Source organism: Coregonus lavaretus, assembly GCF_964263955.1.
Source record: "Coregonus lavaretus genome assembly, chromosome: 20".
NCBI classification, from domain to species: domain Eukaryota; kingdom Metazoa; phylum Chordata; class Actinopteri; order Salmoniformes; family Salmonidae; genus Coregonus; species Coregonus lavaretus.
Window position 1 is genome coordinate 21,934,860 of NC_140007.1, and position 144,179 is coordinate 22,079,038.

Sequence of the window (144,179 nt, forward strand, 5' to 3'; positions counted from 1 at the left end):
ACACCTGTCTATATAAGGTTCCACAGTTGACAGTGCATGTCAGAGCAAAAATCAAGCCTTGAAGTCGAAGGAATTGTCCATAGAGCTCCGAGACAGGATTGTGTCGAGGCACAGATCTGGGGAAGGGTACCAAAAAATGTCCGCAGCATTGAAGGTCCCCAATAACACAGTGGCCTCCATCATTCTTAATTGGAAGAAGTTTGGAACCACCAAGACTTCCTAGAGCTGGCCACCCGGCCAAACTGAGCAATCCGGGGAGAAGGGCCTTCGTCAGGGAGGTGACCAAGAACCCGATGGTCACTCTGACAGAGCTCCAGAGTTCCTCTGTGGAGATTGGAGAAACCTCCAGAAGGACAACCATCTCTGCAGCACTCCACCAATATGGTAGAGTGGCCAGATGGAAGCCACTCCTCAGTAAAAGGCACATGACAGCCCGCTTGGAGTTTGCCAAAAGGCACCTAAAGGACTCTCAGACCATGAGAAACAAGATTCTCTGGTCTGATGAAACATAGATTGAACTCTTTGCCCTGAATGCCAAGCGTCACGTCTGGAGGAAACCTGGCACCATCCTGATGGTGAAGCATGGTGGTGGAAGCCGCATGCTGTGGGGATGTTTTTCAGTGGCAGAGACGACTAGTCAGGATCAAGGGAAAGATGAACGGAGCAAAGTACAGAGAGATCCTTGATGAAGACCTGCTCCAGAGCGCTCAGGACCTCAGACTGGGGAGAAGGTTCACCTTCGAACCGGACAATGTACCTAAGCACAGAGCCAAGACAACGCAGGAGTGGCTTCGGGACAAGTCTCTGAAGTTCCTTGAGTGGCCCAGCCAGAGCCCGGACTTGAACCCGATCTAACATCTCTGGGGAGACCTGAAAATAGCTGTGCTGTGACGCTCCCCATCCAACCTGACAGAGCTTGAGAGGATCTGCAGAGAAGAATGGGAGAAACTCCCCAAATACAGGTGTGCCAAGCTTGTAGCGTCATACCCAAGTACACTTGAAGTTGTAATCGCTGCCAAAGGTGCTTGAACAAAGTACTGAGTAAAGGTTCTGAATACTTATGTAAATTTGATATTTCATTGTATTTTATTTTTTTTAATTGCAAAGAAATCTGAAAAACTGTTTTTGCTTTGTCATTATGGGGTATTGTGTGTAGATTGATGAGGGGAGAAAAAACAATTTAATCAATTTTAGAATAAGGCTGTAACATAACAAAATGTGGAAAAAGTCAAGGGGTCTGAATACTTTCCGAATGCACTGTATATGAGGAACACCTCATGTAAATTCCTATTTAGATGGCTGATACAGTGTAAAGAATGCAAGGGCCCCAAATTACAGATGTAGGATCTTAATTTGATCATCCTGTTGTTTCATGAAATTTCCTGCACAACAGGAAATGCAAACTTGTAGTGTATTTAAGGTTTAAAAAGGCTTCTAAAGTTTGTAATTTCCACTTTAAAGTGTCAGACTTGTATCAAATCTATCAACTTAACAAAAAATGTATCAACCCCTACAAAAATGTCCATTAACTACAATCCGCACAATAATTCACATTTCCTATTGCTGCAGGATTATTTTCCTGGTGTGAGAAACTGGTCAAATTAAGATCCTGCTTTTGCAAAAGACAAACCAGTTATTGTGTACATAATTACTTACATGAAGATTTTGAATAGTAAAGAAAGACACATTATTGAGTGGAGTTCAGTTAGCTTCAAATTCCATGTTGGTCATGATTACACATAATAAAAACAGCTATTATGATACACTTTAAACAATATATTCACTAGTTTTGACTCAGATGTTAAAAGCATGATAAAAACATTTAAACTAACAACATGCCAGAGCATTGGGGACCAGCAAGAACGTGATAGGTTTTACAGCCTGTCCACAACCTAGCTCTATGCAGATTGTGTTTTGGACATCTTGGGTCTGGAGAGCACTATTACAAACTGACCTTCGTAGAATATCTCTAAGTTGCCTGAGCATCTGTCTCTGTCACGCCCTGACTCAGGGGACTCTTATATGTTGAGTCAGGGTGTGTATAATCTATGTTGTGTATTTTCTAGGTGTGTTATCTAGTATGTGTATTTCTATGTTGGCCGGTGTGGTTCCCAATCAGAGGCAGCTGTCGCTCGTTGTCTCTGATTGGGGATCATACTTAGGCAGCCTATTGGCACTAGGTAGTTGTGGGATCTTGTTCCGTGTTGGAGGCTTGTATTGTTTGTTAGCCGTAGGGCTTCACGTTTAGTTTGTTTATTGTTTTGTCGTGTGTTTATCAGTTGAATAAACATGTACGCATATCACGCTGCGCCTTGGTCTGACCCGTCCTTGAACGAACGTGACAGTCTCTGTGATCCACCAGCCTGGCCTTGACACTTCCTGCATTGGAAAAATCTAATAACATTCATGCTTCAGCAACATAATGTGCAAATACATTTTTTTAAAGTATGGATTTAGTGGGGGAAAAAGGGACTGATACATGATATTACCTGAGCAAACAACAAAGGCTGACTTGTCCTGACTTGAACTGTCTCAGGTTAGTTGTCTGCCGGGTACGGTGCATACTGCTGATGATCACCCCAGGTGATTTTTTCAGTTTTGCATGTTATTTTGGCATTAATACGTGTCACATATCAGATTGCAAACAATGTAAAAAATATATATAATTGAGTTAATAAAGCCTCCATACAAACATGGTCTCTTTATTGCCTTCTTGAGTAAGGCAGCTCCAAAATGTAGGTGTTTCAGCCTAGCTCAGTGCTTTCTGTGGTGGTCGGGCAGCCAGCAGAAAATACAGAGCGGAGGCGTTGGTAATGTTCTCTAGTTGCGCCGTGATTGGCTCAGTGTTCTGTCACTCACGGGGACACTACGTCACCGCAAAATCTACGGGTAGAGCTCGAAATTTCAAGCCCCTTGGGTGCTGCCATAGACTTACAGTACATTAGAAGTGCCCATCAAGAAGGCTCAAGGTCATTGGCCACAGATAGAATGACGTCAAGTCATGTTATATCTAGCTAAACTTTGATTGATGTCAACATCATACTTTCATAATCTTAGCTAGCAAGCTAGACAAGCAGTCATTATCATGCATCAAGTCGGCAATCTACTGGCAAATCCTTTTCAGTCCTTGTCATACGAAGATAAATTATAGATCAAACATATCGGTGCTCATTGGTCATTGGACATAAACAAGTTGGAAATCGCTAATTCAACAATGAGTGCTAAGGCGCCACTGCAGCCCCAGGTTCGATCCCAAGCTATGTCACAGCCGGCTGCGACCGGGAGACCCATGGGACGGCACACAATTGGCCCAGCGTTGTCCGGGTTAGGGGAGGGTTTGGCCGGCCGGGATGTCCTTGTCTCATTGTGTTCTAGCAACTCCTTGTGGCGGGCTGATCGGTCGACTTTGATCATCAGCATTACCCGTCATCTCTAGTGTCATCTTGCAGGCTTACTGTTTTACTACCTGTCAGGGCAAAGCCTAGGTAAGAAGGATCATCATGATGATGTACTATTATCATTATTATACAATTATTTCCATCGCCTGTGTCGTTGTATAAAGCTATTATCCTTTGAAAAATATAAGAATGTTCTGGACATCAGAACAGCGATCACTAACCTCGATTTGGATGAAGATTTCAACTTCAACGAGTCGGCGGCGCAGGACATACTGCTCACCCCAGACCAGGCCCTAATTCCCATAACCCAGAAAAGAAAGAGACAGCGCAAGAAAGGCCGACGTGCGGGCACCCTGATGAAACTACATCGGCGAATAAATAAATCGCCACTACCCTCCGTTCTATTGGCGAACGTACAATCACTGGAGGAAAAACTGGATGAGCTTCGTTCGAGACTATCCTATCAATGGGACCTGAAGAACTGTAATATCCTATGTTTTTCTGAACAAGGACATTGATAATATTCACTGAGTGTCAAAATATTAGGAACAAGCCCTTTCCCAACAATGCAGAGTTAAAAAGTAAGAACATTTGCACAAATAAAAAAGGAAATAATAACACAATAAAATAACAATAACGAGGCTATATACAAGGAGTACCGGTACTGAGTCAATGTGCTGGAGATACGAGGTAGTTGAGGTGATTGAGGTAATACACTGAGTGTACAAAACATTAGGAATACCTACTCTTTCCCTGACATAGACCGACCAAGTGAATCCAGGTGAAAGCTATGATCCCTTATTGATGTCACTTGTTAAATCCACTTCAATCAGTGTAGATAAAGGGGAGGAGACAGGATAAAGAAGGATATTTTAGCATTGAGACAAATGAGTCATGTATTGTGAATGTGTGAATTGTCTAAATGACTATCGCCCCATAGCACTCACATCTGTTGCCATGAACTACTTTGAAAGGCTGGTCATGGATCACATCAACACCATCATCCCAGACACCCTGGACCCACTCCATTTCGCATACCGCCCCAACAGATCCACAGATGATGCAATCTCTATTGCACTCCACACTGCCCTCTCCCACCTGGACAAGAGGAACACCTACAGTGCCTTTCAAAAGTATTCATCCCCCTTGGTGTTTTTCCTATTTTGTTGCATTACAACCTGTAATTTAAATTGATTTTTATTTGGATTTCATGTAATGGACATACACAAAATAGTCCAAATTGGTGAAGTGAAATGAAAAAAATTACTTGTTTCAAAAAATTCTAAAAAATAAATAACGGAAAAGTGGTGCGTGCATATGTATTCACCCCCTTTGCTATGAAGCCCCTAAATAAGATCTGGTGCAACCAATTACCTTCAGAAGTCACATAATTAGTTAAATAAAGTCCACCTGTGTGCAATCTAAGTGTCACATGATCTGTCACATGATCTCAGTATATATACACCTGTTCTGAAAGACCCCAGAGTCTGCAACACCACTAAGCAAGGAGCACCACCAAGCAAGCAGCACCAGAAGACCAAGGAGCTCTCCAAACAGGTCAGGGACAAAGTTGTGGAGAAGTACAGATCAGGGTTGGGTTATAAAAAATATCAACAACAAACCTGCCAAGGGAGGGCCGCCCACCAAAACTCACGGACCAGGCAAGGAGGGCATTAATCAGAGAGGCAACAAAGTGACCAAAGATAACCCTGAAGGAGCTGCAAAGCTCCACAGTGGAGATTGGAGTATCTGTCCATAGGACCACTTTAAGCCGTACACTCCACAGAGCCAGAAAAAAGCCATTGCTTTAAGAAAAAAATAAGCAAACACATTTGGTGTTCGCCAAAAGGCATGTGTGAGACTCCCCAAACATATGGAAGAAGGTACTCTGGTCAGATGAGACTAAAATTCAGCTTTTTGGCCATCAAGGAAAACACTATGTCTGGCGCAAACCCAACACCTCTCATCACCCCGAGAACACCATCCCCACAGTGAAGCATGGTGGTGGCAGCAGCATGCTGTGGGGATGTTTTTCATCGGCAGGGACTGGGAAACTGGTCAGAATTGAAGGAATGATGGATGGCGCTAAATACAGGTAAATTCTTGAGGGAAACCTGATTCAGTCTTCCAGAGATTTGAGACTGGGACAGAGGTTCACCTTCCAGCAGGACAATGACCCTAAGCATACTGCTAAAGCAACACTTGAGTGGTTTAAGGGGAAACATTTAAATGTCTTGGAATGGCCTAGCCAAAGCCCAGACCTCAATCCAATTGAGAATCTGTGGTTTGACTTAAAGATAGCTGTACACCAGCGGAACCCATCCAACTTGAAGAAGCTGGAGTAGTTTTGCCTTGAAGAATGGGCAAAAATCCCAGTGGCTAGATGTACCAAGCTTATAGAGACATACCCCAAGAGACTTGCAGCTGTAATTGCTGCAAAAGGTGGCTCTACAAAGTATTGACTTTGGGGGGGGGGGGGGGGGGGGGGGGGTGAATAGTTATGCACGTTCAAGTTTTCTGTTTTTTAAATCTTAATTCTTGTTTGTTTTACAATTTTTTTTATTTTGCATCTTCAAAGTGGTAGGCATGTTGTGTAAATCAAATGATACAAACCCCCCCAAAAAATCCATTTTAATTCCAGGTTGTGAGTTAACAACAGAGGAAAAATGCCAAGGGGGGTGAATACTTTCGCAAGCCACTGTACATTTATGATACTGTTGTTTGTCGATATATCATATACGGCCCTCCTGTAGCTCAGTTGGTAGAGCATGGTGCTTGCAACGTCAAGGTTGTGGGTTTGATTCCCACGGGGGGCCAGTATGAAAAATGTATGCACTCACTAACTGTAAATTGCTCTGGATAAGAGCATCTGCGAAATGACTTAAATGTACTAAGCATTTAACAATTGAATCTCACATTGAACTTGATGCTGTAAAATTCCTGGATATTGCTGTTGGACTCTTTTTTTTTATGGCGATCTCAGAAGTGTACTGTACCTTGTAACATTTAGTATCTCCTTATGTTATGGTGTGAAAACAGTTGTCACCGGCACACATATCCAAAATAATTATGCAATTGCAAAATTGAATGCTTCTAACAGAAAGAGTAACTTTAACATGACTAATAATGCCCTTTTGATGTCTAGCTGTTTAGTTAGGTAGGGACATTATTGCGCAACATCAGCTCATTCAGGAAAGGATTTTCTTAATGGCAGTCAAGTGATAAAGAGCTGGTGTGATAATGCACAAGACTGAACAACAGTCAAAGTGTGGGAATTAATGTTGATCTCGAGGCTTGACATTTTGGGGTCTATATTGTAATGGCGGTCAAGCTAATTAGCCTATGTCATGGACAACATTAAGTCAAGATTCCTGAGGTAAGATAACGGTCCGTGTACGTTTTGATCGTTTGTTAAAACAAATCAATCGTTTATTTGTTTTTGAATAGTAATCAAAAATTTGAAAATTGCCATGTTTTGTTTTTCCATACAAAACCAAAAAACAACTTGATATTTCAATGTTCACATGTGGGTGGGGTTACATTTGGAATGCCTATCATTGGTCAAGTGCACAGCCAACACTTCCTGTCCTTTCAAAGTAGGAGTTCAATCTTCTAACTCTATTCTATGTATTTATGAATCTATTATCTATTAATTAATTGATTAATAACTGCCCATACGTGCCACAGTGCCAAGATGAGGTAAGATTTCTGCATACGATTTTATTAATAAACTGCTGTTACTGTAAATGGTTAGCTGACTGATATATCCTGACTGATATATCCTAGCTACCTAGCTAACCATTAGTAATCTTATTCAATGATGCCATACAGCCAAAACAACAGTATCTGTTGCTAGACTAGAGATATGCCCCTAGCTATAGTTAGTGGGTGGTTGCACATCTAACTAGCTGGAATGAAGCAAGGGTGTGAATAGTGTACATACAAATATATCCTTTCACTGTTTAAAGTAGTCTCCAGCTACCCAAAACTGTCTGATCAGCCTGATAGGGTACCATGGGTGTGTCCAGCTTACACCTATGCAAATATATGTGTGTATAGCAATGGAATTTAACATCCAACCAATGCCTCAAGGTTCGTGCTGTAGGTCCACCACACACCCAAAGGTTTGTAGGGTCCTGTCCAGAAACAACCCCTAGCCCCTGCCCCTATACACTTGTGTAGATCTGAGAGGATTGGACAGGTGTAAGCAATACCGCCAAAATTCCACCAAGCCTATCAGAGGGTTAGGTGGAGCTCTCACCATGTCACCACCCATCAATCCCCCTCAGATCTCCACAAGTATCTAGACTCTGGGAAGTAATAATAATAATAATAATGTATTACGTTTGCAAAGCGCTTTTCAAACTCAAACCGCATAAAATAAAAGTTCAAATAGAAGAACAAAAAATCCCCAAAAGTCTGAACAGCCCTGAGACTGTCAGGAAGGGAGTTCCAAAGGTGTGGTGTGTGGGAGGAAAAGGCATGGTCCTCCATTGTTCGGAGCCGGGTCCTGGGTGCATGAAGAAGTTTGGCATGGCTTGACCGTAGGGTGCGTGGAGGTTCATAGGGGGAAGAGTAGATCTGACAGGTAGGCAAGTCCAATGCCATTTAGGGCTTTGTAGACCAGGAGGAGAATTTGTAAGTCAATTATTTGAGGGACAGGTAGCCAATGGAGGTCAGCAAGGATGGGGGGGATGTGGGCAGACTTTTTTGTTTGTGTCAGAATCCTTGCAGCACTGAATGAGCTGTAATTTATTAATTGAGTTTGCAGGCAGACCCCCAAGTACTGCATTCCCATAATCTATTCTGGAGAAAACAAATGTATGGATAAGCTTTCCTGCATCAGAATTGGTGAGAGAGGGTCTTAGGCGGGAGATTTTCTTCAGATGAAAGAATGACAATTTACAGACGTAACTAATGTGGGCATTGAAGAGTCGAATTTCACACCCAGGTTGGTGATGGCTGAGGATAGGAGGATGATGTGGCCATCTATGGCAGGGCGGATGATGCAGGAGTTGGTGATCTGCTGGAGCGTGCCTATCAGCATTGTCTCTGTCTTGCTGCTGTCAAGTTGGAGGAAGTTGTTCTGCATCCAAGACTTAACCTCTTCCAGACAGTTGGACAAGGTTGACAGAGTAGATGTCGAGGGGCTAGGGGTTGTTTCTGGACAGGCCATGGGTACTATGGTTGCTGAGTCAGTTAGTCAGTCTGGCACTGTCTAAAAATGTTAATAGCTGTCAAATACTTGCCTCCTCTGTTATGGGGAGAATCTCAATTGCATTAATTTGATTCGTCACATCCTGTCTCCTCGTCTCCTCAAAACCCATTGGATGAGAAGGTCAGAGGTCCCTCCCCTCTCACCTTCTTATCCAATGGGTTTTGAGAAGGAGGCGAGGAGAGAGGATGTGAGGAATCAAGGAGATGTAATTGAGATTCTCCCCTTGTTTCCTCAATTCCTCACCTCCCTCTCAAAGCACATTGGGGGAAAGTAGTGAAAATTCTTCCCCTTGGGCTCCAATGCACTTTCAATGAGAGGCAAGGAGTGGAGGAAACAAGAATTTGACGGCTAGTTTTCAGACACAGACTTACTCACTCACTCACTCACACACACAAACATTGCTTGAAGAGTTGACTGATTATAATGATTTCATTATTGGTTATTATTATTGTCAATGATTTTACTGACGGAACCCATTAAATTATTAATAAACTATTAAAACATACAGATATGCTGTTGTTTATCTTTTTCTTTCTACAGGAATGTTTAGCATTGCTATAAATGATAGAGAAGTTGACTAAATACACAAATAGATCTGGCTACGAGGCATGACAAAGAAACATGCAGTGTCCATGTTTCATGTAGCATTTTGAATTACATGTACAGTGCCTTCAGAAAGTATTCACACCCCTCAACTTTTTTCACACTTTCTTGTGGTATAGCTTGAATTTAAATTGATTAAATTGAGATAATTTTTTCACAGGCCTACACACAGTACCCCATAATCTCAAAGTGGAATTATGTTTTTCGAAATAATCTCAAAGTGGAATTATGTTTTTTCTAAATGTGTACAAATTAATACAAAATGAAAAGCTGAAATGTCTTGAGTCAATAAGTTTTCATCCCCTTTGTTATGGCGGGCCTAAATAAGTTCAGGAGTAAAAATGTGCTTAACAAGTTGCATAATAAATTGCATGGACTCTGTGTGCAATAATAGTGTTTAACATGATTTTTTTTTACTACCTCATCTCTGTACCCCACACATCTGTAACGTCCATCTGTCGAGCAGTGAAATTCAAACACAGATCCAACCACAAAGACCAGGGAGGTTTTCCAATGCCTCGCAAAGAAGGGCACCTATTGGTAGACAAAAAAGCAGACATTGAATATCCCTTTGAGCATGGTGAAGTTATTAATTACACTTCGGATGGTGTATCAATACACCCAGTCACTACAAAGATAAAGGCGTCCTTCCTAACTCAGTTTCCGGAGAGGAAAGAAACTGCTCAGGGACTTCACCACGAGGCCAATGGTGACTTTAACACAGTTACAGAGTTTAATGGCTGTGATAGGTGAAAACTGATAATGGATCAACAACATTGTAGTTACTCCACAATACTAACCTAATTGACAGAGTGAAAAGAAGGAAGCTTGTACAGAATAAAAATATTCCAAAACATGCATCCTGTTTGCAACAAGGAACTAAAGTAATACTGCAAAAAATGTGGCAAAGCAATTCACTTTTTGTCCTGAATACAAAGTGTCATGTTCGGGGCAAATCCAATACAACACATTACTGAGTACCACTCTCCATATTTTCAAGCATAGTGGTGGCTGCATCATGTTATCGGTATACTTGTGACTGGGGAGTTTTTCAGGATAAAAAAGAAACGGAATGGAGCTAAGCACAGGCAAAATCCTAGACAAAAACCTGTTTCAGTCTGCTTTCCACCAGACACTGGGAGATGAATTCACATTACAGCAGGACAATAACCTAAAACACAAGACCAAATGAGCAAGAAGTTGTTCTAATGCAGGCAGCTAGATGTCAGTGTTGGCAGTATGTGGCTGAGATAGGAGATCTGCCAGCTCAGTGGAAAAGTTGAGGGAGCTATCTGTGGCTTTGTGGTCTGTCCATTTACTGAGAAAGATGCAGCATGTTGTCTTATCTCCCACCATCTCAGAAGAGAGAAGGGTAGGGCCACTTCTATCAGGTTCATCTTTTGCATAGGCATTTTCAGTAGTACACACTATCTGGATTTCTTGGTATCCGACAGAAAGGCGCTACAGAGGGTAGTGCGTACGGCCCAGTACATCACTGGGCTGAACTCCCTGCCATCCAGGACTTCTATACCAGGAGGTGTCAGAGGAAGGCCCTAAACATTTTCAAAGACTCCAGCCACCCAAGTCATAGACTGTTCCCTCTGCTACCACATGGCAAGCGGTACCGGAGTTCCAAGTCTGGCAGCTATTACCATACCCCATTCAAAAGCGCTTAAATCTTTTGTCTTGCCCATTCACCCTCTGAATGGCACACATACACAATCTATGTCTCAATTGTCTCAAGGCTTAAAAATATTTCTTTAACCTGTCTCCTCCCCTTCATCTACACTGATTGAAGTGGATTTAACAAGTGAAATCAATAAGGGATCATAGCTTTCACCTGGATTCACCTTGTCAGTCTATGTCATGGAAAGAGCAGGTGTTCCTAATGTTTTGTACACTCAGTGTATTACCTCAATCACCTCAACTACCTCGTACCCCCACCACATTGACTCGGTACCGGTACTCCTTGTATATAGCCTCGTGATTGTTATTTTCTTGTGTTACTATATCCTTTTTTTTTGTGTGCAAATGTTCTTATTTTTTAACTCCGCATTTTTGGGAAAGGGCTTGTAAGTTAGCATTTCATGTTAAAGTCTACACCTGTTATATTCGGCGCGTGTGACAAATAAAACTGTATTTGATTTGAAAGGGCACAGGTGTCAATTCAATGTCTATTCCACGTTGGTTCAACGTCATTTCATTGAAATTATGTGGAAACAACGTTGATTCAACCAGTGCGTGCCTAGTGGGAGGACACGTCATCAGATTATGAGTAGGCCTATCAGTCATCCAAGTGTACTTTTAAAGAACAAATGTACTCTGCAACTTTCCCCTGTTGCAATCATCAGCAATATGACTGATGATTTCAAAGAATGCATCATGAATATGTTAATTAATTATTCCCTTTTGATGTAACTTAGTAGCCAACATGTGTTAGAGAAATGTTTGGACGTCTACTTGGCTGATTATCATAGTACTCTTGTGCAATGAACAGCCTGCTCACATTTGATGAGAAAACACAGACCACAGAGCGATATCTTTGCTAACAGAAAGCATATCTTCCATCTTAGTGAGCCGACGTACTGACAGTTCTTTTTCACATAGGTATTGGATGTTCTTAAATTGAACTTGTAATTTAGATGAACTCTTATAATAAATATATGATACGTCTCTATCTCGCCATCTCATTTTTGTTTGTTATTGATTTATTTCATTTTTAAGGTTTAGGTGTAATATGAAATATGAGGATATATAAAATTGGCTATACTGACACCACAGTAAATATGGTGACACTGATAGTCTAGATGTTAAGAGCATTGGGCCAGTAACTGAAAGGTTTCTGGTTCGAATCCCTGAGCCGATTTGGTGAAAAATCTGTTAATGTGCCCACTTAATCCTGATTGCTTCTGTAATTTGCTCTGCGTCTGCTAAAATGTTTATGTAATGAGGGCTAATCTTAGGAATAAGAACTTGAGGCTTATACTCTAGCTATTGTGAAGGCTAATACTGTGGAGCAAGTGCAATATGAGTGAAGCCGTAAAACCCATTCAGTCATTCTCTAGCTAGCTGCCCTTGGATGTCAATACCACAAATCAGATTAGTGATGTAATTTTACATAGGTTAGTGCCACTACAAAGGTCAGAGCCAATGTCAGGAGGATTAAGACAGACAGACATATAAAACATACAGAGACAGAACGCTGTTCCGGTCCATACACGCAGAGATGGACAGGGTTACTCAACACAGGTCATATTATGGTCAGATCATACAGTGGGCTTAAACTAAGCATACTGTACTTGAGATTTTCACTGTAAGGTATTTATTCTGCACTATCTATGAAAACAGACTGTTGATAATTGAAATGAATCAATTAGTAATAAACTGTTGGGGTAATGTCATCATTTGTCTACCGTAATTTGAGTGTAAAGGTGAAAGGGAGATATTTTACATCACATGTTGTAGCCTCCCCTACTGGGGACTTCTCAAATGAAATCTTACCATAGAGGGGATTATGGGTAAAATAGAAACATACCACCATTATTCAGGGAAAGAGGCACTGGAACAACGTGTGTATCCCCTCTCTTTTTGGGAGACTGAAAATTAAAGGCAACACAATTTTCTGATTTCTTCTTGCTTTATTTGTGGAATAGAATATACACCTCTGTGCTTTTGATCTCTTTCTCTCATCGTCCTCTAGGGAATCAGTGCATCTCTATTGCTGACATGAGTACTGGCTGGTGCCACCTCTCCTGAGCCTACACATCTGGTCACTTATCATTGGGTCAGGGTAACAGTTTATTTGAAGTGGTATGTATAAGGTTCTTATAATTACAACATCATCTTCCACTCAAACATTTGTTGTATTCATACAGCATACATATATAAAGCATATGAAACAACTTTACTCATCTGTTATCACTTCCATGAGAAAATGACATTGTGTAAATAATGTGATTCATATAGCTATATATGTTTGGAAATTAATGTTGGCAAATATATGTGAGGTTGCCATAGTGCTCATTACTCTATTCCTATCTGCATTATATTAATAAATACTAAAGTAACTTTAGAACAGCTGTAGTGCACAGTTACAGATAAATATTAATTGCAATATTATGCAAATAATAATAATTAGAGAAAAAAAAGTAGGATTGCCAAAGTTTGCGGTAAAATAATTACAACAGTTATTGCAAACACCAGATCTCATAAACAGAACTGGAGCCATGACAATAGTAAAGTCCAGTAAAGTACAGTAGCAGCACCGATATGTTAGCATGTTTAACAGAAAGGTTGTTTGTGAATTACACAGCCATCAATGGGCTGCATACACTTACAGTGAGGGAAAAAGGTATTTGATCCCCTGCTGATTTTGTACGTTTGCCCACTGACAAAGAAATTATCAGTCTATAATTTTAATGACAAAATTCAGAAAAACGCATGTCAAAAATGTTATAAATTGATTTGCATTTTAATGAGGGAAATAAGTATTTGACCCCCTGTCAATTAGAAAGATTTCTGGCTCCCAGGTGTCTTTTATACAGGTAACGAGCTGAGATTAGGAGCACACTCTTAAAGGGAGTGCTCCTAATCTCAGCTTGTTACCTGTATAAAAGACACCTGTCCACAGAAGCAATCAATCAATCAGATTCCAAACTCTCCACCATGGCCAAGACCAAAGAGCTCTCCAAGGATGTCAGGGACAAGATTGTAGACCTACACAAGGCTGGAATGGGCTACAAGACCATCGCCAAGCAGCTTGGTGAGAAGGTGAAAACAGTTGGTGCGATTATTCGCAAATGGAAGAAACACAAAATAACTGTCAATCTCCCTCGGCCTGGGGCTCAATGCAAGATCTCACCTCGTGGAGTTGCAATGATCATGAGAATGGTGAGGAATCAGCCCAGAACTACACGGGATGATCTTGTCAATGATCTCAAGGCAGCTGGGACCATAGTCACCAAGAAAACAATTGGTTACACACTACGCCGTGAAGGACTGAAATCCTGCAGCGCCCGCAAGGTCCCCCTGCTCAAGAAAGCACATATACAGGCCCGTCTGAAGTTTGCCAATGAACATCTGAATGATTCAGAGGAGAACTGGGTGAAAGTGTTGTGGTCAGATGAGACCAAAATCGAGCTCTTTGGCATCAACTCAACTCACCGTGTTTGGAGGAGGAGGAATACTGCCTATGACCCCAAGAACACCATCCCCACCGTCAAACATGGAGGTGGAAACATTATGCTTTTGGGGTGTTTTTCTGCTAAGGGGACAGGACAACTTCACCGCATCAAAGGGACGATGGACGGGGCAATGTACCGTCAAATCTTGGGTGAGAACCTCCTCCCTCAGCCAGGGCATTGAAAATGGGTCGTGGATGGGTATTCCAGCATGACAATGACCCAAAACACACGGCCAAGACAACAAAGGAGTGGCTCAAGAAGAAGCAAATTAAGGTCCTGGAGTGGCCTAGCCAGTCTCCAGACCTTAATCCCATAGAAAATCTGTGGAGGGAGCTGAAGGTTCGAGTTGCCAAACGTCAGCCTTGAAACCTTAATGACTTGGAGAAGATCTGCAAAGAGGAGTGGGACAAAATCCCTCCTGAGATGTGTTCAAACCTGGTGGCCAACTACAAGAAACGTCTGACCTCTGTGATTGCCAACAAGGGTTTTGCCACCAAGTACTAAGTCATGTTTTGCAGAGGGGTCAAATACTTATTTCCCTCATTAAAATGCAAATCAATTTATAACATTTTTGACATGCGTTTTTCTGGATTTTGTGGTTGTTATTCTGTCTCTCACTGTTAAAATAAACCTACCATTACAATTATAGGCTGATTATGTCTTTGTCAGTGGGCAAACGTACAAAATCAGCAGGGGATCAAATACTTTTTTCCCTCACTGTAAACCTGTAACACAATATTACAGAAGGGTCTGAACTGAATGACAATGTGATGATAAGAGAAGTCAATGAAAGGTAACTGTGAACTTTTCTTACTGGTAGCCTCTTCTCCATAATTTCTTTGTCATTGACAATGGATGCTGTTGAATCCCTCCTCTACATTTTATTTTCCAAGGAAAAAAAACACGTACAATACCTACAACGGTATCCATGCATATTTGTGATCGATAAACACAAGTCCACCCAACCTACCACACACACAGATCACACAATCATACTCACCCACTTTGCATTCTGGCGAGGAACATGCCTCAATGTTTTTATTTAATACTTTTTTTTTTTTAACCTAATGTACACTTCTGGTGCAGCACTTGACATCATTATTACTTTACAATGTTGTCAGAAAAAATTAATAAAACTAACTGTTCTGAGGGAAAGAATAAGGTACCATGCAAAAAACTGATGAGCTAGTCATATCTGATATCACTAATATCAGTAGTTCTATTCTCCACCATCTACTGTACATGAACATGCACTGCTGTATTAAGCTAGTCAGTACACTGACATTTTTTGGTAAGGTTTGAAGATGCATGTGATTTAGAGACGTATGATACAAACTATGTTACATGTGTACTACCATCTAACGATCACTCCTTTATTTTCATTGAATTTGTGTGAAGAAATCTATTGCAGAATACAGTATTCATATTTCTGTCTGTAAAGATGTATTTATATATCAATATCATTTTATAATTATTCATCATCTTTATAATCTCTCCCTGCAATTTTGTACACACATTATGTATATTAGTTTTTCCTGCTTGTTCTAACATTGCATATCTTGAAAAGTAAAAGGCCTTCGATGCCACGGTGGGTATATTATTGTTGAAAAACACTCTTACCAACCACACCATCCATATGTGTCCGTTCTGAGTCCAAGCGGCATGTAGATTCCTGTTTCACACGCTGTCATCTGTTCCTGCGCAGCTCAGAGTCTCTGTGAGTCTCTGTGATCCTAGACCAAAAGGTCAACCTCACAGTAGCTTTTCCAGCATATCACATGGATGATTCAAATCAAATTAATGAATAAATTAGCTTTTTTCACGCTAGCCCTACCTCGACTATTCAGTAGACATTAAGTTGGTATTGGAGTGAAGCATTTGCAAAGAGTGTGTAAGGTATCATCCTTGAAAGTCCTTCTTTCCCATGTTCTTCTCCGATGATCTTCCCCTTCCTCTTCTTTTGTGCAATGGGTCAAGTTCCTGTGCTTCAGGGGGTTATAAAGAAGAGATCTTGACAGTTTCCTGGGTGTTATAGGTACTGGAGCGAGAGTTGCGTAGGATGCCAGGGATGGCGGGCGAGTTAGGTAGGCTCTCATCAGGAGTGTTGGCTGGGGGAGTGGGGATACTGATGATGGCTGCTGTGTAGTCATCACAGTTCAGCTTCAGGTCTTCAGTCCTGGCATTTAGACTGGAGCGACTTTTCAGACACACACACAAATCAAGTTAGACAATGCACGCCAATATTCCCCTTAATAGTCAACTTGTTTATTTTGAGAGGACTTTTATGTGTAATCATTGTAAGTAGATCAGTGTATTCTAGACAGGTAATTTGTTCTTCCACTCTCTGTAAAGTGATACATCCATCTACAACAACTATGTATAAAAATGCAAGCGCAATCTCACCATTATCGACTGTTTCTCTAAACAATAAACTATCATTAGTCATGCTACAGTGACAAATGCAAAAACATTTTTTGCATGGTTTTAGGCTACCAGTACATTTCTCATTAAACCCATGGAGGTTGTTTTGACAAACATCAACAGCATCAAAATAGTTAGAGCCAGCAGAGCTTGAACAACTTTGCCTCAGCTCGTAATTCAGGATCAGCAGAATGTTATTTTCAATGAATCGGCCGGAGCAAAATATACTAAAACATCAACAGCCTCTACAGGTGAATCAGTGGTGGGGCAAAGATAGAAAGGGAGAGGTGGGCTCCTTGGATCAGGTGGATAGTGTGTGCGATACAGTACCTCTGTGGGTACTGGGTACCAGCAGGAGTCTTGGTGATGTGCAGCGTGTCCAGCTCCTGCACACTGCCCCGGCTGACAGAGACAGTGGAGTTGGCAAGGCGGATGGCCCTCCTCTTGGCCCGGCGGGAGCAGCAGGTGGTGGTGGCCCCCTGCTGGCTGGACAGCGAAGTGCTGCGGCTGGTGCGGAAGCCCACTGAGTCGGTCATACACACCTCGCTGTATGTGACTTCATCTGTGAACTCGTGATTCTGTAGACACATACAAGAAAGGAAGACAGTGAGTTTAAAACTCTGGTGCAAAGCTGTTCAGGAGGAGTGTAAATGTTTCCTGTAGGCTGGATTGTGTTACATTTGGATAATGTATTGCCTACTGCTGCCTTCTTGGCCAGATCTCCCTTGCAAAAGAGACTCTGTGTCTCAATGGGATTTTAAAGAAAAAAAATGCCTCTGAACAGCCTCACAGCTTTGAACTAGCTGTAGGTTGCTGCATGCTATAGCTCGAGGATGATGTTCTCCTGATGGTGTTTAATGTCTGTTTTTAAGTGGTAAAGCCCAAAGACAAATTTCTACATTGCGTGAACAATACAGTTTTTCTAATTGTAATATGATAGCTGCTCATAACTGCTGAAAGTGTGAAACATCATAAGTGTAACACTGCTGAATGTGCATAAAGTACATCAAAGTGAGTGATAACCTTGAATAAAAAGTTATATCAGACAAAATGATCCATGAGATACTTTAAACATTTCCAAGGCAAAAAAGGAGCACTCACGGTGGTTTTCTCCAAGCAGTGCAATAGGTGATGATGTTGGTGCTCAAAGGCGGACCTGTTCTTCACACAAAGAGGTGTGCTGTCACTATCACCATCCTGAGGCACACAGCAAGAGAGCAAATCACTTAGCCCAACATAGCCCCACATGAAAAGACATTGTCAGTGAAAATACAATGACGTTAATAGTTGAATTAGTAGTTGGTAACTTATTGCTGTGGTAAGCAAATTTAACATTGTAAACACAAGTGAGAGGTGATTTAGCCCCACAAACAATGTAGAATGAGTTATTCTTTAGACAATAATACCATCCATAGTACTGCTGAGTAGACCGTATGCCTCCACAGGGCTAAGGGAATACACCTGAATGACTGCCCTTGACTGTCCGATTGTACAGTAAGTGACCGTTCATGGCCTCTCTCTCCAGTGACGTTCACCCGGACACACAGAACCCCAGAGGACCAGTGCCACCTCTGATGCTTCCTAAAAAGCTGTTTTTTTGTGGTTCGTTCAGAGATAAACATCTGGCTGTGAAGCTGAGATTTCTAGGTCAAGGTGGTTGATCGCTATCATTACTACTACAGACAGCGAACAGCCTGTCAAAGGAATTTACATTTAGATGATCTTATCTGTTGGACTGAGAGAGAGGAGTGTGCCAGCCTGGGAGGGAGAGAGGGAGGGAGGGAGGGAGGGAGGGAGGGAGGGAGGGAGGGAGGGAGGGAGGGAGGGAGGGAGGGAGGGAGGGAGAGAGAGAGAGAGAGAGGGAGCAGGGAAACAGCTATGTTAGTCACAAAGCCAGTCTGGAGACCTGCTGCAGCGTCAGCAGGACTAAGGGACATCTGTTTGATTCACTACAGAAATATTCGATAAGATCGTCCCTAATTAGAAATAAAAACAATTAGCTTTGGCCCTTTGGAAGTCGTGCTCTACTGGGTCACTGGATTACAGAGGAGATGGATTAAGTGAGTATTGTGTTCTTTAGTTCTTGGTTTTGCTGTTCTGCACCAGTCTATATGTTGCCAGTGTACAACAGCACAAAACACTGCACTGCATTGACACTGCATGAGGGGTTGAACATTTCATGTTAGCTATTGGAAATCTGAGAGAATGTTTTGCATTACATTACATTACGTTGAGTAGAAAACAGATTGCTAGCTATCCCTCATACAGTAGATTAAAATTAATGTTAATTTTACATTTACATTTTAGTCATTTAGCAGACACTCTTATCCAGAGCGACTTTACAGTTTCCCTGCTCCCTCCCTCCCTCCCTCCCTCCCTCCCTCCCTCCCTCCCTCCCTCCCTCCCTCCCTCTCTCCCTCTCTCCCTCCCTCCCTCTCTCCCTCTCTCCCTCTCTCCCTCTTTCCCTCTTTCCCTCTTTCCCTCTCTCCTCCCTCCTCCCCTCCCTCCCTCCCTCCCTCCCTCCCTCTCTCCCTCTCTCCCTCTCTCCCTCCCTCCCTCCCTCCCTCCCTACCTCCCTCCCTCCCTCCCTCCCTCCCTCCCTCCCTCTCTCCCTCCCAGGCTGGCACACTCCTCTCTCTCAGTCCAACAGATAAGATCATCTAAATGTAAATTCCTTTGACAGGCTGTTCGCTGTCTGTAGTAGTAATGATAGCGATCAACCACCTTGACCTAGAAATCTCAGCTTCACAGCCAGATGTTTATCTGGCATGTTAATGACAGTCATTTGGAATAGTATTATGCAGTCCTGCCCTTATGACTATAGTAATTTATGACACAATTGGCTATATTTGTCCTAATTTATAAAAAGAGGAACATACTGTAAATAGAAATACTGTGGGAGATAACATTGCAAATCATGACTCATGGATTATGTTCGGTTATGGCTGGAATCCATGCATTATTTTATGCTAATGTTTTTTTTAAAGATCCATGTTACGGAAAACAGTGAGGTGTCATATTGGGGAGATGGTTCTATATGTGTTTGTGGGGGGAACTCTGGTATAGAGACTATACTGCAGGCAAGACAAAGAGGACCAGGAAAATATACAACCCCATGATAGACCTGGGAGAAAAAAACAACCCCTCTAGGTTTATAAATAGCTCTGCAGTCCTGTTAGTAATGGGTTTATAGATCCGTGCTGAAAAACATACCCTCTCACTCTGGGATTGTAAATATTGGATTATAGTAGCTTTCAGCTGCTGAGAAGAAATAAAAGATTACTCTGGAATCAACCTGGTGCATTAGTAAAGATGAGAATTCAATCCCTCCCCATCTGTGCCTCCTCCTCCTCTCCCACCTCTACTCATCAAATCAGCAGAATGGGCATCTTCTTATATCCCTCTCTCCTCCTTTGGTGAAGAAAGATTAGTATACTGAAATATGTCTGGGAGGGAGCACTTCTTTACCTCCCTCCCCTGGCTACGGCTATTAAGGAATGTTACAGGAGATGCTTCCAGTTGCATTGTTGTCTTCAATCATATTTGGCATCATAGAGTGTATGATATAACACACAGTTACTAACTACACTATTCTGCCATGCACATAGTACTGTATGTCAACCTGGTCACAGAGCATTTAGTATTATTCCGTACGTAAATCCGAGACACTCCATTTAGTATGATATGTTACGTTTCATATGGTATGTATTAATTTGTGGAAATCCATCACCCATTCCGTATGATATGTTACGAATTACAATTCATATTATATGTTATCAATTGGCAAAATGTACTATACAGTATGTTACGAATTTGCGAAATGTATGATATGTTACGAATTTTAACTAGGTGGCTAACGTTAACAAGCTGGCTAACGTTAGCTAGGCTGGGGTTAGGGTGAGGGGTTACAGGTTACGGGTTAAGGTTAGGGTTAAGTTTAGGAGTTAGGTTAAAGGGTTAAGGTTATGGTTAGGGGAAGAGTTAGCTAAAAGGGTTAAGGTTAGGGTTAGGGGAAGGGTTAGCTAACATGCTAAGTAGTTGCAAAGTACCTAAAAAGTAGTAAGTAGTTGAAAAGTTGCTAATTATCTAAAATGCAAAAGTTTCAGTCCAAGTCAAGCACTGATGATTACATGGGGTAAAACCTCTGTAGGAGGGGTCCTCCTGGAGGGGTTATGTTTGTTACGTGCAATGATGATAACATTAGAATAGTTACCTAATGCCTATATGCCCTATAGGGCAGGGCATTTCAAAACAGAATACGCTGAGTGTACAAAACATTAGGAACACCTTCCTAATATTGAGTTGCACCCCCTTTTGGCTTCAGAACAGCCTCAATTCACCGGGCCATGGACTCTACAAGGTGTCGAAACCGTTCCACAGGGATGCTGGCCCATCTTGACTCCAATGCTTCCCAAAGTTGTGTCAAGTTGGCTGGATGTCCTTTGGGTGATGGACCATTCTTGATACACACCTGAAACTGTTGAGTGTGGAAAAACCCAGCAGCGTTGCAGTTCTTGACACACTCAAACCGGTGTGCCTGGCACCTACTACCATACCCCATTCAAAGGCACTTAAATCTTTTGTCTTGCCCATTCACCCTCTGATTGACACACATACACAATCCATGTCTCAATTGTCTCAAGGCTTGAAAATCCTTCCCTTCATCTACACTGATTGAAGTGGATTTAACAGGTTACATCAATAAGGGATCATAGCTTTCACCTGGATTCACCTGGTCAGTCTATGTCATGGAAATAGCAGGTGTTCCTAATGTTTTGTACACTCAGTGTACTATATTACATGATTTTACACTATATGACATGATATTTCCAAACGAGGGCAATAACTAGGGAAATCCAAGAGATACAAAGGTATAGGCAGGGGCGGCCTGTTCAATAGGGCGATATGGGCGACGCACTGCCAAACGGGAAAAGGAAGGGATTTTTTTTCTAATCAATTATATCACGGCAACAGTAGTTATCAGTGTTGTAATCTATACGTCTGATCTGCCACAGTGCCACACTGCCACTAAATGTCGAATCAGGCTAAAGTCGTGCTTCAAATGGCTCCCCCCCCCCCTTTTGGGGCGATTTCAGTCAGGTTGAAAATCGCCCAGAAGTCTCTCATAGCCTCTAATGTAAAATCTATTTTTTTCAAATTTCAGAGCCTTCAATACAATCTCTATGGGTGTCTGAGGGCTTGCACTTACGCGCTTTCGTCATACGTAACGTAACCATGAACGTAACTGAGAAAAGAGCGGATTGTGTCTTTGAAAGAAGTTCCTTTTTGTCGGCGAACAAATGAAGATAAATTGGCAACGAAACAATTAGGACCTCCCAGACCAAATTTAATAATTCAACAGGTTTCTACTAAAGGCGGAAAGTCCTACACCCGAGGATTTTCCAAAAATTGGTACGAACGGAAAAATAACATTGCCACTCAACTTGATGAGGGATACAGGCTAGCTGTCCGCCGCCACAACGATGAGGTTAGTGTTGATAATCACAAGTTTACTGGAGAACTGAGACCAAGTAGAGACTTTGGACAGGGTGGATATGATATAATAAAGGCAGTTTATTCAGAGGTAAAGATATCTGGAATCGTGTGCACGGACCCGTTCGTCAAACTCTTAGGGAGCTATAAATTAAGCCCCATTACTTACCATATCAGATAAGAGAAATTGCTGCAGCTACATATATTTTACATCCTGGCCCTACATAGTTCACTATTTGCATCACTTACCAAAATATTACATGTGGTCATATATGCTTGGAAAGTGGAGATGCCATAGAACGTCAAAAAAGTAAACATTGCTGGAGACACATTGCCGTTTTGGAGAAGACATCGCGTTTGCTAGCGAAGAGATTTGTTGTGGCAAATGAACTTGGGCTGGGAATTTCCAGGAACCTCACGATAAGATATATGCATCAGCATTGCGAGTCTCATGATTCTATACGTATTGCGATTCGATACTGTGATTTTATTGCGCACCATATGTCTGTTGCAGAGGGATCAGAAAGCCATGAGAACGAGTTTTGATCAGTCATGGAAATAAAAGTGCTGAAAACAAATTGGCTCCCAATGTGAAAAGATTGAGAACAAGCTATGAAGGAACAATAATGGTGTTTTGGTGCAGGTACAGCCAACTAGCGCTAAAATATTGCGATATTGTCAATACAGTATATCGTAAAGTATCACTATGTAACTCAATTTCTTTCACCCCAATCCCTCAAATTAACGGTAAATAACTGAATTGTTTGCCCCACATTTAGCTAAGATGATTAGCTAGCCAGCTAAAATGTTTTATTTAGTTAGCAGTCGCATCTACAATAGTTTACTGTCAATAACATGTCTCCAAAAATGACGTGGTGTCTCCAATTGTGTTGACATTTTACAATTGCGATGCGCATCCATTATTATTATTATTATTATGAGTATCCACTTTCTGTAGCTCAGCTGGTAGAGCATGGCGCTTGTAACGCCAAGGTAGCAGTGGCGGCTCCTGAAAAAATTCTCAGGGGGGGCAATTTTTCTGATGATTTAGGTGACCTACACACATTTTAAAAAAGATATGTCCAGCAACAACATGAAGACAGGGGCAGCATATAAGTCAATACCAGAAGCATTTATTGACTGATCTCAAAAGTGTTGGCTTACCAGGGTTGGTGGAGCCCTCAGTTTCATCTTTGCCTCGCAAAGCTAACTCAAACACTCCGCAAAACTTCACACACTGGATTAGCCGGCTGAGGATGTGGCGGTTCTTGCTAATGTCGTAGTAAATATATTTGTTATAGTGAATATGGAATATGATATGTTGAGTAAAATGTTGTGCTAAGATCTATTTAGGTCAGGAGCTGGTTATAAGTTCTGTTCCTATCCAATAACAATGGACAAAAGGGTCCTATCTTGTCAGCCTTGTCAGCAGGTGGCCAAGGACAACACCCACGCCATAGGCCTCTCAGTTCTTCCAACTCACGAGTTCTTGCTCTGAGGACACACACACACACACACACAAACACACACACACACACATCATCACTGTTAAACACACACACACACACACACACACACACACACACACACACATCATCACTGTTAAACACACACACACACACACACACACAAAAATCCCCTCTCTTAGGCTGAACATTTGAAGACAGAGAACCCGACTCAGAGCCAATGCAACAGTGACAGTAGCCTGGAGGGGACCTCGCCCAACTCATCAGGACCAATCAGAAGATCAGAACTACTAGATTCAACCTACTTCATTTATTGCATAAAATGTCTGCACACAATGTTTCGGGGCTCTCTTCAGATAATAATAATAATAATAATATGCCATTTAGCAGACGCTTTTATCCAAAGCGACTTACAGTCATGCGTGCATACATTTTTGTGTATGGGTGGTCCCGGGGATCGAACCCACTACCTTGGCGTTACAAGCGCCATGCTCTACCAGCTGAGCTACAGAAAGTGGATACTCATAATAATAATAATAATAATGGATGCGCATCGCAATTGTAAAATGTCAACACAATTGGAGACACCACGTCATTTTTGGAGACATGTTATTGACAGTAAACTATTGTAGATGCGACTGCTAACTAAATAAAACATTTTAGCTGGCTAGCTAATCATCTTAGCTAAATGTGGGGCAAACAATTCAGTTATTTACCGTTAATTTGAGGGATTGGGGTGAAAGAAATTGAGTTACATAGTGATACTTTACGATATACTGTATTGACAATATCGCAATATTTTAGCGCTAGTTGGCTGTACCTGCACCAAAACACCATTATTGTTCCTTCATAGCTTGTTCTCAATCTTTTCACATTGGGAGCCAATTTGTTTTCAGCACTTTTATTTCCATGACTGATCAAAACTCGTTCTCATGTCTTTCTGATCCCTCTGCAACAGACATATGGTGCGCAATAAAATCACAGTATCGAATCGCAATTCGTATAGAATCATGAGACTCGCAATGCTGATGCATATATCTTATCGTGAGGTTCCTGGCAATTCCCAGCCCAAGTTCATTTGCCACAACAAATCTCTTCGCTAGCAAACGCAATGTCTTCTCCAAAACGGCAATGTGTCTCCAGCAATGTTTACTTTTTTGACGTTCTATGGCATCTCCACTTTCCAAGCATATATGATCACATGTAATATTTTGGTAAGTGATGCAAATAGTGAACTATGTAGGGCCAGGATGTAAAATATATGTAGCTGCAGCAATTTCTCTTATCTGATATGGTAAGTAATGGGGCTTAATTTATAGCTCCCTAAGAGTTTGACGAACGGGTCCGTGCACGCGATTCCAGATATCTTTACCTCTGAATAAACTGCCTTTATTATACCATATCCACCCTGTCCAAAGTCTCTACTTGGTCTCAGTTCTCCAGTAAACTTGTGATTATCAACACTAACCTCATCGTTGTGGCGGCGGACAGCTAGCCTGTATCCCTCATCAAGTTGAGTGGCAATGTTATTTTTCCGTTCGTACCAATTTTTGGAAAATCCTCGGGTGTAGGACTTTCCGCCTTTAGTAGAAACCTGTTGAATTATTAAATTTGGTCTGGGAGGTCCTAATTGTTTCGTTGCCAATTTATCTTCATTTGTTCGCCGACAAAAAGGAACTTCTTTCAAAGACACAATCCGCTCTTTTCTCAGTTACGTTCATGGTTACGTTACGTTACGTATGACGAAAGCGCGTAAGTGCAAGCCCTCAGACACCCATAGAGATTGTATTGAAGGCTCTGAAATTTGAAAAAAATAGATTTTACATTAGAGGCTATGAGAGACTTCTGGGCGATTTTCAACCTGACTGAAATCGCCCCAAAAGGGGGGGGGGGGAGCCATTTGAAGCACGACTTTAGCCTGATTCGACATTTAGTGGCAGTGTGGCACTGTGGCAGATCAGACGTATAGATTACAACACTGATAACTACTGTTGCCGTGATATAATTGATTAGAAAAAAAATCCCTTCCTTTTCCCGTTTGGCAGTGCGTCGCCCATATCGCCCTATTGAACAGGCCGCCCCTGCAAGGTAGTGGGTTCGATCCCCGGGACCACCCATACACAAAAATGTATGCACGCATGACTGTAAGTCGCTTTGGATAAAAGCGTCTGCTAAATGGCATATTATTATTATTATTATTATTATCTGAAGAGAGCCCCGAAACATTGTGTGCAGACATTTTATGCAATAAATGAAGTAGGTTGAATCTAGTAGTTCTGATCTTCTGATTGGTCCTGATGAGTTGGGCGAGGTCCCCTCCAGGCTACTGTCACTGTTGCATTGGCTCTGAGTCGGGTTCTCTGTCTTCAAATGTTCAGCCTAAGAGAGGGGATTTTTGTGTGTGTGTGTGTGTGTGTGTGTGTTTAACAGTGATGATGTGTGTGTGTGTGTGTGTGTGTGTGTGTGTGTGTGTGTGTGTGTGTGTGTGTGTTTAACAGTGATGATGTGTGTGTGTGTGTGTTTGTGTGTGTGTGTGTGTGTGTGTGTGTCCTCAGAGCAAGAACTCGTGAGTTGGAAGAACTGAGAGGCCTATGGCGTGGGTGTTGTCCTTGGCCACCTGCTGACAAGGCTGACAAGATAGGACCCTTTTGTCCATTGTTATTGGATAGGAACATAACTTATAACCAGCTCCTGACCTAAATAGATCTTAGCACAACATTTTACTCAACATATCATATTCCATATTCACTATAACAAATATATTTACTACGACATTAGCAAGAACCGCCACATCCTCAGCCGGCTAATCCAGTGTGTGAAGTTTTGCGGAGTGTTTGAGTTAGCTTTGCGAGGCAAAGATGAAACTGAGGGCTCCACCAACCCTGGTAAGCCAACACTTTTGAGATCAGTCAATAAATGCTTCTGGTATTGACTTATATGCTGCCCCTGTCTTCATGTTGTTGCTGGACATATCTTTTTTAAAATGTGTGTAGGTCACCTAAATCATCAGAAAAATTGCCCCCCCTGAGAATTTTTTCAGGAGCCGCCACTGGGTATAGGTAATTGCCAAAATAAAGGAAACACCAACATAAAGTGTCTTAATAGGGCGTTGGGCCACCACAAGCAAGAACAGTTTCAATGCACCTTGGCATAGATTCTACAAGTGTCTGAAAATCTATTGAAGGGATGCGACACCATTCTTCCACGAAAAATTCCATAATTTGGTGGTGGTGGAAAACGGTGTCTCAGGAGCCACTCCAGAATCTCCCAGAAGTGTTCACTTGGGTTGAGATCTGGTGACTGAAACGGCCATGGCATATGGTTTACATCATTTTCATGCTCATCAAACCATTCAGTGACCACTCGTGCCCTGCTGATGGGGGCATGTCATTTTATGGGTGCATAGCTATGATTGCCAAAATAATGGCCTGCCCAGCATTTTTATACATGACCTCTTAGCATGATGGGATGTTCATTGCTTAATTACCTCAGGAACCACACCTGTGTGGAAGCACCTGATTTCAATATACTATGTGTCACTCGTTTACTCAAGTGTTTCCATTATTTTGGCAGTTACCTGTAGATCCTCCATGTTAGAATGTTTTATTTAGGTGAGGTCATTTTTTTACTGCTTTAAAGATGAACAGCTCAGGGTGGATGGTGAATCCGGAGACTAGTGAATTGGTACTCATCCTCTAGTAACTCTCTTTATCTTTTGTGGTCCCTGTTGCTAACGCCATTACCTATATGTGTCCATAAACCACCTGTCCACAACCTCTGCTTTCTGTTCTCTGACTCCCTGACCTCTCAATACACTCTTAGAAAAAAAGGGGTCCAAATGGGTTCTGCAGCTGTCCCCATAGGAAAACCCTTTTTGGTTCCAGATAGAACCCTTTTTGGCTCCAGATAGAACTCTCTTGGGATCCATGTAGAACCCTCTGTGGAAAGGGTTCTACATGGAACCCAAAAGGGTTCTACATGTAACCAAAAGGGGTTCTTCAAAGGGTTCTCCTATGGGACAACCGAAGAACCCTTTTTGGTTTTAGATAGCACATTTTTTTCTAAGAGTGTAGGAAGAGTGTAAGATAATCGGTTAAAACAGTTTATTTGCATACTGTGAATGAGACTCATTCTGAGGAAAAATAATACATATTTGGTTTAGCAGGTCATCCTTCATTATTGTAGGACTATTGGTGCTGACTTTGTTGGATAGATTTAATCAAGGGGAAGTTTGGGATTAAATATTAATGACTGTCAACGTGACATTTGGTTATTTTAAATGTCATTGAAACTGAAGCTGACTGATTCCTACGATGTGCTTGATGTTCCCGGACAGCAGCTTTATACATCTTTTTTTTGTTGTTGTTTCAAAATGGCAATCACAATGACATGAGATTATTATGCAGATTTGGTAGGTGAAAATACATCAGAAAGTGCTGGTGTAGGGGAGGTGTTCCAGAACGGAGAGAGAGAGAGAGAGAGAGAGAGAGAGAGAGAGAGAGAGAGAGAGAGAGAGAGAGAGAGAGAGAGAGAGAGAGAGAGAGAGAGAGAGAGAGAGAGAGAGAGAGAGAGAGAGAGAGAGAGAGAGAGAGAGAGAGAGAGAGAGAGAGAGAGAGAGAGAGAGAGAGAGAGAGAGAGAGAGAGAGAGAGAGAGAGAGAGAGAGAGAGAGAGAGAGAGAGAGAGAGGAGAGAGAGAGAGAGAACAGCAATCTGTCTGATTCTGAAGTAAATACAGTCATTACTGGCCAAGAACAAGCTACAGTTGAAGGCAACAAAACTGTCTCCAGAAAAGAGAAAAGCTTTAGTGCCATTTTGTTTTATCACAAAGCTGAACACCAAATGCTTTATCTTATCTGTCCATCTCAGTACTTTGGAGCCTCTGCTAAAAGCATTAACGTAGGTACAGTGGGGGAAAAAAGTATTTAGTCAGCAACTAATTGTGCAAGTTCTCCCACTTAAAAAGATGAGAGAGGCCTGTCATTTTCATCATAGGTACACGTCAACTATGAGAGACAAAATGAAAAAAAAATATGCAGAAAATCACATTGTAGGATTTTTTATGAATTTATTTGCAAATTATGGTGGAAAGTAAGTATTTGGTCAATAACAAAAGTTTCTCAATACTTTGTTATATACCCTTTGTTGGCAATGACACAGGTCAAACGTTTTCTGTAAGTCTTCACAAGGTTTTCACACACTGTTGCTGGTATTTTGGCCCATTCTTCCATGCAGATCTCCTCTAGAGCAGTGATGTTTTGGGGCTGTCGCTGGGCAACACGGACTTTCAACTCCCTCCAAAGATTTTCTATGGGGTTGAGATCTGGAGACTGGCTAGGCCACTCCAGGACCTTGAAATGCTTCTTACGAAGCCACTCCTTTGTTGCCCGGGCGGTGTGTTTGGGATCATTGTCATGCTGAAAGACCCAGCCACGTTTCATCTTTAATGCCCTTGCTGATGGAAGGAGGTTTTCACTCAGAATCTCACGATACATGGCCCCATTCATTCTTTCCTTTACACGGATCAGTCGTCCTGGTCCCTTTGCAGAAAAACAGCCCCAAAGCATGATGCTTCACAGTAGGTATGGTGTTCTTTGGATGCAACTCAGCATTCTTTGTCCCCCAAACACGACGAGTTGAGTTTTTACCAAAAAGTTCTATTTTGGTTTCATCTGACCATATGACATTCTCCCAATCCTCTTCTGGATCATCCAAATGCACTCTAGCAAACTTCAGACGGGCCTGGACATGTACTGGCTTAAGCAGGGGGACACGTCTGGCACTGCAGGATTTGAGTCCCTGGCGGCGTAGTGTGTTACTGATGGTAGGCTTTGTTACTTTGGTCCCAGCTCTCTGCAGGTCATTCACTAGGTCCCCCCGTGTGGTTCTGGGATTTTTGCTCACCGTTCTTGTGATCATTTTGACCCCACGGGGTGAGATCTTGCGTGGAGCCCCAGATCGAGGGAGATTATCAGTGGTCTTGTATGTCTTCCATTTCCTAATAATTGCTCCCACAGTTGATTTCTTCAAACCAAGCTGCTTACCTATTGCAGATTCAGTCTTCCCAGCCTGGTGCAGGTCTACAATTTTGTTTCTGGTGTCCTTTGACAGCTCTTTGGTCTTGGCCATAGTGGAGTTTGGAGTGTGACTGTTTGAGGTTGTGGACAGGTGTCTTTTATACTGATAACAAGTTCAAACAGGTGCAAAGTTACAGGTCTGTGAGAGCCAGAATTCTTGCTTGTTTGTAGGTGACCAAATACTTATTTTCCACCATAATTTGCAAATAAATTCATAAAAAATCCTACAATGTGATTTTCTGGAAATATTTTTCTCAATTTGTCTGTCATAGTTGACGTGTACCTATGATGAAAATTACAGGCCTCTCTCATCTTTTTAAGTGGGAGAACTTGCACAATTGGTGGCTGACTAAATACTTTTTTCCCCCACTGTATTTACCCTTTTGCCATTGACTCAACCCTACTATGCTCAGACCCTGATGAGTGTGTGCTACTATATATATTTTGAAACATACCTTAGGTGAAATACTGTATGCTGTACATGTGAAATCCAAACATACACAAGTTAAATAACTGTGATTCGGTATATGACCATAAGGAAACATTTGCTCATGTGTATTGCTTACCTGCAATCCCCCATCCTCTTTGTGCTGCAAGAATGCATTGGTGGCCCCTTTTTTAGCCATTCGAATCCTTGCCTGGCGCACTTTCTGGAGAATGGAAAATAATTGGATAGAAATGCCTGTGTCAGCATTTGCTCCACATACAACCCAGTGAGCAATATCTGGGGAATAAATACAAAACGCCCATTTCACAAGACAGTGTGATTCCTTGTAGCTTTACAACAGGCATTTGCCTGACAAGCACACCTAGTAAGAATGGAAGCCTATCATACATAGGATACATTACAGCAAAGGGACTGTCGACCTTCACAACAAACTGACATGCAGATGATGAGAATAACATCATGCCTCTCTCTCTTACCTGTTGTGCCCTCATCTTATCTGCCCTTTGGTTCTGGTGGTAGATCCTCGCGAAGTTGGAGACTATAACAGGCACAGGTAGAGCAATCACCAGCACACCACTGAGGGAGCAGATGGAGCCAAATATCTTGCCCGCTATGGAGTCTGGAACCATGTCTCCATATCTGCAAACAGCAAAAACAAGCCAGTGGGGGATTAATGTGAGGAACGCTTCTCTCAGGTCATTACTGTGACAGTGTATACAGGCAGAGATGCAAACCAATGGTTGTGAGTGTAAACGTGTCAATCATACTGTCTTGGACTTCAAACAGTTTACTTTAGAATGGCTCTGAAATGAAAAAAGAAATGTGCCTGAAATAGATGACAGTTACAACACTCTATCACCTGTGAAAAAACTCATAGGGTGACAAGAGAATGAAATCAACACAATATAATCTTACTACACTAGTAAGACTTCAATAAATCCATTGTGACAAGTCTTCATTGTGCTTGAGTGAACATTTGATTACATCATACATTACTTGTCAAAACTCAGAAACTCATCTTTGCAATTGAACACCTCATTTAAGAAAGGCTGATTGCCATGACTAAGAGTGATCACACCAGAGCAATTAAGAAAATAATTTCTGTCTCTCTCCTTCACTCTCACTGAACACACACGCACATATACATGTACACACACACACGCACACACACACGCACACACACACACACACACACATTTTTCCACTTTCTCTAAGCACATGCTATCATGCAAACAAAGGCACACAAGTTGCTGGTGGTTGCCTCATACAGTACACCGTCTCGCCTCTGACTGGCCTAGCTCAGTCCATAAATCACTGCTGCTGAGCTGAATGACTGTTAAAAAGCGATAAAAGGGGAGTAATGTCAGAAGCCAGGCAGGTGTGGTGGAGCCAACATTTCCCACTTTCATCATGGCCATTGCTGTGCAGTGGAGGAATATGCCACCTGCCTTCTGATCAGCAAGCTTTCCCATAACAATAAGGCCTACATAGAGAAGCTGTGCCCCAACATGGCAGGGGGCTACTGTCAGATATTAACACTACAAACCCGTTAGCATCATTCATTCATGGAATGTGCGTCTTTTAAATAATGTAAAGACCAAAAGGTTTGTTTTGGTTTGCCCATCTAGCTGTCACTGCCACTGGATAGATTTCTTGAAGGGGCTATTTAAATAAATGATAAATGAACAGAAAACTTCCCTGCTGTAAGGCACATATGGCAGCTGTGGCACTGTCAGCACTTTGGACCACCAACAATAAGACTGTATAGTGGTACTACTGTATGTACTGTATTCACAACAGGTTGCCTATTTGACGACATTCTGCAGGTACAAAAACAAGCATGAAGATACTGTGATCTGCATGCATTAATAGTCAGTCACTGTTAGAGTAGCATATTGAACCGAGAAACATTGATACAAAAGTCTTATAGGATGCATATAACCATAAGGTAAATGTTCTGTCTTAAAAACAGATTTGATTTACTGCTTCAATTTGCAGCTACTGATGGACTCCTCAAGCCATACAGTTGAAATCAGTCCTGGATAATTGCAGGGGGAAACTGAGAAAGATTACTGTACAGTTGATGGGAAAGCTAATAGAGTTTCTCTGGACTGGGGACAGTTGTAAACCACTCAAGCCCTTCAGTGATGTCCACATGCTGTGTAGTTGAGTTGATTTGCCTCGGACAAAATCTGTAGAAAATCATATTAATCATTCCCGGATACTAGATCATAATATTGCCCATCTGTGACTTATGACTATCCCTCTGTTAAACTTCCAACAGGACCGAAACACAGAGGGGTGCCCTGACAACAACATTCAGAACAGCAGCATAACATGTGCTCTGTGCTCCTTGGGACAATCTACATCAACCCCAGCCTCTAATCTAGCTCCGCATTGGAAAACATCCAAATGATCGAAAGGCAGGATCTCTGCAGATGGCCTTGAGTTCAAAGATAAGCAAGAGAACAAGTTATATAGATCTGTAGAAATATGGTCATTAACATAATCATCTCCCTGTGTGCTACGCATGTTAATGCTCATTGATTATACATTTTAACAAGGGAATATTTACTGTAGATTGAACACAGGCATTAATAGAATACAACTGAAATATTTGAGATAAAAACAGAATACTACTGTGCACAGGTCAGTTCAGTGTCAGTGTCTCAATGTTTTCTTATGCAGCAATATCCACGTGTTTCTCATCAGCATTATGAAGAGCTTCCTAGCTCTTTAATTTGCCCATAATAGAATAATGTCTTAGACGGATGCCCCTGTGGGAGAGAGAGAGAGAGAGGCAGCCTGGCCTAGATGTGGGTGCAGAAAGGGGTCAAGGAGGGTTGTCTCTAGTTCACAGGGATATTGAGTAGAGAGAGAATAGTGAACTGAGAACTCGCAGAAAGCTGTTAACTCTTCTTTTTTTTACTTTTTTTTTACAGCCTTACTGGGAAATGCTTCACATAATTCATTTTGAACATGTTTTAAGCTCAGCTATTATTTATATGGCTACCTTATATGCTTGGCAGCCATGTGAATGCAGTAAAATGCTCTTCATATGAATCACCATCAGCACTACAGGCACTGTACCACTTTATTCCTGCCTCTTTACAATTCTGTCTCTACAATCAAGGCATGATATTGGCTGCTCACATTTTCGAAAGAGAGGTTTTGCACATGATCCTTGTATCTAGCCCAAAGGCTATGTTTTCATGTCTAATAACAGTGCCATATGTTGCCCTTCAAGCCTGAGAAAAATCACCAACTGTGACTAAAAGGTCTGATTCAAACGAGCAACATCATTCCAAACCAGCATTTTCATACTGTAGGATAATCCTCTCTGAAATCCTAAACAAAAATGTTAGGGGAAAAGCCAATGAAAAACTTTAACACTGACCACAAACAAGCCCATTGGCGAATGGAGCATTTTTGCCAGTCACCCAAGTTGAACCTACCATCTAAGATTGAAACTCATTGGGAGTCTTACCTACTCATAGCTAGCAGAATGGAACGGGCTAATGTGATGCTCCATTAGCCGTTACAGGTTAGGTAGTGTTTGGAGTAGCACAGAGAATTTTCGACCAACTTTAACTTGGCGATACTTCCTCAAGTCCGGACTTGGAAGACAACCAATGTCTTCTTAATGTCTATGTCTAGTTGCAGGGGGTTTGTTGAAATGCTCAGTTATTAAATCAAATAAATCTTTCACTACACCAAGTAATCCAACAACATGTACGCCACCATCTTTTTCAAATAAAAAATATTCTCTCATTAATTGAGACAGGTGAGTGTCATCATGACATGCAGCACTTTGGGGTGGACACCCACCTGTCACAATCAATGAGAGAATATTTGAAATAGACACGATGGCAGCGAACACATTGTTGGATTACTTCATGGAGCAAAACATTTATTTTATTCAATAACGGAGCATGTTCTAAATTCAAACAAACCCCCTGCAACTAGACGGATGATTAAAAGACATTGGTTGTCTTCCGAGTTGGGAATTGAGAAAGTATTGACAAGAAGATTATCTGTACTACACCAAACAGTACCTATCTAATAACGCCTATTAGCCAGCTGGAACAGAGTAATGGTCTGACTAGGCCATATTTTTAATTGCTAACCTACTCAATACTGACTGTCACATAAGGGTGTAACTGATATTGACTTGTTGTGAGTAGAGTGGTGATTGTGTCTGGCAGCTCTGATTGGTTAAACACTCATTTGCTGTACTTGATAAACAGCTGCTAATGCAAAGTGATAGCCCCACAAGCACCACTTGACATACATCCTATTCAAACCTAATGGGGACAATGAGCTCATCAGTGATTGCATCAGGTAATTACTAATTTGGTAATGAACAGGAAAATGTCAAGTGCCTGGGAATTAATCAGAGGAAGGATTTCCCCTTGGTTAGCTGACAATGTTAATGATTACAGGAGCACACCTGGATACCACCAAGAGAATGCTCTCTGCCTAGTTACGGTATGACTAGGGCTGTTGCGGTGACCGTATTACCGCCACACCGGAAGGCAGTCAAATTCCATGTGACAGTTTAGTCACGATAATTAGGCTTTTCCAAGCTCTGATGCTGCTGCTGGTCATTAGTAGCCTACCAAACGTGCTAACTGCCTGGTACCCCGCACTCTATTGTCCCTCTAATCACTCTGACATCAATGCAAATGTAATCGAAAATCTAATCAAACACTTCATGTTGCGCAACATTTCTATAGGCTATGCAATTGCGTGAGAAAACAGTGATGGCCTCTACTAAAAAGAGGAGGATCCCATCAGCTTTCTATAGGCTAGGCCTACTATAGTTATTTCTCAACTTTCCTAATATTAAGCACATTGCTTATATTTACAACAGGAGTATAGCCTACCTGGCTGGCATGAAAATGAACCACAGGAAAAGCGTCCTCCATTCGCTATTTAAGTGCATAGATTACATGTATTTTTTCCGCTGCCCCTGTTTCGATACAGGTGCATGATAATGGTCCATTCTAAATCAAAACAAATTTCACAGATATATTATTTAGTATATGTAAAATACAAGATTAAATCAAGAACAGTCTGATGGGTGACAATATTAGCCTATCACTTGTGAATTATATATTATAACTTGTGAATGATGTCCAGCATAAAAAACAATGCCTTTTTTTGTGACTTTTTCTAATCATAGTCGCACACCTCATGTAGCCTAGCCCATAGGCCTATATGTTTTGATGAGGTTTGTATCACTAAAGTGGCCAAATAACTTCTTAAAATTAAGCACATTAATCCGCTTTACAAGGGGTGTAGAGCCTAACTGGCATACATGTGAGCGTGTCAGGTTCAAGTTTGGGGAAGATAATTTTCACCATAAAAATGTACCTTTATAATAAAAGCATTACATGCATAATTGCATTTGCGGTCACTTTTGATAATGGTGTTTTCCCGCTAATTGAACATTCGCGCTTATAGCCTACTGCTATGTGCGCATTGCTGCGCTTATAATGTGAAGAAATAGCCTAATCGTTTTTCAACATTTTAAGGTAAAAGTTCTGATCTGTTGCGTCAGCCACATTGCGTAAAAAAGGTTTTTGATGCTAGTGGTTGTATTAATTTGGGATATATCGCATCCCACAACTGTCCCAAACTATGTTTGGAATATTTATTTTTCCCACAGAATAGAATAGGTAGACTTTTGTACTATGGGGGATAGTAGATTGACATAGGCTAGTGCTTTTGCTGTTCGTTAGGCCTACTCATCTTGTTGAATGATGAAAAGTAAATGTGGACAGTTCTTCCAATATCTTCAATATGCACCTCGAATTAGATAAGGACGCGTGCAGTTGCGACCCCGATGTGTCTGTCTTCACTTGTAGCCTGTGAAAGACCCGATCACGTGATGGAGAGCCATGTGAGTGAGAGATGCTTCTGAGCGGGCAGCTCTCACGGAGAAGGGCACAACGGCCACTGGCCGCAAAAGGCATGGATTTTTTTAGGGTGCATTAAGGCCACACAAAGGGGATGCCACCGTGAAATTCGAGGCATTATCAAGTGCTTGTCAAGCGACTTTTTTCAAATCATCATTAGAGTCGCATCATGCAGCCTTACAATGTATTAAAAATCAAAACATATAGCCCTTCGTTTGTAGAACAACTACAGTTACATTAACAACTCTAAATTAAGCATATAGGAGTACCTATTTATTTGTTAACCGCTCAACACAGAATAGCCGCATGTGCACACTCCCTCAAATCGTTTGGAGAAAATATTATTTATATTTTATTCAGCTTTGTTCAATTGTATTCTTCATACTATAAAAATAATGCCACGGAATTCTAAGCAAATCTTGTCTGCTAAATGAACTAGTGTAGCCATTTGGCATAGCCAGATCAGGACCTACCATTAGGACAACTCAGAGTATGCGATTCTGTTCTTCTGAAATTGACAACATTTTCTTCATATCATGTTTCTTTAGACCTGTCTAAAATAAATAATGGATTTATTGTGAAGGTGTAGGTTATATTACAAGGATTTATTATACTTTTTTTAAATGTAGATGTTCCAAAGGTCTGCATCAGGAGCTTGTAGGCCATGTGTGGAAGCCAGGAGATGCTAAATGTGTTTATGTTAATTAACGGTCAATTACAGTGAGACCGACAGTTATTTGCTCGACAATCACCAGCTGACGAAATTTCGTGACCGCCACAGCCCTAGGTATGACCAATGATTTATTGACAGAAAGTGTCAGCGACCAATAGACCTGCGGTATTCAAAGACATGATTGCTGTGATGGTGTCAGTAGGTGCTGTAGGTGGGTGTGGTGTGGAATCAGGCGCAGGACGCAGAAGTTAAGTCCAACAAATACTTTTAGTAGAGCACACAAAAATACAATCCAAACAGCCCGGAGGCGAGAAAATGCGCACACAGGCGTAAACAAGCGGGCGCACTAAACATGTGCAAAAATCCTCTCCTAAAATACAAAGGAGGCAAGCTACAAATAGCGCACCGAAAAGGGTAGCGCACCAACACGACAATGGAAACAATCACTCACAACACCTGACAAACACAACGAGAACTTATAGGACACTAATGACACTAAACGACAACAGGTGTACAATTCCAGACAAGACCAAATGAACATAGAAACATACAACGGTGGCAGCTAGTATTCCGGAGACGACGAACGCCGAAGCCTGCCCGAGCAAGGAAGAGAGGCAGCCTCGGCCGAAACCGTGACAGTACCCCCCCCTTGACGCGCGGCTCCAGACGTGCGCCGACTCCGGCCTCGGGGACGACCAGGAGGACGCGGAGCAGGGCGCGTCGGGTGACTACGATGGAATTCCGTCAGGAGAGACGGGTCCAAAATGTCTCCCCTCGGCACCCAGCACCGTTCCTCCGGGCCGTACCCCTCCCACTCCACCAGATATTGGAGACCCCCCATCCGACGTCTCGAATCCAAGATGGACCGCACTGAGTACGCCGGTGCCCCCTCGATGTCCAATGGGGGCGGAGGAGTCTCCCTGATCTCATTTTCTTGGAGTGGGCCAGCTACCACCGGCCTGAGAAGAGACACATGGAACGAGGGGTTAATACTTTTATACTCAACAGGTAGTTGTAATCTGTAACACACCTCGTTCAATCTTCTCAGGACTTTAAATGGCCCCACAAACCGCCGACCCAGTTTCCGACAGGGCAGGCGGAGGGGCAGGTTTCTGGTAGAGAGCCAGACTCGATCACCAGGTGCGTACACCGGTCCCTCACTGCGGTGGAGATCGGCGCTCGTCTTTTGACGACGGAGGGCCCGCTGCAGGTGGACGTGTGCAGCGTTCCACGTCTCCTCCGAGCGCCGCACCCACTCATCCACCGCAGGAGCCTCGATCTGGCTCTGCTGCCAAGGTGCCAGAACCGGCTGGTAACCTAACACACATTGGAAAGGGGTTAGGTTAGTGGAGGAATGGCGTAGGGAATTCTGGGCCATTTCTGCCCAGGGAACGTACCGTGCCCACTCCTCCGGCCGGTCCTGGCAGTAAGATCTAAGAAACCTACCCACATCCTGGTTCACACGTTCCACCTGCCCATTACTCTCCGGATGGTAACCCGAGGTGAGGCTCACCGAGACCCCCAACCGCTCCATAAAGGCTCTCCAGACTCTGGAGGTAAATTGGGGACCTCGATCAGACACAATATCCTCGGGTACCCCGTAGTGCCGGAAAACATGGGTGAATAGCGCTTCGGCGGTCTGTAGGGCCGTAGGAAGGCCCGGCATAGGGAGCAAACGACAGGCCTTAGAGAACCGGTCCACAACGACCAGTATAGTAGTATTCCCCTGTGAGGGAGGAAGGTCAGTGATGAAATCCACCGAGAGGTGAGACCATGGTCGTTGTGGAACGGGCAGGGGTAGTAACTTACCCCTAGGCAGATGTCTAGGCGCCTTACACTGGGCGCACACCGAGCAGGAGGAGACATAAACCCTCACATCCCTCGCCAACGTGGGCCACCAGTACTTAGCACTAAGGCAGTGCACTGTCCGGCCGATACCAGGATGTCCAGAGGAGGGTGACGTGTGAGCCCAATAGATCAATCGATCCCGAACCTCGAGCGGAACGTACTTCCGACCCTCCGGGCATTGAGGTGGACTAGGGTCGGCGCGCAGCGCCTGCTCGAGTTCAGCATCGACCTCCCACACTACCGGTGCCACCAGACAAGACTCCGGCAGTATGGGAGTGGGCTCCACGGACCTCTCCTCCGTGTCATACCGCCGAGACAGCGCGTCTGCCTTACCGTTCTGTGACCCAGGGATGTATGTGATCTTAAATATGAACCGGGTCAAAAACATATTCCACCGCGCCTGGCGAGGGTTTAGTCTCCTAGCTGCCCGGATGTACTCCAGGTTACGGTGGTCCGTCAAAATGAGGAAAGGGTGTTGAGCCCCCTCAAGCCAGTGCCTCCACACCTTTAGGGCCTGTACCACGGCTAACAGCTCCCTGTCCCCTACGTCATAATTTCGCTCCGCCGGACTGAGCTTCTTGGAATAAAAAGCACAGGGGCGGAGTTTAGGTGGCGTGCCGGACCGTTGCGAAAGCACGGCTCCTATACCGGCCTCTGACGCGTCCACCTCTACCTGAAATGGTAAAGAGGGATCCGGATGCGCCAGCACCGGAGCCGAGGTAAACAGGTCCTTCAGCCTCCCAAATGCCCTGTCCGCCTTGGCTGACCACTGCAGACGCACCGGACCCCCCTTCAAAAGAGACGTTATGGGAGCTGCCACCTGTCCAAAACCCCGGATAAACCTCCGGTAGTAATTCGCAAACCCCAAAAACTGCTGCACCTCCTTCACAGTGGTTGGCGTTTGCCAATTACGCACGGCTGACACCCGGTCTACCTCCATCTTCACCCCTGACGCAGATAACTGATAACCCAAAAAGGAGACCGACTCCTGGAAAAACAGACACTTCTCTGCCTTGACATACAGGTCGTGCTCCAACAGCCTCCGCAACACTCGGTGCACCAGTGCCACATGCTCGACTCGGGTAGACGAGTACACGAGAATGTCATCTATGTACACGACCACCCCCTGCCCCTGCATGTCCCTGAAGATCTCATCTACGAATGATTGGAAAACTGAAGGAGCGTTCATCAACCCGTATGGCATGACAAGATACTCGTAATGGCCCGAGGTGGTACTAAAGGCTGTCTTCCATTCATCGCCCCCCCCTAATGCGCACCAAGTTGTACGCGCTCCTGAGATCTAATTTAGTGAAGAAACGCGCCCCGTGCAATGACTCCGTCAGGGTCGCAATCAGCGGGAGTGGATAACTGTACTTCACCGTGATCTGATTGAGACCACGGTAATCTATGCACGGGCGTAACCCACCATCCTTTTTCTTCACAAAAAAGAAACTCGAGGACGCAGGGGAAGTGGAGGGCCGTATGTATCCTTGTCTCAGAGATTTGTCTATGTAAGTCTCCATAGCTCTCTTCTCCTCCTGAGACAGAGGATACACATGGCTCCGTGGGAGCGCAGCTCCTGCCTGGAGGTCTATCGCACAATCTCCCTGCCTATGGGGAGGCAACTGCGTCGCCCTCGACTTACTGAACACAATAGCCAAATCCCCATACTCAGGGGGAACGTGCAATGCGGGCACCTGGTTTGGACTCTCCACCGAGGTAGCCCCTACGGAAACGCCTAAACATCGACCCACACACTGGGCAGACCACTCCATCAGAGCCCTCTCCTGCCACGAAATGAACGGGTTATGGGTACTCAACCAGGGCATGCCCAGCACCACCGGATACGCAGGCGAGTCGATCAGAAATAGCTGGATCATCTCCTGATGACCCCCCTGCGCACACATCCTAAGTGGCGCCGTGACCTCCCTGATCAAGCCCGATCCCAACGGATGGCTATCTAGGGCATGAACGGGGAAGGGGACGTCAACAGGGAGAAGGGGAATCCCTAAGGCTAAACAAAATTTCTTATCAACAAAATTCCCAGCCGCGCCTGAATCTACCAGCGCCTTATGCTGGGAATGAGGTGCTACCTGTGGAAAACACACAGGTATACAGAAGTGCGCAACAGAGAGCTCTGGGTGAGTGGGGCGCCTACTCACCTGGAAGGACTCCCCAGTGCGGGGCCTGTCGTCTTCTCCCCTAGGAGGCCATCCCCAGCACCTAGCCGCGGTGTGTCCTCCCCGACCACAGTTGGTGCAGGAGATGGACCCCCTCGTACTCCGACCCCTCCTCTCTCTAGCGCCAGCGCCCCCGAGCTCCATGGGGCTCGGCTCGGAGACGCTGGAGGGTGAAATGGACGGACCTCCCTCGGGACGTCCGCGGGTAGCCAGCAGGGTGTCCAGCCTGATGGACATGTCGACTAACTGGTCGAAAGAGAGGCTGGTGTCCCGACAGGCCAGCTCCCGACGGACGTCCTCACGTAGACTACAGCGGTAGTGATCGATGAGGGCCCGCTCATGCCACCCTGCATCCGCCGCTAGAGTACGGAATTCCAACGCGAACTCCTGGGCACTCCTCTTCCCCTGCCGGAGGCAGAACAGACGCTGCCCCGCCGCTTTCCCCTCTGGTGGATGGTCAAACACCGCCCTGAAACGGCGGGAGAACTCAGCGTAAGTGATGGTGGTCGCGTCTATCCTCCTCCACTCGGCGTTGGCCCATTCTAACGCCTTGCCGGAAAGGCAGGAGATAAGGGCGGACACGCTCTCGTGTCCCGAGGGCGCTGGGTGCACGGTGGCCAGGTAAAGCTCCACCTGGAGAAGGAAGCCCTGACACCCGGCAGCGGTCCCATCGTAGGCCCTCGGGAGCGAGAGTCGAACTCCTCTGGGTTCCGGAGCGGGAATGGGCTGATTTGCTGATGGTGATGGTAGGGACGGTGGCGTTGTGGGTGTTCCTCGGGTCTCCCAGCGTTGGAGCGTGTTGATCACATCCTGCAGGGCGGTCCCGATCCGCAGGATCTGGTCGTTCTGCTCCCGAACCCGATCCTCCAACGTCTCCTGTGCTGCTGCGGCTCCTGCTGATTCCATTCAGAAGGGTGAGTGATTCTGTCAGTAGTTGCTGTAGGTGGGTGTGGTGTGGAATCAGGCGCAGGACGCATAAGTTAAGTCCAACAAAGACTTTTAGTAGAGCACACAAAAATACAATCCAAACAGCCCGGAGGCGAGAAAATGCGCACACAGGCGTAAACAAACGGGCGCACTAAACATGTGCGAAAATCCTCTCCTAAAATACAAAGGAGGCAAGCTACAAATAGCGCACCGAAAAGGGTAGCGCACCAACACGACAATGGAAACAATCACTCACAACACCTGACAAACACAACGAGAACTTATAGGACACTAATGACACTAAACGACAACAGGTGTACAATTCCAGACAAGACCAAACGAACATAGAAACATACAACGGTGGCAGCTAGTATTCCGGAGACGACGAACGCCGAAGCCTGCCCGAGCAAGGAAGAGAGGCAGCCTCGGCCGAAACCGTGACAGATGGGACAACCACATCCCCTCACTTTGATTACAATTGTACAAATTCTGTTTGGGTAACAGAAGAAAAAAAAACAGTTTAATCAAAAAACAAAACACTTTGAAGTGTGGGTCATTGTGGACATGGTGATGCCCACATGCTGTGTAGTTGAGGTGATTTGCCTCAGACAAAATCTGTAAAAATCATATTAATCATTCCCGGATACTAGATCATAATATTGCCCATCTGTGACTTATGACTATCCCTCTGTTAAACTTCCAACAGGACCAAAACACAGAGGGGTGCCCTGACAACAACATTCAGAACAGCAGCATAACATAAATGTACTGTATGAGTGATTCCATATTGACATGCCATAAAACAGCAACTTTATCACAGCATGAACATGGGCGCTAAAACAGGTAAGGACATTCATTCAGTGTTAGCAGTGAGCAGCACTCTGTGTTGCTGCAGCCTTTAAGGTTGCTGTTTAGATAGGTTGGTTTGTGAAGCTGGGGAGAGAGCAGAGCATGTGTCCCATATAGATAACCAGTCTATTTACTGCTCCCTGTCTACAGGCACTGTGCAATTTGCTGGACATCATGAAAAGCTGACCTGTCACCTTAATACTAACCAAAGCCGGGGAAAAATAACACTAACGAAGTGTTACATATTTTGTTTTAGTTTTGAAATAATTTTACATTTACATTTATGGGGCAAGGGCATTAAAGTGTGTTTAGATGTGAATTTTGTATTTGTGTTTTCACTGTCTCAAGAAAAATAAAGACAATTTATGGCACATGACATCCCCATAGTGGTCTGGTGGTTGATAAATGAACAGATTATGCAAAGCAGCAATGGATAATCATTATGCATGGTCTATTTAAGATCTTGATTCACTCAAATAAGTTAGAAAGCCTTTTCCACTTTAGATAAGCATCTGTAGTCCTATCTTACTTAGGACACAGTGGTTAATTGAAATTCATCAGCCACAATGGGTACCCTAACCATTCATTTCTACCAGCATGTCACCTGTGCAACTAGATGCAAAAAAACTCTAGATCACCTTTACTCCACACACAGAAACACATACAAAGCGCTCCCTCACCCTCCATTTGGCAAATCTGACCATAACGCTATCCTCCTGATTCCTGCTTACAAGAAAAAACTCAAACAGGAAGTACCAGTGACGCGCCCAATACAGATGTGGTCCGATGAAGCGGATGCTAAGCTACAGGACTGTTTTCCTAGCACAGACAGGAATAAATATGTTCCAGGATTCATCCGATGGAGTTTACCATATCAGTCACCGGCTTCATTAATAAGTGCATCGATGTCGTCGTCCCCACAGTGACGGAACGTACATATCCTAACCAGAAGTCATGGATTACAGGCAACATCTGCACTGGGCTAAAGGCTAGAGCTGCCGCTTTCAAGGAACGGGACAGTAATCCGGACGCTTATAAGAAATCCCGCTACGACCTCCGACGAGCCATCAAACAAGCAAAGCGTCATAACATGACTAAGATCGAATCCTACTACGCCAGCTCTGACACTCACAGATTACAAAGGGAAACCCAGTGTCCAGTGACGCGAGCCTACCAGACGAGCTAAAGCAGACAAGCTAAATGCCTTTAATGCTCGCTTTGAGGCAAGCAACACTGAACCATGCATGAGAGCACCAGCTGTTCTGGATGACTGTATGATCATGCTCTCCGTAGCCGATGTGAATAAGACCTTTAAACAGGTTAACATTCACAAGGCCACTGGGCCAGATGGATTACCAGGACGCGTACTCAGAGCATACGCTGACCAGCTGGCAAGTGTCTTCACTGACATTTTCAACCTCTTCCTAACTCAGTCTGTAATACCTACAGTTGTAGTCGGAAGTTTACATAAACCTTAGCCAAATACATTTAAACTCAGTTTTTCACAATTCCTAACATTTAATCCTAGTAAACATTCCCTGTCTTAGGTCAGTTAGGATCACCATTTTATTTTAAGAATGTGAAATGTTAGAATAATAGTAGAGAGAATGATTTATTTAAGCTTTTATTTCTTTCATCACATTCCCAGTGGGTCAGAAGTTTACAGACACTCAATTAGTATTTGGTAGCATTGCCTTTAATTGTTTAACTTGGGTCAAACGTTTCGGGTAGCATTCCACAAGCTTCCCACAATAACTTGTGTGAATTTTGGCTCATTCCTCCTGACAGAGCTGGTGTAACTGAGTCAGGTTTGTAGGCCTCCTTGCTCGCACACGCTTTTTCAGTTCTATAAGATTGAGGTCAGGGCTTTGTGATGGCCACTCCAATACCTTGACTTTGTTGTCCTTAAGCCATTTTGCCACAACTTTGGAAGTATGCTTGGGGTCATTGTCCATTTGGAAGACCCATTTGCGACCAACCTTTAACTTCCTGACTGATATCTTGAGATGTTGCTTTAATATATCCACATAATTTTCCTTCCTCATGATGCCATCTATTTTGTGAAGTGCACCAGTCCCTCCTGCAGCAAAGCACCCCCACAGCATGATGCTGCCACCCCCGTGCTTCACGGTTGGGATGGTGTTCTTCGGCTTGCAAGATGTCCCCTTTTTCCTCCAAACATAACGATGGTCATTATGGCCAAACAGTTCTATTTTTGTTTCATCAGACCAGAGGACATTTCTCCAACAAGTACAATCTTTGTCCCCATGTGCAGTTGCAAACCATAGTCTGGCTTTTTTATGGCGGTTTTGGAGCAGTGGCTTCTTTCTTGCTGAGCGGCCTTTCAGGTTATGTCGATATAGGACTCGTTTTACTGTGGATTTAGATACTTTTGTACATGTTTCCTCCAGCATCTTCACAATGTCCTTTGCTGTTGTTCTGGGATTAATTTTCGCACCAAAGTACGTTCAACTCTAAGAGACAGAACGCGTGTCCTTCCTAAGAAGTATGACGGCTGCGTGGTCCCATGGTGTTTATACTTGCGTACCATTGTTTGTACAGATGAACGTGGTACCTTCAGGAGTTTGGAAATTGCTCCCAAGGATGAACCAGACTTATTTTCTGAGGTCTTTGCTGATTTCTTTTCATTTTCCCATGATGTCAAGCAAAGAGGCACTGAGTTTGAAGGTAGGCCTTGAAATACATCCACAGGTACACCTCCAATTGACTCAAATTATGTCAATTAGCCTATCAGAAGCTTCTAAAGCCATGACATCATTTTCTGGAATTTTCCAAGCTGTTTAAAGGCACAGTCAACTTAGTGTTTGTAAACTTCTGACCCACTGGAATTGTGATACAGTGAATTATAAGTGAAATAATCTGTCTGTAAACAATTGTTGGAAAATTACTTTTGTCATGCACAAAGTAGATGTCCTCACCGACTTGCCAAAATATAGTTTGTTAACAAGACATTTGTGTAGTGGTTGAAAAACGAGTTTTAATGACTCCAACCTCAGTGTATGTAAACTTCCGACTTCAACTGTACATGTTTCAAGCAGGCCACCATAGGCCCTGTGCCCAAGAACGCCGAGGTAACCTGTCTAAATGACTATCGGCCCCTTAGCACACGCATCTGTAGCCATGAAATGATTTGAAAGGCTGGTCATGGCTCACATCAACACCATCATCCCAGACACCCTGGACCCACTCCAATTCGCATATCGCCCCAACAGATCCACAGATGATGCAATCTCTATTGCATTACACAATGCCCTCTCCCACCTGGACAAGAGGAACACCTATGTGAGAATGCTGTTCATTGACTACAGCTCGGTGTTCAACACCATAGTGCCCTCCAAGCTCATCATTAAGCTAAGGACCCTGGGACTGAACACCTCCCTCTGCAACTGGATCCTGGACTTTCTGACGGGTCATCCCCAGGGGGTGAGGGTAGGCAACAACACATCCGCCATGCTGACCCTCAACACGGGGGCCCCTCAGGGCTGCGTGCTTGGTCCCCTCCTGTACTCCTTGTTCATCCATGACTGTATGGCTGCACACAACTCCAACATCATCATTAACTTTGCTGACGACACGACATGGTAGGCCTGATCACCGATGACGATGACAGCCTATAGTGAGAAGGTCAGAGACCTGGCAGTGTGGTGCCAGGACAACAACCTCTCCCTCAACGTCAGCAAGACAAAGGAGCTGATTGTGGACTACAGGAAACGGAGGGCCAAGCACGCCCCCATTCACATCGACGGGCTGTAGTGGAGTGGGCCGAGAGCTTCAAGTTCCTTGGTGCCCACATCACTAAGGATCTATCATGGTCCACACACACCGACACAGTTGTGAAGAGGGCATGACAATGCCTCTTTCCCATCAGCAGGCTGAAAAAATTTCATATGGGCCCTCAGAACCTCAAAATGTTCTACAGCTGCACCATTGAGAGCATATTGACTGGTTGCATCACTGCTTGGTTATGGCAACTGCTCGGCATCTGACCACAAGGCGCTACAGAGAGTAGTGCGTACGGCCCCTACATCATTGGGGCCAAACTACCTGCCATCCAGGACCTCAATACCAGTACTCCAGCCACCAGTCATAGGCTGTTCTCTGTGCTACCGCACGGCGGCGATACTGATGCACCGATACCGAAGTCCGGAACCAACAGCTTCTACCCCCAAGCCAAAAGACTGCTAAATAGTTAGTTAAATAGTTAACCAAATAGCTACCCAGACTATCTGCATTTAACCTTTTTGCACGAAACTTTTTTTGACTCATCACATACGGTGCTGCTACTGTTGCCTAGTCACTTCATTCCTAGTTGTATGTACATATCTTCCTCAATTACCTCGTACCCCTGCACAGCGACTAGGTACTGGTACCCTGTCTATATAGCCAAGTTATCGTTACTCATTGTGTATTTATTATTGCTTTTATTATTATGTGTCATTACCTTTCTATTATTTCTCTATTGTCTTTCTCTCTGCATTGTTGGGAAGGGCCCGTAAGTAAGAATTTCACTATTAGTTTACCGGTTGTTTACGAAGCATAAGTAAAATTGTATTTTATTTTATTTGTTTGATTGTTTTACACTACAGAGGGAAGGAATCCAAGCATTGAACTTCACCAGTTAAGTTAGTCAACAAAACAGGCAGGGAGAAATGTCCTATTCTTTTGCAGGTTTAGCTAAATGCTTCACTTGAGCGAATAGACTGTTTACACTCAATAAGCCACCTTATTACACTCAATAAGCCACACGGGGGCCCCTCAGGGGTGCGTGCTCAGTCCCCTCCTTTACTTCCTGTTCACCCATGACTGCATGGCCAAGCACAACTCCAACACCATCATTAAGTTCAGGCATGATCACCGAAAACGATGAGACAGCCTGGCAGTGTGGTGCCAGGATAAAAACCTCTCCCTCAAGACAAAAGGAGATGATCGTGGACTTCAGGAAAAGGAGGGCTGAGCACGCCTCCATTCTCATCGACGTGGCTGTAGTGGAGCAGGTTGAGATCTTCAAGTTCCTTGGTGTCCACATCACCAACAAACTATCATGGTCCAAACACACCAAGACAGTCGTGAAGAGGGCACGACAACGCCTATTCCCCCTCAGGAGACTGAAAAGTTTTGGCATGGGTCCTCAGATCCTCAAAAGGTTTTACAGCTGCACCATCGAGAGCATCCTGACTGGTTGCATCACCACCTGGTATGGCAACTGCACAGCCTCAAACGGCAAGGCACTACAGAGGGTAGTGCGTACGGCAAGTACATCACTGGGGCCTAGCTTCCTGCCATCCAGGACCTCTATACCAGGCGGTGTCAGAGGAAGGCCCTAAAAATTGCCAAAGACTCCAGCCACCCTAGTCATAGACTGTTCTCTCTGCTACCGCAAGGCAAGTGGTACCGGAGCGCCAAGTCTAGGTCCAAAAGTCTTCTTAACAGCTTCTACCCCCAAGCCATAAGACTACAGAACAGCTAATCAAATGGCTACCCAGACTATTTGCATTGACCCCCAACCCCCACATTTTCTACGCTGCTGCTACTCTCTGTATATTATCTGTGCATAGTCACTTTACCTCTACCTACAGTGGGGAGAACAAGTATTTGATACACTGCCGATTTTGCAGGTTTTCCTACTTACAAAGCATGTAGAGGTCTGTAATTTTTATCATAGGTACACTTCAACTGTGAGAGACGGAATCTCAAACAAAAATCTAGAAAATCACATTGTATGATTTTTAAGGAATTAATTTGCATTTTATTGCATGACATAAGTATTTGATCACCTACCAACCAGTAAGAATTCCGGCTCTCACAGACCTGTTAGTTTTTCTTTAAGAAGCCCTCCTGTTCTCCACTCATTACCTGTATTAACTGCACCTATTTGAACTCGTTACCTGTATAAAAGACACCTGTCCACACACTCAATCAAACAGACTCCAACCTCTCCACAATGGCCAATACCAGAGAGCTGTGTAAGGACATCAGGGATAAAATTGTAGACCTGCACAAGGCTGGGATGGGCTACAGGACAATAGGCAAGCAGCTTGGTGAGAAGGCAACAACTGTTGGCGCAATTATTAGAAAATGGAAGAAGTTCAAGATGACGGTCAATCACCCTCGGTCTGGGGCTCCATGCAAGATCTCACTTCGTGGGGCATCAATGATCATGAGGAAGGTTAGGGATCAGCCCAGAACTACACGGCAGGACCTGGTCAATGACCTGAAGAGAGCTGGGACCACAGTCTCTAAGAAAACCATTAGTAACACACCACGCCGTCATGGATTAAAATCCTGCAGCGCACGCAAGGTCCCTCTGCTCAAGCCAGCGCATGTCCAGGCCCGTCTGAAGTTTGCCAATGACCATCTGGATGATCCAGAGGAGGAATGGGAGAAGGTCATGTGGTCTGATGAGACAAAAATAGAGCTTTTTGGTCTAAACTCCACTCGCTGTGTTTGGAGGAAGAAGAAGGATGAGTACAACCCCAAGAACACCATCCCAACCGTGAAGCATGGAGGTGTAAACATCATTCTTTGGGGATGCTTTTCTGCAAAGGGGACAGGACGACTGCACCATATTGAGGGGAGGATGGATGGGGCCATGTATCGCGAGATCTTGGCCAACAACGTCCTTCCCTCAGTAAGAGCATTGAAGATGGGTCGTGGCTGGGTCTTCCAGCATGACAACGACCTGAAACACGCAGCCAGGGCAACTAAGGAGTGGCCCCATAAGAAGCATCTCAAGGTCCTGGAGTGGCCTAGCCAGTCTCCAGACCTGAAACGAATATAAAATATTTGGAGGTAGCTGAAAGTCCGTATTGCCCAGCGACAGCCCCGAAACCTGAAGGATCTGGAGAAGGTCTGTATGGAGGAGTGGGCCAAAATCCCTGCTGCAGTGTGTGCAAACCTGGTCAAGACCTACAGGAAACGTATGATCTCTGTAATTGCAAACAAAGGTTTCTGTACCAAATATTAAGTTATGCTTTTCTGATGTATCAAATACTTATGTCATGCAATAAAATGCAAATTAATTACTTAAAAATCATACAATGTGATTTTCTGGATTTTTTTTTTAGATTCCGTCTCTCACAGTTGAAGTGTACCTATGATACAAATGACAGACCTCTACATGCTTTGTAAGTAGGAAAACCTGCAAAATCGGCAGTGTATCAAATACTTGTTCTCCCCACTGTACGTGTACATATTACCTCAATTACCTCGACTAACCTGTGCACCTGCACATTGACTCTGTACCGGTACCCCCTGTATTTAGCCTTGTTACTGTTATTTTATTGTTGCTCTTTAATTATTTGTTATTTTTCTATTTTCTTCTTTTTAATTGTTATGTATTTATTTTTTACTTCAGTTTATTTTGTAAATACTTTCTTAACACTTATTTTTCTTAAAACTGCATTGTTTTGTCTCAAAATATTATATCAATATCAGTTTTAGAAATAACGTATGCTTGCCCTTTTATACAGTATGCTTGTCCAGGTGTAAAACAGTCTTAAACCTTTGCAATTCTAGAGGGGAATTTACCCATCCATTGAATCATATCACCTGCACTGGGGCTTAATATCCCCTCCATCGTGCTTTTGAGTAAGTTCCTACACCTCATTATGGTTACAATTATTTTAGTGTGCAAAGCTCTAATGATAAATAATGGATGACACAATGCAGGCAGTTGTACCATATTTGTATGGCTTTTAGCCTTGCCCTACAAGGTACATCTGTTTTAAAAAGGAAAATGCATCCCAAGCCGTCTGCGCCTATTGGCTTCAAGCCCAGGGCGAGGGACTGAGAAACTGCAGCATCGCTGTCAGACTAGACCAGACCAACAAGCTATTTTGGATGAAGGACAATTGACATACAGTGCCTTGGGAAAGTATTCAGACCCTTTGACTTTTTCCACATTTTGTTACGTTACAGCCTTATTCTAAAATTGATTACATTGTTTTTGTTCCTCATCAATCTACACACAATACCCCATAATGACAAAGCAAAAACAGGTTTTTAGAAATGTTTGCTCATTTATAAAAAATCAGCCTCACTTCCGGGTACCGGCCTCAATCTAACGGGCAGGTGGAGAGGATGAACCAGGAGTTGGGGAGATTCCTGAGGAGTCACTGCCAGGATCGGCAGGGGGAGTGGGCCCGATTCCTTCCTTGGGCTGAATACACCCAGAATTCACTTCATCACTCCTCTACCGGGCTGTCTCCCTTCCAATGCGTCCTGGTGTACCAGCCAGCCCTGGCTCCGTGGACCCCGTGCCAGACCGACGCTCCTGCGGTGGGATGAGTGGTTCTGGCGTGCAGAGGAGGTTTGGAACGCTGCCCACGTCAGGCTCCAATGCGCTGTCCGCCGCCAGAAGAAGCAGGCGGACCGCCACCGCAATGAAGCTCCCGTGTTCCATCCTGGTGATCGCATCTGGCTCTCCACCAGGAACCTCCCGCTCCGCCTGCCCTGCCGGAAACTGAGCCCTTGGTTTGTGGGGCAATTCAAAGTCCTCCGGAGGGTCAATGAGGTAACATACCAATTACAGCTCCTCACTAACTACCGGATCTCACCCTCTTTTCATGTTTCCCTCCTCAGGCCGGTGGTTCCTGGTCCCCTGGCTAATGCCGTCCCCCACAACACCCCTCCGCCTCCCCTGGACATTGAGGGGGGTCCCGCCTATGCTGTCAGATCACTCCTGGACTCCCAACGTCTTGGGGGACGGCTCCAGTACCTGGTGGACTGGGAGGGGTACGGTCCAGAGAAGCGGTGCTGGGTTCCGGTGGACGGCATTCTAGATCCTAATATCATCCGAGAATTCACCTTCGCCGTCCGGACCGGCCCGCTACTCGCCCTCGGGGCCGTCCTCCTGGCCGGCGTCACTCCCGCTCCCCCTCTCCGGCGCGCGACGTTGCCAGTCTACTAATCACCGGTCCTTGCACCCATCATTATGCACACCTAGCAACCAACATTACGCACTCCTGCGCCTCATCATTAGACACACCTGGACTTCATCACTTCCCTGATTACTCCCCCTTTATCTAGCACTCCATTGTATTCACCCCTCAGGCAGTATTGGTTATGTTTTCCATGTTAGACGCTTCCCTTGTTTTGTATCGTTCCATGTTCTTCGTAATTAAACTCACTAACTGCACTTGCTTCCTGACTCCCTGCGTCCACGTTGCACAGGTAGAACCCTTTTTGGTTTGAGGTAGAAGTCTTTTGGGTTCCATGTAGAACGCTCTGTGTAATGGGTTCTACATGGAACTCATAAAGGTTCTACCTGGAACCACAAAGGGTTCTTCAAAAGGTTTTCCTATGGGAACAGCCGAAGAAACCTTTTAGGTTCTAGATAGCACCTTTTTTTCTAAAAGTGTATGGTTGTAACAGACAACTTTTTAATGGAACTTTATTAAAAAGCTGAAATTTGAGGTTTTGTTCTTTACCCTTTAATATTTCATCTAAGAATTTCTACCATCTAACCCAGAGCCTTTAGTCTGTAAAGCAGGCTAACTCTATTCCAAATTATTGGGGGTTTGAAGTAAATATTGAGGAACTGGTAACAGATACTCAATTGAAATCTAATGACAAAGAAAAAGCCTAAAGAATAATTTTGACGGACGGATATTGCGGATAACTATACATCCCTTTATTCAAAGACATTTTTGTCTCCTCCTTCAATATTATTGCTGTGTGGCAGGTTTGCCTTGAGAATTCTGCTTAAGCATCATGTTGGACCATTACCAGATATAGAGCGTGGCCTGTTCTGTAGCATTAACCGTCCTTCTCTGCTTAGCCACAGTCTACCTCTCGAGCAGACTGTGTACCTGCCTGCCACCCTACTATCCTCTCCAGCAGACTGTGTACCTGCCTGCCACCCTACTATCCTCTCCAGCAGACTGTGTACCTGCCTGCCACCCTACTATCCTCTCCAGCAGACTGTGTACATGCCTGCCACCCTACTATCCTCTCCAGCAGACTGTGTACCTGCCTGCCACCCTACTATCCTCTCCAGCAGACTGTGTACCTGCCTGCCACCCTACTATCCTCTCCAGAATCTAATGACAAAGAAAAAGCCTCCAGAATAATTTTGACGGACGGATATTGCGGATAACTATACATCCCTTTATTCAAAGACATTTTTGTCTCCTCCTGCAATATTATTGCTGTGTGGCAGGTTTGCCTTGAGAATTCTGCTTAAGCATCATGTTGGACCATTACCAGATATAGAGCGCGGCCTGTTCTGTAGCATTAACCGTCCTTCTCTGCTTGGCCACAGTCTAGCCACAGTCTACCTTTCGAGCAGACTGTGTACCTGCCTGCCACCCTACTATCCTCTCCAGCAGACTGTGTACCTGCCTGCCACCCTACAATCCTCTCCAGCAGACTGTGTACCTGCCTGCCACCCTACTATCCTCTCCAGCAGACTGTGTACATGCCTGCCACCCTACTATCCTCTCCAGCAGACTGTGTACATGCCTGCCACCCTACTATCCTCTCCAGCAGACTGTGTACCAGCCTGCCACCCTACTATCCTCTCCAGCAGACTGTGTACCTGCCTGCCACCCTACTATCCTCTCCAGCAGACTGTGTACATGCCTGCCACCCTACTATCCTCTCCAGCAGACTGTGTACCTGCCTGCCACCCTACTATCCTCTCCAGCAGACTGTGTACCTGCCTGCCACCCTACTATCCTCTCCAGCAGACTGTGTACTTGCCTGCCACCCTACTATCCTCTCCAGACCTCCTGTTCTCACTCTGCTCTGTTTGTCCTCTGCTTGTTGATAGAAGATAGCTAAACAACAGGATGCGAATGAACATTGAAGTCATTATCTGAGTGTGGTATCGAGCCAGAAAGACATACCATAGTCTAGAGAGGGGAGCAGCAAGGGGCAGGGTAGAGAGAGAGAGTGAGAGTGAGAGAGAGAGAGAGTGAGAGAGAGTGAGAGAGAGTGAGAGATAGAGGAGGAAGAGAGTACTGAAGGTGAAAATGAAAGAGGAGAGAGATGGACACCAGGCAAAATTGGAAGGTACAGTGATAATAAGGGTTACAGACAAAGGTTGGCAATAATAGGAAAAGAGCTGTGAGTGCTGGCTTGTCAGGGTGCCAAAAGTGGATGAGTGGATAAGGTGGGGCAAGGACAAATATGAGGGAAAAGAAGAGGAAGGACATGAGAGGTCAAGGAAACAAGTAGAGTATGGGGGAACAGGCTTATGATCAAGAGGGTACTCCAGTGAATTAGCTGATAGGAGCAGGGCCTTGAGATAGAACATAAAACCTGCACACAACCCCAGAGTGCCTGGCTGGCTGGCTGTGACCATAGCAAAGGGCTCAGGTGGAATGTTGTGGCTCTGTAAGCAGGAAGTGCATTTTACATGCCCCCTCTGCTATTTAGAGGAGTCAGTGTGCCATGGGATCTGAATGTCCTGGATGTACACAGTGTAGACAATGTGTACATTAATTACTCATAGCGGTTTGAGCGAATACTCTGATGGGGATTAGAGATAGTCATTAGGCAAAAATAATAATAACAATAACTTGTATCTTAAAGCATTCTCTATAAAATGGAAAACAAGGCAAATCCCAAATGAATGTTCAAGATTGGCACCATTTAATTACTTCTAATTATATGTTAATCTTCCATTTCATTTTGCGTTTGGGGTGAACTGGCCCTTTAAGAGAACCTTATGTAGAGATAGTCTGTTAATCATAGCAGACCCATTGAAGTTAAATTAAACCTGATGGACTTGATACTAAAAAGAGGTCAGTAGGCTATATTGTAAAAACAATGAACATGGCCCTTTAAGAGATAACCGTATGAAGAGATATTCAGTTAATCATAGCAGACCCATTGAAGTTCAATAAAACCTGATGGACTAGATACTAAACAGAGGTCAGTAGGCTATACTGTAAAAACAATGAGCATCACAATCAGAATCACAGAAAGAGAAATACTGTCTGCGAGTGGCCCATCAAGGAAGATGTCAAAGAGAGAATACAGAGAGGTTCCTTGGCTGGTTGTGTAGAGCCAGATTGAGCAGATATGCGTCCATTTGTGATGACTAAGGCAGAGAGAAGCATTAGATCGTTATCAACCGTTTCTAATCTAAACTGATTTAAGAAGGTGAGGAGGAAGGGCAATTAAACTCAATGTTTACTGCAAATAGAGTGACTACACTTGGACTGCTACTAGTCTTTTCCATTAGATGCAATGTAATGGTCAACATTTGTGGTTGTTTGTTTCAGGCAAAATCGTTTTGCTAATGCTAATTTCCTGGTTTTCTACAATCTATTTCAAAATAGAGAAATTATATTGTTCTATCCACATTTTTTAAGTATCCTTGATTTTTGAATGTTGCTCATTTTTCTCTTGCTAATTTTTGCTCACTTTTCTCTAGCTTTATGGCCATAAATATGGTATTTGGTTAATATTTGTTTGTACTGTATATGCAATTAGCAAGAACTTACGTACGCAAAAGAAATTTTTCTTAAGATGAGCGATCACGATTGGCCCATTCAATTTACTTAGGCTTAGTTACTGGTGCATTGAAATCCAATTATCATAACCCCAACAAACAATAAACTGTGCAATTTATCTCCTTAAAAAACACTGTGGAAATTCTCTCCTCTGGGTGGCCAATCTGTTCTGCCCTGTGCCCTACAGTAGCTCAATCTTAAAGGGTAATGATACTAATGTTAGATTCTATACATGTTTAAATATACATTAGGCCTCTGGTTATGTATGAACTGTCTGACCTGAGTGCAGGACCTGGCTGGTTAATGGTATTGTGAGGTAAATATTACCCCAGAGAAGCGGTTTCTCTGCAGCATCTGGTTTCTCTCAGAGTATAATACAAATTATATACTACTAGAAGCTACAGTGAAATATGTATCTCCCTACAGCTTGGAGCATGTGGAGAAATAAAGAACACAATAAAAAGCATAGGTCCACTCTATCTCCCCTCCCCCGCATTACTCCACCATGCAATCTAATACAGCGCCCATAACTTAAATACAATCCAGTGTACGTTCGACAAGGTGCGTGGACAATACAAAAGGCAACAGTGACAGATCCTAACTGAACCCATCACTGGACAGGAATGCACGTGTCACGTTCGTTGAATGACGGGTCAGACCAAGGCGCAGCGTGATATACGTACATGTTTATTAAACCAAATAAACACCCAACAAAACAATAAACTAAACGAAACGTGAAGTCCAAGGTAGCACACACGACATACCTTACACGGAACAAGATCCCACAACCCACTAGTGCCAATAGGCTGCCTAAGTATGATCCCCAATCAGAGACAACGAGCTACAGCTGCCTCTGATTGGGAACCACACCGGCCAACATAGATCTACACATAATAGATCAAAACATAGAAAACACCAAAGAATATACACACCCTGACTCAACAAATAAGAGTCCCCTGAGTCAGGGCGTGACAGTACCCCCCCCCCCCCCCAAAGGTGCGGACTCCGACCGCACCAACCTGACAGGGAAGGGTCCGGGTGGGCATTCCGCCTCGGAGGCGGATCCGGCTCCGGGCGTGACGACCACAATCTCTCCTCCCCCCCATTACGCCCCTGGTCCGGTCTGGACCTCAGCGCGCTGCTTCCCCTCTCCTTCCTCCTACGATACACCAGACCCTGTCTGGACCCTGGTGTGAGAGACCCCGAACCTGGAGAGGGGCTGACGTCAGGCTCCGGACTGGAGCCGCTGACCGGAGCTGGACTTGGGACCGGTGGAGCGGACTGCTCTGGCTCCGGAGTGGAGCCGCTGACCGGAGCTGAATCAGCACCGGTGGAGCGGACTGTTCTGGTTCCGGAGTGGAACAGCTGACCGGAACTGGTTCAGGCACCGGTGGAGCGGACTGCTCTGGTTCCGGAGTGGAACAGCTGACCGGAACTGGATCAGGCACCGGTGGAGCGGACTGCTCTGGCTCCGGAGTGGAGCAGCTGACCGGAACTGGATCAGGCACCGGTGGAGCGGACTGCTCTGACTCCGGAGTGGAGCAGCTGACCGGTGCCAGACCAGGCACCGGTGGAATGGGCACGGGCCGTGCCGGATTGAACAAACGCACCACTGGTCTAGTGCGAGGAGCAGGCACGGGCCGGACCGGACTAGGAACACGCACCACTGGCTTGGTGCGAGGAGCAGGAACAGGCCGGGACGGACTGGCAATGCGCACCACTGGCTTGGTGCGAGGAGCAGGAACAGGCCGGGCCGGACTGGTGACGCGCACCACTGGCTTGGTGCGAGGAGCAGGAACAGGCCGGGCCGGGCTGGCGACGCGCACCACTGGCTTGGTGCGAGGAGCAGGAACAGGCTGGGCTGGCGACGCGCACCACTGGCTTGGTGCGAGGAACAGGAACAGGCCGGGCCGGACTGCCGACGCGCACCACTGGCTTGGTGCGAGGAGCAGGAACAGGCCGAGCCGGACTGGCGACGCACACCACTGGCTTGGTGCGAGGAGCAGGAACAGGCCGAGCCGGGCTGGCGACGCGCACCACTGGCTTGGTGCGAGGAGCAGGAACGGGCCGGGCCGGACTGGCGACGCGCACCACTGGCTTGGTGCGCGGAGCAGGAACAGGCCGGACCGGACTGTGAAGGCGGACTGGAGGTCTGGAGAGGAGAGCTGGCACAACCCGTCCTGGCTGGCTTCCCACTTTCGCACTACACGTGCGGGGCGCTGGCACAGGACGCACTGGGCTGTGCACGTGCACTGGCGATACAGTTCGTAGAACTGGCGCAGGATATGCGGGACCGAGGAGGCATACTGGAGACCAGGAGCGTTGAGCCGGCACACCCCGTCCTGGCTGGATGCCCATCTTCGCACGGCACAGGACTGTGCCGGCGCACTGGCGACACAGTACGTAGCTCCACATAACACGGAGCTTGCCCAGTCATACGCCTCTTCGCATGAGTACGGGGAGTTGGCTCTGCTCTAACCCTAGGCTCCGCCAACCACCCCGTGTGCCCCCCCCCCAAAAAATTTTTTTCTTGGGCCTGCTTCTCGGGCTTCCTCCTCGGGCTTCCTCCTCGACCGGCCTCCTCCGTGTTGCCGTTGCTCCTCTCCTGCCTGGGCATCTACCTTAGCCCATGGTCCTTTCCCCCCGAATATCTCCTCCCATGACCACAAATTGGCCACCTGTGACATGGCCATCCGCTCCGCCTGGACACGCTGCTTGGTCCTCGTTTGGTGGGATCTTCTGTCACGTTCGTTGAATGACGGGTCAGACCAAGGCGCAGCGTGATATACATACATGTTTATTATACCAAATAAACACCCAACAAAACAATAAACTAAACGTGAAGTCCAAGGTAGCACACACAACATACCTTACACGGAACAAGATCCAACAACCCACTAGTGCCAATAGGCTGCCTAAGTATGATCCCCAATCAGAGACAACGAGCTACAGCTGCCTCTGATTGGGAACCACACCGGCCAACATAGATCTACACATAATAGATCAAAACATAGAAAACACCAAAGAATATACACACCCTGACTCAACATATAAGAGTCCCCTGAGTCAGGGTGTGACAGCACGTCTGCTATACACTTCGAATGGGGGCTTATTTTCTACTCTAAATATAGCCACATCCATGCAGAGAGGGTTAATGCAATGAACACAAGGATCACCATCAATGGGGGACTTTGCAAATAATGTCTGTGCCATTTGTAAATCTACTAGAGAAAAATACCTCTGAAAGATACACTACCGTTCAAAAGTTTGGGGTCACTTAGAAATGTCCTTGTTTTCGAAAGAAATGCAATTTTTTTGTCCATTAAAATAACATCAACTTTATCAGAAATACAGTGTAGACAATGTTAATGTTGTAAATGGCTATTGTAGCTTGAAACGGCTGATTTTTAATGGAATATCTACATAGGCGTACAGAGGCCCATTATCAGCAACCATCAGTCCTGTGTTCTAATGGCATGTTGTGTTTGCTAATCCAAGTTTATCATTTTAAAAGGCTAATTGATCATTAGAAAACCCTTTTGCAATTATGTTAGCCCAGCTGAAAACTGTTGTGCTGATTAAAGAAGCAATACAACTGGTCTTCTTGAGACTAGTTGAGTATCTGGAGCATCAGCAATTGTGGGTTCGATTACAGGCTCAAAATGGCCAGAAACAAATAACTTTCTTTTGAAACTCGTCAGTTTATTCAGTTACTTAATTCCAAAGGACCAGCTGCCGTGTCTTTGTGAGATGCAGTGTGGGTGAACGGATGATCTCTGCATGTGTATTTCCCACCGTAAAGCATGGAGGAGGAGGTTTATGGTATGGGGGTGCTTTGCTGGTGATACTGTCTGTGATTTATTTAGAATTCAAGGCACACTTAACCAGCATGGCTACCACAGCATTCTGCAGTGATACACCATCCCATCTGGTTTGGGCTTAGTGGGACTATCATTTGTTTTTCAACATGACAATGACCCAACACACCTCCAGGCTGTGTAAGGGCTATTTTACCAAGAAGGAGAGTGATGGAGTGCTGCATCAGATGACCTGGCCTCCACAATCCCCCGACCTCAACCAAATTGAGATGGTTTGGGATGAGTCGGACCGCAGAGTGAAGGAAAAGCAGCCAACAAGCGCTCAGCATATGTGGGAACTCCTTCAAGACTGTTGGAAAAGCATTTCAGGTAAAGCTGGTTGAGAGAATGCCAAGAGTGTGCAAAGCTGTCATCAAGGCAAAGGGTGGTTATTTGAAGAATCTCAAATATAACATATATTTGGATTTGTTAAAAATAAATTTGGTTACTACATGATTCCATATGTGTTATTTTATAGTTTTGATGTCTTCACTATTATTCTACATTGTAGAAAATAGTAAAAATAAAGAAAAACCCTTGAATAAGTAGGTGTTCGAAAACTTTTGACAGGTAGTGTATGTCCTTTTCAGTACTTTTCAGTACCACATATAGTAGATAACATGTACAATGCAAGCATAGCTTCTCTCCTTCCAACAGTTTATGAAAACAGTGTAATATTCTGCAATTACTTATTGATAAGAAGCATATAAAAGTTGCAGGAGGAAGGATTGGTATTTTGTGTTCCTCTGCTAGTCCCTGATATTTAATTGTTGACACCACCTGCCTTCCCCTTCCTTCAACGACCCTGTAGTATGCAGCTAAAATAGAGCAGCATCTTCATACACACCCTGGTGAGACATGAGTAGTGAGACATGAGTGCACTGTGCATTGAAGCTGCTTGTAGATCGTTACTCAACATGTTCACTCCATTCTGCTTCACCGACTTAAAGAGATTTGTTTTTATTACAGTATAAACGTCAACTTTGTTCACATGTTTAATAGCTTTGACGTGCTCATCTAGGTGGTCTAAAACTGTCGTTTAAAATGAAGGAGTAATAAAATGGTAGTGGTGTGAAGCAGTATAACCGTATAGAGGTATGAAACCTATAGATTATGGGTAGTACAGGTATGTGCATTGATTTATCAGAATCAATCAGTAAAATAAACTGTAAGGGGCACTGGGGCTGCTTTGATGCATGTCCTGGGAAACATTATCTCTCTCAAAAGCAGCAGAGCTGCCAAAGGAATACCATGTTTCTAACATAAATTAGTGTTTACCTGAATGAGACTAGATAAAGTGCCCGGGTATTGAGAAGTCAGTATTTCTAGTCATGTTGTACTACTATTTCCCCCCTAACCTCTCAGTATGCTCCACCAGTCTCAGTGAAACCAATGCCCTGCCTAGCCTCAGTGCTGAGCCCAGCCCTGACAGGCTTGGTGTAATGCCAGCAAGCGGAGGTGCATCCCAGCCATTTCCTGTGATTATTGTCAGAAGTGACAGTTGACATACACTGAGTGTACAAAACATTAGGAACACCTTCCTAATATTGAGTTGCACCCCCTATTGACCTCAGAATAGCTTCAATTCGTCGGGCATGGACTCTACAAGATGTTGAAAGCGTTGCACAGGCATGCTGGCCCATCTTGACTCCAATGCTTTCCACAGTTGTGTCAAGTTGGCTGGATGTCCTTTGGGTGGTGGACCATTCTTGATACACACAGGAAACTGTTGAGCGTGAAAACCCCAGCAGCGTTGTAGTTCTTGACACAAACCGGTGTGCCTGGCAGCTACTACCATACCCCGTTCAAAAGCACTTCAATCTTTTGTCTTGCCCATTCACCCTCGGAATGGCACACATACACAATCCATGTCTCAATTGTCTCAAGGCTTATAAATCCTTCATTAACCTGTCGCCTCCCCTTCATCTACACTGATTGAAGTGGATTTAACAGGTGACATCAATAATTGATCATAGCTTTCACCTGGATTCACCTGGTCAGTCTATGTCATGGAAAGAGCAGTGTTTTCAACACTCAGTGTTACTAACTGTGCATAAAAGGTGGTAAATGTAGAGGCTGTGCTGAGGCTATGCTGAGAATAAATGTGAGGCATCGACACTCACAACAGAGTCCTCTGAACACTGCAAATGACATAATTTAAGGAGAAACATCAAATGTAATTGCCATTTGCACAATCTACAGATTTTGCCTCCACCGTACATGAACACACTAATTGTTCATGTTCAATGAGTCATTTTCCAAACAAACCAGCCACATTTAGTCCTACAGTAGGTGAAGTATGGGCTGAGTGTGTTTGTTGCCCAGAAATAAAGATCACCTGTTGATAGTGGCAGCAAATATTGTACAGTTAGTTACATGATTGGATGTACAAGACCACAAGAGGCATCTTAAACTACTGTACCTAAGGATTAAAGCAAGGTGAGATACTGTACAGAGATATAAAAAACTGTTATTCAAATACAGTTGCACTGGTTATTAGTTCATTAGCATACAAAATAGTTGAAATTGCAGATTTTTCTTTAAAATGACAAAGCATAAAGCATACATAAAAGCTTCATAAGCACTATATAAATGCTTCACACATCTATAAGCGTATGTCATACTCAATAAATGGTATAAACATACATAGTATGTCATGTCACATTTGGCAATTCACCCAACAGTGGGAATGGTTATGTCACCCTTTATACTGTACACCATTTATAGAGTATGACATAGGCTTAAAGATTATTTGTGAAGCATTTATGTAGAGCTTATGAAGCCTTTATGTATGCTTTATAAAGCCTTTATAAGTTGTACTTCTTTTAAAGTGGGACCGAAAAGGGTCTTAAAAAAGCACACTTTTTAAATGTGTTCCTGTCTGTTTATTTTCAGAGTGATATTGGGAGCTGCAGGCTCCTGGACATGGGGTCAATACATCATGAGAACAATGAGCTCCTCAGGTGATACCGTAACATACCATTTACTTTTACATTTGAGTCATTTAGCGGACGCTCTTATCCACAGCGACTTACAGTTAGTGCATTCATCTTAAGATAGCTAGGTGGGACAACCACATATCAAAGGCATAGAAAGTACACTTTTCCTCACTAACGTAGCTATCAGTAGAGTCAGAGCTAGAAGGGGGAGTGGGGTGGGGTGGGGGGGGTCAAGTGCAAGTGCTGGTTAAGTTGGTGCTGGTGAGGAGGAGGATTGTTTGATACTGTTTGAAAAGGTAGGGTTTCAGATGTTTTCGGAAGATGGGCAGGGACTCAGGGGGAAGCTGGTTTCACCATTGGTGTGCCAGGTCAGAGAAGAGCTTGGACTGGCCTGAGCGGGGGTGGGAGGGCCAAGAGACCTGAGGTGGCAGAACAGAGTGCTCGGGTTGGGGTGTAGGGTTTGAGCATAGCCTGAAGGTAGGGAGGGGCAGTTCCTCTTGCTGTTCTGTAGGTAAGCACCATGGTCTTGAATTGGATGCGAGCTTCGACTGGAAGCCAGTGGAGTGTGTGGAGGAGCTGGGTGGCGTGAGAGAACTTGGGAAGGTTGAACACCAGGCGGGCTGCAGCGTTGTGGATAAGTTGCAGGGGTTTGATGGCACAAGTGACGAGCCCAGTCAACAGTGAGTTGCAGTAGTCAAGACGGGAGAGGACAAGTGCCTAGAGTAGGACCTGTGCCGCTTCCTGTGTGAGGTAGGGTCATACTCTACGGATGTTGTAGAGAATGAACCTGCAGGAGCAGGTCACTGCTTTGATGTTTGCAGAGAACGACAGGGTGTTGTCCAGGGTCACACCAAGGTTCTTTGCACTCTGGAAGGGCGATATTGTGGAGTTGTCAACCGTGATGGAGAGGTCTTTGAGCGGGCAGGCCTTCCCCGGGAGGAAGAGCAGTTCCGTCTTGTCGAGCTTGAGATGGTGGGCCGACATCCAAGTTGAGATATCTGCCAGGCATGCAGACATGCGTGTCACCACCTGGGTGTCAGAAGGGGGGAAGGAGAAAAGTAGTTGAGTGTCATCCGCATAGCAATGATCGGAGAGACCATGTGAGGATATGATGGTGCCGAGTGACTTGGTGTATAGAAAGAACAGGAGAGGGCCTAGAACCGAGCCCTGGGGGACAACAGTAGTGAGAGTACGTGGTACAGACACAGATCCTCTCCACATCACCTGGTAGTAGCGGCCTGCCAGGTAGGATGCAATCCAAGAGTGTGCATAGCCTGAGACGCCCAGCCCTGAGAGGATGGAGAGGAGGATCTGATGGTTCACGGTGTCGAAAGCAGCGGATAGATCTAGGAGGATGAGAACAGAGGAGAGAGAGTCAGCTTTAGCAGTGTGGAGAGCCTCCGTGACACAGAAAAGAGCAGTCTCGGTTGAGTGACCCGTCTTGAAGCCTGACTGGTTAGGGTCAAGAAGATCGTTCTGAGAGAGATAACGAGAAAGTTGATCAGAGAGAGCACACTCAAGTGTTTTGGAAAGAAAAGAAAGAAGGGATACAGGTCTATAGTTTTTGACATCAGATGAGTCGAGTGTTGGTTTCTTGAGGAGGGGAGCAACTAGGGCCATTTTGAAGTCAGAGGGGACGCAGCCAGTGGCCAGGGATGAGTTGATGAGGGAAGTGAGGAATGGGAGAAGGTCTCCAGAGATGGTCTGGAGAAGGAAGGAGGGGATGGGGTGGAGCGGGCAGGTTGTCGGGCGGCCAGTCCTCACTAGTCGCAGGATGTCATCTGGAGAGAGAGGGAGAAAGAGGTCAAGACATAGGGTAGTTCTGTGTGAGTGAGACCAGTGGACTCAATAGGCTGAGTGAATGAGTAGCGGATGTCGTCACTTTTTTTTCAAAGTCATCCGCAGAGAGGGAGGAGGGAGGGGGGGGGGGGGGGGGGGGGGATGATTAAGGAGGGAGGAGAAGGTGGAAAATACCCAGATACCAGTGCTGTAGGTTACCTCACCTGTGAGAGTCAGATGGAGAAACACAGGAAGTAATCAGCGCTTACGTCACAATGTTGTCCTTTTCTTCACTAAACTGTTGTATGCAAGTCAATGTGTCAAAGAGTGTGCCTACTGTAACTGTTGAGAGATATGTCATAATATTCTCTGTTTCCTGTTTGGTTTGCGTGTAGACAATTTTAAACAGTGTCTCAGACAGTGTCTGTTTTGTTAAATCAACATTGCCCAATAGCTGTAACGTGGGTTGGCAGTATCAGGCATTGTTAAGGACTGCCAATGTCTTAATCTTATTTAGGCACAGCAGTGGACAATAGAGAGGATGATATGGTGGATTGATCTTGGAAGAAATGTAAAAACATAATCCAATGTGCATATTTCAACTGCCAATTGAGATACAATTTGACATGTGCACATCACCAACAAACTATCATGGTCCAAACACACCAAGACAGTCAAACACATTTTCCCTCTCAGGAGACTGAAAAGATTTGGCATGGGTCCTCAGATCCCCAAAAAGTGATACAGCTGCACCATCGAGAGCATCCTGACCGGTTGCATCACCGCCTGGTATGGCAACTGCTCGGCATCCGACCGTAAGGCACTACAGAGGGTAGTGCGTAAGGCCCAGTACTTCACTGGGGACTAGCTTCCTGCCATCCAGGACCGATATACTAGGCGATGTCAGAGGAAGGCCCAACAATTGTAAATTCATCACATTCCCAGTGGGTCAGAAGTTTACATAGGCTCAATTAGTATATGGTAGCATTGCCTTTAAATTGTTTAACTTGGGTCAAATGTTTCGGGTAGCCTTCCACAAGCTTCCCACAATAAGTTGGGTGAATTTTGGCCCATTCCTCCTGACAGAGCTGGTGTAACTGAGTCAGGTTTGAAGGCCTCCTTGCTCGCACACTTTTTCAGTTCTGCTCACACTTTTTCTATAGGATTGAGGTCAGGGCTTTGTGATGGCCACTCCAATACCTTGACTTTGTTGTCCTTAAGCCATTTTGCCACAACTTTGGAAGAATGCTTGGGGTCATTGTTCATTTGGAAGACCCATTTGCGACCAAGCTTTAACTTCCTGACTGATATCTTGAGATGTTGCTTCAATATATCCACATAATTTTCCTTCCTCATGATGCCATCTATATTGTGAAGTGCACCAGTCCCTCCTGCAGCAAAGCACCCCCACAGCATGATTCTGCCAACCCCGTGCTTCACGGTTGGGATGGTGTTCTTCAGCTTGCAAGCGTCTCCATTTTCCTCCAGACATAACGATGGTCATTATGGCCAAACAGCTCTATTTTTGTTTCATCAGATGAGAGGACATTTCTCCAAAAAGTACAATCTTTGTCCCCATGTGCAGTTGCAAACCGTAGTCTGGCTTTTTAATGGTGGTTTTGGAGCAGTGGCTTCTTCCTTGCTAAGCGGCCTTTCAGGTTATGTCGATATAGGACTTGTTTTACTGTGGATATAGATACTTTTGTACCTGTTTCCTCCAGCATCTTCACAAGGTCCTTTGCTGTTGTTCTGGGATTGATTTGCACTTCTCGCACCAAAGTACGTTCATCTCTAGGAGACAGAACGCGTCTCCTTCCTGAGCGGTATGACGGCTGCGTGGTCCCATGGTGTTTATACTTGCGTACTATTGTTTGTACAGATTAACTTGGTACCTTCAGGCGTTTGGAAATTGCTCCCAATGATGAACCAGACTTGTGGAGGTCTACAACTGATTTCTTTTGATTTTCCCATGATGTCAAGCAAAGAGGCACTGAGTTTGAAGGTAGGCCTTGAAATACATCCACAGGTACACCTCCAATTGACTCAAATGATGTCAATTAGCCTGTCAAAAGCTTCTAAAGCCATGACATCATTTTCTGGAATTTACCAAGCTGTTTAAAGGCACGGTCAACTTAGTGTATGTAAACGTCTGACCCACTGGAATTGTGATACAGTGAATTATAAGTGAAATAATCTGTCTGTAAACAATTGTTGGAAAAATTATGTGTGTCATGCACAAAGTAGATGTCCTAACCGACTTGCCAAAACTATAGTTTGTTAACAAGAAATTTGTGGAGTGGTTGAAAAATGAGTTTTAAAGACTCCAACCTAAGTGTTTGTAAACTTCCGACTTCAACTATACCTTGACTAACCTGTATCCCCACACATTGACTCGGTACTGGTACCCCCTGTATATAGCCTCGTTATTGTTATTTTATCGTGTTATTTTTGTATTTTTTTAACTTTAGTTTATTTAGTAAATATTTTCTTAACTCTATTTCTTGAACTGCATTGTTGGTTAAGGGCTTGTAAGTAAGCATTTCACGGTAAGGTCTACACCTGTTGTATTTGGCGCATGTGACAAATAACATTTGATTTGATTTGATTTGTACTGGCTGCTACACATACTCTTCAATTTCCAGGTCATGGGCATAAGTGTCGTGTCTGTGTATGGTACTGTTGTAAATAGATGTGTGCAAGCTTACATGTACTTGTTCACTGTGTAAGTGGATATGTGTGTCTGTGACTGAATGGGAGTGCATGCTGTGCGATGCAGAGCTGATCGATTTTCTTCCAGCATATTTGAGTGGAAGGCGGCTTCTTGTTAATGTGTTTACTAACTCTGTGGAAAAGGCGGGGGCAGGACAGGGAGGGGAACTTGCTAAGGCTATCAGGAGCATATTTGGGGCGGTACAAAATATGTTTAAAAGGTGTTAACTCTTCACTGTCATCATGAGGCATCTAAACGTCACATAAACCAAAGACCATACCTTGTGGCATGACCAAAATGGGGGAAGTAGTTAAGAGAAATTAAAGTGGGCTGTAGAAAAGTATTAAAGCTTTAAATTCTATAAATTCTATCAAAACGTTGAATTCAAAATGGTACAAGTGACATTATTTCCTTTGATAGATGTTTCTCAGAAGGGATGCATTATACAGTATGCTGTTTCAATGTAATTACTATGTGATAACTAAGTAAATACCTAGTAACAAAAAGGAAACACATAGTAACTATTTAGTCCCAAACGTACTTACTAGGAACCAAGTTGATAGGGGACAGAATGCGATCGGACCATCAAATAATTGGCGTATACATTACTCTTACAGAATTTCCACGTTGGCGAGGATATTGGACATTTTATCAAAGCCTATTGGATGATAACTTATTTTTAACTAGGACATAGGAATTTATAACTGACTTTTTCCGATTTACAGTGCATTTGGAAAGTATTCAGACCCCTTCCCTTTTTCCACATTTTGTTACTTTACAGCCTTATTCTAATATGGATTAAATTGTCCCCCCCCCCCCCTTCATCAATCTACACACAATACCCCATAATGACAAAGCAAAAACAGGTTTTTAGAAGTTTTTACATAAGTATTCAGACCCTTTGCTATGAGACTAAAAATTGAGCTCAGGTGCATCCTGTTTCCATTGATCATCCTTGAGATGTTTCTACAACTTCATTGGAGTCCACCTGTGGTAAATTACATTGATTGGACATGATTTGGAAAGGCACACACCTGTCTATATAAGGTCCCACATTTTACAGTGCATGTCAGAGCAAAAACCAAGCCATGAGGGAGAAGGAATTGTCCGTAGAGCTCCGAGACAGGATTGTGTCGAGGCACAGATCTGGGGAAGGGTAGCAAACAATGTCTGCAGCACTGAAGGTCCCCAAGAACACAGTGGCCTCCATCATTCTTAAATGGAGGAAGTTTGTAACCACCAAGACTCTTCCTAGAGCTGGCCGCCCGGCCAAACGGAGCAATCGAGGGAGAAAGGCCTTGGTCAGGGAGGTGACCAAGAACCAGATGGTCACTCTGACAGAGCTCCAGAGTTCCTCTGTGGAGATGGAAGAACCTTCCAGAAGGACAACCATCTCTGCAGCACTCCACCAATCAGGCCTTTATTGTAGAGTGTCCAGACGGAAGCCATTCCTCAGTAAAAGGTACATGACAGCCCGTTTGGAGTTTGCCAAAAGACACCTAAAGGACTCTCAGACCATGATAAACAAGATTCTCTGGTCTGATGAAACCAAGATTGAACTCCTTGGCCTGAATGCCAAGCGTCACATCTGGAGGAAACCTGGTACCATGCCTACGGTGAAGCATGGTGGTGGCAGCATAATGCTGTGGGGATGTTTTCCAGCAGCATGGACTAAAAGACTAGTCAGGATCGAGGGAAAGATGAACGGAGCAAAGTACAGAGAGATCCTTGATGAAAACCTGCTCCAGAGCACTCAGGACCTCAGACTTGGACGAAGGTTCACCTTCCAACAGTACAACGACCCTAAGCACACAGCAAAGACCACGCAGGAGTGGCTTCGGGACAAGTCTCTGAATGTCCTTGAAAGGCCCAGCCAGAGCCCGGACATGAACCCGATCGAACATCTCTGGAGAGACTTGAAAATAACTGTGCAGCAACACTCCCCATCCAACCTGACAGGGCTTGAGAGGATCTGCAGAGAAGAATGGGAGAAACTTCCCAAATACAGGTGTGCCAAGCTTGTAGCGTCATACCCAAGAAGGCTCGAGGCTGCAATTGCTGCCTAAGGTGCTTGAACAAAGTACTGAGTAAAGGGTCTAAATACTTATGTAAATGTAATATTATTTTCTATGTTTTTTTTATTTCTAAAAACCTGTTTTTGCTTTGTCATTATGGGGTATTGTGAGGGTAAAAAAACTATTTAATAAATTTTAGAATAAGGTTGTAACATAACAAAATGTAGAAAAAGTCAAGGGATCTGAATACTTTCCGAATGCACTGTAATTAAGTTTTGTTACTTCCTAGTAAGTAAGTTTGGGAGTAAATAGTTACTATATATTTACTTTTTATTACTAGGTATTTACCTAGTTATTACCGGGCTGTAATATGAAGTGTTACCGAGGATCCATAGAATTAGGAATTCAAATAGTAATTTAATAGGATCTCTATGCACAAGTCTTTCCCAATCCTTTTTCTATCAGATCAAAATGTCATGAACCCTGCATCCTGAGTCGGGTCCTGCCTGTGTTGCCATTTTTCTGCTCGGAATCTCCAGTTTCCTGAGGGTTCGTGAACGCTCCCGGCCTGGTTGCCAGGCGACGTTGCTAGGCGGGAGATCTCCCGATTAACCGCACCTGCATCTCATCAGCAGTCTGCACACCTGGTCCTGATCATCACCCTTCTTAAGCCCTGACCTGACATCCATTCCCTGCCGGATCGTTAGCCATGAACAGTATGTTTGTCAGTGTATCAGCCTTGGAGTTTCTAGAGTTAGTTTTGTTGTTTTGCACCTTGTTGGCTTGCCGTGTACTTACCTCCGTTTTGTTTCTATCTGCAGTCAATCTCCCGGAACCTTCACCCAACCCCTGCCTGGTTGTCGGCGGCTGCCGAGCCATTCTTGGATCTACCACTGCACCTCCACCAACTCATCTCCACCGTCCGCTCTGTCCCCTGGAATATTCTACATCGTTTTTTTGAATCTGTTAAATAAATACTCACCTTCGTTTCAACTCACCTTGTCCTGGTCTGCTTCTGGGTTCTGGCTTAGTAAACCGTGACAGAACGATCCGGCCAGAAATGAACCCAGCGGACCTGGACTCTGTTCGCCATGCCATTACCCATCAGGAGAAGATGTTGGGACAACATAGCCCGGCGCTACAGGAGATAGCTTTGTCCGTTCTGAACTTTTCTACCAGTCTGACGAAGATCCAGGCTCAGCTCAGTTTGCCGGTGGAGAATCCACGACCGGTTTCACCCATCTCACCTGCCGCTTCTGGAGCTGTGCCCTTCCGTGAGCGCAAGGTTCCGACGCCTGATAAATATGAGGGGGAGTTGGGAAGATGCCGTTCTTTCCTTATGCAGTGTGGATTAGTGTTCGATCTACAGCCCCACTCTTATGCCACAGACAAGGCTAGGATAGCCTTTGTCATTGAGTTGCTGCGTGGTCGAGCTCTGGAGTGGGCTTCAGCCGTTTGGGAACAACAGGACACCTGCATGGCCTCATACCAGGAGTTCACGGCCGAGATGAGGAAGCTATTTGACCATCCCGTCCGAGGTATGGACGCAGCTAGGCGCCTGTTTTCGCTTCGCCAAGGAACTCGCAGCGTTGCCGACTGTGTGATCGAGTTCAGGACTTTGGCTGTGGAGAGTGGGTGGAATGAGGAGTCTCTGCAAGCTGCCTTTTACCAGGGGCTGTCGGAGCAGCTCAAAGATGAGTTGATCTCCTATCCGGAGCCTAGTGACCTGGACAGCTTGGTAGCCTTGTCTATTCGGGTGGATAACCGAGTTCGAGAGAAGGAGGGAGAAGCAATGGGGCCCGTCCACTTGTTCCCGGCGGTCGTCAAACTGCTCGGCTCGCTAAAGTTGGGAGGACTTTTAGCGAGCCAGTTTCAACCTCTCAATACCTCTGTCAGACCCCGTTTCCCGGCTACCCTCATGAACAGGAATCAGAGTCTAGCGATTAACGCTTTCGTTGATTCAGGTGCCAATGGAAGCTTTATTGATGCCGAAGTGGTGGAACAGCTGGGGCTTTCCAAGGAGCGATTACCGGAAGCCATTGAAGCTACCACTCTGAACGGCAGTAGTCTGGCACGTATCACGATGAGGACTGAACCGGTTAAGATGCTGTTGTCAGGGAATCATTCTGAGGTGATCTCATTCTTCATTCTGCCTTCTTCCCATGTTCCTGTGGTCCTTGGATACCCTTGGCTGAAAGAACACAATCCCACGTTCGATTGGGTGACTGGCAAGGTAACTAGTTGGAGCCTTGAGTGTCATGCTAACTGCCTCAAGACTGCCTGTTCCCATTCTGTTCCCAGTCAGGTGATTGAGGCTAGACCCCCAGATTTGTCCCTGGTTCCCGAGACATATCACGATTTGGGGGAAGTGTTCAGTAAGCAGAGGGCTCTGTCACTCCCTCCCCACCGACCATATGACTGTGCCATAAACCTGTTCCCTGGAGCTGTCTATCCCAAGGGACGGTTATACAGCATCTCCCGACCTGAACGTGAGGCTTTGGAGACCTACATAAAGGAGTCCCTAGCGGCTGGTCTCATTCATCCCTCATCATCACCCCTGGGGGCAGGATTCTTCTTTGTGGGTAAGAAGGATGGCTCTCTTCGACCGTGTATTGATTATCGGGGGTTGAATGATATCACGGTCAAGAACAAGTACCCCCTTCCCTTGATGAGCTCTGCCTTCGACTCCTTACAGGGTGCTACTGTGTTCACCAAGCTGGACCTACGCAATGCGTATCACCTGGTCCGGATCAGAGAGGGGGACGAGTGGTTGACGGGTTTCAATACACCGATGGGTCACTTCGAGTATCAGGTGATGCCATTTGGACTGACCAATGCTCCAGCAGTGTTCCAGAGTATGGTGAATGACGTCCTGAGAGATATGATCGGTCTCTTTGTGTTTGTTTACCTGGATGACATTCTTATCTTCTCGAAGGAACCGTCCAGCCACGTCCAGCATGTCAGGCAGGTTCTGCAGCGATTGTTGGAGAATCGCCTGTTCGTGAAGGCCGAGAAGTGCGAATTTCACGCCCACACTACATCCTTCCTCGGGTACATCATCTCCAGGGGAGAGATCAGGATGGACCAGGAGAAGGTTAGGGCGGTTCTGGAATGGGCCCAGCCCGGTACGAGATTGCAGCTCCAGAGGTTTCTGGGGTTTGCAAATTTCTATCGCAGATTCATCCGGGATTACAGCCGTGTGGCCGCTCCTTTAACTGCCCTGACTTCCAGTACCAGGACCTTCAGTTGGAACCCTGAGGCGGACCGAGCGTTCCTGGATTTGAAGAGGCGATTCACCAACGCACCGATTCTCTCTCAACCTGACACGGCCCGTCAGTTCGTCGTGGAAGTGGATGCGTCTGATGTGGGGGTTGGCGCCATCCTGTCCCAGCGATGCTCCACTGACGGGAAACTCCATCCCTGCGCCTACTACTCTCGTCGTCTTTCGTCTGCGGAGAGGAACTACGATGTGGGTAACCGGGAGCTTCTCGCGGTGAAGCTTGCCTTGGAGGAGTGGCGCCACTGGTTGGAGGGGGCGGAGCAACCGTTTATTGTCTGGACCGACCACAAGAATCTTGCTTACGTGCAATCGGCTAGACGTCTCAACTCCCGTCAGGCCAGGTGGGCTTTGTTTTTCGGACGCTTAAATTTTTTCCTGACGTTCCGACCTGGGTCTAAGAACGGCAAGGCGGACGCCTTGTCCCGGATGTTCTCCAAGACGGAGGAGAGTGGGGCCAAGACCGAGACGATTCTTCCCCGGAACTGTGTCGTGGGAGCAGTTATGTGGAGGATTGAGAAGGAGGTTATGGCGGCCCTTCGGACGCAGCCCGGTCCCGGTAACGGTCCACCCGGTCGTTTGTTTGTGCCTGAGTCGGTTCGTTCTGCTGTCCTCCAATGGTCCCACGCCAGCAAGATGGCTTGTCACCCTGGCGTGGCCCGGACGATGGCGTTACTTCGCAGACGATTTTGGTGGCCGGCCATGGGAGAAGATACTCGGAGGTTTGTTGCTGCATGTCCAGTGTGTGCGCAGAATAAGAGTGCCAACCGGCCCAGCTCTGGACTACTTCACCCCCTCCCTATTCCCCGGCGACCATGGTCGCATCTGGCCCTGGACTTTGTCACTGGGTTGCCCTCTTCTGAGGGGAACACGGTCATTCTGACTATCGTGGACAGATTCAGCAAGTTCGCCCACTTTGTGCCCATTTCCAAGCTTCCCTCGGCCTCTGAGACGTCCGAGATCCTGGTTAGGGAGGTTTTCAGGGTCCACGGGTTGCCCAGTGACATAGTTTCCGACCGTGGCCCTCAGTTTACCTCTGCTGTCTGGAAGTCTTTCTGTTTGGCCATTGGAGCTACAGTCAGTCTCACATCTGGTTTTCACCCCCAATCTAATGGTCAGGCGGAGAGAGCCAACCAGAAGATGGAATCCATGCTATGCTGCCTTGTCTCCTCCAACCCCACCTCCTGGGTCTCTCAGTTGCCTTGGGTTGAGTATGCCCACAATACTCTCCCTACATCTGCCACTGGGATGTCTCCCTTCCAGTGCCTGTATGGCTACCAACCTCCCTTGTTTCCTTCTCAGGAGAAGGATCTCTCAGTGCCCTCTGTTCAGGCCCACATTCGTCGTTGCCACCGGACCTGGCATCGGGCCAGAAAGGCCCTCCTTAGAGTTTCTGACCGGTATCAGCTCCAGGCAAATCGTCGCCGGATTCCCGCCCCCACCTATACCATCGGAGATAGGGTCTGGTTGGCCACACGGGATCTTCCTCTGCGGACTGAGTCTAAGAAAATGTCACCGAAGTTCATTGGTCCGTTTGTGGTGGAGAAGGTGATCAATCCTGTGGCGGTTCGACTCAAGTTACCTAGAACGCTCAGAGTCCATCCCACCTTTCATGTCTCCTGCCTCAAGCCTGTTTTCCTCAGTCCTCTGTTACCCCCTCCGCCTCCTCCTCCTCCCCCTCGGATGATCGGAGGTGGTCCTGCCTACACGGTGCGCCGCATTATGGATTTCAGACGGCGGGGCCGGGGTTTCCAGTATCTCGTGGACTGGGAGGGGTATGGTCCTGAAGAGAGGAGTTGGATTCCTCGGCGCCAGATCCTGGATGCTGACCTCCTTCGTGACTTCTACCGCCTCCATCCTGGCGCTCCGGGTAGTCCGCCCGGTGGCGTTCGTCGGAGGGGGGGTACTGTCATGAACCCTGCATCCTGAGTCGGTTCCTGCCTGTGTTGCCATTTTTCTGCTCGGAATCTCCAGTTTCCTGAGGGTTCGTGAACGCTCCCGGCCTGGTTGCCGGGCGACGTTGCTAGGCGGGAGATCTCCCGATTAACCGCACCTGCATCTCATCAGCGGTCTGCACACCTGGTCCTGATCATCACCCTTCTTAAGCCCTGACCTGACATCCATTCCCTGCCGGATCGTTAGCCATGAACAGTATGCTTGTCAGTGTATCAGCCTTGGAGTTTCTAGCGTTAGTTTTGTTGTTTTGCACCTTGTTGGCTTGCCGTGTACTTACCTCCGTTTTGTTTCTATCTGCAGTCAATCTCCCGGAACCTTCACCCAACCCCTGCCTGGTTGTCGGCGGCTGCCGAGCCATTCTTGGATCTACCACTGCACCTCCACCAACTCATCTCCGCCGTCCGCTCTGTCCCCTGGATTATTCTACATCGTTTTTTTGAATCTGTTAAATAAATACTCACCTTCGTTTCAACTCACCTTGTCCTGGTCTGCTTCTGGGTTCTGGCTTAGTAAACCGTGACACAAAAAGCTATTCAGTTTCAAAATACAACCACTATAATTCCATGGTAGGCTAACTATGTTATGGCCTGTGCTAAGATATTTGATAGCATTTATTATTATAAACTCTAGTGGCATGCCTTGGTGACTTACAATAGCTAGATTCCTTATTTTTCCTCAATGGATAAATCCTATTTTTAAATACCTTGGCTATTCCCAAATGAATGGTTCTCTCCCTGATTTTCAAGATAAATAAATATACAAGTTCAGTGGTTTGTATTTTTTCATTGAGGATATTTATATAGTCCAATAATTTGGATTAACATAATTTCAGGTTGTCCTCTTACAATTCAGATTATCCTCTCTGAAAACATAATGAGGATTGTGAAGTCATAGCCTCTGAAAAGAGAACTGCATTTGAACCTAGTCTACAATACACAATATAAGCAGTTTATACACACAATACACAAAATAAGTCGTTTATTGGAATAGCTGTGCAAAAGAGGTCGATGTAAACATTTTGTCATCTAACAAAATCCTCTGAGTAGAGACTAAGCATCTTACTCAAGACGTGATCTCTTCTTGCATCTTCTTACAGTGAAATGGGGTGAAAATGTCATCAAAGTTCAGGTAGGAAAAACATGGTCTTGGGCTGTATAGTAATTGAGATATTGGTGATTGTTGTGAGAAGTCCAAGTGCCAGTGGATTTCCCTCTCTAATTGTGTGTTGAGTTGAAAGCCATGATTGAATCCCCCATATTAACCCCTCAAGACAACAAACCAGTGTCATTATACCCATATACATGAAGGATATTGAACCACAGAATGGGCACAATTAGTGAGAGTGAGAGTGTTAAATTGATTAGACACGATCATGGAGCTCAACGAGATAAATGTCATGCTCATGCATCTAATAAACCAGAGCTATCTACTGTAGTAATATGTGGGTCATATACAGTCGAAGTCGGAAGTTTACATACACCTTAGCCAAATAAATTTAAACTCAGTTCCTCACAATTCCTGACATTTAATCCTAGTAAAAATTCCCTGTCTTAGGTCAGTTAGGATCACCACTTTATTTTAAGAACGTGAAATGTCAGAATAATTGTAGAGAGAATGATTTATTTCAGGGTTTATTTCTTTCATCACATTCCCAGTGGGTCAGACGTTTACAAACACTCAATTAGTATTTGGTAGCATTGCCTTTAAACTGTTTAACTTGGGTCAAATATTTCGGGTAGCCTTCCACAAGCTTCCCACAATAAGTTGGGTGAATTTTAGCCCATTCCTCCTGACAGAGCTGGTGTAACTGAGTCAGGTTTGTAGGCCTCCTTGTTCGCACACGCTTTTTCAGTTCTGCCCACACATTTTCTATAGGATTGAGGTCAGGAATTTGTGATGGCCACTCAAATACCTTGACTTTGTTGTCCTTAAGCCATTTTGCCACAACTTTGGAAGTATGCTTGGGGTCATTGTCCATCATTTGCGACCAAGCTTTAACTTCCTGACTGATGTCTTGAAATGTTGCTTCAATATATCCACATAATTGTCCTTCCTCATGATGCCATCTATTTTGTGAAGTGCATCAGTCCCTCCTGCAGCAAAGCACCCCCACAGCATGATTCTGCCACCCCCGTGCTTCACAGTTGGGATGGTGTTCTTCAGCTTGCAAGCAGCCTCCTTTTTCTTCCTAACATAACGATGGTCATTCTGGCCAAACAGTTCTATTTTTGTTTCATCAGACCAGAGGACATTTCTCCAAAAAGTACGATCTTCGTCCCCATGTGCAGTTGCAAACCGTAGTCTGGCTTTTTTATGGCGGTTTTGGAGCAGTGGCTTCTTCCTTGCTGAGCGGCCTTTCAGGTTATGTCGATATAGGACTCGTTTTACTGTGGATATAGATACTTTTGTACCTGTTTCCTCCAGCATCTTCACAAGGTCCTTTGCTGTTGTTCTGGGATTGATTTGCACTTTTCACACCAAAGTACGTTAATCTCTAGGAGACAGAACGCGTCTCCTTCCTGAGCGGTATGATGGCTGCGTGGTCCAATGGTGTTTATACTTGCGTACTATTGTTTGTACAGATGAACGTGGTACCTTCAGGCGTTTGGAAATTGCTCCCAAGGATGAACCAGACTTGTGGAGGTCTACAATTTTTTTCCTGAGGTCTTGGCTGATTTCTTTTGATTTTCCCATGATGTCAAGCAGAGGCACTGAGTTTGAAGGTAGACCTTGAAATACATCCACAGGTACACCTCCAATTGACTCAAATGATGTCAATTAGCCTATCAGAAGCTTCTAAAGCCATTACATAATTTTCTGGAATTTTCCAAGCTGTTTGAAAGCAGTCAACTTAGTGTATGTAAACTTCTGACCCACTGGAATTGTGATACAGTGAATTATAAGTGAAATAATCTGTCTGTAAACAATTGTTGGAAAAATTACTTGTGTCATGCACAAGGTAGATGTCCTAACCGACTTGTCAAAACTATAGTTTGTTAAAAATAAACTTGTGGAGTGGTTGAAAAACCAACCTAAGTGTATGTAAACTTCCGACTTCAACTGTACAGTATATTAAACACATGCAGTAGAAACAGAATATAAACACTGAGCAGAGAATAAAACCATTTTTGTTCATTTTATTGAAGGAGAGATTGGAAACTTGAGTAATGATTGAGTAAACTCTAAATTAATATGCAGTAAAGACTCAGTTAGATGCAGTTCTATGGCTCATCTGAAGCGTTGCATTGCAGTTTTAGCATATTGTGTTATTGACTGGGTACTATGCATAGAGATAAGGAGTTCCCATTTTAAACAAATTAATATGGATCACTGTTATTTTCATCTTAATGTGGAGGTTGAGCTCAGTTATATTCTAATAATAACTCACAATCTCATATTTCGGCTAGGCTACATACGTATGTGTGCGTGTATGCAAGTGTTTATATTTTCTCAAGTAACACAAAACCATGGAAACAAAAAATGATATAACACAGCTTAGCCAAGTGAGGATTTCAGGCACTTCAAATATACACTAGGGTGCATGACGTTCGAAGAGGCACTTAGAATTGCAAGGAAACTTAATGAAAATAATTGATGAGAGTAGAGTATTCGCTGGAGTTTTTCACTGCCTCAGTGAGAAAGATATTCAGAGGCAGTCTAAGTGGTGCAGCTGTGCAGTGTCTGCCCATTCCTGAGAGCTCCACGGGGAGAGGTGTGGTGTGGACATTACCGAGGCAGATGGGAACTTGGGAGGAAGATAAGTCAGCTTTGTCATCCCACCACACTGCCAGTAAATAGGTCAGCCTGAGAAGGCAGAAGGGCCACAGCGAGAGTCTGCCCAAAATTGTGAGCACCCCAATTACTTAGAGAGGAAGTAAACTCAAAGCTTCATAGAGTACAGGAAGAAGAAAAGGGAAGAGCAGCATAGGATGTATTTAGTCTACTGAAACATGTACGATTGGTGCTCTTAGTCATACATTTTACTGACCTCCTCATTTGAGGTTTCATGCCAAGTACTTACTGTCACGACTTCCGCCGAGGCTGCCTCCCCTCCTTGTTCGGGCAGGTTTCGGCGTTCGGCGTCACCGGCTTACTAGCTACTGCCGATCCATTTATCATCACTCCATTTGTCTTGACTTCAATCACACACACCTGGTCCTTATTCCCTCATTAGTCAGTGTATAAGTGTTCCCTCTGCTTCCTTGTCTGTGTGGGTGATTGTTTATTGTGGAGGTTATTGAAGATCGGTGGAGCTTGTGTATTTTGTATCGACGGGAGTATTTCCGGTGTGCCTTGTATTTTCCAGTGCGCCTGTATTGTGCCCTGGAGTGTGTTTGACGCATTTCTGAGTAAACCTGTATTTTGCGGATTAAAGCCTGTTATTCTGTGATTTACCCTCCTGTGCCTGACTGTAATTTAAATGGATTTTTATTTGGATTTTAGGTAATGGACATACACAAAATAGTCCAAATTGGTGAAGTGAAATGAAAAAAATTACTTCTTTCAAAAAATTCTACAAAATAAATAACGGAAAAGTGGTGCGTGCATATGTATTCACCTCCTTTGATATGAAGTCCCTAAATAAGATCTGGTGCAACCAATTACCTTCAGAAGTCACATAATTAGTTAAATAAAGTCCACCTGTGTGCAATCTAAGTGTCACATGATCTGTCACATGATCTCAGTATATATACACCTGTTCTGAAAGGCCCCAGAGTCTGCAACACCACCAAGCAAGCGGCACCATTAAGACCAAGGAGCTCTCCAAACAGGTCAGGGACAAAGTTGTGGAGAAGTACAGATCAGGGTTGGGTTTAAAAAAATATCAGAAACTTTTAACATCCCACAGAGCACCATTAAATCCATTATAAAAAATTGAAAGACTATGGCACCACAACAAACCTGCCAAGAGAGGGTTGCCCACCAAAACTCACGGACCAGGCAACGAAGGTATTAATCAGAGAGGCAACAAAGAGGCCAAAGATAACCCTGAAGGAGCTGCAAAGCTCCACAGCGGAGATTGGAGTATCTGTCCATAGGACCACTTTAAGCCGTACACTCCACAGAGCTGGGCTTTGCGGAAGAGTGGCCAGAAAAAAGCCATTACTTAAAGAAAAAAATAAGCATCCGCGTTTGGTGTTTGCCAAAATGCATGTGGGAGACTCCCCAAACATATGGAAGAAGGTACTCTGGTCAGATGAGACTAAAATTGAGCTTTTTGGCCATCAAGAAAAAATGCTATGTCTGGCGCAAACCCAACACCTCTCATCACCCCAAGAACACCATCCCCACAGTGAAGCATGGTGGTGGCAGCATCATGCTGTGGGGATGTTTTTCATCGACAGGGACTGGGAAACTGGTCAGAATTGAAGGAATAATGGATGGCGCTAAATACAGGGAAATTCATGAGGGAAACCTGTTTCAGTCTTCCAGAGATTTGAGACTGGGACGGAGGTTCACCTTCCAGCAGGACAATGACCCTAAGCATACTGCTAAAGCAACACTTGAGTGGTTTAAAGCGAATCATTCAAATGTCTTGGAATGGCCTAGTCAAAGCCCAGACCTCAATCCAATTGAGAATCTGTGGTATGACTTAAAGATTGCTGTACACCAGCAGAACCCATCCAACTTGAAGGAGCTGGAGCAGTTTTGCCTTGAAGAATGGGCAAACAATCCCAGTGGCTAGATGTGCCAAGCTTATAGAGACATACCCCAAGAGACTTGCAGCTGTAATTGCTGCAAAAGGTGGCTAGTTATGCATATTGTTTCACAATTGTTCAAATTATACAAACCCCCCAAAAAAATTTATTCCAGGTTGTAAGGCAACAAAATAGGAAAAATGCCAAGGGGGGTGAATACTTTTGCAAGCCACTGTATAGACAACATAGAGATCACCATTGTGATTGACTGTACAGTATACAGTACCATTAAATAAAAGAAGGCCTCAAGGGACTATTCAGTTGATACTTTGTTCAGTAGATGCCTACCCCTCCATCTGTTCAGTCTCCATTAAACTCCCTGAGTGCAGAAGTATACCACTTCATGATATGAATTAAGGGAAGGGCCTGTTGTGTTTTGCTTATGTTGCCTTCTTTGGAGTAGAATCCCCTACAGAGCCACCTCTCCTCACTTTGTGCTTTATACCCAATGTTTGTCATAGTCCACAAAACAGCTTCAATTCTCTTTCTAATGCTGTGACCTGAGAATGGTCCCTGAAAGAACTCAAATCAGCTCAGCATTTGCACAGTGCACACTGAATCTATTCTACAACAACTGGGTTATAACAAAAGTTTTAACCTAATACCAATTATCCTTTCAATTTCCATTGACCAATTTTATAGACCAGAAAAGTAGCATACTGTACAGCAGACCATTTGATGCCCAACTTGCAGGTCAAAGTGTCAATGGGTGGTGCCTACATGACACTAATCCACTCAATGCACCCTGTAGACCATTATGGGTCAACAAATCCAGTTATCTGTAGAAAATCCAGTTGTCTGCTTTTTCCATTGATTATGAATAGCTTGTTATTGTCAAACTGCAGAGTGCTGTCAAAATGGCAGCATAAGCATAAACTATAATGGTATATAAAACAGTCAACGTCTCAGAAAGTAAAATATATAGTGAATGTTGGATTGCTGCTTTGGCACAGGCTGTTCTCCCCCTCTCTTTCTCCCTCTGAGGAGTGTTGGCTCCTGGGAACATTTTGTCATGCCATCCAGTGAATGAGAGCAGTTTGGGAACAAAAGGTCAGACATTTACATTTTAGGCATTTAGCAGACGCTCTTATCCAGAGCGACTTACAGTTAGTGAGTGCATACATTATTTTTTTTACTTTCATACTGGCCCCCCGTGGGAATCTACCCTGGACGACGCTGGGCCAATTGTGCGCCGCCCCACAGCGTGAGTCACTCACCACCTTCCGGAGACATTTGAAACCCCACCTCTTTAAGGAATACCTGGGATAGGATAAAGTAATCCTTCTACCCCCCCCTTACCCCCCCCCCCCCCCCCCCCCCCCCAAAAAAAAAAAAAAAAAACATCGTAAAGTGGTTATCCCACTGGCTATAAGGTGAATGCACCAATTTGTAAGTCGCTCTGGATAAGAACGTCTGCTAAATGAAGTAAATGTAAAAAAAAAAATGTAAATGTCTCCCGGTCGCGGTCGGCTACGACAGAGCCTGGATTTGAACCAGGATCTCTAGTGGCACAGCTAGCCTTAGACCACTGTGCCACTCGGGACCAATATGAAACATCATACAACACATGGCACTTGGCTGACATGGTTCAAATCAGATTCTTCAACAAAAGAAAACAAAACTAATCTCAAGTCAACTAGAATCAGTTTCTCTTTATGATTCTCCTCGACCTCCAGCAGCAATGTTAATACCACCAGCAGGTAGACAAGACAGGCCGTCTGGTACATTACAGTATTTGGCAAGCGGAAGGCAATTTCTAAGTATCACATAATTCAGAAATTAAGTTTATGCCAGGTTACATCACAAGATAATACAATTATTCATAAATACTAAACCCAATCTCATGCAAAGGAGCTCATGGTCAAAACTACACATTCAGAACCAACAATTTGTTACAGATGATATCTGCAGTCAGGTATAAAACATTTTGAGTTATAAAACAGTTGGTGAGCCCAGTCAGTCAGCCTACTATTGTTCAAGGACAGCGGCACTCCCAAAAGGCACTTACATAATATAATAACAGATGGTGACTGATGTATTGGAAGTGAATTACTCAAGAGAGGGAAAAGTGATGCAACGGGAGTAAAGAGGATTGTCTTTTAACTGAAATTGAGGATTAGGATCAAAGTCAATAAGGTATTTCACGTTTTATAACGTATTTCACCTGTTCCTGATGGGATTGGACAGTTTTCGCTATCAACAAGGTATGCAAGATCTAGAAATACTGTATCAATATAACTATTTCTTAATAAGAATATTTGTATTCAAAGTGTATAAATAATTGCTACATATAGGAAAAGGGGACTGTGATGATGTTGTGGGCAGGTTTTCACAGCTAGTTATTTCCTCCTACGCTATCTTGAATACTTCCTTCCTTTCCTTCTAAACTATTGGCCAATGTGGTGGATGGGAATACGCCAAGGTCAAAATGGGAAGGAAAAAAGCTTGATATGAAGTCCCATTAATGAGGAATCAAGTCGGTTGCCCCAGAGACAGGGTAAAGTAATTGCAAATTGAAACGTGCATTTATTGGAGCCTCTATAAATCTCAGAAGAGTCTTTCCCCTATGCTTTGATCAGCATACATGACTTGCAATCTTTCTGCTAACTAAGACTAAAGCATAATGTTTAACAAGCTATCATCAGTCTAGCCTGAACAGAATACATTACGGGAGATTTTATAACCATGCCAGCACAACAAATTAAATGCATACATTTTTTCACTTTGTCATTCAACAATTTTTTATTACCATTGAGAATTACAGTATACCATTCTAATCTGAGCAGGAGAGGTTCCTTACACTATTAGGGAATAGTTCCATCTGCCTGTAATTCTGCCAGATCAAACCTCCTTGGCAAGCTGATAAATGTTTTTTGACAGGATTATATTCTTCTTCAGTATACACATTCTATTACAGCACAGTACTGAATTTACGTCTGGCTAAGACAAACTAAGGACAATATCAGTGTCATTAAGCTACTTCAAAGAAGTCTGAACATCAGTGAGTGATCGATCATCAGTCTGCTCTGACAATACTAATATCATTATTGGAAACATGTTCTTAAATAGAAGAAAACATTAGTTCTGTAATGGTGTAACAGCCATCATGAGAATGCAATTTTCAAATCCTTTTTCTCTTCAATTGAGTTAGAATTCCGAGAGGAAATGGCATGAATAAGGGATTATGGGAAATTATGTATGTTTCCATTTTGGGAGGATGGTGTCATATAACCCGGACATGCTCCAAACCTGAGAGGATAGAGTGGATGCAATGAAACACAATCATCGGGATGGCAGAAGCCAATGAAATGTTCTTGTTGAAGGATATTTGGTAAGTAGACTACAGTATAATGCCAAAATGTCAGAATGTATCTTTACTTTCTATATATTTCAATAATTGCACAAAAATATGCAGCATACACTACCGGTCAAAAGTGTTAGAACACCTACTCATTCAAGGGTTTTTCTTTATTTTTACTATTTTCTACAATGTAGAATAATAGTGAAGACATCAAAACTATGAAATAACACATATGGAATCATGTAGTAACCAAAAAAGTGTTAAACAAATCAACATGTATTTTATATTTGAGATTCTTCAAATAGCCACCCTTTGCCTTGATGACAGTTTGCACACTCGTGGCATTCTCTCAACCAGCTTCACATGGAATGCTTTTCCAACAGTCTTGAAGGAGTTCCCACAAATGCTGAGCACTTGTTGGCTGCTTTTCCTTCACTCTGCGGTCCGACTCATCCCAAACCATCTCAATTTGGTTGAGGTCGGGGGATTGTGGAGGCCAGGTCATCTGATGCAGCACTCCATCACTCTCATTCTTGGTGAAATAGCCCTTACACAGCCTGGAGGTGTGTTGGGTCATTCTCCTGTTGAAAAACAAATGAGAGTCCCACTAAGCCCAAACCAGATGGGATGGTGTATCGCTGCAGAATGCTGTGGTAGCCATGCTGGTTAAGTGTGCCTTGAATTTGAAATAAATCACAGACAGTGTCACCAGCAAAGCACCCCCACACCATAACACCTCCTTCTCCATGCTTTACGGTGGGAAATACACATGCAGAGATCATCCGTTCACCCATACTGCGTCTCACAAAGACACGGCGGTTGGAACCAAAAATCTCAAATTTGGACTCCAGATCAAAGGACACATTTCCACCGGTCTAATGTCCATTGCTTGTGTTTCTTGGCCCAAGCAAGTCTCTTCTTCTTATTGGTGTCCTTAAGTAGTGGTTTCTTTGCAGCAATTCGACCATGAAGGTCTGATTCACACAGTCGCCTCTGAACAGTTGATGTTGAGATGTATCTGTGACTTAAACTCTGTGAAGCATTTATTTGGGGTGCAATTTCTGAGGCTGGTAACTCTAATGAACTTATCCTCTGCAGCAGAGGTAACTCTGGGTCTTCCATTCCTGTGGCGGTCTTCATGAGAACCAGTTTCATCATAGTGCTTGATGGTTTTTGCAACTGCACTTGAAGAAACTTTCAAAGTTCTTGAAGTATTCCGTATTGACTGACCTTCATGTCTTAAAGTAATGATGGACTGTCCTTTCTCTTTGCTTATTTGAGCTGTTCTTGTAGCTCAGCTGGTAGAGCACGGCGCTTGTAACGCAAAGGTAGTGGGTTCGATCCCCGGGACCACCCATACACAAAAATGTATGCACGCATGACTGTAAGTCGCTTTTGATAAAAGCGTCTGCTAAATGGCATATTTTTTTTTTTTTTTTTTTTTTTTTTGCCATAATATTGACTTGGTCTTTTACGAAATAGGGCTAGCTTCTGTATACCCCCCTACCTTGTCACAACACAACTGATTGGCTCAAACACATTAAGAAGGAAAGAAATTCCACAAATTAACCTTTAAGAAGGAACAACTGTTAATTGAAATGCATTCCAGGTGACTACCTCATGAAGCTGGTTGAGAGAATGCCAAGAGTGTGCAAAGTTGTCATCAACGCAAGGGTGGCTATTTGAAGAATCTCAAATATAAAATATATTTTGATTTGTTTAACACTTTTTTCGTTATTACATGATTCCATATGTGTTATTTCATAGTTTTGATGTCTTAACTATTAATCTACAATGTAGAAAATAGTAACAATAAAGAAAAACCCTTGAATGAGTAGGTGTTCCAAAACCTTTGACCAGTAGTGTATATCATAGAATAGCTACAGCATAGTCATCTCCATTCCTGAGTCCCTTCCCTCAGAAGTGGTTAACACTGCACTGCTATTGACTCCATTAATAAACATTTTACATTTACATTTTAGTCATTTAGCAGACGCTCTTATCCAGAGCGACTTACAGGAGCAATTAGGGTTAAGTGCCTTGCTTAAGGGCACATCGACAGATTTTTCACCTAGTCGGCTCGGGGATTAGAACCAGCGACCTTTCGGTTACTGGCACAACGCTATTACCCACTAAGCTACCTGCCGCCCTAATAAAGGTCTAGCTATATGATAACATTTGATCAGAAATTATTTTCATGTAGTAGTTAGCCACAGTTTGGTTAGCTTGTTAGCTAGCTGGCTGAAGCCAGCATCAAAGCTACAGTAGCTTACTTCTTGGGAAACAATATTTCTGCTAACTAGCTAATTTATACGTTTATGACATTTTTTAAGACACCTTATGTTGGTGTTTACTTTATCTGGCAGTTACCTGTATATGAATGTTAACTAGCTAGTTAGCTAGCTGTACATGTGTTGTGTCATCCAACAATTTCTTAATTTAAAAATGTTGCTAGCTAGTTAGCTATCTAGTATTAGCTGTTTGAATGGCAGCCTCATCACATTGATTGGGAATTCGCTGACTGGCTATAGCTAGCTAACTAACTACATTATATCTATCTACATATGAGTGATCATTATTGTCATAAATGTTTATTCCCCAGATATACGAGTGCCTTCTCACATCATGTTGGTATCATTTCTGTTTTCATTTCTGATCCAGAAAAGGACTCACAAAAACTATGACTGTAGCTTGTGTTGCATGCAGTAAGCCATTGTTATTTTCTTTTTGACCTGAAACGATTTAATTCATGTCATCTTCACAAAAAAGTAGAAATGACAGCCAAAATGTAGCGATAGACAAATATGCTGTTGAGGCTTATTTAATGAAGCCTAAATTAGCATTAGTATTATGCTTTATAGATGATGTTCTTTGCCTGTCACCTTTAATCAATTCCTGAAAAGCAGAGAAATGTCACTGCCATACATCTACATTGTTACATCCTCTCAGTCTGCCTCCACACGATGGCAGGATCCAAACGTCAAAACAGGCCATTCGACATCACACCTAATTGTGTCAAGTGGATTTGGGGGATGGAAACAATAGGCCAAGGGAGCACTCCCTTCTCTCCTCTCCTTGGTTCTTATCGTTTACACACTGACACAGAAACAGGCTCCGCATTCATCAATCAAATGGAAAGATGATGCTGTTGCAGTGATAAACAGAAACCTTGAGTATCCATCCGACATAGCTTATTTCTTCATTGATGGCAAGGCTGCTACACTTAATAAGCCAGCATTATATCATGTAATTCAACATGAGATAAGATGGACACACAGCTATTTTACAAATCCACACCACAGGCACTACATTAAAAGGCCAAAACCACGCATCTAATCGATTCTGGGAGTGCCAAATGGCCTATATGAAAATTAAACAGCTTTCTTCAAACGCAGATATTTTACAACTGGATGACTTTGTAATTCTATAGAGGAAATCAAGGAGATTCCATGAAGTTTTATGGCGTCAAGGTACATTATCTCTCTACTCTACATATTAATACACTGGATAGTCTCAGACTCATGTTGGTTTGAAGTTGAAATCATAATGGGGGCTGAAGATTGTCAGGCAATATGGAGATGGTAGTAAAAGCCTCTGTGCTGCGTTGTGTGAGCCCATTTAGTGCTTGGACACATACTGTTTAATGGCCTGGGGGATTGCTATCAAAACAAGCCGGATGACTCATGGGCGTAGTGGAGAAAGAGGCCTGGGAAAAGACAGGGGCGAGGACCATGGCTCACTGGGTTACTGTTGTTCCTTTGGCCCAGACGCACTTGAAATAATCCAACAGATGAGTCCTCAATCAACGTAACAAAATGTAGTCTCTGCCGCAGTGGTAGTCTGATGAAGGACAATTTGAAACAGGATGCAGCTCATCTGGAGATGGCTGCCGTTTTACAGGCTCCTAACCAATTGTGCTATTGTGGGTGTTTTTTTCGTAACTCATTTTGTACATAATGTTTCTGCCACCGTCTCTTATGACCGAAAAGAGCTTCTGGATATCAGGACAGCGATTACTCACCTCGTACTGGACGAAGATTTCTTCTTTAACGAGTCGGACGTGAAGGAGTTTCTTCAGACACCCGACAAGGCCCAAATCCCCGTCATTGGCATGAGAAAGTGACGGAGATATCGGGGATGTAGGTTGGGGTGCCTTGTAAGGATTCAATGGTGAGTGCGTAATCTGCCTCTACCATCAGTCCTATTAGCCAACGTACAATCATTGGATAACAAAATAGACCAACAAAGATTACGGATATCCTACCAACGGGACATTAAAAACTGTAATATCTTATGTTTCACCAAGTCGTGGCTGAACGACGACATGGATAACATACAAATGGCGAGATATACGCTGCATCGGCAAGATAGAACAGCTGCCTCCGGTAAGACAAGGGGTGGCGGTCTGTGTATATTTGTAAACAACAGCTGGTGCACGAAATCTAATATTAAGGAAGTCTCGAGGTTTTGCTCGCCTGAGGCAGAGTATCTCATGATAAGCTGTAGACCACACTATTTACAAAGAGAGTTTATCTATATTTTTGTAGCTGTCTATTTACCACCACAAACCGATGCTGGCACTAAGACCGCACTCAATGAGCTGTATAAGGCCATAGCAAACAGGAAAACGCTCATCCAGAGGCGGCGCTCCTAGTGGCCGGGAACTTTAATGCAGGGAAACTTACATCCGTTTTACCTAATTTCTACCAGCATGTTAAATGTGCAATCATAGGGAAAAAAACTCTAGACCACCTTCACACCACACACAAAGCTCTCCCTCGCCCTTCATTTGTCAAATCTGACCATAATTATATCCTCCTGATTCCTGCTTACAAGCAAAAACTAAAGCAGGAAGCACCAGTGACTCGGTCAATAACGTTAATAAGGAAGTGGTCAGATGACGCAGATGCTAAGCTACAGGACTGTTTTGCTAGCACAGACTGGAATATGTTCCGGGATTCTTCCGATAGCATTGAGGAGTACACCACATCAGTCCCTGGCTTCATCAATAAGTGCATCGATGACGTCGTCCCCGCAGTGACTTTACGTACATACCCCAACCAGAAGCCATGGATTACAGGCAACATCCACACTGAGCTAAAAGGGTAGAGCTGCCGCTTTCAAGGAGTGGGACTCTAACACAGACACTTATAAGAAATCCCGCTATGCCCTCCGACGAACCATCAAACAGGCAAAGCGTCAATACAGGACAAAGATTGAATCGTACTATACCGGCTCTGACGCTCATCGGATGTGGCAGGGCTTGCAAACTACTACAGACTACAAAGGGAAGCACAGCCGCAAGCTTCCCAGTGACCCGAGCCTACCAGACAAGCTAAATTACTTCTATGCTCGCTTCGAGGCAAGCAACACTGAAGCATGCATGAGAGCATCAGCTGTTCCGGACGGCTGTGTGATCACGCTCTCCGTAGCCAATGTGAGTAAGACCTTTAAACAGGTCAACATTCACAAGGCCGTAGGGCCAGACAGATTACCAGGACGTGTACTCCGAGCATGCGCTGACCAACTGGCAAGTGTCTTCACTGACATTTTCAACCTGTCCCTGACTGAGTGTGTAATACCAACATGCTTCAAGCAGACCACCATAGTCCCTGTGCCCAAGAACACTAAGGTAACCTGCCTAAATGACTACCGACCTGTAGCACTCAAGTCTGTAGCCATGAAGTGATTTGAAAGGCTGGTCATGGCTCACATCAACACCATTATCCCAGAAACCCTAGACCCACTCCAACTTGCATACTGCCCCAAAAGATCCACAGATGATGCAATCTCTATTGCACTCCACACTGCCCTTTCCCACCTGGACAAAAGGAACACCTACATGAGAATGCAATTCATTGATTACAGCTCAGCGTTCAACACCATAGTGCCCTCAAAGCTCATCACTAAGCTAAGGACCCTGGGACTAAACACCTCCCTCTGCAACTGGATCCTGGACTTCCTGACGGGCCACCCCCAGGTGGTAAGGGTAGGTAACAACACATCTGCCACGCTGATCCTCAACACAGGGGACCCTCAGGGGTGCGTGCTCAGTCCCCTCCTGTACTCCCTGTTCACCCATGACTGCATGGCCAGGCACGACTCCAACACCATCATTAAGTGTGCCGACAACACAACAGTGGTAGGCCTGATAACCGACAACAATGATACAGCCTATATGGAGGAGGTAAGAGACCTGGCCGTGTGGTGCCAGGATAATAACCTCTCCCTCAACGTTATCAAGACAAAGGTGATAATTGTGGACTACAGGAAAAAGAAGATGACCGAGCACATCCCCATTCTCATCGACGGGGCTGTAGCAGAGCAGGTTGAGAGCTTCAAGTTCCTTGGTGTCCACATCACCAACAAACTATGATGGTCCAAACACACCAAGACAGTCGTGAAGAGGGCACGACAAAGCCTATTCCTCCTCAGGAGACTGAAAAGATTTGGCATGGGTCCTCAGATCCTCCAAAAGTTCTACAGCTGCACCATCGAGAGCATCCTGACTGGTTGCATCACTGCCTGGTATGGCAACTGCTCGGCCTCCGACTGCAAGGCACTACAGAGGGTAGTGCATACGGCCCAGTACATCACTGGGGCCAAGCTTCCTGCTATCCAGGACCTCTACACCAGGCGGTGTCAGAGGAAGGCCCTAAAAATTGCCAAAGACTCCAGCCACCCTAGTCATAGACTGATCTCTCTGCTACAGCAAGGCAAGCGGTACCGGAGCGCCAAGTCTAGGTCCAAAAGGCTTTTTAACAGCTTCTACCCCCAAGCCATAAGACTCCTGAACAGCTAATCAAATGGCTACACGGACTATTTGCATTTGGTATTCCAGCATGACAATGACCCAAAACACACGGCCAAGGCAACAAAGGAGTGGCTCAAGAAGAAGCACATTAAGGTCCTGGAGTGGCCTAGCCAGTCTCCAGACCTTAATCCCATAGAAAATCTGTGGAGGGAGCTGAAGGTTCGAGTTGCCAAACGTCAGCCTCGAAACCTTAATGACTTGGAGAAGATCTGCAAAGAGGAGTGGGACAAAATCCCTCCTGAGATGTGTGCAAACCTGGTGGCCAACTACAAGAAACATCTGACCTCTGTGATTGCCAACAATGGTTTTGCCAGTCATGTTTTGCAGAGGGGTCAAATACTTATTTCCCTCATTAAAATGCAAATCAATTTATAACATTTTTGACATGCGTTTTTCTGGATTTTGTTGTTGTTATTCTGTCTCTCACTGTTCAAATAAACCTACCATTAAAATTATAGACTGATCATGTATTTGTCAGTGGGCAAATGTACAAAATCAGCAGGGGATCAAATAAAAAAATGTCCCTCACTGTATATAGTCTTGCTAGTGTTATTTTACTGCTGCTCTTAAAACGGCATTGTTGGTTTAGGGCTTGTAAGTAAGCATTTCACTGTAAGGTCTACACCTGCTGTATTCGGCGCATGTGACAAATAAAATGTGATATGATTTGATTTGATACTCATCTGCAAACCACTGCTATTATTTCAGGAAATCTTTTTGTTAAGATTTTGATAAGTTAATAATGATGACATGTTTTCAAACCAAATTAAATGATGCGACAGGTTCCAACATTGGGGAACTGTCATACAAAATGCTGTATCTTTGTACAGCACAGAGTACTATTACATAAAAATAAACCTTATGTCAAATAAAACAGGCTACAGGATTTTTTTACTACTCAATCTCAAATACAAACTAAAGACAATATTCTTAAACCCTGGTCGTTTACATCAAGTGCATGGAGTGGGCTGTCAAATCTTCTTAACACCATTCATTTCCCATTCACAGTACACAAGCCATTACTCTCCCATTCATAACACACCTGCAAGGAGAGTGTTGGAGTGTGTGACACCTGAGAGCAGTGTAGAGATGAGGTGACGACAGGGGATTGAAGCTCTAAAATGACTCATTCACAGTCCAAGATATTTCTCAATTGATTCTACTGAGAATAGTACCACCATTTCATATTCAAAGCAACACAGTATGTGGGTGGTAGAAGTTGATATGGAACTGGTTATGATACTTTTACAGTATATAAAGGTTAAGTAGTATAACAACATCCAAACACTTACCCCAGTGTTGTCATGGTGACGATGGTGTACCAGAAGGAGGCTGGGATGCTGGAAAACGTGGTGCCTTTGGTGCCTTTCTCAGCGTAGAACATGACGGTGGCAAAGATTATGACGGCCATGGTGAGGGAGAAGAGGAGGAAGCCCAGCTCCGAGGCGCAGGCCTGCAGCGTGCAGCCCAGGATACGCAGCCCCTGAGAGTGACGGGAGAACTTGAAGATACGGAACACCCGGAAGACTCGCAGGGTGACAAAGGCCCCGCTGACTTCCTCGTTCTCTGGCATGACAAGGCCGATGTAGAAGGGCAAGATGGCCACCACGTCTATCACGCTCATCACCGAACGCACAAAATCACAGCGGCTGGGGGCAGCATAAAGCCTCATGAGGTACTCGAAGGAGAAGATAAGCACACAGGCCGTGTCCAAACAAGAGAAGCCCACTGAAAACTTCTCACCACACGGCAGGTCCTTTATACTCCCTTTGAGTGGTCGGCAGGGAACCGTTTCCACAACGTTGGCAATAACAGACACAGCGATGAAGAAACCAGTGACGTAGTAGAAAACCAGGGCCATGGTGCTTGTGTGAGGGTTCTCAAAGGCCCTCCATAGCCTCTCTCGTAACGTGGCATCTGGGGGCAGGGGAGCGTCTCCGGCATTTTCTGCCTCTGTGTCCTCAGCCAAACGCTCCTGGTTCTCCTTCTTGCGATCCCGGTACTCTTCCATACAGCAGTCACCTATGATCTCAGGTATTATGCCATAGAAAGCCAGCTCTTCCTCAAAAGCCTGAATGCATTCATGTCGGGGGTAATGTAGCTTGCCTGTTCGAAAAAAGTTTAGTATATGGCGAAACATCTCTGGATCCCTGTCAAAGAAATATTCCTGAGTTTCCTCGTTGTAGAAAAACTCCTTTTCTGAGCTGCCTAGAAGGGTGTCCGGGTAACGGTCCAAGGTGTTCTTCCATGTCTGAAAGCGTAGTCCACTCACATTTACAAACAGGATCTCATCACTGCGACTCTTTTTGTCCACAGGAGGCTTGGGCATGGTCTTTTGGGCCAGTGGTAGCCAGCCTACGGCTGCTGCCCGAGCAAAGGGCATCCATGTTGCAACTCCAGCAGCCATTTTTGTTTAGTAGCTTTTGTTTCAGGAGTAAACGGGATGGTGGGTAAAGGTACGGAGTGTCTCTAGGTAATTGAGGGTTATTTCTGGGCCTTTTTCCGGATCAGGAGGAAAAGTATAGGGATATCCGATCTAATCATCCGAACAGAAGGCCTCAACAACCGGGTTGGCTTGCCTCCATTCCCAGTCTGTCAGTTTGTTTGTGCATTGGCTTCAGTAGGAGAGGGAGACGTGAGGCAGGCAGAGAGATGATAGTGTTCACATCATCAAAGAAAAGGGTCAAGGTAAGGCAGTTGGGACTGAACCTAAAGTTCAGGCCATTGGAATAGTTCAGGAAAACTAGGCCTGATTCATAAAACATCAGACTATTGACCGCTCTTGTATAAATAATAGCACAGTAATATTGTAGAACAATACTGTATATGGCTTTCCAGTAGTGTTAAAAATAATTCCAGAGAACTAATGGTTGAAGTATCTCGCCTTCGCTCACTGCCTCCCCTTTCTCAGAAGACAGATTTGTTGCAGCGCTGTGATTTTTCAAATTCTTATTAAATTGTGATGATGGTCACCGAAGTTGCAAGATAGACACATTTTCCTCTGTTGCATTCTCCCTTTCCGTCTCAGTGTTGCTCTTTGATTTGGGATGCCTCTCTCTGTCCCTTGGTTTCTCTCTCCCTCTCTCTCAAATGCACAACCAAACCTTAAGTATAATCGATTTCTTTGGTGTCAGAGGTCTTGTGAATGGAAAAGTTTGCGTCTTAGGCGTTTCTATTCCTTGTATGGTCGTCCCTTTTTATACCTGTCAAGACACACAACACACACAACTTAGATATTGCGCAGCACAGGCTGTAAAGGCATGCTATGTCTATTTGTGTCACAGCTTGGGTGAACTTAGCATACATTTTGTGTCACAGTCTGTTTAAAAAGGCTGAGCTTCAATATACAAACAAAGAGGTCCCTCACAAAGAGAACTTTCAAGTTAACCACATTTGAGTAATATTTATAACCTAGACCAAACAGTTGTACCAATAGAAATAAAAATGTTCATTTTGCATTGATTGTCAATTTGTACAGAGCACCTACTCAAATAAGCACTTAATGTGGTCATTTGGTCTCTAAACACACGATACATCAACCACACAAAACCATACGATAATGATATGACAAAATGCTAAGACACAACTGTACCTCTTCAGTATTAATCCACAAAGGGATTATGCTTTCAATGTGTAATAACATAAATAACGCTAAATTGTATTTCAATATGAAAAGGTTACCATTAAATCTCGAGATTCAATAAATTCTAAACAAATACAGATGATTATATTTTATTTTTATGTCCCTCTTCTAAACAAGAGATGTGTTAAGGTGTATCCATGAAACATCTGTCTTGTGAGGGGAGCTGGAGTGTGCCCCGACCCTAACCAACAGACAGGTGACCCAACCCAGATGCATTACAGTGCACAACATGCTCACCCAATCAAAAATCAATAAGTCACTATAACACAGCAATGCTGCTGCAGTGGACACGAATTACATCCAAAACAGCTACTACAGTATATAAACAAAAACAGAGCAATCTCACATATCAGTCAAGCACTAACGGTTAGTTTACAAGTGACATTAGGCTTTCATGCTGTGTCCACTTAGCCTTCTATGTAAATGGTTACTTTAATGTGCTCGCCATGTTGCTTAAAACCACATGGTCACTCAATCAATGGAAAATGAAATATGAAATAGCCCTAAGGAAAGTGCATAATTTCAACTACATTATCTTTACACTTAAATTCAGACAAGGGTCATGAAAAAATATATGTATATATGTCAGTGTATAGTAGAGTATGTTATGTGCATGTGTTGACATATAAACAGAAATCTGAATAACTCATGAAGTTCTGTGCGTTTTCCATTACTATTAAGGTTTGGGTTGTAGCTAGAGCAATTAAGATCTTACTTACCATACATTAAAGCTGCAGACAATGTGGATGAAGGGTCCAATGTGTCAGAAAAGAGAAAGCAAAGGCATTAAGAGAATTATAACCAGCCCCTCTCCTGGAATCGAACCATATCGCACACCGGAGAGTGAGGGAGTGATTGTCATGCTTAGCCTTAGCTCCTCTCCTCTCCTCTCTCTCCTCTCACTCAGCTCTGTGCCTCCGCTTGCTCTCACTTTCTCTAACTCTACCTCTCATTTGCTTGCTCGACCCCCCCCCAACCTCTCTCTCTTGCTCTCTCTCTCCACTGCACTCTCCCTCCCTCTCTCCCATCACATACACAATCACATACACACGCACACTCACCTCCATACCTCTTGAAAACACAGAGCATCGTACATTAGGTAATAAAGATTATGTTATTTGATACACAAAAATCACACAGACTGCTGTTTTTGACTAAGCAGTTTTACTGGGGGAATACACTTCACATGTTATACTCAGTCTCGACCCGTTCATAAAGATTCTTTGCATGCCTGTTTTCCTACAATATTTATAGGGCAGCTTGATCAGGAAGCAGTAGGGGTGGTATTTCAGGCAGTGTTTAAGCTTCAATTACCTAGCCAAAGAAAACAAGACAGGCCTGCTATTCCCTAAAGCACTTAATTATGAAGTAGTGTCACATTTGCCCTACCACTTACGATAACAAAATTAACATTCAAATAGCTCTCAATAGATCCTACCTGGATACTGTGCCTGGACTACATTTTTAAACAAACAAATGAATGGTTGAGGAGAGAAGCTTGTGATGATGACAGACAGCCTGAGGAGGAACATAGGATAAACAGCACCTTAAGAAAAACATAAAGAAACAGTATACAAACACAAGCTGTGGTGAATCTATTCCCTCTCTTTAATTACTCATGTGGGCAAAAGCTGCATTCAGCACTCTGACATTCATTCAACCTACCATTTATAACCAGCCAATGGCCATTGACCGAAACAAACATACAGCTCAAACCCACGTTTGTGAATGGGATAAACATTTCATGCAACTGTACTGAAATACTGGTTAATTCTGTATGTATGGGTCTAGATTCTGTCAACCTCCATAAAATAAATATATACAGTATGATGCACATCGTATGGAGAAGAATGTATCATATCAAAGAAACCTAAACTGAAAAATCTTGTGAAAGATTGAACTTCACAGCTATCAGATATTGATCTGTTTGCCTTTGAAACCTTCGATGCAAAGGATCTGGAGCTAGATTAACTATTTTGGGGATCCCGTGGTTCTATTTTAATGCCTACTTGTTTATTTTCAAAGAAACCATAGCCATTACAGAGTACATGTGACTCTCCTGCTCTAATTTCATGATGAAAACCTGGAAATGTGTGCCTTGAGGCACTAGGTTATTGTGACTGATACTATAAAAAAGGCCCCAAGACAAACAGCATGGATTCCTCACTGGCTTAAGCATTGACTTTTATATGGTGTTGGCATTCCTGCATTCAATAGTGAATAAAAACACAACAGATACATTTAACTGCAGTGAGGGGGAAAGCAAGGCAGAGGCGCTTCGTCAAAAGAAGATGGGTGAATTGCATTGAGGTGAATGACTTGATAGTGATTGAGTCTGCATCAAGACTCACTGCTCAAACTAATGTTAATGGTAATCATGGGTATGGCAGTTACTTAAAGGAACAGTTTCTCTCTTCCAATTGGTGAAGTAGTGATATGATATCCAATGGGAGGGCTTTTCGTTAAAGTCAAATTTCATTGGCTGCTTCTGCAGTCTGTATTATCTTATTAATAATTCACCAATCTCAGTGCGGTCCTGTGCAGACTGGAAGCAATAGGATGGAGAAACATTTCAAGAGTTAATTAATAAATACAATACAAGGAATGATGATGGGAAAAGGAAAATTACTGGGAGTTTATACACAGAGTGTGTGACTCTCTTTGTTTTTATACCTTGTGTTCCTCTTTAACAGTAACTGTATGACCTCTTTATTTGTTTCATGACTTGGTCTGGTTGGATTCGCCTTGTATGGGAGAGTGGGGTAAATTGAGCCATTTTTTACATTCAGCCTCACTCCATCAAGGGAAATATACTATTCTTTCTAACAAAGATATCTACATATATTTCAGGATGTTGTGTATCCCTGAAATAATATATATATTTCATGTAAACATTACAGTTTTGAAAACATATCTTGTCCCAAAAAAAGGGGTCTATTGGCACAACCTACGCCTGGTATGGGGTAGGTTGAGCCGAGGGACAGGGTATGTTAAGCCGCCTACACACTTCTGTACTGACTGAAATATTACCAATACCTTTTTAAAACCATGTCTATGTTTATTTCCCAAACACAATTAAACACAATAACCATTAAAAAAAAAAACATTTTAAGCATCTTTTAACACAGGCTTAACACCTACAGTGAGGGAAAAAAGTATTTGATCCCCTGCTGATTTTGTACATTTGCCCACTGACAAAGAAATGATCAGTCTATAATTTTAATGGTAGGTTTATTTGAACAGTGAGAGACAGAATAACAACAAAAAAATCCAGAAAAACGCATGTCAAAAATGTTATAAATTGATTTGCATTTTATTGAGGGAAATAAGTATTTGACCCCCTCTCAATCAGAAAGATTTCTGGCTCCCAGGTGTCTTTTATACAGGTAACGAGCTGAGATTAGGAGCACACTCTTAAAGGGAGTGCTCCTAATCTCAGCTTGTTACCTGTATAAAATAAACCTGTCCACAGAAGCAATCAATCAATCAGATTCCAAACTCTCCACCATGGCCAAGACCAAAGAGCTCTCCAAGGATGTCAGGGACAAGATTGTAGACCTACACAAGGCTGGAATGGGCTACAAGACCATCGCCAAGCAGCTTGGTGAGAAGGTGACAACAGTTGGTGCGATTATTCGCAAATGGAAGAAACACAAAATAACTGTCAATCTCCCTTGGCCTGGGGCTCAATGCAAGATCTCACCTCGTGGAGTGGCAATGATCATGAGCATGGTGAGGAATCAGCCCAGAACTACACGGGAGGATCTTGTCAATGATCTCAAGGCAGCTGGGACCATAGTCACCAAGAAAACAATTGGTAACACTACGCCGTGAAGGACTGAAATCCTGCAGCGCCCGCAAGGTCCCCCTGCTCAAGAAAGCACATATACAGGCCTATCTGAAGTTTGCCAATGAACATCTGAATGATTCAGAGGAGAACTGTGTGAATGTGTTGTGGTCAGATGAGACCAAAATCGAGCTCTTTGGCATCAACTCAACTCGTCGTGTTTGGAGGAGGAGGAATGCTGCCTATGACCCCAAGAACACCATCCCCACCGTCAAACATGGAGGTGGAAACATTATGCTTTGGGGGTGTTTTTCTGCTAAGGGGACAGGACAACTTCACCATATCAAAGGGACGATGGACGGGGCCATGTACTGTCAAATGTTGGGTGAGAACCTCCTTCTCTCAGCCAGGGCATTGACAATAGGTCGTGGATTGGTATTCCAGCATGACAAGAACCCAAAACACACGGCCAAGGCAACAAAGGAGTGGCTCAACGTGTCGGGAGAGGTTGTGTTTTCTCTAGCAGGAGGTAAGCTTGGCTTCTTATATGGTGTTGAGTAAAGCTTAAACCATGTATTTAGATTGTAGGTAGGTAGTTGTAGTTAGGTATTGTAGGTAGTTTATTTAGGTAGTTATTGTAGGTTATTGTAGGTAATTATTGTAGGTAAGTATTGTATACGGCGGAGCCCGGCGAAGCACGAGGCTAGCTAACCCACTACCTGGATCAATAAAGCTAGCTAGCTAGCGGGTAGCTACTGGTAACTTTTAGCAACTGTGGATAGTTGTTTCCAATGTTATTTCACGCTTAAGAGTACCTGTAATTAAGCCAGCTAGCTACCTACCATTCAGCTGTTTTTCTAACCTCATTATCTGAGGCATTAACGTTAGGTAGTTAGTAGCTACTGTACTTAATTACAGCTACTGATTGCAGAAGACCAATGTCGTCTTGTCTGCCACCCAGACAGCTGGCGTCGGGTAAGTTTGGCTTTATACATAGCTTGGGCTTTGTCGAGTAAGGCTTAAACTATGTATTTAGATTGTAGTTAGGTATTGTAGGTAGGCATCGTGGGCTGTTGTGGGTAGTTATTGTAGGTTAGCATTGTATTTGGCGGTGCCGGGTGTAGCACGAAGCTAGCTAGCTAGCTAACTCACCTCCTGGACTAGCTGGCGAGTAGCTATTAGCAACGGTAGCAACTAGATACAATATCCTTTTAGCCAGCTACATTTGTTCGCAGCGCCGCCGTTTTTCAAACAAAGTCAACACAGCAGCCATTGCTAGCTAGCCAACACGACCAGCTAGCTGTACTGTAGCAGCTAAATACAATATATTTGTGCTAGCTAGCCAACGTTTAATTATTGCTGCGTTATGAAAGGAACTAGACACGGACACGAATTATCTGTTTAGTGTGTTAACACACTATTGGTAGTTTGTTGTAACCAAGTATTGGTGCTAAACTGTGTGTTATTGGATGCTAGCATGCTAGTTAGCTATGGCGTCATAGTTAGCTAGCTGAATAAAGTAAGTTGAGTCTATTCCTTGAAACATTGAACCGCTGTAGTTCACAACAATTCTAATTTCTAAAGTGGAAGTTGGGAGAGTTTTTATTCGGGTGGTTCAGTGAAACAATTATAGTTTCTGAGGTGGATGTTGGGTGAGTTATATTTGGGAGTTTTGGTGAGGGAGGCCCTACTCTCTCCTTTCCCAGATGTTTAGTTCATTTCATTCCGATCTCCTCTGCATTATTGTAGCCATTTGCTACAGCCTGTCAACTATGCCTCTGCCTATCCCTGTTCTCTCCTCTCCGCACAGGCTACACAAACGCCTCACACCCCGTGGCTGCTGCCTCTCTAACCTGGTGGTCCCTGCACGCACCCCACACCTGGAGTTCCAGGTCTCAGGCAGCCTCTGGAACTGCCGTTCTGCTGCCAACAAGGCTGACTTCATCCCAGCCTATGCTACCCTCCAGTCCCTCGACTTCCTGGCGCTGACGGAAACATGGATTACCACTGAAAACACTGCTACTCCTACTGCTCTCTCCTCGTCTGACCATGTGTTCTCGCATACCCCGAGAGCATCTGGTCAGAGGGGTGGTGGCACAGGAATCCTCATCTCTCCCAAGTGGACATTCTCTATTTTTCCCCTAACCCATCTGTCTATCTCCTCATTTGAATTCCATGCTGTCACAGTCACTAGCCCATTTAAGCTTAATATCCTTGTCATCTATCGCCCTCCAGGTTCCCTTGGAGAGTTCATCAATGAGCTTGACAAGTTCCTTTCCTGAGGATGGCTCACCCCTCACAGTTTTGGGGGATTTCAACCTCCCTACGTCTACATTTGACTCATTGCTCTCTGCCTCCTTCTTTCCACTCCTCTCCTCTTTTGACCTCACCCTCTCACCGTCCCCCCCTACTCACAATTCAGGCAATACGCTTGACCTCATCTTTACTAGATGCTGCTCTTCTACTAATCTCACTGCAACTCCCCTCCATGTCTCCGACCACTACTTTGTATCCTTTTCTCTCTCGCTCTCCTCCCACACTACTCACCCTGCCCCTACACATATGGTAATGCGCCGCCGCAACCTTCGCTCTCTCTCTCCCACTACTCTCTCCTCTTCCATCCTATCATCTCTTCCCTCTGCTCAATCCTTCTCCCTCCAATCTCCTGATTCTGCCTCCTCAACCCTCCTCTCCTCCCTTTCTGCATCCTTTGACTCTCTGTGTCCCCTATCCTCCCGGCCAGCTCGGTCCTCCCCTCCAGCTCCGTGGCTTGATGACTCATTGCGAGCTCACAGAACAGAGCTCCGGGCAGCGGAGCGGAAATGGAAGAAAACTAAACTCCCTGCCGACCTGGCATCTTTTCACTCCCTCCTCTCTACATTTTCTTCATCTGTTTCTGCTGCTAAGGCCACTTTCTACCACTCTAAATTCCAAGCATCTGCCTCTAACCCTAGGAAGCTCTTTGCCACATTCTCCTCCCTGCTGAATCCTCCCCCCCCCCCCCCCCCTCCTCTCTCTCTGTGGATGACTTCGTCAACCACTTTGAAAAGAAGGTTGACGACATCCGATCCTCGTTTGTTAAGTCTAATGACACTGCTGGTCCTGCTCACACTGCCCTACCCTATGCTTTGACTTCTTTCTCCCCTCTCTCTCCAGATAAATTCTTGCGACTTGTGACTGCAGGCCGCCCAACAACCTGCCCGCTTGACCCCATCCCCTCCTCTCTTCTCCAGACCATCTCCGGTGACCTTCTCCCCTACCTCACCTCGTTGATCAACTCATCCTTGACCGCTGGCTATGTCCCTTCCGTCTTCAAGAGAGCGAGAGTTGCACCCCTTCTCAAAAAACCAACACTCGATCCCACTGATGTCAACAACTACAGACCAGTATCCCTTCTTTCTTTTCTTTCCAAAACTATTGAGCGTGCCGTCTTTAGCCAACTCTCTTGCTATCTCTCTCAGAATGACCTTCTTGATCCAAACCAGTCAGGTTTCAGGACTGGTCATTCAACTGAGACTGCTCTTCTCTGTGTCACGGAGGCTCTCCGCACTGCTAAAGCTAACTCTCTCTCCTCTGCTCTTGTCCTTCTAGACCTGTCTGCTGCCTTTGATACTGTGAACCATCAGATCCTCCTCTCCACCCTCTCCGAGCTGGGCATCTCCGGCGCGGCTCACTCCTGGATTGCGTCCTACCTGACCGGTCGCTCCTACCAAGTGGCGTGGCGAGAAGCTGTCTCCGCACCACGTGCTCTCACCACTGGTGTCCCCCAGGGCTCAGTTCTAGGCCCTCTCCTATTCTCCCTATACACCAAGTCACTTGGCTCTGTCATATCCTCACATGGCCTCTCCTATCATTGCTACGCTGACGATACACAACTAATCTTCTCCTTTCCCCCTTCTGATAACCAGGTGGCGAATCGCATCTCTGCATGTCTGGCAGACATATCAGTATGGATGACAGATCACCACCTCAAGCTGAACCTTGGCAAGACGGAGCTGCTCTTCCTCCCGGGGAAGGACTGCCCGTTCCATGATCTCGCCATCACGGGTGACAACTCCGTTGTGTCCTCCTCCCAGAGTGCGAAGAGCCTTGGCGTGACCCTGGACAACACCCTGTCGTTCTCCGCTAACATCAAGGCGGTGACCCGATCCTGCAGGTTCATGCTCTACAACATTCGGAGAGTACGACCCTGCCTTACACAGGAAGCGGCACAGGTCCTAATCCAGGCACTTGTCATCTCCCGTCTGGATTACTGCAACTCGCTGTTGGCTGGGCTCCCTGCCTGTGCCATTAAACCCCTACAACTCATCCAGAATGCCGCAGCCCGTCTGGTGTTCAACCTTCCCAAGTTCTCTCACGTCACCCCGCTCCTCCGCACACTACACTGGCTTCCAGTTGAAGCTCGCATCTGTTACAAGACCATGGTGCTTGCCTATGGAGCTGTGAGGGGATCGGCACCTCTGTACCTTCAGGCTCTGATCAGTCCCTACACCCAAACGAGGGCATTGCGTTCATCCACCTCTGGCCTGCTGGCTCCCCTTCCTCTGCGGAAGCATAGTTCCCGCTCAGCCCAGTCAAAACTGTTCGCTGCTCTGGCACCCCAATGGTGGAACAAGCTCCCTCACGACGCCAGGACAGCGGAGTCACTCACCACCTTCCGGAGACATTTGAAACCCCACCTCTTTAAGGAATACCTGGGATAGGATAAAGTAATCATTCTACACCCCCCCCCCCCCCCCCCCCCCCCCACAAAAAAAAAAAAAAAAAAAAAACATATTGTAAAGTGGTTATCCCACTTTTGAATGCACCAATTTGTAAGTCGCTCTGGATAAGAGTGTCTGCTAAATGACGTAAATGTAAATGTAAATGAGTGGCCTAGCCAGTCTCCAGACCTTAATCCCATAGAAAATCTGTGGAGGGAGCTGAAGGTTTGAGTTCCCAAACGTCAGCCTCGAAACCTTAATGACTTGGAGAAGATCTGCAAAGAGGAGTGGGACAAAATCCCTCCTGAGATGTGTGCAAACCTGGTGGCCAACTACAAGAAACGTCTGACATCTGTGATTGCCAACAAGGGTTTTGCCACCAAGTACTAAGTCATGTTTTGCAGAGGGGTCAAATACTTATTTCCCTCATTAAAATGCAAATCAATTTCTAACATTTTTGACATGCATTTTTTTGGATTTTTTGTTGTTATTCTGTCTCTCACTGCTCAAATAAACCTACCATTAAAATTATAGACTGATCATGTCTTTGTCAGTGGGTAAACATACAAAATCAGCAGGGGATCAAATACTTTTTTCCCTCACTGTAACACACCCTGTTGTTAACTCATATCCCAGCAATAATGCTTTACATTACGCCTGGGATGAAAACACTTACATTTGCTCAACTCGCCATTGGCTCAACTTACTCCAAGGCAAACATTTGGACTATATTAGGCCAGACAGCTACAAGCATGCACTTTCATGCTAGGTGTATGACTTCATATTGAAGCTTATAGAGACCCTAACTGATGTATAGAACAACCTTACAATTATCTACATTGGTTTAGATACAAGCATCATGAAACCTCTAACACAATAAATTCCTTTGACTCATTTTTTTCGACCTAACTCGCTCACCACTTTTTCCATGTGTTTTTTTCCTTCACAGACTCCATGAAATTATGAGCTCTTCCTAAATACCGTATTTGGTCAAATTATTAAATTCGTATGGTTTCCTAGAAACAAGGATGGTTCAACTTACCCATTTGGTCAACTTACCCCACTCTCCCCTATGGTTCACTGTGCTTTTTTCACCTCCTGTTCTCCAGGGACATTTGGTGGCTTTACGTTCCTGTTAACTCAGCTAAGAGCCGTCAGCTCTTATCAAATCCAACAACACAATTCCACAAAGCTGATTTGAGAGCTTTACAGCATGCTACAATAGATTTTAAGGGAACTGCTTTCTTAGCTATGCTTCACTGCCACGGTGTCACCATCAAACTTCACGTGATTAGTAACATATCTACTACTGTTAAAATAGCTACCTACCTCAAATACACTGTTGATATCATCGATACTGAACAAAAATATAAACGCAACAATTTCAAAGATTTTACTAACTTTACTGAGTTAATTGAAATAAATTCATTAGGCCCTAATATATGAATTTCACATTATTGGGAATAAAAAATATGCATCTGTTGGTCACAGATACCAACAACAAAAAAAGTAGGGGCGTGGATCAGAAAACGAGTCAGCATCTGGTGTGACCACCATTTGTTTCGTGCAGCGCGACACATCTCCTTCGCATAGAGTTGATCAGGCTGTTGATTGTGGCCAGTGAAAGGTTGTCCCACTCCTCTTCAATGGCTGTGCGAAGTTGCTGGATATTGGCGGGACCTGGAACACACTGTCGTACGCGTTGATCCAGAGCATCCCAAACATGCTCAATGGGTGATATGTCTGGTGAGTATGAAGGCCATGGAAGAACTGGGACATTTTCAGCTTCCAGGAATTGTGTACAGATCCTTGCGACATTATCATGCTGAAACATGAGGTGATGGCAGAGGATGAATGGCACCACAATGGGCCGCAGGATCTCGTCACGGTAGTTTATGCCTGCCCATATCATAACCCCACCGCTACCATGGGGCAATCTGTTCACAATGTTGACATCAGCAAACCTCTCGCCCACACGACGCCATACAGGTGGTCTACGGTTGTGAGGACAGTTGGACGTACTGACAAATTCTCTAAAACGGATGTTGGAGGCGGCTCTTGGTAAAGAAATGAACATTCAATTCTCTGGCAACAGCTCTGGTGGACATTCCTGCAGCCAGCATGCCAATTGCATGCTACCTCAAAACTTGAGACATCTGTGGCATTGTGCTGTGTGACAAAACTGCACAATTTAGAGTGGCCTTTTATTGTCCCCAGTACAACGTGCACCTGTGTAATGATCATGCTGTTTAATCAGTTTATCGCTATGCCACACCTGTCAGGTGGATGGATTATCTTATTATCTATTGGCAAAGGAGAAATGCTCACTAACAGGTACAGTTGAAGTCGGAAGTTTACATACACCTTAGCCAAATACATTTAAACTCAGTTTTTCACAATTTGACATTTAATCCTAGTACGAATTCCCTGCCTTAGGTCAGTTAGGATCACCACTTTATTTTAAGAATGTGAAATGTCAGAAAATAGTAGAGAGAATCATTTATTTCAGCTTTTATTTCTTTCATCACATTCCCAGTGGGTCAGAAGTTTACATACACTCAATTAGTATTTGGTAGCATTGCCTTTAAATTGTTTAACTTGGGTCAAACGTTTCGGGTAGCCTTCAACAAGCTTCCCACAATAAGTTGGGTGAATTTTGGCCCATTCCTCCTGACAGAGCTGGTGTAACTGAGTCAGGTTTGTTGGCCTCCTTGCTCGCACACACTTTTTCCGTTCTGCCCACACATTTTCTATAGGATTGAGGTCAGGGCTTTGTGGTGGCCACTCCAATACCTTGACTTTGTTGTCCTTAAGCCATTTTGCCACAACTTTGGAAGTATGCTTGAGGTCATTGTCCATTTGGAAGACCCATTTGTGGCCAAGCTTTAATTTCCTGACTGATGTCTTGAGATGTTGCTTCAATATATCCACATAATTTTCCTTCCTCATGATGCCATCTATATTGTGAAGTGCACCAGTCCCTCCTGCAGCAAAGCACCCCCACAGCATGATGCTGCCACCCCCGTGCTTCACGGTTGGGATGGTGTTCTTCGGCTTGCAAGATGCCCCCTTTTTCCTCCAAACATAACGATGGTCATTATGGCCAAACAGTTCTATTTCTGTTTCATCAGACCAGAGGACATTTCTCCAAAAAGTACGATCTTTGTCCCCATGTGCAGTTGCAAACCGTAGTAGGCTTTTTTAATGCCGGTTTTGGAGCAGTGGCTTCTTCCTTGCTGATCGGTCTTTCAGGTTACGTCGATATAGGACTCGTTTTACTGTGAATATAGATACTTTTGTACCTGTTTCCTCCAGCATCTTCACAAGGTCCTTTGCTGTTGTTCTGGGATTGATTTGCACTTCTCGCACCAAAGTACGTTCATCTCTAGGAGACAGAACGCGTCTCCTTCCTGAGCGGTATGCTGGCTGCGTGGTCCCATGGTGTTTATACTTGCGTACTATTGTTTGTACAGATGAATGTGGTACCGTCAGGCTTTTGGAAATTGCTCCCAAGGATGAACCAGACTTGTGGTGGTCTACAATTTTTTGATTTCTTTTGATTTTCCCATGATGTCAAGCAAAGAGGCACTGAGTTTGAAGGTAGGCCTTGAAATACATCCACAGGTACACCTCCAATTGACTCAAATAATGTCAATTAGCCTATCAGAAGCTTCTAAAGCCATGACATCATTTTCTGGAATTTTCCAAGCTGTTTAAAGGCACAGTCAACTTAGTGTATGTACACTTCAATCCCCCTGGAATTGTGATACAGTGAATTTTAAGTGAAATAATCTGTCTGTAAACAATTGTTGGAAAAATTACTTGTGTCATGCACAAAGTAGATGTCCTAACCGACTTGCCAAATCTATAGTTTGTTAACAAGAAACAAGTTTTAATGACTCCAACCTAAATGTATGTAAACTTCCGACTTCAACTGTATGTAGAATTTGTGCACACAATTTGAGAGAAAGAAGCATTTTGTGCAGATGGAAAACTTCTGGGAACTTTTATTTCAGCTCATGAAACATGGGACCAACACTTTACATGTTGATTTTATATTTTTGTTCAGTGTAGATTACACTCAATTTAACAACACACAAGTGTCCAATAACAATGTAATACCGGAGTGTCCTGTCGTAAGGGTGGTGTGCGCCCATATCAGCAGGCAGTCACGGACCCTGGTGGGTACATACACGCACCCCGGAGGGGCGTTGGCAGGTGCTGGGTCCTCCTTAGCCGCCAGGCGGATGTCTTCATCCACATCCCAAACGACAGGTGCCACGATGAGAGACGGAGGCAGGATAGGACCCCCCAGATCCTTCCTTTCTCCGGTATGATGCATCCTGGAGAGTGCGTCGGCTTTCACATTCTGAGCGGTAGGACAGAATAAACTGAAAGCGAGTAAGAAATTGGGCCCACCTGGCTTGACGAGAGTTCACCCATCCACTCCAGAGCGAGGACCACTGCCAACAGCTCCCTGTCTCCAACTCCATAGTTCCTCTCTGCGGGGGTAAGCTTTTTCGAGAAAAAGGCACAGGGATACATTTTCTCTGGCTTACCTTGCCGCTGGGAGAGGACCCCACCCACGCCCTCCTCAGATGCGTCCATCTCCAGGATGAAAGGACGAGCTGGATCTGGGTGTTTTAGGAGGGGCGCTGTGGTGAACCTCTCCTTCAGCCACTTGAAGGCAGCATCAGCCTCAGGGTTCCAGGACAACTTCTGAGGCCCACCCTTAAGGAGAGAGGTGAGCGTGGCGGCTTTGGAGTTGACGGCCCTGATGAAACGCTGGTAGAAATTTGCGAAGCCCAGGAAGCTCTGTAGGCCCTTGATGGTGGTGGGGACTGGCCATGACCTGACGGTGTCCATCTTCGCTCTTTCCATGAACACCCCGAGGACTGATCCTGTATCCCAGGAAGGAGATGGCCTGTTGGTGGAATTCGCATTTCTCCCCCTTCACCAACAGGCTGTGTTCCCGAAAGTGGCGTCGGACCGCTCGGACATCCCTGACGTGCTCCTCGAACACAGCCGAGTAGATCAGGATATCGTCGATGTACACCACCACCTGTCTACTCAGCATGTCTCGGAACATGTCATTGACGAAGGACTGGAACATGGAAGGTGCGTTGGCAAGGCCGTAGGTTATGATGCAGTATTCATAGTGGCCTGAGGTAGTCCTGAATGCCGTCTTCCACTCGTCTCCTTCCCGGATTCAGATCAGGTTGTAGGCACTCCTTAGGTCCAACTTGGTAAAGTACCGGGCCCCTCGCAGCTGCTCGATGGCCGATGGAACCAGAGGGAGGGGGTAACGGTACTTGGTGGTGACTGCGTTCAGTCCCCGGTAGTCAATGCGTGGCCTCAGTCCTCCATCTTTTTTGGCCACGAAGAAGAAGCTGGCGGAGGCAGGAGAGGTAGAGCGTCTGATGAACCCCTGTTGCAAGGTCTCCGCAACATACTTCACCATGGCCTCAGTTTCCGCTATGGAGAGGGAGTAAATGCGACTCTTCGGGGGGTGTTGTCCCTCCAGCAGGTCAATGACGCAGTCCCAGGGCCTGTGAGGAGGGAGACACTTATCCTTGGAGGCAGAGAAGACATCAGAGAGATCTGCGTATTCACGTGGAATCTTGGGCTGGAGGGCGAACTCCGGACTCTCCACTGACGTGGAACAACAAACCACTGGCAGGCAGGTCCTCCGGCATGAGGGGGACCAGGCTGTGATCATCTTGGTGATCCAATTGATGGTGGGGTTGTGTAGTCTGAGCCAGGGCAATCCCAAGACGATCAGGTGAAGGGGTGACGTGACAATGTGGAAGGACAGCTCCTCGTAGTGCTCCGGTAGTGTGGGAATGGTGATGGTGATGGGGAGAGTGACTTGCGTAATGGTGCCTGATCCAAGTGGTTTATTGTCCAGTGAGGTGACGTGTAGCAGAGAAGGCAGTGGCAACCCCCATTCAGAGACCAGCTCCGTATCGATAAGGTTCCCCGCTGATCCGGAATCTATCATTGACGTGGAAAGCGAAGAGAAGGAAGAACCATTCACTGTTAGGGGAACTAAAACCAATGGTTTGGTGACAGGGGATGACGGAACACTCAAGGAGCGGCGACGGGAGTCACACCGCCTAGATAGGGAGCCGCCAGGAGATCTGTGGTCCGTGGTGGTGTTGGGGGTGCTGCCCACCTCCATGGGTGAGGACTCGGAGGCAGGGCGGCTTCCATAGCTCAGATGAGGTGAGCATCGAGGCTCCGGGTGGTGTTGGGAACGCCGTAGGTCTCTCAACATGTGACAAGACGAGTGGATGTGGTGATGAGGGTATCAAGGTCCATCTCGTCGTCCCGACATGCGAGTTCCGTCGTGATGTCCTCCCGTAAGCCTCTCCTGAAGGCCGTGCGCAGAGTACGCTCATTCCAGCCGGAAGACGCCGCCACCGTGTGAAAGCTCAGTAGCAAAATCACCAGCGCTATCCTGGCTTGGTCCGATGGAGATGCCCCACGCTGACACGCCAGATACAGTGAGACCTGTAGCAGGAAGCCTCTACATTTCGTTGTTTTCCCGTCATAGTGCTCCGGCAGGGCAAGGGGTCCCTCAGACATTGGTGATAGCACGGGAGGAGGTGGACTGGGTGCACTCGACGCTCCCTGGGGTGGAACCGGAGTGATGGTCAGTTTATGCAGCGTTTGGAGCACTTCCTGCATGGCGGCGTTCAGCTGGGCAATCTGCTGCTGGTGCTGGTCGAGGCGCTAGGAAACTCCAGGAGGATTACCTGCTGTATCCATCTTCGTGATTGGTGTGTGATTCTGTGACAAGTACTGAGGATATGAAGAGGCAGGAATCAACAATGTAAAGGTTTACTTAACACTGAGCAAGAGAACAACAAAGGGCGAGAACACGACATGACACTAACAATCACACACACAACACAACACTGAACAGTCCAGGGCTATATTTTACATTTACATTTTAGTAATTTAGCAGACGCTCTTATCCAGAGCGACTTACAGTTAGTGAGTGCATACATCTTCATACTGTATAGGAGTGGTGATGAGATGATGAGGTACAGGTGCGCTGGAGGTGATAAGGGTGAGTTGGGTTTCCATTCCAGTGTTGCCGAGGTGGTGCGTTCAGACCGGTGGCTCAGTAGACCGGCGAATCAGAGCGCCGGAGGGGAGCAACGGGAGGAGACGTGACACTCTAACAGCTTTGCACACCTGGATTGTGTAATATTTAATATTATTCTTTGTATATTCTTCAAGCTCTGTCAAGTTGGTTGTTGATCATTGCTAGACAGCCATTTTTAAGACTTTCAATAGATTTCCAAGCAGATTTAAGTCAAAACTGTAACTAGGCCACTCAGGAATATTCAATGTCGTCTTGGTAAGCAAATCCAGTGTATATTTGGCCTTGTGTTTTAGGTTATTGTCCTGTTGAAAGGTGAATTTTTCTCCCAGTGTCTGTTGGAAAGCAGACTGAACCAGGTTTTCCTCTAGGTTTTCCTCCCGTGTTGCTCAGTTGGTAGAGCATGGTGCTTGCAACACCAGGGTTGTGGGTTCGATTCCCACGGGGGACCAGTACAAAAAAAGTTTTTAAAATGATGCACTTATTACTGTAAGTCACTCTGGATAAGAGCTTCTGCTAAATGACAAAAATGTAAATGTAAAATGTATTTCATTTATTTTTATCCCCCCCAAAAACTCCCTACTTCTTGTCGATGATAAGCAAACCCATAACATGATGCAGCCACCACCATGCTTGAAAATATGAACAGTGGTACTCAGTGATGTGTTGTGTTGGATTTGCCCAAAACATAACTCTTTCTATTCAGGACATTCTTTGCCACATTTTTTGCAGTATTACTTTAGTGCCTTATTGCAAACAGCATGCATATTTTGGAATGTTTTATTATATACAAGCTTCGTTCTTTTCACTTTGTCATTTAGCTTAGTATTGTGGAGTAACTACAATGTTGTTGATCCATCCTCATTTTTATCCTATCACAGTCATTAAACTCAGTAACTGTTTTAAAGTCACACTTGGTGAAATCCCTGAGTGGTTTCCTTCATCTCCGGCAACTGAGTTAGGAAGGACGCCTGTATCTTTGTAGTGACTGGGTGTATTGATACACCATCCAAAGTGTAATTAATAACTTCACCATACTTAAAGAGATATTCAATGTCTATTTTTTTGTTTTTTTACCCATCTACCAATATGTGCCCTTCTTTGCGAGGCATTGAAAAACCTCCCTGGTCTTTGTGGTTGAATCTGTGTTTGAAATTCACTGCTCAACTGAGGGACCTTACAGATAATTGTATGTTTGGGGTACAAAGATGACGTAGTCATTAAAAAATCATGTTAAACACTATTATTGCAAACAGTCCACGCACCTTATTATGTGACTTATTAAACACATTTTTAGGCTTGCCATAACAAAAGGTTTGAATACTTATTGACTCAAGACATTCCAGCTTTTCATTTTTCATTCATTTGTAAAAATTCAACTTTCACATTATGGGGTATTGTGTGTAGGCCAGTGATACATGTCACTTTAAACCATTTAAAATTCAGGCTGTAACACAACAAAATGTGGAAAATGTCAAGTGGTGTGAATACTTTCTGAAGGAACTGTATATATTAACTTAGTAATCATGGTCGAATTACCAGCCCGGTGGGCCCCCATTGATTTTGTTAGTCAGTCTAACTGAGATATCATATTAAAAACTGCAAAAATGTATTTCCATCCCATGGCAAAATGTGTAGAATTGCAGCAAGCTTGCTTTAAAACTGCAACATTTTCTCCATGCCCCATGGCAATTTTTTTGTGGCCCCCACCTCCATCAAAGTTGCCCATCCCTGCTCTACACATCCATTTCACACTGTATGGCCCGCTATCCAAGAAGGACACCATACTGAAATACAGTACCAGTCAAAAGTTAGGACACACCTACTCATTCAAGGGTTTTTCTTTATTTTTTACTATTTTATACATTGTAGGATAATAGTGAAGACATCAAAACTATAAAATAACACATATGGAATCATGTAGTAACCAAAAAAGTTCCCACATATGCTGAGCACTTGTTGGCTGCTTTTCCTTCACTCTGCGGTCCGTCATCCCAAACCATCTCAATTGGGTTGAGGTCGGTGGATTGTGGAGGCCAGGTCATCTGATGCAACACTCCATCACTCTCCTTCTTGGTAAAATAGCCCTTACACAGCCTGGAAGTGTGTTGGGTCACTGTCCTGTTGAAAAACAAATGATAGTCCCACTAAGCCCAAACCAGATGGGATGGCCTATCGCTGCAGAATGCTGTGGTAGCCATGCTGGTTAAGTGTGCCTTGAATTTGAAATAAATCACAGACAGTGTCACCAGCAAAGCACCCCCACACCATAATACCTCCTCCTCTATGCTTTACGGTGGGAACTACACAAGACCATGGTGCTTGCCTATGGAGCAGTGAGGGGAACGGCACCTCCGTACCTTCAGGCTCTGATCAGTCCCTACACCCAATCGAGGGCATTGCGTTCATCCACCTCTGGCCTGCTGGCTCCCCTTCCTCTGCGGAAGCATAGCTCCCGCTCAGCCCAGTCAAAACTGTTCGCTGCTCTGGCACCCCAATGTTGGAACAAGCTCCCTCACGACGCCAGGACAGCGGAGTCACTCACCACCTTCCGGAGACATTTGAAACCCCACCTCTTTAAGGAATACCTGGGATAGGATAAAGTAATCCTTCTACCCCCCCCCCCCCCCCCCCCCCCAAAAAAAAAAAATGAAAATAAAAATAAAAAAAATTGTAAAGTGGTTATCCCACTGGCTATAGGGTGAATGCACCAATTTGTAAGTCGCTCTGGATAAGAGCGTCTGCTAAATGACGTATATGTGCCCTTGAGCAAGGCACTTAACCCTAATTGCTCCTGTAAGTCGCTCTGGATAAGAGCGTCTGCTAAATGACTAAAATGTAAATGTAAATGTACACATGCAGAGATCATCCGTTCACCCACACCGCGTCTCACAAAGACACGGCGGTTGGAACCAAAAATCTCCAATTTGGACTCCAGATCAAAGGACACATTTCCACCGTTCTAATGTCCATTGCTTGTGTTTCTTGGCCCAAGCAGGTCTCTTATTATTATTGGTGTCCTTTAGTAGTTGTTTCTTTGCAGCAATTCTACCATTAAGGCCTGATTCACTCTGAACAGTTGATGTTGAGATGTGTCTGTGACTTGAACTCTGTGAAGCATTTATTTGGGCTGCAATTTCTGAGGCTGGTAACTCTAATGAACTTATTCTCTGCAGCAGAGGTAACTCTGGGTCTTCCATTCCTGTTGCGGTTCTCATGAGAGCCAGTTTCATCATAGCGCTTGATGGTTTTTGCGACTGCACTTGAAGAAACTTTCAAAGTTCTTGAAATTTTCCGTATTGACTGACCTTCATGTCTTAAAATAATGATGGACTGTTGTTTCTCTTTGCTTATTTGAGCTGTTCTTGCCATAATATGGACTTGGTCTTTTACCAAATAGGGCTATCTTCTGTATACCCCTCCGCCCCCCACCTTGTCACAACACAACTGATTGGCTCAAACACATTAAGATGGAGAATAAAAATCCACAAATTAACTTGTTAATTGAAATGCATTCCAGGTGACTACCTCATGAAGCTGGTTGAGAGAATGCCAAGAATGTGTAAAGCTGTCATCAAGGCAAAGGGTGGCTATTTGAAGAATTTCAAATATAAATATATATATGTTTAACACTTTTTTAGTTACTACATAATTCCATATGTGTTATTTCATATTTTTGATGTCTTCACTATTATTCTACAATGTAAAAAATAGTAAAAATAAAGAAAAACCCTTGAATGAGTAGGTGTGTCCAAACTTTTGACTGGTAGTGTATATGCCCACTTGCTTTTCAAGTAACGTGATGGGCTGTCACTTAAGTAAACACAGGGTGCATTGGCCAATTAATTCAAAACTTCTGCTTTGGCTTGCTTATATAGAGTGGGTACTACCTGTTTGCTGAAATGGGTGCAAGAAGGACATTCGTAACGTTGTTGAGCGTGGCGACATACTTTTAATGTTTTATCCACAACTCTCTGTCCATTGCTGTTGTAATCTACTGGGAAGCCAAAATGTTCCCAAACTGGAGATGTAAACAATGATGGAGGATCCTCCAAAAGTTTATCAATCCCACCACTCTCCATGATCATATAGAACTAGTTCCCGGCTGCTCCTCACAAAAGGGCAGTTTGAAATGTGGCAATGAAGATTTGAATTTCGATTACAACATGCACGTAGGCTGGAGTTGTTTACCCGAATAGCCTGAAATGTTTTTTCAGTGCAGATTTACTAAGAGGCATTAGCCTACAACGCAGCGTAGGCCTAGCCTACAGATGTAGGATCTTCATTTGATCAGTCTTTTGTTGATGTGAATTTAATTAATTATAATCCACATAATAATTCACATTTCCTGTTGCTGCAGGATTATTTTCCTGCTGTAGCAAACTTGTTCAAATTAACATCATACATCTGTCTAGGCCTAGTGTTTTTATTTTGTACAAAAAAATTAAAAAATCGGTATTCATTCGGGTTCACAGTGCGGACCAAACCGAGGTCCCTGTACCGAACGGTTCGGTACAAATACGTGTACCGATACTTAACACACTGGGTTCGATTTGACAGGTAGTTCACAGACCACTCCAGAGCATGACCAGTAATCCCAATACACTTAAATCTCTGCACCAAGACAATATGGTCCACAGTGTCAAACGCATTTGACAAGTCTATGAATACAGATACACAATGCAGCTTCTTATCCAGGGCACAGTGAATATAATTCAAAACCCTCAAAGTTGCTGTGACAGGGCTGTGGCTAAACCTGAAACCTGATTGCATACAACTCAAAATATTGTTTTCCTGGAGGTATGCCTTAAGCTGATTATTGACTAGGGACAGAACAGACAATTTAGATATGGGCTGATAGTTATTCAGTAGTGGGATCAACTCCTTTCAAAAGAGGTAGGACAAATGCTGATTTCTACAACTTGGGGATTTCATTATATTCTAGGGTGAGGTTAAAGATGTTAAAGGGGGAGCTATGATGTCTGCAGCTAATTGTAGTAGGCAGGTGTCTAAGGGAATTTTTTTAACAAAAATCTTTTTCAGGGCTCTACGCACCTCAGACAGAGAAGAGCGAGAAGGAGAACCTGGAGAAGGAGTGCTCGGGAGTGTCAGGTAATTTCACAGGGGTCTCATGTTGACCTTTAACCCTATCAAGAAAATGTTGATTAAAATAGTTCAGAATAGAGGTTCTCTCAGTTACCACCTGTGAGTCAACCAGCAGTTGTTTAGGGAGCTGTGCACATTTTTTGCACTCTAAACCTTTCACTAATTGCCAACATTTGGAAGGATTATTCAGATTATCAGCAGTAGATTAGAGGTAGTGGTCTGCTTTCAGCTTTTGGGTCATAGCCACACCCTGATTCCGAAGGCATTTAAAAGCCATCCAATCATCAGCTGAATCAGACATTCTTGCTTTAGCCCACAAAGCATTCTGTTCCCTTATGATTTCAGCTAGTTCATCTGAGAACCAAGGGTTGTCTCTGCCCTTAATTCTGTATTGTATGAAAGAGGACCTGAAATGGTCCCTTCACACCGAAAACGTGGTGAAGAAGGCGCAAGAACACCTCTTCAACCTCAGGAGGCTGAAGAAATTCGTCTTGGCCCCTAAGACCTTCACGAACTTCTACAGATGCACCATTGATAGCATCCTGTCTGGCTGTATCACCGCCTGATACAGCAACTGCCCCGCCCGCAACCGCAGGGCTCTTCAGTGGGTGGTGCAGTCTGCCCAACGCATCATCGGAGGCACACTACCTGCCCTCCAGGACATCTACAGCACCCGGTGTCACAGGAAGGCCAAGAAGATCATCATGGACCTCAGCCACCCGAGTCACAGCCTGTTCACCCAGCTACCACATCTGCAAAAGTGTGTACACGACCAATAAACTTTGATTTGATTTAATGCTCCACCCACTCATTTTTCCACCACAAAGCATCAGATAATTGCCAAAAATAGTAGAAGCAGCTCACCTGCTTTTACTCTATGATTTGACTATAAGATGTCTAATGTTTCTTTTGAATTAAAACATATATATATATAGTTTCACCATATTAAAATGAGAGTTATGTTCATATAACAGGGTTTTGGGATTAAGTGGGTTAAAATCTTCCTAGAAGTGACACAGGGTTGACGGAAGGTACATGTAAAAATGCTAAATTTGTCAATAGATTTATTGAATTCTCCATGTGGTCTACATTAAAGGGCACTTAATTTGATATAACAGGCTTCAATTCAATATTGGTGCACCATTTTTACTTACAACATCAAAGGCACTCTTTTCGTGGAACGACCCATCTGCATATTTGGTTTGTAGGGTGTATCCTTACATTTAGTTACTTGGATATTAATACAAAACATTCTCTGACCTTTTGGATATTCTGTGACTTTAGCCAAAAAATTCAGAAAACAAGACAGCTCAGGGAGATGGTTAGGATATCTTAATCATTACTCAACTATGGTCTGTTCAAAGAACTGTGCAAGCTCAGAGACCCGCCAATAAGTGGGAAATTAGGAAAATTCATGTTCACTTTGGGATATGAATAGCAACGCTGACAAACTGTGGGAGAGTCTTAGGAGAGGAAGCTCCCTCTCACCTCCTTGCGGAGAGCGAGAGTGAGACAGGAGAGATAGAGAGACGAGAGAGAGATAATAATACTAAGAAATTCCATCAGGAAGGTCACTAGTCTCCATTAGTGGCAACAGAACAGTCGGGAGGAAAACACTCACTCCGTACTGGCCTCTTTCATACACTCCGATATCATCTCTACACACACTTTTACCTTAAAATACTTAATTAGTTCCATCTCCAAAATGAACACCTTAGCAATTCTAATTATTATACTAGTAATTTTTCTGTTGTATTTTTGACTTTGTTTTGTTTTACCCCATATGTAACTCTGTGTTGTTTTTATCGCACTGCTTTGCTTTATCTTGGCCAGGTCGCAGTTGTAAATGAGAACTTGTTCTCAACTGGTTTACCTGGTTAAATAAAGGTGAAATAAAAATAAAAATAAAGAAAAAAATGTAAGGGATTACTTTTCCCTATTTTACCAGAGCTACTGTACAGCGACAACTCTGGTAAGACATAAAAATGGGCAGCAGGGAAAGTTTGTCTGGTCCCACGTCTGTAGGTGTTCTAGCCAACTCTCTGAATATTGCCATTCCATTGCATGTACAGATCTGGGACCAGGCATTGTTAGTCCTTTTGTCTTAAAAAATAATAAGTCTGACTAATTTTGGCACAGATGTACCATCTGTTTTTATCTCGATATTATATCATTTTTGGGTAACAATTAAGTAACTGTAATAATTTTCCTTAAAAAATGGTCAAAAATAAACACAAATATTTCTCAAGAAAGAATATTGCTAGGATTGTCTGGGAGTAGTCTGAGTGGTATGACATGATGTAACCAGGCAAGCCAAAACTCAATAATTGCACATGCGTCTCTTTATGTGGTTGGCTGAGCTCGTGCAGATGTTTCTTACACCCTCCCTTAGCGCCCAAGTCTTTGCAATGGCAAAAAATCTCTCCTCACATCTACCCTCAGCACTTTGACGCACGTGCCAACAGAATAGTTTTTAGAGGTCGAGGGAGGGTGTGAGAGAAACATCCTCACGAGCTCAGCCATCCACATAAAGAGATGCGTGTGCAATTATTGAACTGGGAACATTTTCACGCTGGGAGAAATGTTACAGCATGACGTCACAATCAGAACGATTGGGAACTATTTCACACTGGGAAGATTTTTTACATGACAGCCGGCAGTGGAAGAAGATGTTGGCCAACATTCTGCACATTTTCTCATCAATGAAATATTTCATCTCAAACAATTTTCTGTTCCCAAAACTAGAATATGTTATGAACAGAGTGTTCAAAGTTTTGTAGAGTTTACCCTTTGTAAAAGCTGTAAAAAATCCTGTTGTTTAAGAATTTAGTTATTGCACAAGCGCACTTCACAGAGTAGGCGTTACCTAACGGAAATATACAGATGCATGCTAGAAAGTGCCAATAGGATCTCGCTAGCTCGTACCCACCACCTTTCTAGTTCTGCCCACTATGACTCATTTGTTCCCATTGGAAACGACAGGCTGTGGTCTATCTTGGTTTAGTTACACAAATCTTTGATCCTGCAGATTGTATTATTTTAACCAGCAACTATCAGAAAATAACACTGTGGTCCTCTGTAGCTCAATTGGTAGAGCATGGCGCTTGTAATGCCAGGGTAGTGGGTTCAATCCCCGGGACCACCCATACGTAAAAATGTATGCACACATGACTGTAAGTCGCTTTGGATAAAAGCGTCTGCTAAATGGCATATTATTGATCACATTTACAGTGTTAGTTTCATCAACTGTTTTACAAATATGATAGAAAACACAGGAAAAACTAAATTTTTAGTGCACTGGGCTTTTAAAAGTTGCTAAGGCAGAAATGCTCCAGCAACTAATTGACTGTTTTTACATTTCACATTTTAGTCATTTAGCAGATGCTGTTATCCAGAGCAACTTACAGTTAGTGCGTTCATCTTAAGTTAGGTATGAGTTCATACCCGCTGACATTAGTATGTCTTGTCTCATGCATGGTCTCATTGATTAAATGTTGATGTAGCTTTGTATAGAGCAGGAGTTGGAACCAATATTATTTTCCAATCATTTCATTCTGATCAGAACTATTATTTTAGTTCCGACCAGCAAAATAAAGTTCTGAACCGGCTCAAACCAAAACTAAGTAACGGTTTGTATAATTCATTTCTGTTCCTTTTCAAACTCTGATTATTATTTATTTTTTTACATTTTTCTCAACATTAAATTACTTCACCAATCACTGCGGATAGAGCAGCTTACTATGGAGCGGGCAAGATATAATTGGATTGAAGCACTGGACATCTTGTTATGACATGCATTATCTGAATTAGGCCCACAGAATTACAACTACGGAGGAGCGGCTTCTATGAAATAACTTTGAATGTCTTTGAACTTCAGAATTGGCTTAACGGTGGACCACAGCTAGCTACCTAGCTAGCTGGCTAACAAGCTTGTATGTGCAGAGCGGCACCATAATTCAAATTAAACCATGTCTTACCTTTTTGTAGTTAATAAATCCAATGTAAAACGTGATAACTATAGTATCCTAATCTAGCATTGAAAAAGTTCATCCATTCTTCTCTACTTAAAAATCTCTCTCTCTAATTTCTGAATCACGCTTGTAACATTAGTAGGCTACATTTGCCTATGCTTCAGAGGGGGAGGGGCAGGTAGCCTACATTTACATTTTGACATTTTAGTCATTTAGCAGACGCTCTTATCCAGAGCGACTTCCAGTTAAGTGAGTGCATACATTTTCATACTGGCCCCCCATGGGAAACGAACCCACAACCCTGCCGTTGCAAGTGCCATGCTCTACCAACTGAGCTACAGGGGACCCCTATACATGCACACACACTGGCAAAGATTTTGCCCGATACATAAAATAACATTATTAACCGGTTCCCATGCTTTTAAAATAACGGATCTGTTCTGGAACAGTACAGATCATTTTCGTTCTGGGTTGTCATTCTGTCACTCGAAAAATGTTTTATTTTCCGGTTTTCTGTTCTGTTCCCTGAACCGGTTCCAACCCCTGGTGTGAGGGGAGTAGCTAATACACAGCCTAATGTCTCCTCTCTCTGATTAATGATTGATAGAGCGGTGAGACTGAACTGTAGGTACTCGTCAGTAGGTACTCGTCAGTCTGTTCTTAATCAGCTCTAGCACTGCAACAAAGTCTCCTGATGAATAGGTCATTTCAGCTTTTTAGGAGGAGTATCAAAGGTGATGTCATCTGACGTATCAATGATCCCCAGGAGCATGGTTAGACCCAGTATGCTCTCCCTTGGCCAAAGTATGTAGAGAGCTCAGGGAGGGTCTATGAGATGAATATGTGCACTGACAAGGCTATGCTTTAGCAGGATGAGCACCAACAGTGCTGAGGGGAAAGATTACATTGAACAGTGTCATGAGATGAGAACTTAATACTAGACCGCACATTGTGGATATTGTTTCAGGGAGTCAAATAGCCTACATTACCTGTAACAATCCAGGTACCCACATTTAAAAGAGGCCTAGAAAAATAAATCACTTCATTTTAAGGACTGCATTCCCCAGGTTGGGTCCATAAAGTTGCAGCGATGAGATACATTAGACTCAGTGTGTCATAATGACACGGTAGGATATCAACACCACTGCAGTGATAACTGGTGCTGATGGGACAGGCAGAAATACTGAAAGCTCTACACTCTGAGGTCTTTCCACTGAGGTAAATTAGTGTAGTGAATGATGATCATCTCATAATAATCAGTGTGCTAAAGTTCTAAAGCTTTGTATCTCCCTTCCATGCTGACTTGATAAATGATAGTGTGACATGTGTCCAGTTAGTGGGGTGGGGTTTTGCATTTAAATTACCAGTGTTTCCTTGTGTCCAGCAGATCTCTTTTACGCGTGTACAGGTTGGCGTGCCCTGGGAGGACGAGAGCGGGACGGTGCGGCATAGTCCAAATTCTTTGTGCATGAGGTGTGAGTGCCTATCTCCCTCCAGATCCGCTCTCCTTCTCCCAGGGCACGCCCTCCTTGAATTGTTTGCACTTACTGTGGAGTCCGCTATTGATTGCCAAAATTATTTATATATTTATATGGACAGCCTGTTGTATGAGCATTAGCGCTGAAGATGATGTTTGAGATGTGCGGAGCTTTCTAATTATTTATTGATGATTGAATTTGTGATCACATAGCTGCTTCTCGTTGCTGCAGTAAATGAAATAAAAACTTTCCATTGCAATCTGTCTTATCATTTCCATGGTCCACCCCGGACGTTTAGAACCTGTGTTTTGTTCATGTTTAGTTGTATTTAGTTATTTATCAGAGGACCTCAACTCTATAAAAGGTGGCGCAGCGGCGACAACCTTCTCCCCGTCACAATAGGAACTTGTGGGGGGCTATGGAAGTAGCAAGATTAATCAATATCAATCCCTGCTGAAGCAACATGGGAAACATGCAAAAAAATATGTATTGAACTGTACATGCTCTTGAGAGATGTACAAAACAATTTCAATCTACCTATTACAGAGACATTACACAGACTAATTTACCCATTACAATCTGTCATTCAATGTATTAAGCCTAAACTACAAATCACAATGAACTTCAAACATCTCTTCATAATGTAATTACTGAGATATTACTTGGAGCGGATATTATGATGACATATGATTAACTGTCCCAGCCACAGTGATGACTTGAAAAACAGAGATTACCAGAATGTTATGGGAATCAGAAAAAGTCATCTTAAAAGCCTGGTGGTCTTTGACATTTGAGATGGTGAGGATAGTGCAATGGGAAATGCCTGCAGTGAAACATTATTTAAGTACTTATAAGTTTCTGTAAGTATTCATTTGTCATTCCATGTAGAAATACTGTATTATCCATCAATCTTATTTTACCACCATTATAGTACATTCCAGGTCTCTCTTGAAATACAAATGTTTATCTCAATGAGACTAACCTGGTTAAATAAAGGTTAAATAAATAACATTGCCTCTCCACTGCTTGTAAGCTTCTTAATGAAATAGGATGCAAGGACCCTTGGAAAGCAAAACCAATAAAGACATGTGACAAGTGTGTGTTTGGTTTTTAATATGTGTCCTTCACACAGTTGTGGTGCTCTGAGTCAGAGTGCAAATCCTCATTTACCCAGTCTTCTCTTTCTTCAAGAATCTCCCTCCCTCCAGCCATCCAGGATTACACGTCTCCCCAGCTTGCCTCATTGACTCCATTAGATTTCAATTAGGTCTCCCTTTTTCCCCCTCTTCTTTTGTAAATTCAGGGAAGTGGAAGAGGAGGGAGAGAAAAGATGCTGTGTGGGGCATTAATAGAGGACGGGGTAAGAGAGAGTAATGTAAAAAGATTGGTGGAGATACAGGGGCAGAAGGAAAGAGGACACATTATTTATTCATGATGCCTCTGTACTGATTTCTATTACCAGATTGATTGCCTTCTGTTAAGGGGCACTCTCTTTTATTTCTGTCTATATTTCTTTGGAGTCAGTTTTATGCTCCGGAGTGGAACATCAATGCAGGGCAATGGGGGATCCAATGCAGCTCTATGTCCTCTGGAGTGGGATCAGTGTGTGAAAAAGGCTGGACTGTGAGTGTCATCTGTGGTTGAACTCTCCCTCACCTCCTGCTTCTAAAGCCAATCTCTTTGTCCCCTGGGTCACATTGTTAGTATTGATGATTGGTGTCCTCTCATAAGCTGTTTCTCTTGACAAAAATAAATAGTTTCACTCCTTCCCATTCATTTTTAATGCTCAATGAAACTAGATCATGTGTCCCAATAGAGATACAGGTAACTGCCAAAATAAAGGAAACACTTGAGTAAATGAGGGATACAAAGTATATTGAAAGTAGGTGCTTCCACACAGGTGTAGTTCCTGAGTTAATTAAGCAATTAACATCTTAGGGTCATGTATAGAAATGCTCAGTTGCCCATTATTTGGCAGCGTTTTCCACCACCATCAACAAAACACAAATTATGGGATTTCTCATAGAAGAATGGTGTCGCATCCCTCCAATAGAGTTCCAGACTCTTGTAGAATCTATGCCAAGGCACACTGAAGCTGTTCTGGCAGATCGTGGTGGCCCAACGCCCTATTAAATCAAATAAAATGTCAAATCAATTAAAATTGTCACATGCGCCGAATACAAACAGGTGGAGACCTTACCGTGAAATGCTTACTTACAAGCCCTTAACCAACAATGCAGTTCAAGAAATAGAGTTTAGTTTATTTAGTAAATATTTTCTTAAGTAAAAAGAAAAAGAAATGCAATGAAATAACAATAACGAGGCTATATACAGGGGGTACCGGTACCGAGTCAATGTGCGGGGGTACAGGTTAGTCGAGGTAATTTGTACATGTAGGTAGGGGTAAAGTGACTATGCATAGATAATAAACAGCGAGTAGCAGCAGTGTAAAAAGAAAATGTAAATAGTCCAGGTGGCCATTTGATTAATTGTTCAGCAGTCTTATGGCTTGGGGGTAGAAGCTGTTAAGCAGCCTTTTGGACCTAGACTTTGCGGTAGCAGAGAGAACAGTCTATGACTTGGGTGACTGGAGTTTTTGACAATTTTTTCGGCCTTCCTCTGACACCGCTTAATATATAGGTCCTGAATGGCAGGAAGCTTGGCCCCAGTGATGTACTAGGCCGTACGCACTACCCTCTGTAGCTCCTTAAGGTCAGAATGCGAGCAGTTGCCATACCAGGCGGTGATGCAACCGGTCAGGATGCTCTCGACTTTTTGAGGATCTGGGGACCCATGCCAAATCTTTTTAGTCTCCTGAGGGGAAAAAGGTGTTGTTGTGCCCTCTTCACGACTGTCTTGTGTTTGGACCATGATAGTTTGTTGGTGATGTGGACACCAAGGAACTTGAAACTCTCGACCCGCTCCACTACAGCCCCTTCGAAGTTAATGGAGGCCTGTTCGGCCCTCCTTTTCCTGTAGTCCACAATCAGCTCCTTTGTCTTGCTCACATTGCGGGTAAGGTTCTTGTCCTGACCTCCTCCCTATAGGCTGTCTCATCGTTGTCGGTGATCAGGCCTACCATTGTTGTGTCGTCAGCAAACGTAATGATGGTGTTGGAGTCGTGCTCGGCCACGCAATCGTGGGTGAACAGGGAGTACAGGAGGGGACTAAGCACGCACCCCTGAGGGGCCCTAGTGTTGAGGATTAGCGTGGCAGATGTGTTGTTGCCTACCCTTACCACCTGGGGAGCAGCCCTTCAGGAAGTCCAGGATCCAGTTGCAGAGGGAGGTGTTTAGTCCCAGAGTCCTTAGCTTAGGGATGGCGCTTTGTGGGCACTATGGTGTTGAACGCTGAGCTGTAGTCAATGAACAGCCTTCTCACATAGGTGTTCCTTTTGTCCAGGTGGGAAAGGGCAGTGTGGAGTGTGATTAAGATCGCGTCATCTGTGGATCTGTTGGGGTGTTATGCGAATTGGAGTGGGTCTAGTGTTTCCGGGATGATGGTGTTAATGTGAGTCATGACCAGCCTTTCAAAGCACCTCATGGCTACTGACGTGAGTGCTACGGGGCAGTAGTCATTTAAGCAGTTCACCTTCGCTTTCTTGGGCACAGGGACTATGGTGGTCTGCTTGAAACATGTAGGTATTACAGACTCAGTCAGGGAGAGGTTGAAAATGTCAGTGAAGACACTTGCCAGTTGGTCCGCACATGCTATGAGTACACATGCAGGTAATCAGTCTGGCCCCACGGCCTTGTGAATTTTGGCCTGTTTAAAAGGTATTGCTCACATCGGCTATGGAGAGCGCAATCAAAGAGTCGTCCGGAACAGCTGGTGCTCTCATGCATGCTTCAGTGTCGCTTGCCTCGAAGCGAGCATGAAAGGCATTTATCTCGTCTGGTAGGCTCGCGTCACTGGACAGCTCGCGGCTGGGTTTCCCTTTGTAGTCCGTAATAGTTTGCAAGCCCTGCCACATCCAACGAGCGTCAGAGCCAGGGTAGTAGGATTCAATCTTAGTCCTGTATTGACGCTTTGCCTGTTTGCCTGTCAATTAAGACACTATGTTGGGGATACTTTTATTTTTACAGTTACCTGTACATTAATTTATGGCATATACATTTAAGAGCATTTTGTTGCTATAACAGCCTCCACTCTTCTGGGAAGGCTTTCCACTAGATGTAGGAACATTATTCCTCCTCCACCAAATTTTACAGTTGTCACTATGCAGACGGGCAGGTGGCGTTCTCCTAGCATCCGCCAAACCCAGATTCGTCCATCGGACTGACAGACGGTGAAGCGTCCAATGGCGGCGAGCTTTACACCACTCCAGCCGACACTTGCGCATGGTGATCTTAGGCTTGTGCGCGGCTGCTCATCCATGGAAACCCATTTCATGAAGCTCCCGACTAACAGTTATTGTGCTGATGTTGCTTCCAGAGGCAGTTTGGAACTTAGTAGTGAGTGCTGCAACAGAGGACAGACGATTTGTACACGCTACGCGCTTCCGTACTCGGCGGTCCCGTTCTGTGAACTTGTGTGGCCTACCACTTTGCGGTTGAGCCGTTGTTGCTCCTAGAAGTTTCCACTTCACATTAACAGCACTTACAGTTGACAGGGGCAGCTCTAGCAGAGCAGAAATTTGACAAACTGACTTGTTGAAAAGGTGGCATCCTATGACGGTGCCACGTTGAAAGTCACTGAGCTCTTCACTAAAGCCATTCTACTGCCAATGTTTGTCTATGGAGATTGCATGGCTGTGTGCTCGATTTTATACATCTTTCAGCAACAGGTGTGGCTGAAATAGCCGAATCCACTAATCTGAAGATGTGTCCACATACTTTTGCATACATAGTGTAGATTGTTTTGTGCAGGAGAGTACGTATACTTTTCTATCTCTCTAAATGCAAGACTGATAAGGGGCATCTGTCAGTAAAGGGGAAACCTACTTAGTTCATGCAGCATTCGCCTATATCTGTGAGCTATAGAACTCAGACCAATTGCCCTGCTTTAGTTGGACCATACTGTATGACATCATGCAGCAGATACTTGTTGCCCAATTACTAGATTTTTTTAAACAAAAAAACAGTTTACAAAATGCCACAGTTGTTTACAAAACTTTATTTTTAAACCTATAAATACATTTGTGCAAGTTTCAAACAGGACAATCCACTTCAAGTTAGCACACCCCAGTTACCATTCTCCTTTTCTGTGTATTTCTACAGTATTGTAGAGTAGAGTTGGCAATAACAAGGACTAGTCAGGACATTACTAGAAGGCAATATGGTCATGTGCCATTATGCTTCATTGAAATCAATTAGATCAAATTGCACCAATATTACAGTCAGTCAGTGACAAAGCTTGCTTTAATATGTGTATCGTTTTCATGACCATGTCTGGCTGTGGCATGTCAATGTTGCTTAAGCATCAGGTAGCCTATGGAAAATTTATCAGCCGCTAGTTCCAACAGACTTGGTTCCATAGCCTCAGTGCCAGCCAGGTTCCTGTGCCCTGCTCAATACATTATCCATCAATACATTATCCATAGGCTACCTGATGCTTAAGCAACATTGACATGCCACAGCCAGACATGGTCTGGGGTTCATTCAGGCTAAATGGCCCTGTTGTATTGTCACACAGGTGCACAGTCAGCCCAACCATTATCTCAACAAACAGTGGATGATGCTGGAGGCCCAAGCCCACAAAAGGTAGCCAGGCAGGCGTCACAGGTTATCGTGATCTGTTAGTTTCAACATTTGAAGCCATAGCTAACGTTGAGAAGCTTATGATCGACTGCCAGATAAAGATATCATGACAAGGCAGAGTAAAACACCTCTCCTTTGGTGCTTAAACCACCAGAGAATGACATACACCTTTCAATCTTCCTGTCCTCTATCAACTGATTTATATCAATCACCCTGACTATTGACCCTCCTATTATAGATAGACTCCTGATGGTCAATTTAATGGACTGTTCCTACCAATATAATCGTATCTCCAGTGCATCATAATGCCCCAGTTTACAAGTACGGTCGACTAAATAAATGGACAGTTTGGAAAAGCCATCAGTGGACACAGACAGGGCATGTTGGCCCGGACAAATGGACTATCCACATAATTAACTGTCCCTAGAGACTATAAAACAATGGTCATTACCAATGGTTCTTGCTAATTGAGTTAATCTTAAAAATCCATACAAATCTTGAAAATCCATCCTCTCATTGGACAATAAGGGCTATTTGATCCTAAGACGTCAAGAACACAAGGGGAAACATCTAAGCCAGCTAAAACATTTGATGTAACATTTTGCTTGAGGTTAATTGTCCCATTTAGCATATGACTGTTCTGTATATGTTGTATATTCCTCACTGGCCAAGGAGTGCTGTATTCTGGTAAGTAAAGGAGGGTGGATTATTTTACTTGACTCTAGGCACAAATGAATCACATCTGGTCAGACATGAGCTAAACAAAATATGCTAAATGCTTTACACTCATAGCCGCGGGAAGTAGGGGTGTTGGAGGTGCTGCAGCACCCTCTGATAAATTGCAATCAATTTGACAAAATTATATAATTATATAATAAAACAGAATGTATGCAGATGATACAGTGTTGTATTACATTGCTTCATCAGTTGGCCAAGCCTTTTCATGACAATATGTAATTTAAAAAACATGTCACTGAGTTGGTGAAGAAGTTAAAGTTCCAGGTTGATTTCTTTTACAGAAACAAAGCATGTCTGATTTTTGTTAATAGGAAGGAAATTATCCAGGCCACTTACAGTGGGGAGAACAAGTATTTGATAACCTGCAAAATCGGCAGTGTTTCCTACTTACAAAGCATGTAGAGGTCTGTAATTTTTATCATAGGTACACTTCAACTGTGAGAGACAGAATCTAAAACAAAAATCCAGAAAATCACATTGTATGATTTTTAAGTAATTAATTTGCATTTTATTGCATGACATAAGTATTGTGTTTTGTATCAAAAAGTGGGTTGGGCCTCTTTGTATGTAAGGAGAAAGCAGCATTTCCTTCTACAAAGCACTCATGCAGAAACTTCCTATGTATCTATCATCATTAATTCAATTTAGACTTAAAAATTACCAAACCCGGTCTCAGGTTTGGATAAAACTGGAGGCCCCTTTGGTCCCCACAGAGTTGGTTAAAGCTGCTTTTAGTTTTTTTGCAACTTAAATAGCTCTCTGAAATGTTCTGGTCCCCCTTGGTCAGTTCAGAGTAATGATGAGAGACCTATATGTTGATAGATGTGTCTGTTTTTCTTAATATGTTTTGTAAATTGTATATTGTATGTGTTTAATGTATTTATGCAGGGCTCATCTGTAAAAGAGACCCTAGTCTCAGTAGGACTTCCCTGTCAAAATAAAGGTAAAATACAATTCAAAATACTACACCAGAGAGCTGCAATTTGGGCAGCACCTGCGCCAAATATCAAATAGCTTGTTGAGTTGTGGCCATAGAAACAGAATCCATAGAAGGGTCTTGGAACCTCTAACCTTGGCAATTTGATTAAGATGAGGGAGGATGATAAATTGTGTTATGAACATGACCTTATTTCTATTACAGCATATTGCATGACTGTCACTCATATTCCATTCACACTGCTCAATGTAACATTGATAGGTCTAGGCTACTACATGATACTCAAATTTTCCCTGTACCCATTATGAGGATGCTACAACCTAGCCTATGAATTAAAGTTTACAACGTAGGTGCACACGTCGAGAGAATTTTGAGTAATCAAGGAGACAGACAGTGACACATTCAATATCGCCTTGCACACTCTTGCCTGCATCAAGCTGATTTAGTGTGTAATGATTAGTCCAACAGTTGCAAACTAGAGTTTCTATTGGACAAATTCAGGTATGTTTATCCCCGTTTTGTTCCGTTTGCTTCCATTTAAGAACGTTTTTCAACAGAATCGGCACAATGAATACACCCCTGATCACACGCAAACACAGTTCACTTTCATAGCATCCACATACAAACAGCTCGTTGTATGTACAGTACCAGTAAAAAGTTTGGACACACCTACTCATTCAAAGGTTTTACTTTATTTTTACTATTTTCTACATTGTAGAATAATAGTGAAGACATCAAAACTATGAAATAACACATATGGAATCATGTAGTAACCAAAAAAAGTGTTAAATCAAAATATATGTTATATTTGAGATTCTTCAAAGTAGCCACCCTTTGCCTTGATGACAGCTTTGCACACTCTTGGCATTCTCTCAACCAGCTTCACCTGGAATGCTTTTCCAACAGTCTTGAAGGAGTTCCCACATATGCTGAGCACTTGTTGACTGCTTTTCTTTCACTCTGCGGTCCAACTCATCCCAACCCACCTCAATTGGGTTGAGGTCGGGTGATTGTGGAGGCCAGGTCATCTGATGCAGCACTTCATCACACTCCTTCTTGGTAACATAGCCCTTACACAGCCTGGAGGTGTGTTGGGTCATTGTCCTGTTGAAAAACAAATGATAGTCCCACTAAGCACAAACCAAATGGGATGGCGTATCGCTGCAGAATGCTGTGGTAGCCATGCTGGTTAATTGTGCCTTGAATTCTAAATAAATCACAGACAGTGTCACCAGCAAAGCACACCCACACCATCACAACTCCTCCTCCATGCTTCACAGTGGGAAGCACACATGCGGAGATCATCCGTTCACCTACACCTCTCACAAAGACACGGCAGTTGGAACCAAAAATCTCAAATTTGGACTCATCAGACCAAAGGACAGATTTCCACCGGTCGAATGTCCATTGCTCGTGTTTCTTGGGCCAAGCAAGTCTCTTCTTATTATTGGTGTCCTTTAGTAGTGGTTTCTTCACAGCAATTCGACCATGAAGGCCTGATTCACGCAGTCTTATCTGTACAGGTGATGTTGAGATGTGTCTGTTACTTGAACTCTGTGAAGCATTTCTTTGGGCTGCAATTTCTGAGGCTGGTAACTCTAATGAACTTATCCACTGCAGCAGAGGTAACTCTGGGTCTTCCTTTCCTGTGGCGGTCCTCATGAGAGCCAGTTTCATCATAGCGCTTAATGGTTTTTGCGACTGCACTTGAAGAAACTTTAAAAGTTCTTGAAATTTTCCACACTTCATGTCTTAAAATAATGATGGGCTGTCGTTTCTCTTTGCTTATTTGAGCTGTTCTTGCCATAATATGTAAATGTAAATGTAATAATATGGACTTGGTCTTTTACCAAATAGGGCTATCTTCTATATACCACCCCTACCTTGTCACAACACAACTGATTGGCTCAAACCCATTTACTTTTAACAAGGCACACCTGTTAATTGAAATGCATTCCAGGTGACTACCTCATGAAGCTGGTTGAGAGAATGCCAATAGTGTGCAAAGCTGTCATCAAGGCAAAGGGTGGCTACTATGAAGAATCTCAAATATATTTTGATATGTTTAACACTTTTTTGGTTACTACATGATTCCATATGTGTTATTTCATAGTTTTGATGTCTTCACTATTATTCTACAATGTAGAAAATAGTAAAAATAAAGAAAAACCCTGGAATGAGTAGGTGTCCAAACTTTTGGTACTGTATATATAATTCCTTCTCGCATCTATCTACGCGCTCTCCTCCTCTCACCTTTTCCCTTCGCTTGTGGACTTCAGCGCATAATGCATAAGCTGTCTGTGACCAGAAAAAAAAAAAAAAACTTTCCAAGCCAAACCTTCATATCATGACCGCTAACCGCTACACACATCCTACATCGTTGTCACCATATTATCTAACTTCATAGTCCACATAGCTACTAGAACTAACGCGTTAGTAAACCAGCTACAATCATGCAGTACAGTGTGTACAGTCAGCAGCAAGCAGTTTAGCAGTTACACCGGCAGGCCCTGGTGGCAATAAATTAATAAAAACAAAAGCTTACCTTGACTTGGAAGAGTTCCAGTGTTGGATAGCCATAGCCAGCTAGCTAACATAGCATCCCTCTCTGCTTGAGCCGGGTGTTTGACTAGGCTAAACTATCTAGAAGCATTCGATGCTAGCTAAGTAAGTGGGGGAAAAAATACTACGAAATCTCTCTCTCTCCCTCTCCCTCTTCCTCTTCCTTAATTTTGGCAAAAATTTATTAGTTAAAAACTGTTCAACTATTGTCTTTCTCGCTCTCTGAGTCAACTACTCACCACATTTTTTGCACTGCCGTGCTAGCTAGCTGTATCTTATGCTTTCAGTACTAGATTAATTCTCTGAACCTTTGATTGGGTGGACAACATGTTAGTTCATGCTGCAAGAGCTGATAGTTTGGAGGACATCATCCAGAAGTTGTCATAATTACTGTGTAAGTCTATGGAAGGGAGGGAGAACCTGAGCCTCCTAGGTTTTGTATTGAAGTGAATGTACCCAGAGGAGGACAGATGCTGTACATCATGGTGCTACCCTACAGAGTGCTGCTGAGGCTACTGTAGCCTACTGTAGGCTACCTTCACTGCAAAACAGTGTGTTTTAATCAATTATTTGGTGAATGTGAATATATTTAGTATAGTTTTATCTCAAAAGGAACACTTTTTTAATGTTAAAAATGAAATTCACTGATGATGGTCCTCCCCTACCTCCTCTGAGGAGCCTCCACTGATACAGTATTTCCTCCTAATATTGTACAATCTATGTGTCTACCCTCTTTTCATTTGCCTTGGCTATTGGTTGCATTCACAACAAGGTTGTTTTTATTCATTTATAAAAGGGTAATTTTTTTCCAGACCCTGCTAAATATGTTACAATATAAAAATCCTATAAACGCCTGTCGTATCGGGTGAATGGTGGCAATTATTGCTGTCAATCAAGGAGTCCGCTTAGGCTGCACCGTGTTTTAGAGGCTTTTATTAATATCCCACGGTTACAGCATAAGTGACAGATGTCATGACATCCGGAGAGCGACGCCTCAGATTGAAATGGCCGCTCTAACTTCTTATTCGTTTAGCCCCTACTTATAAACAATGCAAAAAGATGGGCTCCCTCTTCTGGCCATGGCTTCAAAGCGAGTTAGCTTGGCGGCTGAATGAAACAGAGGAGAGATGCAGACCAGCCCCACGTTGGGCGCCATTTGTCGTATCGGGTGAATGGTGGCAATTATTGCTGTCAATCAAGGAGTCCGCTTAGGCTGCACCGTGTTTTAGAGGTTTTTATTAAAATCACAAGGTTACAGCATAAGTTACAGACCCGCGAAGTCCGGAGAAGCCCCGTCCCAAATCAATCTGAAGGCTTCTGACTCTTCTTCGTTTTTCCCCCAGTATATATAAACTCCCCAAGATGTGGGTGGCTCCCTCTACTGTCCAATCCCCTGTCTACAACACACTTCCTGTCTGTTGTATGTGGCGTTACACTAAAACATTCCCTCTTGATACTAAAATCAACATTCTTTCAGTTCCACTTAAAAACATTTAACAAAGGCATAATCCTAATACACGACATATCCCCCCTTCGAGACGAACAGTCTCGAAAACAAACAGAATAGGATTATGACAAGTAACAATTTATCTTATTGAGTATCTTTAACATTAAACCAAAAACCATTCTCCTCTAGAGTGTAAATACCTTTCTATGAAATATGAACAACTGTTTATGAAGTGTGAATACATTACTATGAAATATGAACAAATCTTTATGGAGTGTAAGAGCGAAAAACTGTCCGGCAGCCATCTTTTCAGATATCCATCCATCAATCAAGACAGTAAAATTCTCTCACGGTCCCTCTGCCCCAGGCAACCACCTAGATACTCCAAATAAACTCATAAACCATGTAAATGCATTTGAAACTATGATGCAATTAAATACACATGTAAGCCCCTGCAAACAAAATCCTATCCAAAAAATATCCACTCTAAGGCTGGTCAACCCATTGGACCCTATAGTGGACCTCTCCCTGCCTAGACTCCCTGTCCCTAAGCATCCACGAAATAAACAAAAACATCTAAGATCCCCACATGTATTCAATAACATCAAACATCATTCTACAAAAATTAATACCTAAGAATATATGACACAAATTATGTATTACACATGTCTATATTTCATTGCAGACACTGGAATGTAGTCCACTACACTTCATCTCCCCGTAGTCTCGACTTCCAATGGATTTGTTGATGATGGAATCGGCCACACCCTCCTTGTTTCATCTCCTCCAGTCATATTGTCCTTTCATATTGTCCTTGTTTTGAGTATTTCAATCTCCACATGTTCCCCCAAATGCTTCTGGAAGAAAAGGAAAGACCAAACAGTATATTTTGCAAAACAACACTTTCAAATTAAACATCAATATCAACTAAGAATATAAAAATGATATATAAATGATGTATGAATCACATTAATCTATTTTTGTCGTATCGGGTGAATGGTGGCAATTATTGCTGTCAATCAAGGAGTCCGCTTAGGCTGCACCGTGTTAGAGGCTTTTATTAAAATCACGAGGTTACAGCATAAGTTACAGACCCGCGAAGTCCGGAGAAGCCCCGTCCCAAATCAATCTGAAGGCTTCTGACTCTTCTTCGTTTTTCCCCCAGTATATATAAACTCCCCAAGATGTGGGTGGCTCCCTCTACTGTCCAATCCCCTGTCTACAACACACTTCCTGTCTGTTGTATGTGGCGTTACACTAAAACATTCCCTCTTGATACTAAAATCAACATTCTTTCAGTTCCACTTAAAAACATTTAACAAAGGCATAATCCTAATACACGACACGCCTATGCTCAACTGTATGACAGCTACGTAAATGCGATGATAGAGGCATGCAATGCTTTATTATAAAGGGGATTATTTCCCTCTGAACATATTCCTTCTGCTATGTTTAAATTTTTTGTTGTTTGTACAGCATGAATAAGACATGTCCTACCTATAGTTAGTTCTCAACCATGACCTTTAAGACATTAGCTATTTTAACGCTTACATTATTTTTTTCAATACTCCTGATTATTCCATGGGCTTACTAGGAGGAAAACCTCCTTCTTAATATCTATTGGGAATTGATAAAGCGATCGATAAAACTCCAGGGAGGGCATTTTCATTATCTCAAGGCAACTACTGGATAGATAAAACAGCAAAGAGAGAGATTTGACTCCTGTTTTCCCCCCGATAAATGGTTTCTTCAAGATAGGATTTAAACCTGAAGCCCTTTTATTCTCAATTAGGAGACTCCCACAAACTCTCTGACAGCCTCCCACACTGCATGGCCCTGTGTGTGCACTTCCACAATGACACACTGCACACCCACTCTGGAGGCAAAAAAAACTAAACAGGCAGATTCCATTACACAGACACTTAGAACAAGAGAATCAATACAACCTTTGCAAAATGGTAGTTACAGTGCTCTTCAAAACATCTCACATTGAAGGGCAGGAGATTATCGTCTGCTGGTTGTAAGAGGGCCCTGATGGTTGGCTGGCTGATGTTGAAGGAAGCTGTGAGGTCTACAGGGATGATGGGAGAGGAACATGAAAGAACTGAAAGAGGATTCCATTCAATATAGTATAGGCCTACTGCAAATGTCATCATACACCTGCTCTTTTCATGACAGACTGAACAGGTGAAAGCTATGATCCCTTATTGATGTCACTTGTTAAATCCACTTCAAATCAGTGTAGATGAAGGGGACAGGTTAAAGAAGGATTTTTAAGCCTTGAGACAATTGAGACATGGATTGTGTATGTGTGCCATTCAGAGGGTGAATGGGCAAGAAAATATATTTAAGTGCCTTTGGACAGGGTATGGTAGAAGCCAGGCCCACCGGTTTGAGTGTGTCAAGAATGGCAAGGATCCTGGGTTTTTCATGCTCAACAGTTTCCCGTGTGTATCAAGAATGGTCCACCACCCAAAGGACATCCAGCCAACTTGACACAACTGTGAGAAGCATTGGAGTCAACATGGGCCAGCATCCTTGTGGAACGCTTTCGACACCTTGTAGAGTCCATGCCCCGACGAATTGAGGCTGTTCTGAGGGCAAAAGGGGGGGGGGGTGCAACTAGTTACTAGTGATAGCCATTGATATTACTAGTGATAGCCATTGAACCCTGGATTGCTGATACTATGTATTGGCCAATGAGAGGCTTTAAAGCCACCGGTCGCCATATTGGCACTCCTCAGAAGAAGCAGTCCTCCACAGGAATTCATGGATTTCTACAGTATTTCCATGAAATGTTTCAAGGACAAAATTACATTAATAAATAATAAAGAACACTCTTTAAATCAGGCTGATCTGTGAGAGTTCTTCTGAAAGACGCAGGACTGACGCACAGGACTGATGCACCAGAATGAACATGTAGTCCTCCTCACAGACATCATGGGAGGGAGGTATTTCATTATTATTCTGATTAAAAAAAGGACGATCGAGTAATTATTAACGTTTTTACAGTAGCCTTGAGAGATTATGAAGTAAGACATAATAATATATGTACAGGTGAGAATGGATAGATTTCAGGCAGAGACAGGGAGACAGACAGTGGTCCAGTCTTGGTGGCCCATGTTGTTAGGATAGTTTGCTTCTGCAAAGCTTAGAAAATCTTCTATTTGTAGACAGCTGTGAAGAGGAAAAGGAAAACTGCTACATTTTTAAACTCTGTAACTCAAGATTCCATCTCCAAAACCTCTCTTTGCTGGCTGGCCAGGGAAATGCCAGTGACTTTACAGTTTCCCAGGTTTAAAATAGAACAAGGTTGTCATAGCCAGATGAAAAGGAACATCACCCCTTTAAAGATGAGAGAAGTGTTTTAATGTTATAGCAGATAGTGTACCTTTTTTTTGTTGGTCAAAATACTTCTATACGGATGCATTGGACTAAATAATGTGATGTTACCAATGGGATATACAGTATAGATATGAAAGTTAAACAATTAAATGTATTCACTTTCATTAAGGCACATCAATGACACAACCTGCCAGACAAACCAACTTCCAACATGCTCAGGTTGTCAGTTTGTTGTGACCTGACCTGAATGACCTGATAGGAAAGAACTAGCTAAGTGACCTGATATTCCAGATGTGTCTGGGACAGAAACTCAACATCAATCAAAAGCTGCTGGTAATTGAGTAGTGTGTGTGTAACTGGATATGTATATTAAAGCACAATCAACTTCACAAAGGAATATGATTTTGCATTACTATGTAGTAGCTAGGCTATGCCTCTCAGTCTGCCAAGAGTATCCCCTGGTTGGTTGGTTGGTTGACATGCACCATTAAGGTTGCATCTATAACTTACGAGTCGTACCCACAGTGTGGAAACATTTGACGTGATGCAACGGAACATGGCAGTAATGTACCAGTGTGTTTCTTACCTCTGATACAGTTACTGGCTCCTGGAACACTAGAGTGTATACGGACGGGGCTGACAGGGGCACACACAACAACATCGCTAACTTATAATATTACAATGGTGAGGGAATGCCAAGAAAGGGCACATACAACAACACTGCTAAGGATGCTTAAATGGCCAAGCTTAGCCGTTTGTTTGCAGCACAGATCAGTTTCTCACAACACTGATACCAAGCCAAGAGGATCCACCTGTCAGTACGTAGCTAGCATATCAGCCGTGCAAGTGTAAGAGAGCCAAGCTATCACATCTCTAGTCCCCCCCACTCTCAAAAAAGGTATTCCTGGGTAACTTCAGGCATCTCAAGTGTCAAGGTTACGATTTAATAATTCAGTCAACTATAATGTTTCCTAAAACAAAGGTTTAATCTAAGTCCATGTCTTTAATAACTCCTTCCCCATGTTCATGATCCCCAAGGGATGGACATCCATTTCATAGCTGCTTGATTTATTCCATGTTTTATTAGTGTACATCAGCTGCATGCATACATACAGTGAAAGAAAGTATTTAGTCAGCCACCAATTGTGCAAGTTCTCCCACTTAAAAAGATGAGAGAGGCCTGTAATTTTCATCATAGGTACACGTCAACTATGACAGACAAATTGAGAAAAAATTATCCAGAAAATCACATTGTAGGATTTTTAATGAATTTATTTGCAAATTATGTAAGTAAGTATTTGGTCACCTACAAAAAAGCAAGATTTCTAGCTCTCACAGACCTGTAACTTCTTCTTTAAGAGGCTCCTCTGTCCTCCACTCGTTACCTGTATTAATGGCACCTGTTTGAACTTGTTATCAGTATAAAATACACCTGTCCACAACCTCAAACAGTCACACTCCAAACTCCACTATGGCCAAGACCAAAGAGCTGTCAAAGGACACCAGAAACAAAATTGTAGACCTGCACCAGGCTGGGAAGACTGAATCTGCAATAGGTAAGCAGCTTGGTTTGAAGAAATCAACTGTGGGAGCAATTATTAGGAAATGGAAGACATACAAGACCACTGATAATCTCCCTCGATCTGGGGCTCCACGCAAGATCTCACCCCGTGGGGTCAAAATGATCACAAGAACGGTGAGCAAAAATCCCAGAACCACACGGGGGGACCTAGTGAATGACCTGCAGAGAGCTGGGACCAAAGTAACAAAGCCACCCATCAGTAACACACTACGCCGCCAGGGACTCAAATCCTGCAGTGCCAGACGTGTCCCCCTGCTTAAGCCAGTACATGTCCAGGCCCATCTGAAGTTTGCTAGAGTGCATTTGGATGATCCAGAAGAGGATTGGGAGAATGTCGTTTGGTCAGATGAAACCAAAATATAACTTTTTGGTAAAAACTCAACTCGTCGTGTTTGGAGGACAAATAATGCTGAGTTGCATCCAAAGAACACCATACCTACTGTGAAGCATCATGCTTTGGGGCTGTTTTTCTGCAAAGGGACCAGGACGACTGATCCGTGTAAAGGAAAGAATGAATGGGGCCATGTATCGTGAGATTTTGAGTGAAAACCTCCTTCCATCAGCAAGGGCATTGAAGATGAAACGTGGCTGGGTCTTTCAGCATGACAATGATCCCAAACACACCGCCCGGGCAACGAAGGAGTGGCTTCGTAAGAAGCATTTCAAGGTCCTGGAGTGGCCTAGCCAGTCTCCAGATCTCAACCCCATAGAACATCTTTGGAGGGAGTTGAAAGTCTGTGTTGCCCAGCGACAGCCCCAAAACATCACTGCTCTAGAGGAGATCTGCATGGAGGAATGGGCCAAAATACCAGCAACAGTGTGAAAACCTTGTGAAGACTTACATAAAAACGTTTGACCTGTGTCATTGCCAACAAAAGGTATATAACAAAGTATTGAGAAACTTTTGTTATTGACCAAATACTTATTTTCCACCATAATTTGCAAATAAATTCATTAAAAATCCTACAATGTGATTATCTGGAGAAAAAAAATCTCATTTTGTCTGTCATAGTTGACGTGTACCTATGATGAAAATTACAGGCCTCTCTCATCTTTTTAAGTGGGAGAACTTGCACAATTGGTGGCTGACTAAATACTTTTTTCCCCCACTGTATGTATAAATTACAGCACTACATATTCAGTATGGAAGTAATCAATATACAAATGACTGCCTCCCTGCTACAACCTGCTTAAAATAAATCTGACAAACATTACATATTAAGCAGTGAGTGGCAGCCACCATCAATGCAGAGTTCGAATGCAATACAGTATACGTGCGATAAGAATTTCAGCTAACGCAGTAAAGTGGATTCCTCATGACATATCCCAAGTACAGAGCCAGGAATAGAGGGACATCACCTTATTCCATTCCTGTCAGAGGATAAATGTTCATGGCAGCTTCAAAGAGAAAGATGTGCAGCCCGCTCAAGGTAGCACAGTCACTTCATTCTGTCTTCTGTCACCTGTCCTCGCTCTCACTTGTGTCATATTGAATATATTTTTTTTTTAACCCCACTGTCCAGTCATTAAATCTGCTTGGTTCTACTGTAAGCCTGTCTAACTTCTAATATTTGTTATTATAATTTCTGGACAACCCTGAAAGGAGGGGACATGCAAATACACCGGCTGATGCCAACTCCAGACCACACGTTGTACCCACGGCAGATTGGGGTTTGTTTCCTGGTGCAGCATTTCAATGCTCTCGCTAACTAAACATAAAAAAAATATATATATATATATATATATATATATATATATAAAAAATGAGAAAGTGATGGGCTTTCATTGTTGTTAAAAAACAAAAAAAAGTGTTTGTGGCCTTCTGCATCCCCACTGGCTACTCTTCCGTCTCACCCCCACAAGGACCTTTGTCATTTAAAGTTTACTCATATACGAACATTTCATTGGATAAAATGTACATATACAGTGCATTTGGAAAGTACTCAGACCCCTTGACTTTTTCCACATTTTGTTACGTTACAGCCTTATTCAAAAAATGATTAAATCGTTTTTTCCCCCTCATCAAACTAACCACAATACCCCATAATAAAGCAAATGTTTGCAAATACTGAAATATCACATTTACATAAGTATTCAGACCCTTTACTCAGTAGTTTGTTGAAGCAAGTTTGGCAGTGATTACAGCCTCAGGTCTTCTTGGGTATGACGCTACAAGCTTGGCACACCTGTATTTGAGGAGTTTCTCCCATTCTTCTCTGCAGATCATCTCAAGCTCTGTCAGGTTGGATGGGGAGCGTTGTTGCACAGCTATTTTCAGGTCTCTCCAGAGATGTTCGATCAGGTTCAAGTCCGGGCTCTGGCTGGGCCACTCAAGGAAATTCAGAGACTTGTCCCGAAGCCATTCCTGCGTTGTCTTGGCTGTGTGCTTAAGGTCGTTGTCCTGTTGGAAGGTGAACCTTCGCCCCAGTCTGAGATCCTGAGCACTCTGGAGCAGGTGTTCATCAAGGATCTCTCTGTACTTTGCTCCATTCATCTTTCCCTCAATCCTGACAAGTCTCCCAGCTTCTGCTACTGAAAAACATCCCCACAGCATGATGCTGCCACTGCCATGCTTCACCGTAGGGATGGTGCCAGGTTTCTTCCAGACGTGACGCTTGGCATTCAGGCCAAAGAGTTCAATCTTGGTTTCATCAGACCAGAGAATATTGTTTCTCATGGTCTGAGAGTCTTTAGGTGCCTTTTGGCAAACTCCAAGCAGGCTGTCATGTGCCTTTTACTGAGGAGTGGCTTCCGACTGGCCACTTTACCATAAAGGCCTGATTGGTGGAGTGCTGCAGAGATGGTTGTCCTTCTGGAAGGTTCTCCCATCTCCACAGAGGAACTCTGTAGCTCTGTCAGTGACCATCGGGTTCTTGGTCACCTCCCTGACCAAGGCCCTTCTCCCCAGATTGCTCAGTTTGGCCGGGCGGCCAGCTCTAGGAAGAGTCTTGGTGGTTAAAAAACGTATTTCATTTAAGAATGATGGAGGCCTCTGGATATGACGCTGAGCACGTGCACTCAACTTCTTTGGTCGACCATGGCGAGGCCTGTTCTGAGTGGAACCTGTCCTGTTAAACCACTGTATGGTCTTGGCCACCGTGCTGCAGCTCAGTTTCAGGGTCTTGGCAATCTTCTTATAGCCCAGGCCATCTTTATGTAGAGCAACAATTATTTTTTTCAGATCCTTAGAGAGTTCTTTGCCATGAGGTGCCATGTTGAACTTCCAGTGACCAGTATGAGGGAGTGTGAGAGCGATGACACCAAATTTAACACACCTGTTCCCCATTCACACCTGAGACCTTGTAACACTAACGAGTCACATGACACCGGGGAGGGAAAATGGCTAATTGGGCCGAATTTGGACATTTTCACTTAGTGGTGTACTCACTTTTGTTGCCAGCGGTTTAGACATTAATGGCTGTGTGTTGAGCTATTTTGAAGGGACAGCAAATGTACACTGTTATACAAGCTGTACACTCACTACTTTACATTGTAGCAAAGTGTCATTTCTTCAGTGTTGTCACATGAAAATATATACTCAAATATTTACAAAATGTGAGGGGTGTAATCACTTTTGTGAGATACTGTATATTGAGATCATGTGACAGATCATGTGAGACTTAGATTGCACACAGGTGGACTTTATTTAATTAATTATGTGACTTCTGAAGGTAATTGGTTGCACCAGATCTTATTTAGGGGCTTTAAGTAATTTTTTTCATTTCACTTCATCAATTTGGACTATTTTGTGTACAGTGAGGGAAAAAAGTATTTGATCGATCCCCTGCTGATTTTGTACGTTTGCCCACTGACAAAGACATGATCAATCTATAATTTTAATGGTAGGTTTATTTGAATAGTGAGAGACAATAACAACAAAAAAATCCAGAAAAACGCATGTCAAAAATGTTATAAATTGATTTACATTTTAATGAGGGAAATAAGTATTTGACCCCTCTGCAAAACATGACTTAGTACTTGGTGGCAAAACCCTTTTTGGCAATCACAGAGGTCAGACGTTTCTTGTAGTTGGCCACCAGGTTTGCACACATCTCAGGAGGGATTTTGTCCCATTTCTCTTTGCAGATCTTCTCCAAGTCATTAAGGTTTCGAGGCTGACGTTCGGAAACTCGAACCTTCAGCTCCCTCCGCAGATTTTCTATGTGATTAAGGTCTGGAGACTGGCTAGGCCACTCCAGGACCTTAATGTGCTTCTTCTTGAGCCACTCCTTTGTTGCCTTGGCCGTGTGTTTTGGGTCATTGTCATGCTGGAATACCCATCCACGACCCATTTTCAATGCCCTGGCTGAGGGAAGGAGGTTCTCACCCAAGATTTGACGGTACATGGCCCCGTCCATCGTCCCTTTGATGCGGTGAAGTTGTCCTGTCCCCTTAGCAGAAAAACACCCCCAAAGCATAATGTTTCCACCTCCATGTTTGATGCAAATCAATTTATAAAAATTTTGACATGCGTTTTTCTGGATTTTTTTGTTGTTATTCTGTCTCTCACTGTTCAAATAAACCTACCATTAAAATTATAGACTGATCATTTCTTTGTCAGTGGGCAAACTAACAAAATCAGCAGGGGATCAAATACTTTTTTCCCCTCACTGTATGTCCATTACATGAAATCCAAATAAAAATCTATTTAAATTACAGGTTGTAATGCAACAAAATAGGAGAAACGCCAAGGGGGATGAATACTTCTGCAAGGCACTGTACGTACATTTATATTTAATTTTTATAAATGTGCAAGAATTTCTAAAAACCTGGTTTTGCTTTGTCATTATGGGGTATTGTGTGTAGATTGATGAGGGGAAAAAACTATTGAATCCATTTTAGAATAAGGCTGTAACGTAACAAAATATGGAAAAAGTGAAGGGGTCTGAATACTTTCCGAAGGCACTGTATATACCAGTGGAAAGCTTAAGTCTGTACCATGCATATGATGGTTTATTAAATCTTACCATCACAGAGGTGATAGTAATTGATTTAGCTTAAGTAGCAACATGTGTTGCGATATTAAAGCATGTGTGGCATGTCTTAATGCTTGCGATTTCTCAGATTTTGTTGATTAGCTGGAATGCCCTGCTTAAATATTTTATGGGTTGTGGGCTGGAGGAGAGGGTCAGCTGTTTCTGCTGGGACGCTGTTCACATTTTTACATTTACATTTTAGTCATTTAGCAGACGCTCTTATCCAGAGCGACTTACAGGCATTTAGGGTTAAGTGCCTTGCTTAAGGGCACATCGACAGATTTTTCACCTAGTCGGCCCGGGGATTAGAACCAGAGACCTTTCGGTTACTGGCACAACGCTCTTACCCACTAAGCTACCTGCCACCCTTGCTTAGATGACAGGAGGACAGAGTCTGTCCAATACATTTTTCTGATCTCCATCTTTTTTTTGCCATCTTGTTTTATATTACATCTCTTTTCAAGAGGGAGACAGACTCTTGAGAGGCAGTGAGGAAGGAGGAAAAGCAAAAAACATACAAATAGTGTACTATCACACAAAACAACAATGTATGAGGACTGTGTTAGCTGGCCCTACTTTAAATCTTAAACACATTGTTTGATACACTAGGTGGAATTTTAAAAAAATACAGTAGGTATCATGAAGCTTTACCGCTTGCTCTGTAATATGAGTAGTATTTTGATTTCAATAAAACATTTAGTCATTTATGAAGACAAATAAACAAGAACATTGAAAAAGTGGCAAATTTTTCTATATTGTTGAACATAATATACTCTATGGGCATATCAAAGTTCCAGAACAGGATCTCTGCTACTTTTAGAGTTATGTTCCAATTTGTAAGCATTTAAAACAGAATGATGTTAAAATTGACTCAAAATGGTCACCCTTTGCTGGTGATTTGCAGCATGTGTAAAACGAAGGTTGTGATTGGTTATATTGTCTACTGTGCCAATGTATCTGTATAAAATGGGCCATAACTTTAAAACTAGCAGAGATCTGGAACTTTGATATACTCTACGGGCATATTATGGAATCACTCTAAAGCGATCTACTCATTACCATTTAATGGAATTACTCACTATTGGGTGAATAGGGAACAACACATCTCAGAGACTGGTTCAGAAGCATCCCTGAGGTAAACATGAAGGTATATTAACTGAATAATTCAAAACTCAGGAGGAACACTTCATTCTACTGTTGAACCACCACTGTATGCCCACATCATCCCAATTATGAGAGACAAGAGCGAGACACCTCAGTGAATTGTGTTTAATTAAAAACTGATTTGAAAGGTTGGTACCATGACACTACAATTAACCTTAACCACCAAATTTGTCGATATCTTTTTCTAAATTAACTCAATAAAACTTGTCTTCACCTTTCGATACTTAATTTCCCAATGGGACAGGAAATACAAGAAAATTAATTAGCTTAACAAAACATATGCACTTCAGAGAATATGACATCAATAAAACAATTTTAGAACGAATGTACACCTAGGCTATATTACACATTTTAAAAAAAACATCTATTTCCTAAAGGCGGCAACACAACACATCAACTTTCAATGTATTTATTCTCAGTCTCACTTCCCATTAAGTTGTCGCTCAGTTCGTAATCCCACTTTGCAAGGTGGGAAAAGGTTGAGTTGCCCCACAAGCCCATCTGTCAATCATCACTAAATCCAGTGCACCTGCTTAACAAATCAGGTACACTACTAACACAGACACACAATTTCTTCTAACTCATAAGGCTTAACGACTGAATGACTGAGGGGATAGAGGGCTACATGTGTGTTCACAGGCCAGATACCTACTTTAGCTTTAAGCAGAACTATGATTTATACATGGTCTGGAGATTTGTTTAGAGGTCAGTAAAGAACCCAAATCGCTTGCACGTCTTGGTGCCATTTTGGAGTAGCAGATGTTTTGGTGCAGTGCTTCAACCCATTTTAAGTCCAAACAGCTCTCTTACAAGTACAACATCCATCATGTCACCTGGTTATGCAATGCCCCAATTTTTACGAGATTGGTACAACTACCCGTGTTTTTTTATTCTTTATGAATAATGCACTCCGTTCACCTCTATGTTAATCTTTAATGGCCTGTCCTACTTTAGTGCTGCTAACTTTCATCCTGTGTCCAATGTGCATACCATAAGATTGGTCTCAACCTCAGACCCACAGGAGTGGCTAAAATTGCATGATGCACCCATGAGCACACTTGCCAAAAGTGAGCCTCTAAAGGGTGGTTTATACTTGGTCTAGCGACATGTCTGTATACAATAGAGCCCCACAGTGGAGGTGTCATAATACCCATAAAACCTAGCGGTCAAACAGGGAAATGGTTCCAATAGTTTTTCCACCATAAATATTTCCCATAGGGAATTTTATAAACACTTAAAATAAGGGCTGTGTTTCGTGTAGGCTTACCCTGGCGTGACGTTTTGATAACCATGTAAATCTCTCTTGGACAAGGTGACTTATCAATATATTCAGCCCTATTTTCTCAGATTCGAAAATGCAAATTAGCATCAACGTAGACATCATGCAAGACTACAAATCCCTGCACGTCATCTCTAGCTGACACCTTTGCTAACAGGTCAATTCAAAACTTGCACAAGACAGTTCACAGAATTGTCAATTTAAAAGAAATGTAGATAATGTATTAATTATTAAATGTAGCTAACAGATAGTAAATCCAGAGATTCTTACCTTTGCCTCAATTCGGCAGTCTTGTCCATTCCCACGGGGGGCCAGTATAAAAAATATATAAAAAAATAATGCACTAACTGTAAGTCGCTCTGGATAAGAGCGTCTGCTAAAACGACAAAAAAAAAATCATCATGCATTTGTAGTTCTTTATTATAGCCACATTAGCAGCTAATTAGCATTTAATTTTTTTGGGGTAAATACAGGCGACTATATTGATAAAAATCACCTTGTCCTAGAGAGATTTACATGGTTATCAAAATGTCACGCCAGGGTAAGCGTACACGAAACACAGCCCTTATTTTAAGTGTTTCTAAAATCCCCTATGGGAAAAATGAATGGTGGAAAAACGATTCAAACCATTTCCTTGTTTGACCGCTAGATTTTATGGGTATTATGACTCATACTGTGGTACTCTATTAGAATGTGACAAGTTCCGCTGGTCAAAACTACATTTCATTTATACTCCGGTGGAATGTCTGTAGACTGTCGCTGCGACTGTCAGTTTTCTTGCTGCACAGACATGAAAAAAAGTTACGTCTCTGCGACTGTCGCAACGTCCGTTGTTGTGGTTGCTGGTCTGCTAAAGCAACAAAACCAAATCCATCTGTGACAAGTTCTAAAATTATCTTATAGAATGACCTACTTACAGTGGGGAGAACAAATATTTGATACACTGCCGATTTTGCAGGTTTTCCTACTTACAAAGCAGGTAGAGGTCTGTAATTTTTATCATAGGTACACTTCAACTGTGAGAGACGGAATCTAAAACAAAAATCCAGAAAATCACATTGTATGATTTTTAAGTAATTAATTTGCATTTTATTGCATGACATAAGTATTTGATACATCA

At 43.7% G+C, this 144,179-nt stretch overlaps 1 protein-coding gene across 1 annotated transcript; it reads right to left on the reverse strand.

Annotated features, from left to right (window-relative positions):
- Nucleotides 1-16,397: 16,397 nt before the first annotated feature.
- LOC311147277 (A-type voltage-gated potassium channel KCND1-like) lies at nt 16,398-91,938 on the reverse strand (the record flags this gene model as incomplete). Its single annotated transcript, XM_084183954.1, has 6 exons — nt 16,398-16,599; nt 17,154-17,401; nt 17,925-18,020; nt 30,423-30,506; nt 30,781-30,943; nt 90,824-91,938. 6 exons carry the CDS (start codon nt 91,936-91,938, stop codon nt 16,398-16,400), a joined length of 1,908 nt encoding a protein of 635 aa, XP_084040080.1.
- Nucleotides 91,939-144,179: the final 52,241 nt, after the last annotated feature.